Below are 144179 nucleotides of genomic sequence, written 5' to 3' on the forward strand. Positions count from 1 at the left end.
ATTCGGTTTGGTTTTGGAACCTGATTGTATAAGGCTGCTGTAAAACCTTACAAAAATATTATATTTACCACCAAATTAAACACTATAAGATATATTTCTTTATTTTGGTAAATAGTACCATAATTTCTCTTTCAGATCATTCAGAAACCTGAGAAGAACCAAAGTTCCTATATTATCTATCCAGAAGTAAGTATCTGAACTAGTACAGATCATAGATTATTTATTACTTATCTGAAAATACATATTGATTTCCCAAAGTTTTGGTCTAGTTTTGACTTCTTTGGTGCTTATTTAGGAGGGTTTTCACCAACATAATAATCTGATGGCACCATTCCCTTGATAAAAACTCTTCAGTGATCCAACCTCACGTATCATTAGCCTTCCCATTTCATGAACTTTTCTTTCTTGTTTCCCTTCCTTCAGACATCCTCCTCAGTGCTCACAGCATTTTCCATTCTTCAAGAAAACTCTTACTTCTTTTTAACCACCAGGAAGGTTAAGAGACATTTCACTATTTTATCCATCTAGCTCTTAAACTTTGCAAGGCCAGGAGTCATGCTGATGTTTGCCAAGGCTGCTTCTCCACATAACACACCTTGATGCAGCAGATCAATAGCTACTATATGAATTAATGGAAGCCCCCTCTTCATGTACACAGCCTTAAGCATTCCTATTCTGTAGCTTTTGATGCATAATTTTATCACTGTAATTAATTTATTGTCCTGTCACACCTTTGAGTGAATAACTCTCTCTTCACAGGAAAATGTTTTGAAGGCATATTCCATAAATTTTCATATTGAAAAAATATTTCTCAGAAACTAGCAAAGTACTTGGCATATTTTATTCAGAAATATTTGCTATATGAATGAGTAAACATTAATAGGGTAAAAATAAGAGATAAGCAACAGATTTAGATAAAACTTTCATCTCTCAGTATGAAGAATACCACTGTGGGATAAAATCCAGAAATGCCTTTCTTAGAACAATAAAAGCACCAGGCATGAGATAATGGTGACAATTTCCCCTGAAACCAGATTGTATGAAGAAATGTGGAACAGCACAAACAATCTGTGTTTACAGAAGACAGTTTGTTGATTCAGGAGCAGGAGTGAGAGGGATGCTGCATTATGAGCAACTGCAATGTACTCAGAGGGGCAAAAGTAAGAAAATGTTGAACGAATGACCATTTGCACACCATACTGGGCAATGAGATTTATTCCTGCATACTGGTACAATGCTGGTACCTCCTTCTCTAAGAAACTCTACCCCTCCACTTCCACTAAGTGAGTAATACCACCTACCACATGCTCAAGAGGAAATAACAGATGAGCAGAAGTTAAAAAATAAAAGGGAAGTGTCATTTGTCCCATTTTCCACTCTGTAGGTACAGTTCTATCTCGACGTGACATAAATCCATTTAAACTATATACAATTGTACACACACACACACACACACACACACACACACACACACAAATCTATCCAAGTGAGTCTTCTTGATCCTCCTCTTGAAGAACTATTCACAAACCCCAGGTGTATCCTGCTTTTCACATCTAGTTTCGAGGCCAAGTTTGGCCACCCATGATGTGCTGCTTCTAACCTTCAGACTCTAGACAGGACGAATACAGGCTACTACAACCTATAGGCTCCTCCCATGCCACTTTCAACCTCTCTGCCCAGAGGTTCACTCAAAACCTTCATACCCTTTGATAGATTCTAACCAGATGAGATGAATCTAATCTTCCCTTACACAGACCTTCACTAACTTCCAGATATACCCTCAAAATCCAGACTGTAGCAGGAGACAAATTTTACAGTACGATTCCCTGTTGTCAATCTGACTCCTACCTAAGCAATATACAACCTACAGCCCCAACCTGGCCAGCTAATTCTGTGCTCCAGATCAACCTGCTGGGTTCACGTCAAACATAGAACTAACAAAAGAAGTCCACATGGCCAGATCTCATCACCAAAATACAAAGAATGTTAGCAATCAAGGCAGTACATCCACAGAAATTCACCAGTCAGATACAAAAGTTCTCAAGTTAAAATTATCAAATAAACTCCAAGATATAATTTTTTTAAAAACTCACAAATTTCATTAAAGAATTAAAAGTTTAGAAAAGACACAAAGAAACAGCTCCATAAACTTAAAAAGAATACATGCCAGAATGATACCCAAGAAAACAAAAACACAAGAATGATGAAAGTGAAAACAATCCTGAAAGTGAAAACAGAATTCATAAAAGCAACAATAACATAGAAGAGGACTCAAACTATGTCAAGATGGCACTAAAAACCAAATAACCAACAAGAACACTCAAAGTAAAGCCTAATGAGTAGTATGAATAAAGCAAAAGATATAATACCAGGACCTGAACATAGAGTAGAGGATCTAGACAAAATAAGCAAAGAATATACAGAAGAAAGTTTTAAAACAGAAAACAGAACATGCAAGATATATGAGATACTATGAAAATACCAAATTTTGAATTATAGAGACAGATGAAGGAAAAGAACCCCAGGTCAATGATATAGACCAGATCTTCAACAAGAATATAGAAAAAAAACACAGAATATAGTTAAAACACCACATTATAAAGAATAAAGAAAAGCTACAGAAACCTGTAAGAGGTAAACAAAGAACAAAAGTCACATACAAAGAAAAAACAGGATCCATCTCTGGTACATGGCTGGCTTTTTGGATCCCACTATCTATGGTTGGACACCTTGCACAGCCTTGATGCAGAAAGAGGAGCTTGGAACTGCCTCTACTGAATGTACTAGGCTCTGCTGACTCCTCATGGGAGGTCATACCTTGTTGGAGTGAATGGGGTGTGGCTTGGACAGGGTGGAGGAGCGGGAGGCTGAAGGCACAGGAGGAGGGAAGAGGGGTGTATCTGTGGTTGGTATGTAAAATGAATAAAAAATTCCTTAATAAAAAAAGGAATAACCAATCAGAATAAGAGCTGATTTCCCAATGGAAACTTTGAAATCCGTAAGAGCCTAGAGCAATGCATTCCAAGTTCTAAAAGATCAGAACTGCCAAACTAGACTAAAATAACTAACAAAACTATTTAACATAATTGAAGGTAAAGGAAAAAACTTTCCATGATACAAACAGATTTAAAAAAAATGTATGCATCAGACAAAACCTAGAGAGAATATAGGAAGCAATAATACAAAGCTGAAATGAGGAATTAACACAGCCAAGAGGATGAATAAAGAAAGCAACTGAAGATACAGTTACTGAAACAGATAATAATACAGTGAATACAAATAACAACAAAATAAATGAGAAAATTACTGCACCAACACACACCTCTAAATAAATTTTAATAGTATTTTGCTCAATTCCATAATAAAAATATGCAGGATAACTGAAGGGATACAGAAATAAAAACCTATCTATCTACTGTGTACACAAAGCACATCTTAACTTTAAATACAAGAACCAAGATAAAATGAAAACATGGGCCAAAGTACTATCAGTTAGAAGCAAGAAAGCATTGCTAACTTAATCTGATAAAACTGACTTGAAATTAAAACTAATTGTGATAGATAAATAAGAACTTTGTTCCAATCGAGGGAACAATTACCCAAGAAGACATTACTATCCTACATATAAATGTATCCTACATACAAATATATCCTACATACAAATGCACCAAACACTGTCACACATAATTTCACAAAAGTTTACTATTGATATTATTGACATAAACTCATCAATAGGAGGTGATTTCAATAACCCATTTTCTCTCACAGACAGGTAACATGGAGAAAAAAGCTAAAAGGATAAGCATTAGGATTAAATCACATCACACATCAAATGGACTTACCATAAATCAACAAAATATTGTACCTAAGTACCGAAGAATACAGATTCTACACAGCAGCACAACAAAGTTCCTCTTAAGTATGCCACATCTTAAAACAAATAAGCAAAAAACATCTTAAAAATTTCAGGAGGATTTGAAATAACTCTTTGTATTCTAACTGATCATAATTCAATAAAACTAAAGTTGACAATACACAAATCTCTAGCAAGTACACAAACTCTCGGAGATTAAACAACTCATGTCTTAATCATGAATGTGCCATAAAAGAAATAAAGAAAGAAATAAGATATATTGTGGAACTAAATTAAAATAATAATGCAACACTCCAAAACTTCTGGAACATATCAGAAGCAGTTGAACAAGGGAAATTTATAGTTGTAAGTGACTATATTAAATAAATCAGGAAGAGTACAAATAAATCACTTAATAGTGTGGCTCAGAACTTTAGACAAACAAGAACAAACCAAACCCAAACCCAGTAAATGGCAGGAAATAATAAACAACACAACAGAAATTAATGTAAAAGAAAATAATACAAAGAATCAATGAATCTATGAGCTGTTTCTTTGAGTATATAAACAGAGACCTTTGGCCCAACTAGTCAAAAGAAAGAAATGATCTAAGTTAACAGACTCAGAAGTAAACAGGAAAATATTGCAAGAGACACATAAGAACATCAGGATATTTTAGGGGCATACTATAAAATCTTCTACTCCATTAAATTGGAAAATATAAATGAAATGAACAATTTTTGATTCAATCAAACAACCAAAATTAAACAAAAAGAAATCTCAACAGCCTAAAGAGGCTCACAACAAATGAGAAGATGGAAAGTCATAAAAATCCTTCCAACTATAAAAAGTCCAGGACAAAATGGATTTACTGCAGAATCCTGCCAGATTTTCAAAGATTTTAATCGGTATCCAATCCTACTTAAATTAGCAAAAAACAAAAACAGAGGAACTCTCAAGCTCCTTCTATGAATCCAGGAGTACTCTAATACTAAAACCAGGTAAAGACACAACAAAAAATAGAAGAGGCAGAGGAAAAGAAAGAGGAGGTAGTGGTGGGAGAGGATGAGAACCATAGTACAATATCCTTGGTGAACACATGTTTATAAATCCTCAATAAAATACTAACAAAACAGATAGAGATATAAAATCAAAAGACTATTGACTATGACCAAGCTGACTTTATCCCTGAAATGAAGGGATGTGATAAAGGGATGGTTCAACACAAATGAGTCAATAAATGTAACAAGCCATGTTAATGGACTTGAAGACAACATTCATGACCATTTCAATACAGAAAAGCAGTTGAAAAAAAATCCAATATACCTTCGTATTAAAAGCCCTAAAGAGATTATGACTAAAGGGAACATGCCTTTTTAGCAGCAAAAAAAGCTATGTATGAGAAACACAGATAACATCATTGTTAATGGAGAAAAGCTTGAAGCAATCCCACTGAAATCAGTAACAAGACAGGACCACCCTATATCTCCACCCCTTTCATATTGGGCTCAAAACACAAGCTGGGGCAATAAGGCAAGAGAAGGAAATTAAAGGAATACAAATATGATAAGATGAAATCAAACTATCTCTATTTACAGATGACAAGATGTTGTACATAAGAAATACCAAATAATTCTACCAGAAAACTTCTACAAAAAAAAATCAAATATTTCAGCAGTGTGACAGAATACAGACTCACCTGTAAAAATCAATTCTTTTTCTATACATGCAGAGGACCTGATGAAGACCCATGCAGGCTCAGAGCTTGTGCTTTCAGTCTCTGTGAGTCCACATGAGCCCTGATTAGTTGAATCAGTGTGCTGTGTTCCCCTGGAGTCCTCTGTCGCCTCTGAATCCTACAATATCTCTTCTCTTCTGTGGAGTTCCCTGCTCCCCGAGGAGAGGAACCCAATGGACACCTCCACTTTAGACTCTATCTACATAATTTCTGGCTGTGGGTCTCTGTACCAGCTCCCGTCTCCTACTGGAAGAAGTCTCTCCATGACAACTAGACAAGGCACCAATCAATGAATATAGCAGATTATCTTTAGAAATCATTTTTATTGTTTATTTTATTATTTTTTGTTGCTTGCTATGTTTAGTTCTACCCTAGGTCTCTGGGCTATCTGGCCTCTAGTTCCTGGCCATGCAGGCAAGTGTAGAGCTTGCACTCCTTCACATGGCACTGGCCTCAAGTTAAGCCAGATATTGGTTGTCCACTCCCTCAAGTTCTGAGCCACCATTGCTCAAGAACATCTTGCAGTCAGGACAGAAGTCAAATGTTTTGTGGCTGGGTTGGTGTCCAGGTTTCTCTGTGCACCAGAGACTGGAATGTGGAGATAATGACCCCATGGGGCACCAGCTCTATTTCAACAAACTATGTGGATGTTGTCCTCATCAATGGAGCCTATACTGGCTGCTTTCAGATAGCCAACTTCTGTCTTAGCACTACTCTGCATTGTTTAGAGATCACCACAGGATCTCCTCAGCCAACAAAGTCAACCCAGTCTCAACACTGGAAGCCTTGCCTGGCTCCAAAAGATGGCCAGTTCAGATTCCATATCCTCCATTATTAGGAGTCCTTACTAGGGTCACCCTCATAGAATCCAGGAAGTTCCCACTGTCTGGGTTTTCAAAATACCACCCAAGTGTCCCCCAATTCCAGGTGTCTTTCTCCACATTCGAACCCTCCATCTTATCCACCCCCAACCTAATCCCTACAGCTCCCATCCCCACCCAACCCAGATCCACTGACAAAATGTATTCTGTGTCCCCTTCCCAGTGAGATCCATGCATCCCCTATAGAGCCTTCCTCTTTATCTAACCTCTTGCATCTCTGAGTTGTAGCTTAATTATCATTTACTTAACAGCTAATATGTACTTATAAGTGAATGCATGCCATATTCATCTTTATGGAATGTGTTTGGGTTAACTCGTTCAGGATGATTTTTTTGTGCTTCCATCCATTTGTGTGCAAATTCATTGATTTTTTTTAACACCTAAGAAATACTTCATTGTGTGAATGTGTGACATTTTCTTTATCCATTCTTGGGTTGAAGCACATCTAAGTTTTATTACAGTTTCTGACTATTATGAATAAAACTGCTGTGAACATAGTTGAACAAGTAAGCAAGTGTCCTTGAAGTAGTATAGGGCATTCTTTTGGGCACAGGCCCAAGAGTGGTATGTATCTGAGTCTTGTGATAGATTGATTCCCAATTTTCCAAGTAACCAACATATGAGTCTTGTGATAGATTGATTTCCAATTTTCCGAGTAACCAACATATTGATTTCCACAGTGGCATATGGTTTTATGCTGAGGTCCTTAATCCACTTGGACTTGAGTTTTGTACAGGGTAATAAATATGGATCTATTTGATTCTTCCACATACACACATCTAGTTTGACTAGTACCATTTGTGGAAGGGGCTATATTTTTTCCAGTGTCTATTTCTGGCTGCTTTATCAAAAATCAAGTGTCTGTTGTCTTAGATAGAGGTTCTATTGCTGTAAAAAGACACCATTACCACAGCAACTCTTGTAAGGAAAACATTTAATTTGGGCTGGCTTACCGTTTCAGAGGTTCAGTTCATTATCATCATAGCAGGGAACAGGGTGGCAGGCAGGCACATGTGGTGATGGAGGAATAGCTGAGAGTCCTATATCACAAAGGAAACAGGAAGTTGACTGACTGTCACACTAAGGGAAGCTTGAGCAAAGGAGACCTCAAAGCCTGCCCCCACAGTGACACAGTTCCTTCATCAAGGCCACACCTCCTAATCATGCCACTCCTTTTGGGGACGGACCATTTTCTTTCAAACAAGCACATTCTACTCCCTGGCCCCCAAAGGCTTATAGCCATGTCATAGTGTGAATATTTCCATTCAGTTCAAACTCAAAAGTCCACATAATCTATAACAGTCTCAAACTTGTTTCAAAGTCCAAAATCTAAAGTCTCTTCTGAGACACATGGCAATCTCTTTAACTAAAATCTCCCTGTAAAAATAAGTTAAAAAAAAAAAACACAAATGTGCAACATATAATGGCACAGAATATATATTAACATTACAAAATGCAGGGAAGGGATCATAGCAAGGAAATATTCTACAAAAGCAGGACAAGCTGAGCAAACTCCAAATTCTGCAGCTCCAAGTCTGATGTCAAAAAGTTTCAGATCTCCAATTCTTTTCAGCTTTGTTGATTGAAACACACTTCTTTCTTCTGGGCTGGTTCCACTCCCTGTTAACAGCTCTCCTTAGCAGTAACCCCAGGACTCGGGCATCTCTAACATCTTTGGTTCTTGAAGCTAATCCAGGCTTTCACTTCACAGCTTCACAAAATGGCCTCTCCACTAGGCCTCCACTCAGGGATATCCCTGACACAGGTCTGGCCTCAGCGGCTTTCATTGGTTGTGGATGCAAATTTCACAACCCGTTTCTTCTGTTCTTAACTCTAAAGTCAGAACCATGTGTCTGAAGCTGCCAGCTTCTGCTCATTACTGGGGCTTCAACATGGCTGCCTCATTCAGTTACATCTTCACCAGCTTTCTGTCCTTCACTTCCTAAACTTGGCTGTCCTGAAACTTGCTCTGTTTGCTACACTGGCCTCAAATTCAGAAATCTGCCAGCCATTGCCTTTCCAGTACTGGGAGTAAAGGTGTGCTCCACCACAACCAGCTCTAAGCTTTTCTTTAGTTCCTTTTCACAAGTTAGGAATTTAGCTGGGTGGAATCTTGCCTGAGGTCACAACTCCCTTTATTCCATTTCTTAATCTATTTATCTCCTTGAATGCAGAATTTAGCTCTGTTCAAATTTCTGGTGCTCTTTTGCTCTTTATAATTTTCATTTTGTAATTTACCCTGCTCAGCTTGCTCCTTTTCATTATAAATATTTAAGAAGAATTAACACTAATAACCACATGACAGAGTCTACACTAGGCTGTTTGGAGATTCTGCCAATGGAATGCATCCAAAACTTTTCACTTTAGCCTCAGGCAGACTCTTCAGACAAGGGCAAAAGTCTTTCTTCACCAAAATATCACAAGAACAATCTCTAAACAACATATTAAAATTCTTCTCTGAAACCTCTTGAGTGAGCTCCTGAGAGTTCAAATAACTCTTAGCACCTCTGTCTTCCATGCTCCTAGTAGTATGACCCATCAAGTATTACTTAAAGCATTCTACTGCTTTCACAATCCAAAGTACCAAAGTACAAATTCCTCCAAAAAACACATGGTCAATCCTATCACAGCAATACCACAGTCTGTGGTACCAATTTCTGTTTTAGTTAGGTTTCTACTACTGTGAAAAGATACCATGACCATGGCAACTCTTATAAAGAGAACATTTAATTGAAGGGGCTCTCTTACAGTTTCAGAGATTGACTACATTATTATCATGGCAGGGAGCATGGTGACATGCAGGCAGATGTGGTGCTAGAGGAATAACTCGAAGTCCTACATCTTGCAGGCAACAGAAAGTCAACTGACTATCACACTGAGGGAAGCTTGAGCAAAAGAGACCTCAAAGCCTGCCCCTATAGTGATACACTTCCTCCAAAAAGACCATAACTCCTAATTTTGCCACTCCCTTTGGGGGCCATTTTCTTTCAAACCGTTATACCATAAAAGTGTGGATTTGTCTCTGGGTCTTTAATTTGATTCCATTGATCAACATTTCTGTTTCTATGCCAATATCATGTGGTTTTTATTACTATAGCTGTGTGATACAATTTATAATCAGGAATGGTATAACCTCTAGCAGTTCTTTTATTGTTCAGGATTGTCTTAGCTATCCTGGGTTTTTGATTTTCCTGTATGATGTTGAGAATTGTTTTTTCAAGGTCTGTAAAGAACTATGTTAAGATTTTAATGGGAACTGAATTAAATCTGTAGATTGCTTTTGATAGGATAACCATTTTTACTGTTAATCCTACTGGTTCCTGAGCATGGGAGATCTTTCTATCTTCTGACATCTCCTTTAATTTCTTTCTTCAAAGACTTGAAGTTTGTATCAAACAAGGATTTCACTTGTTTTGTTAGAGTTACCATGAGATATTTTATGTTGTTTGAGGCTATTGTGTAGGGTGTTGTTTTCCTGATACTTTTCTCAGTTTATCATTTATATACAAAAGAGCTACTGATTTTTTTTAATTTAAACTTGTATCCAGCCACTTAGCTGAAGGTGTTTATCAGATGTAGAAGTTTCCTGGTGGGATTTTTAGGATCATTTATATTATACTACTATATTATCTGCAAATTATAATACTTTAACTTCTTTCTTTCCAATCTGTATCCTCTTGATCTCCTTCAGTTGTCTTATTGCTCTAGCTAAAACTTCAAGTACTACATGTTATAGACATGAAGAGAGTGGACAACCTTGTCTTGTTCCTGATTTTAATGGAATTGCTTTGAGTTTCTTTCCATTTAATTTGAAGTTGCCTATAGGCTTGCTGTATATTGCCTTTATTATATTTAGGTATGTCCCTTGCATCCCTGATCTCTCTGGGACTTTTATCATGAAGGGATGTTGGATTTTGTCAAAGGCTTTTTCAGCATCTAATGAGATGATAATTAGGTTTTCTTACTTTAATTTATTTATATAGTTTATTTATATTTATATATTTTTTTACATTGACTGATTTTCATATGTTGAACCATCCCTGAATCTCTGGAATGAAGTCTACTTGGTCATAGTGGATGACTTTTTCTATGTGTTCTCAGATTCTGTTTGCAAGTATTTTTTGGAGTATTTTTGCATCTATGTTCAAAGAATATTTCTTAAAAGAAGGCAAACTTGATTTTATACTTTTTTTTTTTTTTGATTTTTCGAGACAAGGTTTCTCTGTGTAGCTTTGCGCCTTTCCTGGAACTCACTTGGTAGCCCAGGCTGGCCTCGAACTCACAGAGATCCGCCTGGCTCTGCCTCCCAAGTGCTGGGATTAAAGGCGTGCGCCACCACTGCCGGCTATACTTTTTCTTATGTAGAAGTTCAGACAATTAACCGTCATACACTTTCATATAGATTCTTAGATTGGGAAACAGGATTCTGTAATATAAATGTTCTCTCACTCCAATAGCAAAACATGCAACAACAATAGAAAAAAAGAAAACTATAATTAGGATTCTTTCCAGGCTTTACACTGAGTATAGTATAATAAGTGAGTGCTTCAGAAAATAGAGATCTAAGATGTATCATGCTGGCATAGTTATTAGTTGTGGTACTCTGAGCAATTAACTGACTCTCTTAATCTCAGTTTCCTTAAAAAAATGAGAATCATAAAACCCTATAAATAATCAAGAGTTAGACAGCATGTTATGTGTGCAGAAGGGCTAAAGAAGTCAATGGCATTGAGTTCAAGCATTGCCTTTATTACGATGCTTTTATTATTCTACTTATTTTTTGCTTCATGGAGTTTGTTAAAATTTTCTCAGATATTTTTGCAGATAAATATCAGGCCATATGAAAAGTATGGGGTATTTAGAGACATGGTCTCTCAAATGCCCATAAATGAGGATTCAACATGGTACTGACTCATTGAGCAGAGACTGTGATGGTGTCAAACTCCTAACAAATCTCCCACTTCTTACAAACAGTACCACAGAGCATGCAGAGTTCATGCAAATGTTGGTCTTAGATGACATCTATACCTCCACTCTTCACAATCAAGTAATTTCCATTCTTCACTGATTTTTATTATAAAATGGAGGAAAATCTCAGCTAGTGATTGTTTTTCCATCAATTCATATTTTCATAATGCACACATTTTCCAAAGCACTATTGAAATCTACCACATGCCTATAGATAAAAGGAAACAAAGCAATTTCATTCTCAACTGCACCAACCAGCAGTTAATACACTGCAGCTAAAGAAAAGGAATGCAGAGCAAAATGAACACTTCAATTCTGACAGAAAGATGCATTATAACCTGCAAGAAATTTTTTCTTCTAAGGACCTATAAATATTTTTTTTTGCAAATAAGGATGCTATATAAAATTATTTTGTTGGTTATTCTTTCAAATGCTGTAAATATATTAGGGAACTATGTATTTTATACTTCAGTTATATCTCATAGAAGTTACAATATTTTAATCCAAACATTTTAATCTTGCTCATGTATCTCCCAGTTGTAAAGGTATCTAACATTCATATTCATTATGATACTTCTGTCTTCATTTATGCTAACATATGTGGTAGAGGAGCACATGCAAACAGGATTTATTCTTATAATAGTTTTATTTTGACTGACTAGTACTGGCTTTAAACACCTTGATGAAGAGTTATAAATCCACATGCGTCTAAAATGTACAACTTTTCCTTTATTTAAAAACACAAATCTACTCAAGAGTGTTTATTCTGGAACTTTTACTCCTTTAAACTTTTAATGAGGAATAAAAATTGAGCTATTTCCTCTAACTGCAAACTAAATTCAATAAAATAACAATACACAGCTCACAAACATGCGTTCTCCGTGTGTAGCCCAGTGTTATTGGTAGGGACAATAGTGTTTTAAAGGCTTCAAATCTGAATATCCTATGTGAAACTTGAATGCATGTGAAGGTGTGGGTGTGTGGTGTATACCTGTGTGTGCATGTGGTGGGGTGTTGCACTTGCCTTTGTTATATGGAACCAGAGGTTGATTTTAAGTTTTCTCCCCTATCATTCACCTTGCATTTCAAGGTATTCTCTTTTACTGAAACTGGAATTTGCTCTTCCACAGAACTTCTGTTTCTGACACCTAGAACTTAAATTACAGATGGATAACTCCATATCTAGATTTTAAAATGAATGATGGGGATCCAAACCAACTCAGGTCCTCATGCTTGGGCAGGAAGCACTTTTTCCAGTAAGCCGTCTTCCCAGTCCACTATGTGAGACTTTAAGATAATAAATTTCACATAAGGAAACCAAGACTATCTTATAAAAAAATTTGTTTGGCTAGATAAATATTAAATTGAAAATGATTAAACATTTAATATTGTTTAATTTACTAAATTATTAGGACCATTAGAAATTATTTTGCAACCTTTAAAATTTATTTGATGCTAATATATTCCTAGCATACTTATATATACCAATACTATATTTTAACATTGTAATCCTGCGAGGATCTTTTGATATCTGGTATGTGAAACAATTTCAATATGAGTCAAAAATAAATGAACAAATATCCAAGCTAATACTGATCAAATTACCAAAGGACACCCTTATTTTTCTTTTTTGGAAGAAAATATCTCATTGTATATTAATATGAAGGCCTACTAATTTCAGCCATTCAAAAGGAAAGAAATCACTAAAATTTACACTGAATTAAGGTGACATCTATTACACATGTGTGCCTTAGTCAGCCTCCGATTTTTATTATCTCACAAGTAGTTTCTATTCTGTTTTAGTGTGGCATCTGAAATGGTCCTCACTGACGTCTTCCTCCTTGAAAATTCTTCCAGGTCTTTCTGGATCCCGTGAAATTCTTTGTTCTTATTGTGTTCCTTTAGCGTCTCTTTCACTGTCCCCTTTCACAAGTCTCCTTGGACACATTCAAATTTTGTATGTTTCTGTCCCTTTTTTAATCCCTCTTCCTTCTTGCTTACTAATTTGTTTACTCATTAAAGATATTTGGTTTTTGTTTATTGACACCAAAATTTGTTCTAGAAAGAGTGTGGAGAATAAGAGAAACAAGAATTCAACAGGTTTATACCTTATAAGTCTACTTACATCTTTAAATTACGTAAAGTAGGAATAGTACTGTGGGATATGTGAGTTTGTAGGTTTTATAATTCTCTGTCTCTGTCTCTGTCTCTGTCTCTGTCTCTCTCTCTCTCTCTCTCTCTCTCTCTCTCTCTCTCTTTCTCTCTCTCTCTCTCTCCCCTCCCTGTGTGTGCCCATGTGTGTGCACCTGTATTTGTGTGTGTACACTATGACATAGTGAAGGTGAGAGGAATGTGTCTAGCAATGTATATCAGGAATATAACATGTCAATGGTGCTCTGAAAAATGAGTAAGTCTTAGTTGATTAAAAATTTAAAAGGGCATTATCTAGAAATCAATTATTATGGGTGAAAACCCAAAGATACAAGAGAAAATATAATGCAGTGAATCAACAAACAATACAAGAAAATAAACATATCAGAATGCCTAAAGCAGAGCCCATAGTTATGGGTTGAGAGTAAGGTTGGGGTTAAAGTTGCTCTGGTACTCTAGTCTTTGCCAGGAGTAGAGTTGAATGAACTGCTAACACAGAGTCTTAAGCATAGCAAAGCAGCAGCCAGAAGGTGGAGAGAGTTCAATGAAGATTCCAGGAGAAGAGGCTTTACATAGACTACAGAACAAGGAATCTATAAAGATTGCGGAAGAAATCCAGTAAATTGATATCTGAAACTATGGAAAACAAAGGGCTCTAACAAGCCAAAATTGACTGAGCTGCACAGTCTGGTCACTAGAAATGTTTTATAAATCCAGCAGGAGTGAGTAAATAATATTAATGAAGAGCTATAATTCAAAAGAAGCTGAGATTCCTCACACCCTACACTAAGAGCTACACTAAAGAAAAGTTTTTTACCCTTTGTGTTAAAGTTAACCATAAGGGAGCTGAATTACGCCTATCTATGATGTGCATCTCAATAGAGCAAGAAAACCCTCGTCCAATTGGGAAAACAGAATTTTCTTATGCAAACAAACCCAATCTAGCCTTTCTTGTTTACCCATTTCCCATGCCTAGAAAAGAATATCATCATTAATTTAGGACTGAATTAAAAAAAAGAAAAACATTCTTCGACATTTGCCTCTGTCTTAACCTCACAGCCTATCAATTGTTAATTGTTAATTTTTCTTCCCCAAAGTACGTAAACTCTGTTTTCGCTTTTAAATCTCCATAGGAAACTCCTGCAGTGAAAAACATGAATGTTTTATGTATTGATCATTGCAACAGCATCTAACATATGCCCTTGTCTTTTTATTTTTCCTTCATTAGTTTAGCAATACCATGGCCACAGAACACTTCAAGAAACAAATCCAATGGGCCACAGCAGGTTATTAGTTAGGAATTCTATTGCTGTGACAAAGACCATGACCAAGAACAACTTTAGAAAGAAAAGGTCTACTTCACCTGTTTCATCTTTCATTTCCAGGTTAACAGTCCACTATGGAGGGAAGTCAGAGCAGGAACTAAAGCACAGGCCATGGGGAGGAGTGCTATTGAAAGCTTTTCTCCTAAGGCTTCCTCAACTTGACTTTTTATAGCACCCATGACAAACAGCTTAGAGGGGGTGCTGCCCACAGTAAACTGGGTCCTTTCACATCAATTATTAATCAGGAAAATGTACCTCAGTCTTGTTGATAGGCTAATCTGATGGAAACATTTTCTCAAACAAGATTCTCTCTTCTCAAATGACTCCAGCTTGGGTTAAGCTGACATAAAACTAGCCAAAACAGCAGTCTGCCTGTTGAGTCAGATGCCAGTTCATGATATGAAACAATTTCACGACATTCCATTCCCATTCTAAAGCAATTAAGCTTGCTGACAGTATCTAAATTCATGGTTTTTTAGACTTCTAGATCTTTACATTCATTTCTCTAAGCACAAATTGGCATGTGACCCTGCTTTCTTCCCTTCCAGAATGACTCTAATCATCTTCTTTTGTTCAAATCAGTTTCACAATTTTTGGCAGTTAACATGAAGCACAGCTATCATTTCCAAGGGTAAAAGATGCGATATTTTATACAGGGCCAGGGATTAGTAATGAAGGCCCAGGTGTGTTGGATAAGGTTTCCCAAGTAACACATTACAATGTGGAAAGGATTACACAAATTTATTCATAGAACAAAAGATAGCAACAAATCAATGCATTTACTGCCAAATACTCTGGTGGCAAGAGCAGGTAGATGGTTCACAGAATACAGGAAAAACTCTACTACATATCTATAATGTTGTCCATTGACTTTTGGTGTTATGGGAAAGGAGAGTTCTATAATACATTCAAAACACTGTACCTGATAGTAGAAGCAGTGTTAGCTCATATACAAAATTAGACATTAAATGCCTATTAATATTGATAAAGACATCCTCTGGAACTGCAACATCGCAATCCTGATTCCCCTATAGCTGGAATGGCACTTGTAATCCACCAAGTGGGTGCTTGCAATTGAACCTTAGTCCCCTAAAGGAGCAATATAACTCTTAGCCTCTGAAATATCACTTCATCTATGATAGGAAAACAGTTTAAATGTGAAGAAGGAAGCCCAAGTCAGGGGCAGTTATAACGAAAACATGATTAGTGACCCAGTAATTCCTTTATAAGAAGATAATAAATGTTTTCTATTGGGGTTTGAATTGAGGTTATAAAAGCATATAATGAATTTGTGACATGGGCACGGGAACATCTAATGTTAATATTGTCTAATAAAGGAATTTGGAATGGCAACAAATGTGGGAAGGAACTCAAAAATGCCTGTGACCTTCCTTAATTTCTAGAAAATTGTTGGGGTAAATGGATGTTCCCACACCTCAGGTGTTTATTCTGAAGAAAATTGAACATGCTGGTCTGTGAAGAAGACTTCTCTGCTGAACTGTAAATTCATACTCTGTTATCAAGGGACTTGTAATAATAAATAAAGCCTTGTCATGAACATTACACTCAAATGGCCAGCTGCCTTGAGTCACTGGGTTTCCTGTTTCATTTCTTCCAGCATTAATTAGAAGAGGCGACTTGGCCAACCTACCAGTGTTTCCAAAAGAGATAGACCTTAGGTTCAGAAGAATAAGTAGGAATGTGCCTAGTAAGGAAGCTGAGAGCTTTAGGAAATTTGTACAATTGATTTTTTGTAGTACCCTTTGTTCATTTAACCATCAATCCAAAGGACTGAAGATTGTAGGAACAATAGAAATTCTGTACAATAGAATGCATTCTCAAATAGGTTAAAATATTTGTCTTCTAAAGTGAGTTCCACAATCACCATGTAATTCATTGGGAATGCTCAAGTAGAAATAATTATTTTTAATACAAATTTTTCTACTGCTAGGGTGGTAGCTTTCTCACAAGGGAAGGCATTTAACCAATGAGCAAACATCAAAACTTATTATAAAACATATTTTTATCCTTGCCTCAAAGGAATATGAATAAAATGTAATCACCAGGTTCCAAATAACAAACACATTAAATGGATAAAAGATTAAATCCTTGTTAACTAAACCATACTTTTATAAATATATTAACTTCTTGTTCTGAGTAGAAATCTAGGTTTGAGTTTTATGTCAGTACCTCTAACATTAATTTTAGGAATTCTCAAAATCCATTACAGTCAATTTATTTATATTCATAATATCATTAAAATTTATTTTACAATTAATTAACATACAATTACATAATTTTCATGGCCTTTTTGATCATTACTGTTACCCATATATATAGTCAGAAGTTTCTCTGTGTCCTGCCTGGTCCACAGTTGGGACAAAACTCTCTCACCGATAGCCCTGCAGCCACTTATAAAATAATTGCTCAGAGGCTTAATATTAATTATCATCTGTATGGTCTATGGCAAGCCTCTTGCTAGCTAGCTCTTATATCTTTAATTAACGCATTTCTATTCATCTATATTTTGCCATGTGTTCCATGGCTTACCAGTCTCCTGGCATGTTGTTCCTTGGGCAGCAGGCTGGTGACTCCCCACCTCTGCCTTTCTTCCTGTTTCTCTCCTTGTATTTCCCACCTGCCTCTAAGCTGCCTTGCCACAGGTCAAAGCATCTTATTTATTAACCAATGGGAACAACATATACTCACAGCATACAGAAAGACATCCCACAAGACATATGTGTAAATATACATAAGCATACATATGGATAAGTCCATAAAGTGAGTCTGTTGAGAAGTTCTATCTTTTCAAAACTTTCTTTTGACACACTTTAAATTCTTAGATTTATCCTCAATTTCCCATTTTCATTTTTGGAAAAATTCTTTATCTGCACCTGCAAAGACAAAATCACCCTCTCCACACAGAGACAGACAAATATGACACACATACATACACAGAGAGAGACAGAGGCACATCACACACACACACACACACACACACACACACATACACACACACACACACACACACACATACATATACAGAGAAACATACATACATAGGGAGAAAGAGACCAACACATACACATATAACAGACAAAGACACACACATATAAACAAATTATTTTGTAGTTTTATCCTGACTCTTAATAAATAATAACTGTAAAATTAGTTATTACTGAGCTATTATTGAACACTAAGAATCTAGAAACAAAGACTAGTCCAAAATAAAAGAAAAATGCTAATTATGATGAGATTAAAGATAATAAATTGATTTTCCAACTAGATTTGCCTGAATAAAGGTAGGATTCTACTAAAGATATCCTTAGATGAAATGAAATAAAATTTCCTTATAAATAATTCTTGTAATTATAGTAAAAGCTCCTGAAAAGGCATTTCATACTTAAAAAAGAAAACAACCAAAATTTTTAAATTCCAAGTCAATTCCATCATTTACAGAAAGGTAATAAGGCAGGAGGCACTTCCCAGAAGTTAAATGTGGACTGAAATACTGAAAGATGGACACTCTTCTGTTTCTATGCTTCTAATACCTTTAGGATTTATTCACATCATTTACAGAATTTGATATCCTGCCAAAGCAAATGACCCCAAACTTAGTAAATAAAAGTCATACAAGTTTGCTGTCTTAAAGTTCTGAGCCATACGGCGTGGATTTACTGGTCTGAAATAAGGCTAGTTCATTCAGGAAAATTCTAAGGGAGAGTTCAATTATCTGTGCACCTAGGCTGCTGACAATTCAGTTCTTTGCAGTGGTAGGAAAAGATCCCACTTTCCTTGCTGGCTACCATTAAGAGCTATTCTTAGATCCTGGAGTCTGTATGTTCTTTCATAGCTCCTTTCTCCGTCTTCAAAGCTGATGTGGTGCACTGTGAGTCCTCTTTTGCCTTCCATTTCAGCACATCTAAATACATCTTCTACTTAGCTCTTTCATTTTGTAATTTTTAAATTTTTATTGCATTTTATTCATCATGGTAGGGTCACACATGCTATGGCAGGAGCAGAGAATAACTGTGAGAGTCTATATTTATCAATGTACTATGAGGATGGCAAGCACAAGCTTGATAGCAGATTCCTTTTTCCAGGATGTCATTTCACTGACCCCTCTTTTACTTTTAACAGACAGGGGATTTATGTATAGCTAGAAGAATATAGGATAATCTCTCCATTGTAAAATCCTTAATTTTAATTGTATCTATAATCTATAACTCACAGAACCCAAAGATTAGGCTACTGGGCAAGTTCAGCTCAATAAATAATTAATATTTTACCACAAGTTAACTTTGAACTTTAATCTGAGGATCTAGTACAATTAATAAAACACATTTTAACGTGTGCCTTTAATAATCAGTTAATAGTTGTTTCATCTTGATAAATATTGTATTTTTATTTTGAACTTTAGCTAAAGCTATTAGTAAAACTTTCCTGATATATTGAAATTGTGTTTATAAAATGCCAACAAAGCAAAAATGCTGTATGATATTTAATGAATATTATATTTTTCACTAGTTAAATAAGCATCTACCAAGTATTTTATTTGTATAATGCTTATGATAATTTTATATTTGAAATGTATATAATTTTATTCTATAGACTTAATTTTATGCATAAGAATTAAGCATGTTGCCGGGCGGTGGTGGCTCACACCTTTAATCCCAGCATTCGGGAGGCAGAGCCAGGCGGATCTCTATGAGTTTGAGGCCAGCCTGGGCTACCAAGTGAGTTCCAGGAAAAGGCGCAAAGCTACACAGAGAAACCCTGTCTCAAAAAATCAAAAAAAAAAAAAAAAAAAGAATTAAGCATGTTGTTTAAAACTTTAAACATAATATAATTCTATTTGATCTAGTTTTATATTGACTAGGTTATATTAAATAAATTATATCAACCCCTAGGGAGCATATTTAATTCCATGAAAATTTACACTTCTATCAGCATCCTGAGCTAATGGTGATTATTGAAAAAGTTGAATTGCTGAATACAGCAATGAGGGTCAAAGTTGCCCTGTACTGTCATTAGCCTCCAAGGCTCAGAGTGTCATGATCCATAAACATAAGGGGATTGCATCGCACACACATGTCATGTTCTATTTTTATTATAATAATTGCTTCCATGTCGGGTCTTCAATGAAAATTTAGTTAAAGGTGAAATAGAGAAATAAACATATTAACAAAAATTATTTCTTTGAAAGGATTTTTTAAATGAACACACAAGAAAAAGATAATAAGTTCAGCAAATGAGGAAAATTGATTTCATCTGAATGTAGTGTTGATAGTGAAGTTAATGCCTAGAGACCAGCTCTAAATCTTGCACTATGCTGAGACTGCTCAGATTTATGCTTTGGATTTGTTTGGTGCTTGCTCTTACCTTTCTTCTATTATTTTTCCACATGGGCTACTTTATTGATAAATCAAAAGAAAAAGGATCAAATAGCTAAAGCAGGAATGCAATAAAATGCACACTCCAGGGTTGTAGCCAATCTAATTAATTTTTCATTTGGTTCTTATGTATTCGCAATGAATCAATTTGGGATTATGTTTACAGAGTTATAAAAAGAGAGGTGTCCAGATCCTCAATTTGTTGTCTATGCTGTCCAAATTACTCAGTTAAATGATCCCCAAGGAGATCATAAAGTATATGAATAGGTACCTGTAAGAACCCTTATGTTTAATTACAGACCTAATCATCAACACTTCTGGTAAACACTGACTCTGATAGAAGTGTAAAGTTGTGAGATCAATCAATGGGCCTCTATTTTTCTTTTCCTTTTCATCACATATTTTATCCAAAATGTCCTTAGAACACTATTTTAGCAATAGGAGGACTGGACCATGAGCAAATGTCTCTCCTTCAATGAAAGGAGTTCTCACTCAAATGAAAGGTGACATTAAGATTAATGGTCTTTATCCTATAAGAATTGTCAATTATAGGTGAATAGTGAATCACTCCAGAAAATGGAATCATATGAGCTAAGCAGGAAGCATATTATAGTTCATGGAAATAAAGAACCTGGTAAACAAATGACATCTTTCGAAATAGAGTTCTCAGTATATTAAAGAAAAATAAATGTTGAATGTTGATGGAAGTTCAGTGCAGTGCACACCCTTACAGGGTTTAAAGTACTTGGAAATTTAAGGTACTTTAAAATACTTGGAAACGAAGGTGCTGGGAGTTTAGAGAAAGAAGAGTATCTAACAACCTTTACAATCATCTTTAAATTTTATGTGTTCAATTTGTCTTTTGTTCCTCCAGGTCCACCCATCTTACATATGTTTTCACTGCTCACCACTGCTCACCTGGGCTTCCAGACCCTTCCTAGCAACCAGAGCTAATTCTCATTATCACTAAAGCAGAGTTTATTGTTTTATCATATACATATTATATACAGTGCTGCTAAAGTTAGTTTCAAAATCTATAATAATACATTATTCTCATCAGTATCTAAAATTTTATAACTTTTACAACTTGGGAAAAGGACATACTACCTCAGGGAAGATCTGCAGATGCTCCCTCAGCACAGCCCACTTAAAACATCAGCAAGTTTCACTAAAGGATGGCTATAAATCCTGATGCCCAGGTGTTCAGTGTCTGGTTTAGAAAGACTGTATAGAGTTTATGTCAATGCCTCACTTCTGTACTGAGAACCAAAACATTTTTATATAAATAAGATGGTTGTTGAAGGCATGAAATGAGGAAGTTAAAATGTCCCTGTATGTCTTACACAGATCCACAGGGTTATGTTTTAATCAAAAGCCACTAAACAGAATACCTCCCTTGAGCTACAATATGTGAAGAGGTTTTACAACTTAACAAGTAACTATTTTGTTTTAAATGTCAGTTAATATTTAACTGAATCAGAGATAAAAAAAAGTTTTCTCCCTTTTCTGGTAAGAACTTTTCTGATTCTGAGAACTCTTCATGTAGGGAATGAACTATGAACTTAATCTACTACAAAAGTAGATGGATTCATTGCAGGAAAAGATGACTTCCAGGCATTCTTATCAGTATTCTTGGATCTAAAATTCAATGTGAGGAAGATAGGTTGGGATAGGATAGTTTCTCTATCCTCTAAGCACAGTGACTTGAAATCTGTGGCTCTCTTAGGACATAGTTTAAAAATTAGATAAGTGCTGTGGATATCACTCTGTATAAATAAAATGCTGATTGGCCAGTAGCCAGACAGGAAGTATAGGTGGGACAAGCAGAGAATTCTGGGAACAGGAAGGCTGAGTCAGGAGACACTGCCATGAGTACCAGCATGTAAGATACTGGTAAGCCATGAGCCATGTGGCAAGGTATAGATTTATAGAAATGAGTTAATTTAAGATATAAGAACAGCTAGCTAGAAGCCTGAGACATTAGGCTAAACAGTTTAAAAAATATAAGCATCTATGTGTTTATTTTATAAGTGGGCTGCGGGACTGCCGGGGCTTGGTGGGACCCGGAGAGACCTCTCCAGCTATAGATAAGAGTTGAGTCCTCCCTCTCTGTTTTTGATCCAGCTGGGATCTCCCACTCACCCAAGCTCTCTTTCCCTCGACCCTCGCCCTTCACTACCCCCACTCCTGTCCAGGCTGTTCATGTAGATCTCATTCCATTTCTCTGTCGTTGGGCGATCCCTGTGTCTTTCTTGGGGTCCTGTTTTCCAGGTAGCCTGCCTGGTGGTGTGAGTAGCAGTCCAGTCATCCTTGTTCCACATCTAGTATCCTGTTATGAGTGAGTACATACCATGTTTGTCTTTCTGAGTCTGGGATACCTCACTCGAGACCATGGTAAATGAAGACCACATGAGAATAGGAAGAAACAAAGTGCTAGAGAGGCCCACAGAAATCCACAAAGATACCCCCACAACAGACTGCTGGCAATGGTCGAGAGACAATCCGAACTGACCTACTCTGGTGATGGGATGGCCAAACACCCTAATTGTCGTGCTAGAAACCTCATCCAACTACTGATGGATCTGGAGGCAGAGATCCATGACTAGGCCCCAGGTGGATCTCTGGGAGTCCAATTAGCGAGAATGAGGAGGGTTTATATGAGAGAGAATTGTTGAGACCAAGGTCGGATAAAGCACAGAGACAAATAGCCAAACAAACGGAAACACATGAAATATGAACCAATGGCTGAGGGGTCACCAACTGGATCAGGCCCTCTGAGTGGGTGAGACAGTTGATTGGCCTGATCTGTTTGGGAGGCATCCAGGCAGTGGGACCTGGTCCTGTGCTCATTGCATGAGTTGGCTGTTTGAAACCTGGGGCCTATGCAGGGTCCCTTGGCTCAGCATGGGAGGAGGGGACTGGACCTACCTGGACTGAGTCCACCAGGTTGATCTCAGTCTGTGGGGAAGGCTTTGCCCTGGAGGAGATTGGAATGGGGGGCGGGCTGGGGGGAAGGTGAGGGGGGCAGGAGGGGGGAGAACAAGGGAATCTGTGGCTGATATGTAGAACTGAATTGTATTGCAAAATAAAAATTAAAAAAAAAAAAAAGAGTTGAGTCCTCTCATGAGAGAATTTTTCACTGGGGTTTTATGGCTTAATTAGTATTTAGGATTTATGTAGAAGGGTTTTAGCCTTTCCTTTGAAATTCATTGGCTCCATGCTTCCTAAATAATATAAAAATGTTGTTTTCTTATCCACATGCTCTCTTTCTCTCCCCCTCTCTTTTCTTCCATACTTTCTTTCCACCTCCTGTTTTTTTTTTTTTTGTGTGTGTGTGTGTGTGTGTGTCATATTCAAGTTAACAAAAACATAATTTATGTGTTTTAAAATTCACCCTCTCTTCAGATAAGATCAAAAAATCTGGACAAACATCTGATGCTATGACCACAATTATATGTAGATTTTTTAATTGCCCTGAATAAAGCCATCACTATCACTGTCTTAGGCAAAGACCCACCCCCCCGGTCTCTCAAAGTTTTGATGTAATTTCTGTCCTTTCTTCTTTACATTTTTCAGAATAGCCAGTAAGCAGAAAAACATATTACCATTTTTGAGTTATCTCTTTGCCTTAGCATGACTGATTTTGAGATTTAAATCATATCTTTCATCATATTTAATCAATAGTTTATAACTTCATTTTTCAAAAAGACTCCATTGTATGGGAACACACTTGTCATATTCAACAGATGATGGGTATTAGGTATGTTTTTAACATTTTTCTAAAGCGACTGTGCTGTTCATTTCCCCATGGGGAACTTCAGGAATTCTGAACACCATAAGGTAACTTGTGAAATCTGAAAACGAAGTCTTTTTAGTTTGTTTGCACATAAACGTGTGAGTTAATCACCCTCACAATCAAAGTCACTTTTTCTTTACTATCACCATGATATTATAAATATGGAGAGGAAGTCAGAGCTTTAAATTTTGAACATTTAAATCCAACTGTTTATCTATTAGGCATTGGGAGAGCTGAAATAAGCAAGTTGCCTCTCTAAGCCTGTCTCCTCAAATGTAAAACATCAACTGTACCTTTTCCTACAAGTGCACAAGAAGTCAACAAGAACATAAGGAAAACAACATTAATTGTCCAAACTAGAGTCACTGAAAGCATCATTTCTATAGCCTAGCTCATTATATGTGGGCATCAGTCTATGCAGCATTATGTGTAAACCATTCTCAGAAAAGGGAAATCTGTCAATAAAGCAGAAGTGTCATCACATGTGAAGATTTCTAAATGTTTACTAAATAATAAGACAAAGTTTACACAGCCAAGCAAAACATATAGAAATATCACTCCATGATACAACATTGGAAAAATAATTGAATACCTCAGTGGATAAAAGAACATTTTGCAATACTGTGAAAATACTGGTATAACTTTAATGTTCACCAAAAATGCTGTGTGCCTAATTTGTGGTACTCATATAAATACTGTATATCACTGAAAATTAGTTAACAGGAGCTGCATAAGCTACATGGAAAATTTAAAATTCATTACTGATTTGGAAAGTTCCAAATACATATTAAGATTTATGTTATCATTTTACTAGCTTAAACCATTACAAAACTAGTAGATAATACAAGAGGAAAAAAGACCACCAGAGAAGTATAGTATAGGCACAGTGAAATTTAAATTTTGGATATATAATATGGTTTTTAAATACATGTTTTCCTTTTTGCAATTAAAATACTTACATCATCCCCCTCCCTTTCTTTCTCAGAACCTTTCTCATGCATCCACCTTGATTTCCTTCAAGTTCATTGCTTCTATTTCTTTATATATATATGAAAATAAATATATAACTATAAATATATAAATAAAACCTAATCAGTCTCTATAATGTTATTGTATGTGCATGATTTAAGTGCTTTATGATATTAGCAACTAATTTGAGGAGTCTTTCTCAAGAAGAATATCTCTCTTGCTCTCAGAATTTTAGTTACCTGCAGTTCTTCCCCTAGGAAGAGGCCCCAGGATGATTTTCCTTTCCACATTGGTGTGTCTATAACTGTCATCTTTATTTTATAGTTTATAACATACATATCATTTGATGGGACAGCTAAAATATTATTGGTTTTTAATTCAAAGTTCAAGTTTTACTGATAACCTATGTCACTAGTTGCTAAATTTTACAACTCAGTGAAGAAGACAATGATATCCAGCTATACGGGGATTTGATTATATTGATGGCATAGTCTTTCCTAAGTAGAGTACTGGGTAAGTTGGCAATAACACATTTTTACTTTATGTAATTTTCAAAGACTTAAACCTTTTCTATTATGTTTAAAGTGTGAGCAGATTTTTTTCTGTCCTGCCAGCCAGCTCCCAAATAACTACACAGAGACTTCTTATTCATTATGAAATTTCAGCCAGTAGCTTGGGATTTTTTTATTCTAGTTCTTATAACTTAAATTAACCCATTTCTTAATTTACTTTCTACCTTATATTTTTATTACCTTTATTGTGTACTTACTGTCCATGATGCTTTACTATTTCCTCTGTGTCTGACTGGCGACTCTGCCTTTTTCTTCCTAGCATTCTCTGCCCCTCAAAATCCTACTTAGCTGATGGCCATTTAGCTTTTTATTAAGCCAATCACAGTGAATTATCTTCACACAGTGTAAAAGAATATTCCACAACATTAAGGTATAATAGATAAGTAATTAGCTTCTAGAAAAAAATCTCCAGTTAAAAGATAAATATAACAGCTGGGGAAATGAGTCAGTGGGTAAGAGCCTTTGTCATTCAAGCATAAGTACTTAAGTTCAAATTCCCAGAACCCAAATTTCTTGTGCTTTTTATGATTATTATTTGTTTGTTTGCTTGTTGCTTGTTTTCTGTTTGAGTGAGAGAGAGAGAGAGAGAGAGAGAGAGAGAGAGAGAGAGAGAGAGAGAAGATGTACATTTCTAAAGAGACCAGTGTGTTCACACATACCTGTAATTCCAGCACTGTAAGAAGCAGAGCCAGGAAGTTTACTCAGGATTGCTGATTTCCAGCTTATCTCAGGTTCAAAGGGCACTCCATCTCAAAGGAATACGAAGGAGAGGAAAATAGAGGAAACCAAAATCTTCCTTTGGCCTCTGTGCAAGTGTATACACATGTTATATACACATGTGTAACACACACACACACACACACACACACACACAACTTAAAAAGGGAGCTGTAAGAGCATTAAAGAACCAAGAAAGATGACAAAAAGTAAACGATTTTTAAAAAGTATATAGAAGTTATAAAAATGGTAATAAACTAGTACTGTGCTTTATTTTGGCATTATTCATATTTTCAAGTGTTTGGCATAGATTTCTTTCCCCATTCACTGATTTGATAGGATGAATATACAATCTAATCTACAATCTAAAATGATAATCATTTCAGTTATAGGTTAATCAATGAAACTACATTTGGCTACAGGTAAAAACCATAATGGATGCAAATTTTTAATCTATGAGACAAATTTCACAAAGTTAGTAATCACTTATTTTAAGCTTAGAGGACCTGAGTACATGAGTGAGATTAAAGTAATGTATATGCTTCTCGCTACTCAGACTCAGAAAACAGTGGCTCCCAATCATGAATGTGCACTAAAATCACTTGGAATTTAAAAGTACATGGTGTTGTACCTGTTTCTCGAAACCCCCAGAGAATACCAAGGAGCTAGTTTCTGAGGCAAGCACATAAGGGTCCTTTGATTGTCAGGTTCAACCTGGATGGAGGGAAATGTGGCAGTGGCTGCAGGCCCAGGGATAAAGAGTTTTTATAGGGAAAAACCTCAAGCCTGGAATTATATGCTTTGGCAATTTGGGATTGGGTAGAAGGGATATGGGAGAAGGTGATTTTTTTGGAAACTATTCGTCTAGACTTTGGGGGCAAAACCATATTTGAAACCATTGAGTTAGACTTTTTGGCAAGGACCCACAATTTGCTGAGCAGGATTATCTGGGCTGCTCAGCAGGTTTATCTAGGTAGCTTCAAGAGCCATAAACTGCAGACAGGATGTCTTCAGAAGCATACTGCCCTGTATCTATTCCCATTGTCATGGCACATTCCTGAGGTCCTTCCTGGAACTGAGTACAGCAGGTGGTCTAAGATGGTGGCCCTTCCCTAAGATGGAGTCTGTATTGCCTTCACACATGGATGTTAGGGGACTAAAGCAAGTGAGTTTAGTTTAATTGCACTATAGTAAGAAGCAGTCTTTGAAGCTCATGAAGGACTCGAGAGATGGCTCAGTGGATAAAACACTTGCTGCTGGTAATCTGAATTTGATCACTGGATCCCAGAGTAGAAGGGGAGATCTGATTCTCAAAAACTGTCTTCTCAACTCCACATGTGTGCCATGGAACATGTACTACAATACACATGTGCACACTATGCACACTATAATAAATAAAAATGTAAAAACCTTCTGAGAGGTTTTGTTTGTTTGTTTGTTTTAACTATATGGCTGGAACTGAGACAGACTGTACTAAAACTTGAGAAGCGCACATACTTGGGTTAGAGATAATGTACAGCAAGATTTTTTTGTTTGTTTGTCTTTTGCCCTGTGGACAAAGGAGCTATATGTTTAGAGAACAAAGTAAAAAAAAAAAAAATCTCAAACTGAATTGGCTATTGAGCAATTTGCTTCTTATTTAAAGTGATACTAAGACAGGAATTATTCTTCACACAGGCAGTACTGAGTACACCCATTGCACTGAAGGAAATGATACACATAGTTCGGTAAACCCTAAGGACAAGCCATGGAACACTAAGAAGCAGCAGGAAGATCTCTGGCCTCAACACATCAAGGATGAGTTGGCAGTTTTTCAGATCTGGGGATGCAAATGCATCTGTGTTTCCTAGCAACCGCTGCCTTTACCACAATGAGAGAGATTTAAGGCAGTCACATTTTATTTTGACTTGAGTAACGTGAGCTTTGGTTTATGGCCCTTTTTCTTCTAGCCACGTAATTAAATGACTAAATCCCATCCAAAGCATTATCTACAGAACATGATTGGAGAAAGATTAGCCATTAAAGAGGGGGGATTGCTATTATGGCTTTTGAGGCCTATAACCACACACTCTCTTAGGAAGCCTATTACGGTTGAGCATTCATGTTATTGGCATTGAGACTCACTTCACATATATCAAACTGTAAACTCCATTTACAGTCAATCCATATTTCTCGGTCTCTTCTAATAACTTATTTATTTGTGTGTTTCACTTCATAAGAAGTTATGTGTTTCAGAATCTCTATTGTTGCCAGTGCCTCTGGAGCTGATTCTCAAGGCACAATAAACTGTTTCACACTTCCAAAAAGTCCAACCATTTGCTGTTTCACCTTAGATTTTAGCCTGTGGTTCATCAATCCTCTTCACAATGATTCATGAAATTCAGATATTTACTCTCAGTTCAAGTAAGCAGCAGTAACATATGCAATCATTTCCCCTGTAGACAGTCTACTAAGGAATAATCATAAATCAGGGTAAACAGACAATGGGTCGAGATGACTTACATATTTATTTATTTTAATTAAAAACAATTACACTGATAGTGTGGGTTCATGCATTTAAGTTTCTCTCTTGAGAAACAAAGAGCTGGCGAAGCTCACCAGGTAAGCATTCGTAATAGGCAATGACAATGCTCAAGTGCTCATCAAATACATTTAGCTGACAGAATAGCTTTAAGTGTCTGAGAAGCCTTCATTTTCTTTCCTTCCATCATGCTTGCCTAAGTAAAAGATTTCCCCTTTTTCTGTGTTTAAATTCATTTCCTTGACAACAAGCATTGCAAACCCCTCAATGATTTCCCTGTGCCAAATGAATTTCTGTCACAAGGCTCAGATGAAATCTGTCTACTCCTGGTGACCAAATTGATCCAGCTGCAGCACAAGATGAAACAGATCATTCATCTAAGTTTGGCTTTGCCAAAGGTTGTTCCCTCCTCCACAGCACTGTCTCTGAAAACTGGGCAACTGACTTTATCTCACAGCCCGAGCTTAGGGCAGCTGAGTGTTTTCATTACCTGTGGACATCAATGGCTTTGGGACACAATTAATCAAGTTGGAATTGCTTCGTTATTTTAATGAATGTTTTCTCTTTCTGTTAGCTAGGATTAAAAAAAGGGGGTCCAGGGCAAAGAAAAATTTCTCATTATTTTTGAATTTAGAGAGTGAAGGAAGTAAAATGAAAATGTAAAAATCCTGCAGAGGGGAGCCCACTGTGCTTTCTGTGGCTACTCTCTTGGATCAGCAAGGAAGCTGGATGCAGAACTCTGTCCAAAGGAAGCAGCAAGGCAATGTTGCTGCCAAGGTTCCATTCTGATCTTCAGAAGCTTTTTTTTTTTCAACCTGAATATCTTAAGAAAAACATTTTTGGGAAGATGGGGATATATAGATATCTGTGCAATAATGTAAAAATAAATGACCTTAGTGCTCATAAATAAGATCGGTTTACTGCAGTCTACTAAGTTGATGATAATCGGTATGTTTTGCAGGTAGAAAAAAATTAGGATGCGCATTGAGGGTGAGCACTTATACATAATCCTCATGTGAGAGTTTACTTTTACTTAAACAGTGATACCCAGTCTGTAGTGCACAATAGAGTCACCTCCATCTGCTGCCAGCCGCCGCCATGAGTAGCAAGATGTAAGTTACCGGTAAGCCATGAGCCACGTGGTAAGGTATAGATTAATAGAAATCGGCTGAGTTTACTCTCCAGTGACATACATCATGGATTGCTGGGCCCCACCACAAGGGTAGGAGAAATTCATGAACTAAATAAACTTTTTTCAATGAAAATTCATAAAATCATAATAAAAAAGAAACTACCATGGAGGCAGAACAAAGAGATCAATCAATATAGAGAACCATTAGAAAGGCTACATTTACTCAGTTCATACTACAGCATAGGACACTAGCATATCTTTGACCAAACTAATTTGAGTCTTTCCATGGTCTTGCACGAAAGGAAATATATTATAAAAAGCAATAGAAATAATGTGCCCAATGCTATTGGACAGAAAAATATTTTAATTGATGAGAGTAATTCCCAAGCCCATGACATTTCCATAAACTCTTTTGTGAGGCCTTCACATCTTGGGTGTGACAGCTGTTTTGTCTTGTGCCTTCCTGCCTTTGCTTCCTTCACATATGAAACTCAGATATGTCTATTGTTCTGTTAATTACCTAAATATTGTCAGCAAATAGCCACTTCTCACTAGGAGAAAATATTATACTTCTAGAAAGTTCTTTCAAGGCAAAAGTTACAAAAATATGGGTACAAGAGTACTAAAGGTGTGACTGAAGAGATTGCTCAGTGGATAAGAGCACCAGTGACTGCCTTTGCAGAGGACGTGGGTTCAATTCCCAGAACCCATAAGGCTGCCCATAGTCCTCTGTAACTCTAGTTTTGGGATATCCCATACTCTTTCTGGGCTCTGAGGGTACCAGATATGCACATGGTGCACAAATATACATGCAAGCCATACAATAATACTCATAAAATAATCTTTAAAAATAAGAGTCCTAAAGCTTTTACTGACAAATCACCAGTCCTCAGTCCTGAATGTTTTAAGACATTTTTTCCCCTTTTCTTTTTCTTTTTCTTTTTAACAGTCATATCATTATGAGCTTTACTCTTAATGGAGTCGAATAGACACATAGGCAGAACTTGCGGTCCTTAGAGGACCACAAGCAAAATAGTGTTTCAAGAGCATTATTTTGATAAAGAAATTTTTCTGTCAGAAGATGAATAGAGTTGATAAGCTCAGTGTCTCTAAAGACTTTCTCAGACTTGCACTTTCAAAAAATTAATAACACAAAGGAGAGTGTTTTAGGAAATGGGGAGTACAGTAACTACATTCTGTTTTATTAGAGAAAGATAAGCTTTCTTCCCAGGGTAACAAGATTTGTCACAGCTATCTGCCTTCCAGAATGATTAGATCTATTTAAACCCATCATGGTCACGCAGTGTCTGTTGATTCCATGCATGTCATGGGACTCTGGGGGCCAACAGCTCTGTGCACTGGGAAGGCATTATACCAGCAGCTGGGGGTTGCCAAACTGCAGACTACTTCTGTGTCACTTTGCTATTCTGACAATGCCATGAGGGACTCTGAGCTTGAAGAACCTCCAGAGAGTAATAATGCAGGCGTTAATCGTTAGCATCTCCCAGAATTCTTGTAGTTCTCATCTCCTCCAGATTTTCAGGCTGCTGTTTGTGTAATTGAAGAAAACGACATAGCCAAAGGGAGGCAATTTATCTTGTGAACCTCTCCGTGGCACAGCAACCTAACAGAGTTGAATAACAAAAATCCAGGCAAAAGTAATAATTGCTCATCAGGGGCCTGTGGGTGTGGTTTCTCCTATTTTAAGACCACTGAATGGTAGGCTGAAAAGAAAGTAATTTTAAGATGAGTTAAACACATTTAGGATTTAAAGGAAACTCAAAGAAATGTGTGTGTGTGTGTTTTTTTTCACTAGAAACAGCAGTCTCAGCAAAGAGATATGGAGGAAGTGAGGCATTTATTATTTAGTCCCAATAAATACTGATGCATGACAATAAGAGCAGTACTGTCTGCCTGATGCTCACTGGCTTTCCAATGCCAAGTTGAAAGGATGTTTAGAGATCTTTAGTCTAACGCAACCAGTTATATTCAAACCGTGAAATATATTACAAGTATCAGAACCTTTTCTCAGTATTTATTCTTCTCTTACTGTTATATTTCAGAATAAACTTGCACTAAATTTCAGGGGAGGGAGGAACCTCAGGCAACTGCCAAACAGTAGAATGTCTACAAAATTATAGACAGATATCCTCTTAGAAACTTTATATGTTTATGTGTGTGTGTATGTGTGTGTTAGTGTGTGTATGTGTAAGTGTGTGTGTGTGTGTGTGTATGTGTGTGTGTGTGTGTAAGTGTGGCCTAGAAGTATTTACGTTTAACTGGTGATTAATACCCTTGGCAGATGCACCAAAGCAACCAAGAAAGAAGGGAAATGATATCTACACATCAGTGCCAAAGTATCAATAAAACCAAACTTTGCGTTTACCAAATCTTCACTTTAACGAGAACATACAAATTATCTGGAAGATAGTCCTTTGCTGGTTAGCATTCTAAAAGGTCTTCAAATCTTGTCAGGTGCATCAATGTCTTTTAATAGCTTAGAGAAACAGATAACAGATTTAAAGAAAACTGTAAAATAAAAAATCGAACAATGAAGAATTAAAAGCAACTGAGGTCTGAAATATTGTGAATACAATAGAAAATCCTTTTCTTAGGTTAAATGCTTGCTCTAATGTTTTTCTGTTTCCCAGTGTAGCCCTGGCTGCCCTGGAACTCCCTCTGTGGCCCAGACAGGCCCAGAACTCTGAGATTCAACTTCCTCTACCTCCCACTGCTGGGATTAAAGGTTTATGTCACCTCCGCATACCTCTCAGATTTCTTTGTATCTTTCATCCCTGTTCTCGGCATCTGGACTAGGTTTCGAAATCATTGTTCCAATCTGGGTCTTCTCAATAGACGGCTGGAAACTGTGTGACTCTAGACAGCTTCTTGGAGCTGGTAGGCAGCCATTGCTGCATCTCACCATACACCTCTCTCAGCAGGAGCTCCCATCGCCGGCTGTTCCTTTGTGCCAGCCACCTTCCTTCTCTGTTGTTGCACTAGGTGTTCCTGATGGAAGAAGGCAACCTCAAAATGAGACTGCATCCGTGTGACCGAGGAATCATGCTGACTGAATGAAGAGGAAGGAAGCTAAACAAAAGTGGGTTCTTAATGTGCTGAACTGGTTAGCACTCTTACCAAAGCCATGAAGAGGCCTTCTAGAGTATTACAAGAGTAATGATGCTCCCAAAGAACTCCGCTTCACATCTGAATGGCGCCACCACCCGACACCCTCACTGCAATGGGAACCAAGTTTCTAACATGTAAATTATGGGTAAGCATAAAAATCATATACAAACGTGTCACAAAATTAATAAAGACATTGCTCTTTTTTTCTTCTTTTAATTAATTTATTTTTTAAAAGTTATTTTTCATTTTACATTCCAATCCCAGTTCTCCCGCCTTCTTCTTCTCCTGCCTCCCCAACCTCCCCCTCCCTTACCCCCTATCCACTCCTCAGAGAGAGTAAGGCCTCCCTTGGGGAGTCAACAAAGTCTGGCCTATCAAGTTGAGACAGGACCAAGGCCCTCCCTACTATGTGAAGGCTGAGTAAGGTATTCCACCCCAGGGAATATGTTCCATGAAGCCATTACATGCACCCGGGATAAGACCTGGTCCCACTGCCAGAGGCTCCCTAAACAGATCTAGCCACAGAACTGTCACCCACATTCAAAGGTTATGTCCCATGCATGTTCTCCAGTTGATAGGCCAGAGTCCATGAGCTCCCACCGGCTTGGGTCAGCTGTCTCTGTGGTTTTCCCCATCATGATCTTGACCTCACTTGCTCCTGTGATCCCCCCTCTCTCTTCAACTGAAGTCCAGAAGTTCAGTCCAGTGCTTGATTGTGGATCACTGCATCTGCTTCCATCAGTTCCTGGATGTGGGTTCTATGATGACAATTAGGGTAGTCACTAATCTAATTATAGAAGAAAGTAAGTTCAGGCTTCCTCTCCATTATTGCTAGGAGTCTTAGATGGTGTCATCCTTGTGGATTCCTATGGATTTCCCTAGCACCAAGTTTCTCCCTAACCCCCTAATGCTTCTACCAAGGTATTTCTTTCATTGCTCTTCCTCTCCATCCCTCCCTTCCTCCGCTAGGCCATCTCAGTCCCTCCTGTTCCCACCCCCATCCCTTCCCTTCTACCCCCCTCCCCAATTTATCCAGGAGATCTTAACACTCTTCCCTTCCTGGGGCCCTCTATGTATGTCCCTCTTAGGGTCCTCCTTTTTACCTAGGTTCTCTGGGGCTGTGGATTGTAGAATGGTTATACTTTACTTTGCATCTAATATCCATTTAAGAGTAAGTACCGCATTTGTCTTTCTAGGTGGGCCTAGGTTATCTCACTCAATATGATTCTTTCTAGTTCCATCCATTTGCCTACAAATTTCATGATGTCATTGTTTGTTTGTTACACTCCATTGTGTAAATGTACCACATTTTCTTTATCCATTTTTTGGTTGAGGGGCATCTAGATTGTTTCCAGGTTCTGGCTGTTTTAAATAATGCTGCTATGAACATGGTTGAGCAAGTGACCTTGTGGTATGATTGAGCATCTTTTGGGTATGTGTCCTATAGTGGTATTGCTGGGTCTTAAGATAGGTTGATTCACAATTTTCTGATAAACTGACATACTGATTTCCAGAATGGCTGTACAAGTTTGGACTACCACCAGCAGTGGAGGAGTATTCCCCTTTCTTCACATCCTCTCCAACATAAGTTGTCATTGGTGGTTTTCCTCTTAGTCATTCTGACAGGTGTAAGATGATATCTTAGTGTCATTTTGATCTACATTTTCCTGCTGGCTAAGGATGTTGAGTAATTCCTTAAATGTCTTTTCGCCATTTGAGATTATTCTGTTTAGAATTCTCTGTTTAGCCCTGTGCCCCATTTTTAAATTGGATTATTTTAATCCAAACACCTATGAACATCTGTTTTTTGACAAAGAAGCTAAAATTATAGAATGGAAAAAGAAAGCATCTTCAACAAATGGTGCTGGCATAACTGGATGTTGACATGTAGAAGAATGCAAATAGATCCATATCTATTCCCATGTACAAAACTAAAGTCCAAATAGATCAAAGACCTCAACATAAATCCAGCTATATAAACCTGATAGAAGTGGGAAAGTGGGAAGTAACCTCGAATGCATTGGCACAGGAGATCAATTCCTAAATATAACACTAGTAGCACAGATATTGAGAGCAACAATCAATAAATGGGACATCCTGAATCTGAGAAGCTTCTATATGTAAAGGGAATGGTCAACAAGATACCATGGCAGCCTAGAGAATGGGAAAACATCTTCACCAATCCCACATCTGACAGAGGGCTGATCTCTAACATATATAAAAAAACTCAAGATACTGCTCTTTATGGTAGGTGATTTCATGAACTAACAAGAAAAATTATTAACACCCTAGAAAAAGCAAATTAGAAGTCAAATCCCAAGAATCCAATTTATAATGGAATATTACATAAAATGATGTAATATTAACTTAGAAAAGGTAGAGTTTGGACCCATAGACTGAGGGCACTTCCTGTGGATATAAATCAAAGGAAAATAAAGAAAGAAAGAGGCTGCATTGATAGCTCAGTGGTTTAGAGTATTTGCTGCTCTGGCAGAGGACCTAGGTTTGGGTCCTGACATGTACATGGTCACTTAAACCACTTTTAATTTCAGGGTATACAATGCCCTCTTCTGGCCTGTGCAGACTCTTATGTAGTACACACATAATCTTGAAGACTTATACACATATACTTAAATAAAATAAAAAGAAATAAATATTTTTAAAAAGAAAAAAATCTGGAAATATTACAAGGAATCAGAAAAAGGTAGAGAAAGACATGTCTGTGATTTCTTCTTGTCTATGTTTTCCTTTCTGAGGCTTACAAACACAAGTGTGCATTTTCTGAACTGTTGAGTTATATATTCCAGAATATACACATCAAATATTTAAATGAGAAATGCATCGTACAAACTACCATTCTGTTCACATGTCATAGAAACTACCAATGAAAGCTATGGTTACCAACTAAACAGCTACATGAGAGATTTTAGCTGTAGACATTCAAGTCTTTAATGTGGAATTCAAGCATTTTCAGTGTTAAGTGTAAAACTAATTCAAAACACGTTCACTTTCTTTTACCAGATATTCTGAAGTAAAACATAGGAATGCAATGTACTCAACACATTTGTCAAAATAGCAAAAAGGCAAAATTCCCTTGAATACTCAAGAAGGACTACTCTCAGGCCTCTGCATCTACACACAAATTATTTGGTATCCTCATTTCATATTTTTTCTGTCATTTTATTTATATAAAAAAATACCTGTCCATCTATGTCTTAATAGCTTCTTTAGCTTCTGTGCCCATGCTCCCAGTGCAACACACACACACACACACACACACAAACACACACACACACATACACACACACACACACACACACACACACACACGCCATGTTCAGGACTCTGCTCATCTCATTGGCAAAGCAGAAGCTGTATTGTTTTGTACTGCTGTTAACACACAATTCTCAGAGACTCTTCTGCAACTCGTTCTTATGCCTTAAACATGTCCCACTGCGTCTGTCTTGGCTCTTCCTTTCCAAATACAATGGGGTAGCTACCATGAAAAGATTCTGGGGGAATTCTCATTCTGGCACAATTCACTCTCTGAATGGTAAACACTCATTTTGTATCTGTACCACATACCTGTCTCTCTCACAAGAATCCCATAGACATGCTTACACTTAATTGCATTTCATGTATGCTTTTTTTTTTCAAAAGAATATTTTGTTTATATTTTATCTCAAACACCCGAATTTCCTTAGTGCAGCTGAATTTAGAAGCAGTAAAGAAAGTGATATAATACCTACAAATTGATAGATCTCTGAAATAATTTATGTTGATAGCCAAGATTAACATTTAAGTACTGCGAGGGCCCAGAGGATACAGAGAAAGGTAGGGACTAAAGGTCACGTGTATATGTAAAATGCTGATTCCCCAATTTCTTAGCATCTAATTTGTAAGTGGATTAACTAAAGATTACAATTTTAAAACAAAACCATGAGGAAGATTTATTTCATGAAACTACCCCCTTTTACTTTTAATGAGAGAATTTCAAATTAAATGGGAACATGTTGATTATATTTAATATAAAAAGTCATCTATATCTTTACATTGACCTCCAATAATAAAAATGCTGAAATAGCCAACACTGCATTGTCAAGAATGGTAGACATAAAAGCAACAGTTTACCACAACCTAGTTTTTTTTCCTATTTAAATGTTTTTACCAGAGCATATTTACTAAATTCTGAATGAAATATATTTGAGAGTCTTGTTCCCAAAATGATTTTTCTTAGCACTTTAAGAATTTTTTACTGCTTATGCTGCTCATGAAAAGAAAGACTAAAATACAAAAACAAAGAAATTCAAAAGTAAAGTGATAAGCAATCTTCAAAAGGATGTTTTACCTTCAGACTATTTCCACATGATAACATTAGGAAGCTTTCATATTCTGTATAACAGTTTCCTCTGGCACCTTACAATCCAAGCAAAGCACCCTGCTGGGCTTCAGCAACATCTGAATGGGGATCACTGCCACCACTGCTGCTGTTCTTGGAAAGTCACAGGCCACATCTTCACAGGCACATTTATTTTTCTCATCTCATTCAGCACCATCCAACACAGCACGTCTGTCTCAGCTGCTCCAGGCAATGGATCATTCTCAGCATATGCCTCCCATACTTGCTCTCACTGTTCCAGAACACAGTGATTTGGGGGCTTGTTTCTTTCCTCTTCATTCCTGGGATTGCCACAGGATTAACACTTACTTAGTCTTCCACTCTGAAAATTCGGTGAATATATGGCAGCATTAATACTACTCACATAGTCTTTTCTAATCCATCTGTTATCCTTCAGGAAACCACTAATGACATCACTCCCCATTTTGTAGATGTTCTGTGCAATATTTTAAGCTCCAGGTGATATATTAGGCAAATGCATAAGACTTTTATGTCTGAATATCAAAGTGTTGCTTTTAAATGAGAATAGCTGTGCAAGTCATTCTGTAGATATATATTTTCATGTCCTAGGCTTTGGTTCTCTACATAACTCAAATTAAGTGTAGGCTTTGCCACCAGATAGAGTATATTACTTTAGGAAAACACCTTTGAAGGCTCACTTGATTGCAAACAATTCCCATGCAAGAATCGGGGATTTTTTTTTTTTAATTTAGTAGAATTCTATGTTCCATTGTGGGCTCTGGTATGCTTAAAGCATGTTACAAGTGTATATGTTACAAGACCTGTCAGATGATGGTTGTTCAAAGGATAGTATAGGACACCTCCACAGTGTGTAGGAGTAGAGTGGCAGACAGACAAAGACTGATGCAGAGCTGAAAGTCCTGGGAGGAGCAGATGGTGGTAAATACTCACAAAGCTTTTAAATACACATCATTTCTCATTCCAAGTGGTTATTTAGGGACTACTTCTCTGCAAGAGTTTTGAAAGCTAACTGCCTTTGGTAGCTGCCACCATGACTGTGTTTGTCCAAAAGGGAAACTTGAGAAGGTGGGACAGAAAACACGGCGACATAAATGTTCTGACACTTTACTAACTTAACTCACTTATTTGACTACCCATTAGTTATATAATTTCATCATTTATAGATTTGAGAAGAGGCATGCGAGAATATGTCAAGTGCCCTTTGATATTACATGGTAGGAAAAAAAATTAAAAAGGGTCAGAGGTTGGAAATGATTATGCTTAATTCCATTAATGTCAAAAAACCCAAAGTTTAGACATTAAAGTTAATTTTACAAAGAAGCATCAATGTCTGCAGTTTAGTTTATACAAAGAGAAGGCAACTGAGTGAGGGTTTCTCCTGGGTAAGCATTTGAAAAAATAAATGTAGTTCTAGCACTCTTTCTGGGAAGAAGTTTTGTTTCTAGAAGTCATCTCTACAGCATTCTGTCCATTACTTCACACTCTGAGAACCTGTTCTGTGTAGATGGGGCCAAAAAGGATAGAGAGAAATGTACTGTGTTCATTATTAATCAGAAAAACAGGGTCAAAGTGTGTGTGTGTGTGTGTGTGTGTGTGTGTGTGTGTGTGTGTGTATGTCTGTGTGTCTGAGTCTGTGTGTGTGCATGTGTGTGCCGTGTATATGTGTGTATGCATATGTATGTGTGCATATGGAGGGAGGTTAAGGAATTAGATCATACAGTGGTTAAAGTTGCCAAGATCCAAATCCTCAGAATGTTCTCACAGGCTGGGGAACCAGGTTGCTGTGATTAGTATCTGAAGCTCACCTTCACACACAGAATTCAAACTTCCTTGGGTGACCCCTGTTTACTTTGTTTGTTTGTTCCTCTTAAGATTTCTGTACCTTATTGGCTGAAGAATGTCATAACGCTTCAGTGTAACAAACAGATTTTTTATTTTATTAAGACAGGGTTTTGTTGTGTAGCCTAAGCTGACTTGGAACCACCTACCCTAACTGTAGCTCTTGAGAGTAGGGACTACATGTGTTTACCACCATGCTTGGTTTGAAAATCTACTCATTTAAATGTGTTATTTTTATAGAAATATCTTAACAGCATCATCTAGAATGCTACTGGACAAGATATTTGAGTAATACACAAAATTAACCCCCAAAATTCATCCTCCACAATGAATTTAAAGTAGAATTATTAAGCTCTCTAAATACAGTTTCACAAAGACATTCTTTCCCCCCACTACTTAACACCTTTTTAATTGAAAATAGAGTATTTTCATACAATATATTCTAACTATTCTTTCTCCTCCCCCAACTCTACCTTAATCCTTCCCACCTCTTCATTTAGTTACAAAAATTAAGAATTCTGAATATCAAAGATTCTATCATTGCATTATCCTGTAATTAAAATTTCCCATCCTCACAACTTACTTGTTTTTAGGAAACTGGTTAACATTAAAACAAATCAAATGGTTTCCTTTCCCAGATATTATGAGATTTAGAATTTTAGTTCCAAATTTTAAGAAGTTTTAAGATTGTGTGGTGTGCATAAAATAGGTATATGCAACAAAAAAATTGGGTGGATTGCTTGGTCCCTTAATCTTTATTTCAGGTAAAACTGCCATTGTTTCTTACACACTGAAACTTTCTTTTCTATCTTTGGAGGCTCTAAGTGAGAGAACTGAGGTTACATTCCTTTAACCCACTAACCCTGAACAGTAAATATTCAATCAACAATTTATTTTACGTTATGTTTTAGTGTTTGAAGGTATCCTCTACTTAATTCCAATTTGCCCTTACCAGGCTTTCCAAAGTCATTCAAGACAACTGTGATATTGGTAGGTTTGTGTTAAAGTGGTTATGAAACTTGCTGCCAGGGGGTAAAAATGGAATTTAAGCAGTATCTACGTCACTGACAGAAACCTAAGGGATGATCATCTAGCTACTGAGTTCATTCCAGATGCATGCCTTAATCTGTTATATGTTACAGAAATCAAAAAGCACTGCACAGACTAGTTTGAAAGACCATGTACAATTGACATGAAAGGGAAGGACCTGAGCACAGTGGTATGTAGTGATATTTTATTTGTGCACCCCAGTAAAGCTTATCTGAAGATCAGAGGAAAAAGCCAACCACTATATTAAACATAAAAGTCAGGCAATGGTAGCACATGCCTTTAATCCTAGCATTCAGGAGGCAGAGATCCATCCGGATCTCTGTGAGTTCATGGCCACACTGGGAACAGAGCCATGTGGGGTGGCACAGGCCTTTAATCCCAGCACTAATTGTGGGGATCTGAAGGTCTGTACAAACAGACAGTAAGTGATATAGCTTGGCAAAGAGACGAAGTAAGAGGGCAGGAACAGAAAGGCATATAGATGTGGGTATACAAGAAATAGGTCTCTTTTTGGCAGAGGAGGATTTTTAGCGGTAAGAATGTGGCTGGCTTCTTTCTGCTTCCCTGATCTCTCAATTTTTACCCCAATATCTGGCTCTGGGTGTTTTTTTTTTTTTATTAATAAGATTGTTCAGCAATTCATCTTGTAGTGGTAGGCATGTGGAAACGACTTGATTCTTGCTGCCTTCGGGAGAGCACATAGTTCCAGCTCTGTCAAACAGCCCCTCAGCTCCAGACCCCAGAACAGAAGTGGTTTGTTCTGCACAGTAAGGCTTCTAAGCTGCAGGAGTTGCCAACTGAGAAAGGTACAGTGTATTGGCCATGGAGTGCCATTTCTGCTTAGTACAGCAATCTATACACAGGGGCCTCTTTATTGTCAGTAGCCAAATGTTAGCAACATGAGGATAACAAGTGTGAATAAAAGTAACTGCAACAGTGGTGGTAAGTTAGAGCAATGCCCACCAGGCTCATGCCCACTGTGGTAACTTGTGACCAATTCTGCAGCTATGATACCAGCATCAAGCCCTCCATCCTAACAAATCCTTGCCATATGATGTCATCCATGTAACTCATGATTTGGTCTATTAATTTTAAGAATGGAAATTTACTATTACAGTGAAATATTTCACCACTGAAACGGATGTTTGCTAACACAAGAAACTCATATTACCTATCATTTTTTCTGACAAATCATTTTATGAAATGTGATCGCATTTCACTCGCTAAAATCTGGAAGGCAAATAGCCTGCTTCCACTTGGCATATAGAGAAACTGAGATATATAAAACTTAATTAAGTTGTGTTTAGTTTTATAAATCAGTAAAATCTCAAAGTGGAATCAAAATGATATTCATATTATTGGTCTACTCAATGAACAAAAATGCATCATTTGTATTTCAGAAAGAATAATAAATCAACCCAAATTTCCTCCACAGAGTCTAGGTAATATAACTCTAGTATCTGAAAATAAAAAAGCACCTTAGATTAAAATATCAATAAAAGTGTCTTCAGAGGAATCAAATGAAATATTAAATCCAAAAGAGGTTTGTTTATTCTGACAGGCTTGGAGAAAAATATCAATGTCTGTTTTCTAAGCAATAACCTGTAAAAATCAAGATGTCAGATACGAATGATTATAGGTGACTTTGCTGTTATGGTGTGCCTTCAAAATATGATGGCAATGAGACAGTATATTTTGGGCATGTGATATAATAATTCATCATACCAATTTTTTCTCCTACTTCTTATAAAGTTAATTTGTGTGTCTCTATATGACTTTGGGTATTGAACCTAGGGTCGTGTGCATCTTAGAAAAGTACACTATCATTAATTCACACCCTCGGCCTCAGAAAGCCTTTATAATCCCCCCAAAATGTTGACCAACTCCTAGTGTGTATGTGAACACTAAAATACTACTAGTAGACTGAAGGCACTAGAATTTTAAAGTATTAATCTTTTAAGTGCCTTAAATAAACTCAAGGGGGCTCTTTTACAGCATCCCCCCAATGTCATGGATTGAGGATACTTGTTCTGAAACAAGACCAGGATAGGGTAAATGCTTGTTCACTGAAATGCAAAATCTCCCTCTTTTGTGAAGAATTTTAACTTTTATGATAAATTTACTCTGACATATAGTCAAGTATCTTCCAAAGGGTATGAAATGATTCAGATTGCAAATAGCACTCTAAATGGGTAAAGATCCATGTGTTATTACAAAAAGGTTTAAAGCTGGTCATAGAAAGTGTAGTGCATTATGCCTTTAGCCACTCAGAAGAACAAGGTCTACATAGCAAACATATTTTAGAATATTTAATGAAACTTATCAAGATAATTTTCTAGTTTTTCATGATGTCAGAGACACCTATAAGAATAAAGAGTGTGTATTTTGATCTCACAAAATTGATTCAGAGTGAAATTTATTCAGATATCATCATTAGGAAAGGTATTAACTATTAATTCAATACTTGAAAAATTGGATACCGTACTAATGAAATGAGCTTGCCCCTATGGGGTTTAATACATGTGCACAGATACCTGCCATCAATCAGTCATGTATCCAGAAGAGTTCTTAGGGCCTGTCACTCCCTACCATGCTGAATATTTTACTACTGATGTATTCAACTGGTAGACCCATAGGTGAGTCCACATGGCTCTAATGGATATTTCAAAATTCATTCTCATGCCCTGATAAAACTCAGTAAGTCACAGAGAAAAACAAAAAGTTTTGAATATGATAAAGGGACTTGTAGGGAGGCAGAGATTTTTGACAAGAATAGAAGAGGGTGAGAAAAGAGTAATTATAATATACTGTATACATCTGCCAATTTAATAAACTATAAATTGAATAAAAGTTATAGGCAGTTACATACCATTAAAACCATTAGGAAGTTGCATATAATTATTTGTAAACTATGGAATGACACAATAAATACTAGAAAATTATAGAAAGTTTCATTGTGAGTAATTGCATTTAAGAACTGATCAAGTTTAGATGAAGTTAAACAATCACAAGCTTAAGGGCAAAAATGAATATATACACCTTTTAAGAATACTATTTGAAATGTTACTTGACATAATTCTAGTGTAAGCAATATATGGAAACCAGAATGTATCAAAATTTGTAATCAAGTTCAGTGTGGAAAACATGCAACTGTCTTATAATTCACTTTCATTTTTGAAAGGTATATTTTCTGAGTGTAAAGTTCTACATATTTTTTTGTATCTCCTTTTCCTGAAAATTCTTGCCCCTTTGGCCATCTTGAAGTCTTAGTTGTCTCTTTGTCTCATAAGTACCAATGACTCTGGAGTTCGCATCTATGTAACACAATGTGGAAACTTTCAGCTTGAAGGTACCAGAAATCTAGAGCTTAATCTTGTTGATATCTTTCCTGAGAGAATATTAGTATATGTTTCTCTGTGTCCAAAATCTAAAGACCTCTTGCCACCTCACCTCTTTCTCTCCCTCTTTCATTCTTCAGGTTCGATTGTTTTGTTGTAGATTTTTAATGCAACAGAGTAAATGTTGTCCAAATATTCCATTTTAATCAGATGCAAAAGGATACTGGGGAAGCTCATTCCATATACCAAGACCTCAGCATCTACATATAAGGATAAGTATCTGAGTATTGGTAAATATGTAATACAGAATAATAGTGGTCCTACTAACAAGAAGACATTACTAGCTAATTCAAATAGCTATTAATAAGGTGGACTAAGCAAGGTGTGGATAGTGTTTAGAATAAACAATAAGGAAGGTTTTGCTTTCCAAAGATTAGCTACCATAGTCCTAGGGTTGGAAAAATACAAAAGTAATTATAATGTTACCTGACATAATTCTAGTGTAAGGACAAGGAGATACAAAAAATGCAGGCTGCTTTCTGTTCCTCATCTACACAGGTGCAGGGCCTCCATGACCATGCCTAACAGTGCCTTTGAAGTCTCCAAAAAGATGATGGGGCCCCACAATGACAATTCCATCAGTATTATGATAACACCACTAAGCTGACAAACACCACCCAAAGATTGGCTTTGAACTGCAAACTGCTCAGGACAGTATCAAGATGGCTAGCTGAAATGATACAGTCTCACAGACTACTCTAGCCAGGACTTGAGACAAGCCTTACACTTTTGCATTAAGCAGAGACTGGACAACAAATGATACAGCTACCTCTCCCAGGACTTGACAATTAACCCCAAATTTTTCTTTTCAGGATCCCTTAAAGATGTCTTCTCCCCAAGACAGCAGGAAGTAATTTTAAGAAAACAATGCCCACATTCCCAAGAGGTGGGGTGGGTGGGTTTTGGCCTTTCAATGGGTTATGAATAATTGTAATTGTTGAGGATGTTTGGTTACAAGTTGTTAATTGATAATGGTCAGGAAAAACGTTAAACAAAAGAGATTAGATTCAGGGTTCTTGTTTGAAAAAAAAAGAAAGAAAGAGAAGAAGAAAAAAAGAATATGAATAAGTGGTAGATTATTGAATCTGAAAAAAAAGATATAGAAATGATAGGATAAAAGGGTAGATTATTGAATCCATTCTGAAAGAAAAAAGGGAAGATATAGATATGATAACTTTAAAAAGTAGATTATTGAATCTACATTTAAAAAGCAACTACTAGTTTTAAATATTTTATATTGAATTGGATTTTTGTATACTGTATACAAATTATGTATATTGATACAAATTTGAGATTGATTTTGTTTGAAAATATTGTACATAGATTTCTAATCTTGTTCAAGTTATTATATCTATACAGTTTATTTAACAATGTTATGCAAATTTCTAGTCCTTGAAAGTTATCATTACCAACTAATTAGGATGTAAAGAAATATAAGTTAGTAGTTAGTCACCTATTACTTGTAGTCAGGTTAGGCATGTTTTCAAGGTCAAATAGACATATATTTTAGATAGACAGGTCATCTTCAAACACTTCAGAGATCTACAGAATATGGCATTTAAGATGTCTTAATAACATAGACTATCTTTTTATGACTATGAGACATGTCTGCTCCTGGCAGCACCAATCTACTTCAGAGGAGATGATGGACATCAAGAAAACTCCATATGGAGTTCACTTTCTCTGTGGCAAAATTAGCCACTGGGCAAGAAAAGTGTCCTTGCCTTAACTGCTAAGAGTATGCTGTCCAAACGGACAAGCAGGACAAAAAAGAAAGGACTGCCAATCCTTGTCTAAACAAGGTAGGAAGACCCTTTAGAAAATTCTGCTTCACAGATGAGTCTTTCAGATATGCTAAGCATGTAGGCCAAAGATGGATGCCCCAACACTGAAGAGGAAATTTGGGTAAACAGGCAGTCAACTGTTTCTGTCATTTCTCACATATTTTTGGAAGTCGCTTGTTTGCACTTTCTACTTACTCAGTTAATATTATTTCCTTCTTGGATCTCTGAGGGAGTTGAATACTAGATAGTTATAGTTTTCCTCATTAACAAATTCAGAAAAAAAACTCACTAAAGAGGTATAAAGTATATAAGTTTGAAAGACATCAAAAGGTAGTATTTGGTTGCTAATACAAGTTAGGATAGAAAGTGAATTAGGTACAACATTTTGGATTCACCAAATTAGGATAGATAATGGAGTGTTTTCTCTGAATTTGTCAAATATTTATACACTGTACAATGTTAATGTAATTCTTGACTGTGTATATTGTATGTACTTATTGTGTTTATTGTATACAGTTTTTCTCAATTATAGCCTTTTATTATTTTAGGCAAAAAAAGTGGGAAATGTGGTGATACATTGTGTACTCTAATAAAATTTGCCTGAAGATCAAAGAGCAGAACAAGCCACTAGATTAAACATAGAGGCCAGGCAGGCAGTGGTGGCACACACCTTTAATCCTAGCACTGGAGAGGCAGAGATCTGTCTGGATCTCTGTGAGTTCAAAGCCACCCTGGACTACATGAGATTGACTCAGTCTAGGAGGGAAAACAGAGCTAGACAGTGGTGGCCCACATCTTTAATCCCAGTACTGGCAGCACACACGCCTTTAATCCCAGGAAGTGATGGCTATGCAGAGAAAGGTATATAAGGCATGAGGAGACAGGAACTAAAGGTTTTTCTGCAGAGGCATCCCTTTCACCTAGAAACCTTTTCAGCTGAGGAAACTCATTTGGCTAGAGGCCTATCAACTGTGACTTTTTTCAGGAGTTGGTGACGTAAGAGGTGGTGACTGTGGCTTGTTCCTTTGTCTCTCTGATCTTTCAGCATTTACCCCAATATCTGGTTCTGAGATTTTTTTTTTTTTTTTTTACTAAAAGACTGATTTAATATTCGAACACTTTCAAAAGTCAGGAATAATGGACATACCTTGAAAAGCTAGAATTCAAACTGTGGAACAAAGAGAAAGATGTCAATAGATATTAAAACACCTATTAGTTTTTATCATGTCTATAATATAAAAACAGACAGCATGAATTAGAAAATTAAAGCCAAAGTGCCCTTAATCTTGGAAGCAATTCATGGGTAAATTACCTTACGTTGATTTAAAATTCAGTTTTCAAGCTTATCATTCCAGTAAATGGTCCCCCAAGACACAATTGGAATATCATATTTTATAAAACATGTAATTTCCCTAGTAAATAATTTTTCTGATGTAGTTGGCAGTGATTGGAAATCTTATCACAGTACAGATGATTCAAAGCTATACAGGCATGAAATGTAACAAATAATCAGCTTTTACCTAGTGGAATTACCTTATCACTTAACTTCTTGTTTTGTCTTCCTGAATTCAATTCATATCTACCACCCACACACTAGATATTATTAATTTAAAAACCTCTCTGAGATATGTAATTGGTTGTTTTTATGGAATCTACAAATATTAGGACTATTAAGTTTTTCTTAAGTTCTGTTTGTATAGAGTTGAAGTGAAGATATTGGACTGCTCTTGTATAATCAGGTATGCTATATATTAGGCACAGCCTACTAAACAAAGGGGCATTTCAGACATGTTCAGATATCAATCAGAATTTGTGCATAAACTAATACACTGTCAAATCTGAAAAAAATAGATATTCTCATCAAGATCCAAACATTACAGATGTGTCATTAGGCTTACTATTCTGCTTTTAGTATAATTATCTTTACAGACAACCTATTTAAGAATGAAGGATTGGTCAGATTATGAAAGATGTATTTTATATTTTGTTAAATGAGAAAAGCTAAGCTTTCTTTTTGGAAACAAGTGATTTTTTTTTCTTTTTATATACACAGAGTATGAGCACCTTGCTTTTAGACATTCAGGTTGCCACTTAATGGTCAAACCCTGCTTCATAACATAAGTCCAGTACTCTTGTGTTTTATGTCATCTCTTCTTATTTTAGAAAATACATAAATAGAAAATTTGTAATGAATATAAATTCCCTTTGCAATTGCTATCAGATAGAAAACCAACTAACAAATTAACACTGGGTGATGAGAAATGAAATATGCTACCATGATCCTTTGAAACCTCACCTAATCTTTTATAAAACCTGAATGTAATGAGATTGCTTTGGGTGAGAGAGAAGTTGTTAGAATGAAATAAATGCTTATCAATAACATTTCTAAGAGATTACATAAAAATAATTCCTAGAAGAAAATCTCTTTTTATAAAATACCAGTAGTTCATTGAATCTAACTCCAGTGGATAGTTTTTTTATCCTAAATGTTTTCTTTGTTCCTGCTGGAATATTTTATTTTACTTCATTTTATTTTATTTAGGTACAATGGATTTAACCAGGCCCTCACACTCTCACACATTCTTAGAACAAAGCACACCATCCAGCTACACAACTTACTCCCATTTATCTTTTAAAATGCATGAGTCAGGGAATTCTCTCCCTGTTACTTGGTGGTACCATTTAGATTTCTTTCAAATATGTATATATTTTAAGAAGTTTCTACAGTAGATTTTCATATGGGCCTTAGTCACCTCAAGTAGACCTTAGTGTCAGTTGCTCCCCCTTCTTATCCCTTTCTTCCTTCCTCCTCCTAATTTAATCCACTAGCTCCCAGTCTCTCCCCTGTCTCTCTATAACTATTTATTCTATTTACTCTTTTGGGGAGACCCTCCCCTCCCCACTAGTCAACCTCTGTGGCTATTTAGATGGTTTCATATCTGTTTGTTTTCTAAAACGTGAGAGAAAACCTCCAACCACTTGGTTGGAGTCCTTTGGGTAAGGAGATAGGGAGTATCTGGATGGACATGAAGTAGAGAAAATGGTGAGCAGAATATATTATATGAATTTTTAAAATAAAAAGTATATATTTAAAAACAAATCCGTTTGCAGTGGCACTCAAAATTTACTCTTCCATCTATACTTCTATCTGCATAAGGCATGTAACAGAAATGAGTAAAGAGATTTTAAAATATGGAAAAATTAAGCAATAGTTATTTTATTTATAATTACTACAACCCTCTTAAAAGGCTAATTGTGAAAAATAAGACCAAATTATTTTTAATAAACCCATTATACCTGATTTTATGTAAAGCTTTAAATTTCACATAATCTCAAACCCATCCATTCCTTAAAATTAATAGTATTTCTACTTCACAATAAATAACGTTTGTAAGGGAGAAAAAAAAACAATAAAAAAGAAAAAATACTAGCAAGCCGTGAGTATGAATAATGAAGTCACAGAAAAGCAAAAATCAAATAGCAATTATGACTATGAATTGAGATGCTGTATTATTCACTCTATGCAATCACACATAAATTTTAACTGTTCCGTGTAAGTGGGTGGCTCCATAGTGAGAACATATAAATGCAGTTATTTGAGCAATGTATCAGCCATATTAAGAAATGTTATTTAACAAACAGCAGAATACTATCAATTACACATGGTAACACTCTCGGGAATTAGACTTAGAATATTAATCTGTGGACTAATGGGGCAATGATTTTATAAGAAAAGGAAAGCATTGTGATAAACTCCACTGGTCCTAAGCCCATGCTTAATATGAACTTCCACAGAGAGCATAATAGGCACAGCCTTTGAAATTGTGTGCATACTCAGTAATATGCAAACACAAAAGATGAACATAAAATGCTAAATAAAATTTGAAGTGTGTATATTAAAAAGAGAGAGAGACATATCTCATTTGTTAAAATGAACATGAGGGTTTGTCTGTGTATTTGACAATAATTAGCATAGTGGGCATAGGAGTCAATCATTATATCACTTGCCTAAAAAAAAAAAATACCTCAAGCCCATGGGAGGCCTGCCCTTTTATGAATGGAGATGGAGGAGGAGTGGAAGGGGAGGGAGGTAGACAGGAAGCAGGGGTGGGAGAAGCTGGGAGGAGAGGAGGGAGGAGAAACTGTGGTCAGTATGTAAAATAAATGAAAAAGTTATTAAATAAGATTAAAAATAGCACAAGTGTATCTTTCATATGTCTTTTATTTTTTTTCCATTCTTAGATGTCTCTTAAGGATTTTATGTTGTATTTAATGATAATTTGCATAGTAGAATCTTCTCCATACTCAGCTAATATATATATATATATATATATATATATATATATATATATATATATATATATATATATACACACACACAAAGGCATACTTAGAAGGTTAAAAAAAAATCCCTGGCACATATGTCCAAACAATCCAAACAGGTTCTATGCAGAAAATATACCCAGTGTCACAGTTTTTTCCTACTTAACTAATACTTATTTGAAATATAATAAAAAGGGAACTTATTATACACACATAATGCACACACACACACACACACACACATACAAATGTGGTGAAGGAAGGAAAGTAGGGAGTGAGGGAGGAAGGAAGAAAGGAAAGAAGGAAGGATGAGATTTTTTCTTTCTAAAGAAAGAGAAAGTCTAAAACATAGCATTCCAAATATCCTAATTTTATGTCATTAAAAGGCACAAGCTTTCATAATTAGACAGAAATGATAAACATGACCAAATATTGACTAATAAAATGAAAATTCTAGATGAAATTAATGGGGGCTTCCACTATTTTAAGAAATAGTTTAGTTTGTTTTTTGTTTATGACAGATCCTGAGTTTGCCAAGATTCTGAATACAGAGACTAGAAGCCAAACCTCATTAGAATCATCTTGGACAACCAGTCTTGGCCCATCCAGAGTTGAGTGAATCGTAGATACATCACAAATTGAACAAGCTGATCCCTGTTGGAGTGGTCACTGCTGCCACTCATTTTGTGTATGAGCTGAGAGGAACACATGTCAGCGGAGCTCCCTTATCATTCCCTCATTCAATCCTCTTTGCTAAATCTGGAAACAGACTGAGCATTCCCCTAATCTTGCTCTTTCTTTCCATCCCTAGACATCTGCCTGCTCATGCTCCACCCAGATTAAAGAGGGTGTTTAATAGAAAATATATTTCTTTTTACTGGAAAACCTTTGGATTAGGCAAGACTGCCTTAAATATATAAATGTAGTTCAGTGTTGAAAGCACATTTCAGTTACTAGCATTTGTATTTCAGTAATGCTAAAGAGATTAAACTATCTCTCCCACCCACGAGTTTTCTTGCCTCTTTGTTTATGTTGGAGTTTGCTAAGAACATCTGTAAGGAATAAGGAGATATTTTCATACTAACTTTGTCAAACTTCAATATATTTACTACCATAAGATGAATTCAAGTGTATATAGACATTGACCGATGAAGAAAGAGCTCTTAGGAGACTAGTTTAGATTATATTTAAAGTATTCATTTTTTTTTTTTCAGAACAAATAAGGGTACACTTAAGAAATGGCTTTTACACAAAACAGGAAAGAATTCAAAGCAGATTTTTCTTTCTTTCTTTTTTTCTGAATGACCATGCCTATTAGCATGCTTGCTATGAGAAATGTAAGAGCTAGAGGGGATGGAAGACACCAAGGAATGAAGGCCTTCTAGATACAACAGAGCTGGCGCACATATGAACTCATAAGACTGTAGCAGCATATACAGAGCCCACGGGGGTCTGCACCACATAGGGCCCTAGGGCAGAAAGAAGTGGACATAAGCTCTCATCCCTAACACAGATGCTATCTCCAGTTGATATCCACCTGCAAATAAAAATTTGTTTTCTTCTAGGGAGTCTCACTGGAGAAACAAATTACTTTTGAGGGTAGGACAAATCCTAGCAATAAATGTCCAACACAAAACAAACTCAACAATTTCTTTGGGGGTTCTTTGTATCATAATGTCAGAGAGCATTTTTCTTTTAACATTAAAGGTCCTTTGAGTATATATTATAGCTTCTGGTTCTATGGTTTTTGCCTTTTTTTGTTTTTTGTGTGTGTTTTTCTGAGACAGGTTTTCTTTGTAGCTTTGGAGCCTATCCTGGAACTCACTCTGTAGCACAGCCTGGCCTCAAACTCACAGAGATGCCTGTCTCTGCTTCCCAAGTGCTGAGATTAGAGGCGTGTGCCACCACTGCCCAGCTTCTGGTTTTATGTTTTTATGGGATTCCTTGGTGTGCTAACATATGTCTCTGAGTCTATGTGTATTTATTATGGTTTTTCTTTGTCTCTCTTTCTTGTTTGTTGTTCTGTCCTTTTTTTATTTTTGTTTTATCTTATTATGCTTTAGGTTACTTCATTATTATTCTTTAGATGCCTGTTTGTTTTCTAACAAGAGACAGACAGAGTGTGGATCCAGATGAGAAGGGAGGTTGTAGGACTGGGAGGAGTTGGGGGAGGGGAAGCCATAATAAGAATATGTTGAGTGAAAAAAAAAGTCTTTTTTCAACAAAATGGGGAAAAACACACAAAGGAAGAAACATGGAGTCTATTCTGTGTTGGGCAACTATTGCTGAACATGAGGCCTGCCTTGGCTTATGGTTGGCATATACAAATATGATCATTTGAAGAAAACTGATTTTTCCCTCTCACAGAAACTATCAGTGGAAAAGAGTTTCTTGCTCAGAGGTGGAATGCTGTTCCTGCTATTTACCATTTTCCATTCCTGGGATTCCTCAGGCTTGAACCTGTGCAGGCAGTGTGTGCATGTTGCCATAGTCTCTGTGAGTTCATATGTACATCAGTCCTGCAGTGTCTGGAAGACACTGTTATCTTGGCATTGTCCACCACCTCTGCTGCTTACAGTTCTCCACCTCTTCTGCATAGAGGCCTGAGCTTTGGAGGAACGGTGTATTAAAGACAGCCCGTTTTAGGCTTGTGTGTTTTGGACTCCCTCCCTCACTTTCTGCACATCATCCAGATGTGAGTACCTGTGTTAATTACAGTACTACAGTTAGAAGCTTCTCTACTAAGGGTTGAAAAATACACTGATTAAAGGGTATAGCAATATGTCATTATAAGTCGTTTCATTACTAAGTTCATTTAGCAGAATAATAATGGTATCTTTCCCAGAAAGCCTATGACCTATTTAATGAGGTAACTCAGACCCAGAAAGTCAAGCATTGCATGTTTTCCCTTATTGCAGGTGTTAGCATTTCAGCTTCAGATATGTGTTTCATTTAGAATATCCACAGACATTAGGGCTCTCTTTATTCTCTAGTAAAAGAAGTGTTTCTTCTGAAATTCCATGTTTATTTTTGTAGAAAAGATATGAGGGAAATTAAGGTGAATACAGGTGTTAGTAGAGAGAAAATTTTCCTTTAGCTATTGATTAAAAGTTAGATACATAATAGGACGTACTCAGTTAAAGGTCTGCTCCATAACTTCTGTCCAAACAAAACAATAACAATAACAACAACAAAAACACTTTTCTAACTTAGCAGTAATATATGTCAATACATTTGAATGAGTTCTTTTGATGACAATAAGCACTTAATTTTTTTATTAATGAAATTTTAAGAACAAATAATGAACAACATTAACTGAGTACAACGGCACCGTCAATAAAAACAATTTCAACTGCCTGAGCAATGAAAGTAATTCTTCAGAATTGTTATCTTTCTGATTATGAAGGATCTATGAAAGTCAATAGAAAAATGAAATTAAGCTTGAAAGAAATGAAAACGGTAATAAAATTGTTTTTAAAGTATATTTGCAGAAATAATGGAAGATGCCAAGATGACATAGACACATTCATACTGTAATCAGAAAAATGCCGATCAAGGACTGCACTTTTACCAATACCTTCTATAAAGAAAGGCTAAAATTATCCCCAGACATGCTGATACTATCTTCCTATCCAAAAGATAAAGTGGACCTACTCCATGAGTGATTATCTTTCTGTTCTTTTTATTGATTTGTTGTTGTTTTATTTTTTCAGAACATGACCAACAACAAAATAGTTTGGAAGCAATGATATAGGCAGAACTGATTACACAGTAGCAGAGAACTGTTTTTCTATATGTGAAAAGATCATGTTTCTTTTTTATTTATAATAAATTCAAACTCATATATACATACAATACCTACCATTCATGAGACATATCATCATGCATAAAATGATTTTTACCTTAGATTTCATGATATTATTTCAATAAGATTTCTTAAAATTAAAACGTATTTTCAATGTATAACAGATAGCTACATTATTCCAGGAGCATATCTATTGATCTGTCTTAGTGAAGCTTTAAATGTGTCTGTCTGAAGTTTGTTGTCTCCTAGTTTACGTCTTCAATCTATGGAATGATTTATTTTCCTGATATCATCAGCAACTAATATATATCCTGCCCTCTTTCTATCACCCTATGACTACAAGGCATTTATCACCAGTGCCTTGGAACTCAGGTATTGTCAGTTCGTCCTATAACTGTGGTACCCCTAACCGTGTGAGCTAGCAAGCAGTTACACTGAAAACTACTGTTCACTGAAGTCCTTAATTTGTTTGATGAATAGAAACAAAATTAATTTCAAATTAAATTAGAGACTCAATTTGACAGAATGGCAAATGGAAAATTTGTATAACTTTGGCAACTTGTATGAAGAAAGTTTAAGAATAGCAAAGATATTTTAAGTGATAATAAGATGTTTCCTTCCATTGAAAAAATTAAATTTAGCACTATCAAAATTTTATATATAATATTAATAACAGAACAAACATATATTAAGAATGGTATACATAAAAAACAGCATAACCAACAACAGGAAAGAATGACAAATATTAAATTCCTTTGCAGACCATGTCTTTAAATAACATTCAAGCAAACGAAACAACAAACAAATATTAACATTGAAACATTTAGGTATTTGATTAAACTCTCAGAATATTCAATGGATATAATAATAATTTAATGTATTAGAAGATAAAGATCACAAACGTCTGTTGAAGGCATAAATATCCTTGTGTTCACAGATAAGAACTAGGAAAACCAGGAATACTAAACACTAGTGATTGTCTCCTCAACAGGAGATATGTAAAACCTGTATTTCCACCCAGAAGTCTGGGAATGGAGGTGGTTAAGAGTCTAAGTGACCTTTGCACTATCTGTATGGCCAGGGGCTTTCCTAAGCTTCTACAACTAGGACAAGAGATGGCTAATAACTATCTGTAGGACCAAGACCACATCACATTCTCCCCTAGGTCCTTAAGATCATACACATAGCCTATCTCTAGAACCTATCTTCACGGAAGAAATGACATGTACTTTGAGACGAGTTTCAATGTAATTACATCTCCTTGTACACAGGGGATATATTACACCAAAAAGCTCTTTGAAAATGCACTGTACAAGAAAAGATTCTTACCACAAACTGCCCACTATTAGACTCTGTAAGTATGAAGTAACACCAGCTAACTAAGTCATATTGCACCAAGTTTCCTTCTTGCCTCAAGCAGATTATTAACCTGCTAACCTTGGTGTCCATATAGAAACCCCCATAAACACCCAAACATTATAGGCTGTTATCTTGGTTACTTCAGAACTTGGGACTAAAAACCTATCACTGAAAACACCACATGCTTGAGTCATTGAACAAGAAGAAATCAAATTGCTACTCAGATGAAAACTTTATCACTTCTGAATAACTTTCATAGTGCTAGCACATGGTATGTAAGCTACCAGAAGAGAAGAGTAACCATTAATATTACATAGCTGTGAATCCCACAAGCTACAAGATGTGTGGACTGGTGTAGTAGTAGTACTAGTGTTATAGGAGTTACCAAATTCCCTCTGATTGGATCTAAGACCCACTCAATGATATGGAATCCATACCTGGCACTGTTAACTAGACTAAGAACCTGTTACTACATAGTTCATAGGTCCTAGCATAGATTTTTAATAATATTTTGCTAAATGGACACAGAACTAGGGTCCAAATGACTTATTGCTATACTTAATTGCATCTCTTAACCTCTTCAGAGATGTTTCTTCTTGAAGTATATAGAATTAACAGAAAGACTCTCAACCACTAAATGTGCAGAGAATAAACAAGTATGGAGTACTCAATCCTAAGTAGGACATACATATTACAGCTCTTACCCAAAGGTTCAGGGACCTTCTCAGAAGTGGTTGAGTAGAAAAATTGTAGGAGCGAGAAGGGCCAGATGACTTCAAGGACACAGTGTTTTGTGAACACAACAGGGCGGCTGTACTTATGGACTCACAGTCACTGTGACAGCATTTATACAACCTGTGCAAACTCAAGCCAGACAAAATCCCAGCACAGAAGCATGGAGGTGTTGAAGAAATCTGACCACTAGCTAAAGAGCTACTGGCCTCTGATAACACCTGGGAGAGAGAAAGTAAATGTTATTTAATTGTGTGACAATGCTAGGTGGAACATTTTCCATGGCAGGCCCCACTCCTGAGAAAAGTTTAGCAACAGAAATAGGTCTCAGTGATTCTGAAATAAAAACTGAAACTCCATGTTGGATGGGTAGGAAGTGATGGTGAAGAGGGTGGTTCTGGGAAACCTTTGGAAAAGGAGCAAATATAATCAAAATACATTGCATGAAATTCTCAAAGACTAAAAATAAATTATTTTTTACTTTAACTTAGGTCTTTGGGCTATCTAGTCTCTGGTTCTTGGCCACCCAACCAATGTCAGATATGGGTTCTATCTTGTTGAGTGGGCTTTTAGTCAAATAAGACATTGATTGATTAGTCCCACAAGTTTTGTTTGCATCGGGTTTCTACATATACGTTGTAGCTTTCAGTTTAATATTTTTATTGGACTCCCAAGTGTGTGAATGAGTGGGTCTCTGATGCTTGTGACTTCTCTTGGGCTCTTTTTCTTATGTTGTTTTTTCTTGTCCAACTTTGATGTGCTGGGTTTTAATTTAAATTTAATTTTAATTTATCCTACTCTGTTTTATTTTGTCATATTTGGTCATTATCTCTTAGAAGCCTATTCTTTTCTAATGAAAGACAGAAAACAAGTGGATTCGAAGGAGAAGGGAGGTGGAGAGGAACTGGGAGGTGTAGAGGGAGGGGAAACTATAATCAGAATATATTATATGAGAAAAGAATCTATTTTCATAATGGGGGAAATTTTTTTAAATATTTTTCAAAAGAAAGAAAAAGGTCAATTGGGTTAAATTCGTGAAATTTTAAGACATCTGTGGTAGTTAATCTCCATTACTTGCTTGGCCTGATTGAGAACTACTTAGATTAGGCCAATGGAAACATGTCATGGGGTTACCTTTCCCTGGTCTCATTTTGACCCTGCTCCCACCTCCTGGCTTCCTAGTTGGGTATGAAGTGAATGATTTGCTGCCCACATATTCCCATTACTTTGTGTTTTTCCAGGACACAGGGCCAAGCAACTAGGGACTGAGTCCTCTGAAATCTGAAACCAAAGTAAATCTTTCCTTCCTCTACTCATCTGTTCAGATATTTTAGTTGGCATGATAAAAAGCAACTACTTATCTATATTTCAAACTTGTCAGTACAATTAGAAGCATATCAAATTGTTCCCTTTCCAGAGGGATTGGTTCTAGGAATTCAAAAGAATCCCCCAATTTTTATATGTTTAAATTCAGTAAGTTTTAAGTTATAAAATATGGTATTATATTTGCATCGAACCTATATACATCCTCTTGTATATTTGAAACTATCTCTAGATTATTTATCAAACCTAAGTAATATAAATATTATAGAAATAGATATCATACTGTATTGTTCGGAGATTAATGAAAAGAAAAAAAATGAATGCATATTTTAGCACATACAACTACAATTCTTTCTGGACATTTTCAGTCCACACTTGACTGATCCCTCAAATGCAGAGTGAGTGATGGATATAGAGCATTGTTTGTACATATTCAATAAATTCTGAGACAAACAATTAAATAAGTAACTGAATATTTATAAGCCACCAATTACCAGGGTTAACCCATTCTTACATTGTCATTGAAATAAAAAAAATCACAGAAACCATCTAACTTCACTAATTAATAAACAAAATAAAATACTAGATAGATTATAACTAACAAATTTACAAATGTTTTTACAGATTAATAACAATCCATTTGTATTCATCATTGATGCAGGGATTCCTCCATCAGGCAGTTTAAAGAATGTTGCTTTTTATCCCTACAAAAATATTGTCATAACAAGGTAGATTTTTCTACTGTTTCTTTTTATACTTAGGCTTTTCTGATGCCATAGATTATTCTTCAGATACATGATGTTAAACTGTTACAGTAGATTCCCTAAATGAATGATTGATAATTTTCTTAATTGATGACCTAATTGTGGACATAGCAATTGAATCACTGTTGTTGGATATCCTATTGATTGCTTTCCCATACTGGCAAAGAAAATATGATCTTGGGGGGGATTGTGGTATTCCTAAGTCTTTCACCTACTCTTCTCAGGAGAACATATCCATGATATTGCTCTTAGTTTGTTTTGTTATTTCTATTGACTTATTTCCTTCTTTCTATGGTCCTACTTTACTACATCTATTTTGTCTTATTTTACTGGTGCAGAATAGGGAGAAAATGGAGAAGTATAAAGGAACCTGACTGTTCTTGCTGAGAATGGAGAGAAGAGGTGTTTTTATAGCATGGTGAAAGGACAGCTTTCTTTATCAGAATAAATGAATGGGTATAGAAAAGAGTGAATCTTAAGAATGCACTGTCTAAGAGAGTGTGAATAACTCCCTAAGACTGTTATAAAAATAAAGGAAGCCTTTTTGAAATTTATTTTTGGTGGCATCTTTGATGCGGTTTGGGTCAGGCCATTATTTTAGAAGTAGAAAATATGTAGTATACAGACCATCAGAAGAAAACACCTTGAAATACCAATAGTTATATATTTTCCCCTTTGGATGCCTTATAAGCTGTTTATTTCTTGCAATTCTGAAAGAAACCACATTTTATTTCAATATTATTTACCAAAAGTAAAATAAAAATATGGGGAAGTGATTGTTTATAATGTTGGATGTTGTCTTCATAATTATCTCCATAATTACGTTGAAAGGAAGAAGGTGACCAGCTGACCATCTTTTCAACTTACTAAGCTGTTACCAGCTTTACGTAAGTAATACATTTTTGTCCATTAGTTTGATCCAAGCATTCACATTCCTGCCTTCCTGTTCTCTGCTGCTATAAAAAACGGTGTTGGAAATGGCATAATCATAAATCTAAGCTTGAGATGGGAACTGACAATAAGTTGGTAAAGTTATTAAATGACTTTTCATTGTACCTAGATGAGGCTAAAGAGAGACCACAGAACCAATTTATCTTCTGACGGAGTTCCAGCTCTAATGAGAGGAGAGACATGTTGTATTAGTCCACGTCTCTCACATCACAGCCCCAATTGAACACATTACTGAGATGATAAATCTTGGCAGATGCCCTGCATGAGTGGCATATTGTTATGGCTGTTAATAAGGCATGGACACCTAGCCTGGGAATTGCTAAAATCCTTTGTCAAAATATTATTCTTACTATATAGTAAGTTGGTGCAATTGTTTAGTGACTATGTTTAATATAAAAAGGAAGTAATTCATGAAAATTAGCAGACTGCTCTCAATTCTCTATGAAATTATCTGTGATTGCTGTGACAATGTGTATAAATTTTGTATTTACCATAAACTTATGTTTTACTATATATGTTTCTATGCCTAATTTTGTGCTATTTGTTTCTGCATGTTTTTGAACTTTCTACAATTAAGTTTCATATCGATCTTGCCAAAACTCTTTTTAATTGAACTTTATATCCTGTAGAGGTATTTTTTCTATTTGTACTGACAGGCTGTCCTTTTTATCAGATAACTTATTTTAAGAATATAGCATGTTTATATTTTAATAACTTTCTTCTAATGGAGGGTTTTGATTTTAGACCAGAGTCCTCTTTATTCTTCTATGATGTCATTTCATTCCTCCCACATGTTCACAGGGCACTTAAAGAAAACAGTTTTTAGCATGTACGTCTGCTCGTGACATGTCGGCTTCAGCAACATTGTCCAGGCCTGGGGTCCTTGAAAACAATGTGTGTTTTGCAATGATTGCTCCATAATCTAATTTTTTGACTTCATTGTTCAAATCCATGTCCTTAAACCTTTCTATGTGTCAGGATTTGCAATAAATAATTTGAAGCCATGTTATTAGGTAGGTAACACTTACAATGTTACTTTATACTCTTAATTAGATATTTTGTCACTATCAGGGACACATTTCTGATTTTTAATGGTTATTTGCTTTTGTTCTAAGATCTAATTTACCTGATATATATTTACATCAGCTTTCTTTTGTTTAATGTTGACTTTATCAAACATCTTTACTCTTTGTTTTCCTTCTATCTGTTGTCTTTAATTTACATGAAATGCCATTTAAACATATTCTAAATATTTCTCTAGTAAGGAATAGTTTTATATTAATACTGATGTTCTGGTATTGTTTCTCACCAAATTATTGTGTAATTTCAATTTCTTCTGATTTTTATACACTTTTTTGTCTTTCATGTGAATTGTTTATCTCACTTCCATTTAATAGCTGGGCTATCCTATAAACATTTTAGGTTTTACTGGTAAACCTAAACATGTTAATGTGAACTAATTCTAAAGCTCCATGTTTAGAAAGAAGAATGTGCAATGAAACAATAATAGATAGATCTAAATAAAAAATGAATATGTAAAACAAAAATGATTTCTTTTATATGTAAAAATGGATTTATGAACAGAAACACAAAAATGCAATCACATACAATTGGGAAAGGAGAATTATATAGAAATAATTAATAGTTATAACACATTTTAGGAAGAATATATCATGTATTTATAAAATATATAAAAGAACAATTTGTAGGTGATGATAACACTAGATAACATCTTTTCCTAGAACTGGTCAAACAAACATGGCATTGAGAAAGTCCACAACTCTTCACTGTAAATGCAAGGAACAAGATCCAGGAATCCATGACCTTGCTCATTTCTACACGGCTGACTATAAATTTTGATGTTTCACTATCACTGTCATTTTCAATAATTCACTAGAAGATGCAAACAATTTATAAAATGGCTGTCATGTGATTGTGATCTTACACTGAAAGGAATCAAATGAAAACTATTCAAAGAGACACAGCGGAAGGAATCTGGGACAATTTGCACCCATCATGGTCTCTGCAGAAGTGAAGTACCACACCATGTGGGGAATAGAGTGATGAGAGAGAAGTGAACTTCTCTGAAGAAGCCATATCTATACTGGAGGATCTGAAGAACAATCTTAATGAGACTAATGATGCAGATCCTGAGCCACAGTTATGTTGCAGTGCCTCTAGTACTTTTAGTTGTTACCAACCTCTGTGTCAATTATCCACATTACTTGCATAATACTCTTGAAATTTAGCAAAATTTAGCACACCTGTAGCCTCTAATACTCCCAATGATAAGAATGCAGAAACATCACATCTCAATATTCCATCAGAAGATATTTCCTTCTGTTGTAACCCACCTATTTTATGCCTTGCTTTAATTCTATGTCTATAAAATTTGATGTAATTTCTTTCATGGTGGGACATTCTTTCAAGCTAATTAATTTGTGTTCTTGAAACATATTTGTATTTTGTTCAGAATAAATTATTTTTAGTTACTGTGCAGTATAGTTACTTAATATCAAAATTAACAACTAAGGAAGCATAGCAGAGATTTGGTGTTATAATTTTCATTGGAATTTTAATGACACTGTCTTTTGTTATTTATAGAATGTAAGTATCCATGTAAGAAGTCTAAAGGAATATATTATTAATTTTTTAGAATATTTAAGATAACATGGCTAGTATATACTAAATTAATATTTAAACATATAAAAATATGCAATGTAAAGTGAGAATTAAATTAAAAAGTATTTCAATTCTATATTTAGCCAGGACTTTAGCAAGTTTTATTCCTCCAACAGAACTTATCTAACAACATTCCAGAAACAATAATTCCATGGTGAACATCTCAGAACTAGGGAGTGAAGCTGAGATACTCTCTGAAGAAGTGACACAAGCCGGAAGTGCAGCCCCCAGAACTCCTGGACCCACAATTTCCACAACAGGGAAGAGGAGTGTGTGTAGATATCCAGCTCCCATGGTCATCTGATGGTACCCTTTGCAGCAGTCCCACCTGGAACCTGCAGGAAGGGATGGGAAGGCTGTTAAGGGTAGACCAGTGGGTTCATTAGAAATCGAGAACTGGGTTGGGGCTCACTGGGACGCCACAGGCCCCATCTCTTGGGATCAAGTGCACATTTCTTTTATCGTAAGTGTCACGTGAGAGAAACCAGCCCAGAGAATTATGCCTCCACAAACTTTTCCGACTCTAGTCCTTAGCCAGCGTCTCCACATAGCCTTGGAGACATTGATAAAACTCTTCTCAGTTCCACAGGCTACTACTGGCAGCCACCAATTCCTGAGGAGGGAACACTTGAAATCTGCTAATGCCTGAATTCAACATATAAAGGGTAGGAAAGATGACTTAGCAGTTAAAGTATATGCTGCTCTTTCAGAGAACCCGTGTTCAATTCCCATGCTGGTAGACTCACAGCAGTCTGTTACCCCAGCTCCAGGAGATGTGAATCTCCCTTCTGGGTTCCACAGACAACTGCACTCAGATGCACATACCTACACATAGATACACACACAGATACCTAATTTAAAGTAAAGGTAAATCTTTAAAAATAAATATACTCAGTGAAAAGACATGAAGTAAAAAAAAATGTCAGTAGCAGTTGTGGCAAAAGCAGAGAATCTCTAAAATATTAGTCTAATTCTCATTTCAGCACACAAAATAAGTCCATCAGGTTTGGGATAATAAAATCTTTCTAAGTAGCTTTGTAAGTATATTTGAAATGTGCTTTTAAATATACCACATTTGGTTTTATTTATATATAAAACATAGCCTGTTTTCGTATCCATTCTGTTAGCCTGTGTCTTTTTATAGACGAATTGAGTCCATTGATATTAAGGGATATTAATGACCAGTGATAGTTGATTCCTGTTATTTTTTGATGGTAGTTTTGTTTGTTTCCCTTCTGGGTAAGGGAGAAATCTGGTGCTAGGAAAATTTCCAGGAATCCACAAGGACAACCCCAGATTAGACTACTAGCAATAGTGGAGAGGGTGCCTGAACTGGCCTACACTGATAGGCCGATGGGTGACTACCCTACCTGTCATTATAGGTCCTTCATCCAGTAAGTAATGGAAGCAGATACAGAGATCCACAACCAAGCACCAGGCTGAGCTCCTGGAGTCCAGTCAAAGAGAGGTAAGAGGGATTATATAAACTGGGAGGTACGGGGAAATCTACAGAGACAACGGAACCAAGCTTATAGGAACTCACAAACATTAGACTGACAGCTGTGGAACCTGCATGGGACCAGACTAGACCCTCTGCACATGGGAGAGAGATGTGTAGCTGGATCTGTTTGAGGGTCCCAGGCAGTGTGATCAGGATCTATCCCCAGTGCATGAGCTGGCTTTCCGTATCCCATTACCTATGATCAGACACTTTGCTCACCCTCGATACAGTGGGGAGGGGCTTGCTCCTTCCTCAAACGAATGTACCAGGCTTAGCTGTCTCCCCATGGGAGAACTTAGAGTTTGTGGAGGAGGGGATGAGGGGTGGGTGGTTGAGAGAAGATGGAGGGGGCGGGAGCAGGGATGAGAGGAGGATCTGGGGTTGGTATGTAAAATGAATAAATAAAAAATAAATAAATTTTAAAAAGATCATAGCCAAGTAGGAATAGGGGCCAGACAGCGGTGGCACACACCTTTAATCCCAGCACTGGGGAGGCAGAGGCAGGCAAATCTCTGTGAGTTTGAGGCCAGCCTGTGCTACAGAGTAAGTTCCAGGAAAGGCATCAAAGCTACGTAGAGAAACCCTGTCTTAAAAAAAACTAAACAAGCAAACAAACAAAAAGCAAAAAGAAAAGGAATAGGTTGCTGAAAATACAGAAATATGTCTATATTTACACTTTTCCACATTTTTATGAAGCAAATATAATAATCTGCCTATTTCTTTTGAAAATCCTGAAAAATGATATGTGGTAGAAAATTCAGCAAGCTTAAACATTTTTCCTGGTCTTAATAACATTTAGAGCAGATCTATATTTCATGTACTGAAATAAATTATCATTGTGAGAAGCCGGTGCTTACACTTAATATGCTTCTAAGTACTTCGCAATTATTTTTATTCCGGTAATTTATATAAATAATGAGGAAACTTAATAAGGATTATCAAACACTATATTATAAATTAATGAGAGGGCAAAGAAGTAACTAAAATTCTAAGTTGCTAAGTGTGCTTTGTATATTATTCTGGATACTAGAGTTAACAAATGAATGCCTTTTTAAAATTGTAATTAAGAAAAGAGCAGAAATGTGTCTGTGGAGCGTGGATGATAGAATCAGATAGATTACTCATGCTTGATAAAACAATTGTGAACTTTTATTAAGGAAAGCTATGTAGAATTGGACCAACTGAAACTATATATGCATGAACATTTTCATTTTGTAGTGCTGATAATTTAAATGAATCAAATTTGCATATATACAACTGTCTTCACATGTAAGTTCATTGTGTGTGTGTGTGTGTGTGTGTGTGTGTGTGTGTGTGTGTGTGTGTATGTGTGAAATTTCCAATCCATTAAGCTTTATTTGTGAACCTACAATCCATGTTCTCAATACTTTCAGGTTATTTCCAAACATGCTCAGAGACAGAATATTTTGTATTACCTGATGATGTGTATATACCCAAACAAGGTTCAAAACTGTGATCCAATACAGCCGTTCTCTGTCTCAAATACCAGTGGATGGAACAGTGGGAGGATCAGTTCCAACCTCGAGGACAGTAGGGAAATGTAAATGGGTGCCAGTTGGAGCAGTAGCCTCAATCAAGTCACATAACACTTCTGAAGCTTGTTTTCCATTTTGTAAAATATAAAATAGAATCCACAAGAGTTAGAGGGATTTAAGATAATAGTCTAGGTGAGATATGTGCATGTTTACCGAAGGTTTAGTATTTGCTAAAGTAATATTAGTAGCCACTTTGCTGAATGCAACTGACATTAATAAACAGATCTGAAACATGGACATATGTAGCACAAATTCTAATTGGTCTTAATAATAAAAACCTGGATTCAGATATCAGGGCGAAAGCTGAAAGATCAGAGAAGCAGAGCAGACAGCCACTAGAAAGACTTCTTACCTCTGCCAAATCCTCAGACCAAAAGGGCCAAGCTCCTGTCTCCACCCCACCTTACCATTTCCTCTCTCTGTCCAGCCATATCACTTCCTGTTTCCTCCTCCCAAGTGCTAGGGTTAAAGCTGTGCGCCACCACTGCCTGGCCTCTAGTGGCTAGCTCCACACTTGGCTCTCCAGGCAAGCTTTATTTGTTAAATCACAAACAAAATATCAACACACACACACACACACACACACACACACACACACACACACACGCATGTATGTGCACATCAACATAACTAATTTGGCACTAAAATAGCCTTAAACTAACTGTGCTTTCTTCTGCAACATTCATAAAGACAATCATGTTTGTGCAGAGACACACTATATTATACTAACTGGAAAGAACAAAAAGCATGTACTTAAAAGAAAATACATAATAGACTTATGGCTAATGACATTCTACTAACATAGAAATATAAAACCAAACAAGAAAAACAAGTGGCTTCTAATATTTGGAAATATATTACATAGTGCCTATCACAACAGCTTTTCAGGGATACCTTTAAAGCTAGTTTTTAATTTAGTTTCTAATTTAATTGAAATTACGGTTTTCAATTCTTACTTCCATATAATATAGGTTGATATGTGCATATACATGGTATTTCTTTTATTTTTCTGTTTATAGTAACATTGGAAGGAGAGATTAAGAAGAATAGGGAGGTTGGAGAGAAGGCTCAGCCATGAAGAGCACAGGCTGTTCTTCCAAAGTACCTGGACGCAACTACCAGCAGCCACACGGCAGCTCACAAGTATCTGTAACTTCAGAGTTCTAGAGAATCTGATGCCCTCTTCTGGCGTCTGAGGGGGCCAGGTGACATGTGGTACACAGACACACACACAAGCAAAATATAAAATAAAATGTGCAAAAATATAAAATACAATATTATTGAAAGATGAATATAAGCAGTTTTACAAAGACATGACCTAAATCAGCCTGTTTTTTGCTCAGCCTCCTACATCATCTGTGACCTATTGCCAATATTTTCAAAGGGAAGAACTCACCCTTATAGTCTCTTTCAAAGTCTATCAACGCAAAGTTCACAGTTTCATCTAGGAATAGAAATAAAGTTTCTTCAATTTGTTCAAACAAACCAGACGTTTAAAGTGGTAAGTTGTGTTTGCTTCTCAAGATGCATCAGACTTCAATGTCCCTTGGCCCTGTGGCTCTTTTTCTGGGAAAGCATTATAGAGGGAGGACACTTGAAAGTTGTGTCAATGTGAACCAAGTATCTGTCTGTTTTTCATTGCAGTACACCTGGAGACATTTGTTTGAAAATGAAAACTTCAGTTGTAGTTTCTAGTCTATAATTCAAGAGCTAACTATGTTTAAGAGAGTATAATACATATTCTTTTGTTGGAGTGCTTAGCATGGTTTTGAGAACCTTCTGGATATTACTTATTCACAAAGGATACACTTGTTACATTGATTTTCTGTTGACTGGACTATTACTAGGACAATGCAAATGATTGCTTCTGATAGAAATGAAAATTAGAGTAATGTATACAAATATCTATATTAGCTTCTAATATGATCAAGTCTTAATATCCTGTTTTTCCCAATTAATGAATAATTCATTCATTTTATGTTTTTTGGTGATGATTTTTATATATTTTAAAACTACACCTCAAAACTAAGAAGATATATTTATGCATGTACCTAAACCAATAATTTACTATTTGATTTTCCAGAGTTGAATTCTGCCTGTGATTTAATATTTTGTGCTGGTTTCATACAGAATTAGATTATATCACCACATTGCTAAGACTTTCATACAGTTCTTTTTGCAAGGAACCTGGAAATGTGATAGATATGTGAATAATAAGAAAACACAATCATGTTCTTCAAGTCAGACTACAGAAGAATCAGAGGGAAAACTGAACTTTTATTTCATTAGTCCATGAACAATCACTTAAAATTTCAATTAATTAATAAACTTTTAAAAATAAAGATGAGTAATGAACACAAAACAATAAAAAGCAAAACATTATGACTATGCACAGTAAAAATAAAAGTCAAATATGATTGGGTGGCAAATAAATGTTTTAAAATAGACTAGTATCACAGGTTGAAAATTTAACTCTAAGTAATGTGAGAAACAAAGACAGAAGCAGTTCAGAAGATTTACATGAAGGAAGTTGGAATTCTATTTGATTCATTTGCTCTGTCACAATGAGGAATTTGCCCAGTACCCGTGATTCTGAAACTTGTCATTTATGTCTTTCAATACTATCGTGAAGCCTGGGTGATACCAAATATGGAAAAGAATTTTGTGAATTCAACACTGTATAAGTGTAAACTTTATAATCACAAAAGCCACCAGAATAGCTTTTGTAACTAAAAAGAAAGATGATAGATTTTTTTTCTTAAATGTTATCATGTTCCATTTCTTATATAAAATTATATATATATCCCATTTTGTTAACTGAACTAACATAACTGCTGTTCCAGAACTATTACATTTGTTCTTTTATCTTTAAAAAAAGCAGATTCTGAGGAGAATATTTTCTTCCCTACATATAAAATTGAACTAATAATTTAAGTTTTGTATTTAGTTATAACTACATTCTACCTTTAAATTCACCAATATTGTCTTAACTTATTATTGTCTTCAGTTGTGGCATTAAGCACAACTAGTGATTAATATTTTCAACTATATATGCTTATAATAAAAATCCTATTTGAATATGAAAGGTACTATCAGATGGAATCTACTCATATTTTCTGAATGAGCTTAAAGTAGTATATATTTACCTTGAAATTATAAGGTCTTCAAGTCAAGCGCTGTTGGAAAATTTGACTGTTGTCTATTCTTTGTCCATTCAATCCCATTCTATTTTTTCCTCATAAGCATTTGAACCAATTATACACTGTTGATGTTTTAATTCTTTGAAGGTCTCTAAGTGGTCAGATGTAACTTACTGATTTTACTTCCAATCAATTATCAACTTTAGGTATGTTCAAGAAAGCTTGAGTATATTGCTTTCTCTATAACAGCATTTCACTATGAGATATATTGTCACTTTATCTGTTTGAACTGCAATTTCCACCAAATGCTGATTATCCAATCTACTGTATGTTTTGCTATCCTTTTGTAAAATATGTTTTCAAATAATGACTCAATGAAATATATTGAAAATAAATGTAAATACTTTGATTTGGAAGAGAGAGATTTTAATATTTCCTTCTAACAAATTCAATATTCATTTTAAAAGGGAAATATATCTTTAGAGTATTTCAATTCTCAACATCTAATTCTGGCTATACTATCCTAAGTTTCCAACATCTTTGAATTCACTGTGGATAAATAGTGATTAAAAGATTATTACAATCTTGTATAATGGGAATATTCATAGAGAAGGCTCAAGCGGAGAGGAGGAAGAGAGAGAACAGAAGAGGAGGGATAGGAAGAGAGATAGTTAACACTAAAGATGCCTGAAAAAAGCCACATGAACCCTATTATTTTATAAAGTTACACACACACACACACACACACAATTTTAAATGGATACACACTATTTTAAATGGGTACAAAGGCTTTTTTTTCCCAGAAGCCATAGGTTGACAAATAAAAAAAACTCTATTATGAGATATCTCCCCTTCCCAGAACAATAAAACCTTTATCATTGCTCTTGAATACCCAATAGAACTTGTTGATAAGACCCTATTGATAAAGAACCACATATATTTTTCATTAGACATGGGCAAATCAAGTTGATACTGACCAGAAATTTTCTTCTTCACTTGCAAGCTTTCACAGTACAACAATGTGCTATGTAGATTGCTGAGGGAAAATACTATTGAGAGTCTTACCCAACTGTGACCTACAGTGATGACTGGCATGGTACAATAATGATATGGATAAAACAGAGGCAACCAACCACTTTCTGGTTGGACTTAAAGCCCATTCCACAGAAGGAAACTCATGTATGTGACCAATAATCTGTAAACCTAGCCAAGAACTAGGCTTGTTCTGCCTGTTCCAATTTCCCAAATAAAGAGAGAAGTAATGGTGAAAGGTAGAGAAAGCAGATTCAATTGGCGTGACAACGCTGGTAACAGAACAAATATACACATTTAGTGATAATATGTCCACCTTCTGGACACCCAAATGAGCTTTAGGTTTGTATAACAGAATTGGGGCAGATGGGAAGAAGTATCTGAGTGGACTTCTCAAACTTTGCTTGTTCTTCAAGCATTCTGGATCTATGGTTTGGTGTCTCACTAATTTTGGATCATTCTCATATATTGTTGCTTCAAATATTCTTTCTACTCCATTATTTCTTTTCTTTGGGTGTAATACTATAAACAAGGTGAAGAAGATGATGATAGATGATGATAATGATGATGAAGATAGATAGATGATAGATAGATAGATAGATAGATAGATAGATAGATAGATAGATGATTGATAAATGACAGATAAGTAGATATAGATAAATAGGATAGATAGATGATAGATAGATAGATAGATAGATAGATAGATAGATAGATAGACAGATAGATAGATAGATAGATAGATGATAGATAGATGTAAACATCTACACAACCTACTGTGTCCATTTTGTGTTGTTCATAGGTATATATATATATATATATATATATATATATATATATATATATATATATATATATATATATATATACATGTTTTGGGCTGACCACTTGAGATTGGATATCAGGGGGCACCTGGCTGGAAAAAATTAATTCTCCATTTTTCATTAATTGGCTGCTTCTCTTCATCTAGGCATGGGGCCTTATGAAATTACCCACACATACCAGCATGTTAACTGTTACTGGCACTATCTAGTCCTTACTTGAGCAAACATGTTGTTGAACTTTCACGGTTACAGCTTTCCTATCAGGTCTCAAAGACACTACCTAGCAGCAGGGGTCTTTGTCTTCTGGAACCTGCGATCCTCCAGTCCCCCTGATTACCAACCCCATTTGAAGATTTCCCTAAGCAATGCTGTAAATGTGTTCCTTGAGGTTAGGAATTCAAGGTTGTGCCAACTTACGTGAATTCAGTTCTTTGTTTCCAACTTCATTTTGTGAAATTTCTACTGACCCAGCTTCAAGTTCACTGTTGTTATATCTCTTTCAGCTGTGTTTCATTGCCTTTGATGTTTATCTTTTTATTAAAAGTAAAATATTACACATAATGAAATACACTGAAGAAAATCAGTTTTTAGTGAGAAGAACTATATTTCTCTGGCTAAGTTGTTCAGACTTAATTAAAAAAAAACATTTATAAGTGTGCTAAACTATTGATAAGTTGGGAGTGTATCTAATATGGGAACATAATGTTTGCTTGGGCCAAAAAGAGTATATCCAAAAAAAAAGAAGGAAAGATGATAAATGAATAGATGATAGATGATAGATAATAGATGATAGATGAAAAGAGAGATATGAATAGTATTCATGCTATCTGCCCATGAATGGCTGCTCCTGAAATGGAGTTTGAAGTTTCTGTTTTCTGTAGAAATTTTGAATGGTTTGGGTTGGTCTTAATTTTGGTATTTGAGACAGGGTCACACTCTGTAGTCCTGACTTGCCCAGAAACCTCCATATCAGCAAGGCAGGCCTTAAACTTACAAAAGCCCCTCTGCTTTATGCCTACCCAGAGATGGGTATAGCAACAAGCCCCCTAGGTCATGTTGTGTTTTGTTTTGATTTGATCTGTTTTATTTGAGAAAGGATTTGCTTTTGCAGCCTAAACTGTCCTGTCATTCCCTTTCCTCTGGCTTCTGTCTCCCAGGCCTGGGATGGCAGGCATTCACCGCACATCCAGGCCCAGCTTTTGAAAAGAAAAGTTAAGGGGAATGGAGAGATGGCTCTGTGGCTATGTGTATTTACTGTTCTTATAGAGGACCAAAGGTAGGTTCCCAGTTCACAGCTGCTTGTAACTCCAGTTCCAATGATTGACACCCCTCCTCTGGTCTCTGTGGGTACCATGCCTGCACATGATGCACTTACACAGATACGGACAGATAATCATACACAGAAAATAAAATAATACTTAAAAGAAGAACAAAAGTAAGTTTTGTTCTTATTTAGAACCACTCAGCTCTCCAATTGTTACAACAGCATTGCTTATCAGGGACAGCACAGAACCTTGGTTGTCAGGCACTTATTCTAGTAAGAATTATGATAAACAAGAAAAGGCCTTTATTTTTATCTAGATTATATATATTATGGTCAGCTACATGCTACCTCATAATTGCCTCAGAGTCTGTAATCTCATGACTCAAATTTTTCTTCTTAAGGAATTTTGTCATCTCTTTCTCTGACATTACAAATATTTTCTTGAGCTTCAAATGTCTCTGGTGTCATTTTGGGTACCCTTTTGGCATTAGGGTTTTCTCAGAAAGCTGTTCATTTTTCACTTTCAGTTAGATCCACTGAAGTAATACTGCTGACCCATGAGACAGTGGAGGGTGCAAAGAAAGAATGTGCTCTATCTATAATCTTCATATTAAAACATTTTTGAACAGGCCAGGCTTAGAAGCATTTCACATCCACACGTGTTGCTATTCCTTCTCCATGATTGCAGCTTTGTTTTTCCTTTCTGACTCCTCATCACTACATTGAATGTTCCAAACACAATTCCTAGTATCTTCTTAACTAAATGTCTACATTTCTTTCTTTTTTTTGTCTACATGTCCTTTATTCCCTTTAGGAATGCCAAGGCTAGAGTGACACAGATGTGGTGATATATTGTGTACCCTAATAAACTTGTTTGGGGACCAGAGGACAGAGCCAGCCACTAGATTAGACATAGAGGCCAGACAGTGGTGGCACACGCCCTTAATCCTATCACTTGGGAGGCAGAGTTCAGTCTGGATCTCTGTGAGTTAAAGACAACACTGGGAACAGAGGCAGGCAATGGTGGCACACATCTTTAATCCCAGCACTTGAGATCTCATGCCTTTTCTTGGAAAGTACACAATACTTTTAATACCAGGAAGTGACATGGCTGGATGGAGAACAATATGTAAGGCATGAGGAGACAGGAACTAAGCAGCAGTTCAACTGAGACCCTCAGGGGTGAGGACTCCGAGGCTTTCAGTCTGAGGATTCCTGGAAACAGGATTGGCTGAGGAGTTGGAGAGGTGAGGTTGGTTTGGCTTGTTCTGTTTCTCTGATCTTTCAGCTTTCACCCCAATATGTGGCTCTGGTTTTTTTTTTATTATTATTAATAAGATCATCTGGCAATTTGTGTTACACACAGGTAGAAAAATAATTTGGAATTGCCCCCATAGGAAGCCTTCCTCTCTGGAGCATTGGTCTTTGTTTTGTGGGAGATTTGGCGCAATTGTAGTAGGCTACTCTTCTCTCATGAAATTTGAAATGTGCTTTTTAGATCTTTACCACAAGAGACACACTATTCCAGAATTTTTAGAAAGAGAATCAATGAAAGAGTGAAAATTATTGTGGCATCTGTGCTCATGTTTTTCTTATTCTTATGCTTGTGGATGCTCTATCTCTCACAATCCAATCAAGCTATTCCTTAAGTTGTAGTAACACTATAGTTCATACTCTATATAAAAGAAGATTTTTGGTATAATATTTATTTTGAAAGCTCTGTCTCCAGATTTTTGTGGCAGTTTCCACTATTACCTTAACCCTTTTATTATTCCAAGTAAAGCTGTGGATTTCTTTTTTCCCAGCTTTTCTTTATCATAACATTATACCATTCATACCACTTGGTTTACCAGGTCACACAATTTCCACGTGTGTAGATATTTTGATACTAATTGCCTAACATTAGCAGAATTATTGCTTAAATAATTTAATACTACTAGAAAGTTAATTTTTTAGTAAGTATAACCTTTGCATTCCATAAACAACTTACTGGCCTTTGAAATACATGCCCCCCCTTAGATTTGCTTTTTTTTCCCTATCTCCAACATTCTTTCTTCATGTCATTAAATATTTTTTTAAAAATTCCAGTCAGTTTCTATTATGTTGATGCTAAAATTAAAGTTATATGTTCCATTATCTTCTATTTCCTATGGAGATGAGTGAAGGATGGAAAAATATTCTTGAATCTAATGTCTGGCTATCACAATCACTGGTAATGCAAATGCATTAATAAAATGTGTGGTTGGTGCTGCTAGTTCACCTAAAATATTGTATTTAATGAAGTGTGGTAGAAGAGAGGGGCCATTCTACATGGACTCCATCATCGTAATTCATCAATGTTGTACTGAACAATTAAAGGACACTTCTTTGCTTCTTCTATTAAGGGTCAAGTCTACTTGTCTGTTTCCCTAGAACAATTTTCTGATAAATCTTCATTAGGCTCCACTACTCCCCTCTACTAAGCAAGAGAAATATATTCATTCTAGAAAAATGTAGAGGCTTAAAAGATGACGCATGTGGCTGTTACCCATTGAACATCCACGTGTATCTGAAGAGAAGCAGTGGAAGAAGACTGGAGAGGGCAGGAGTAGGACAGGGAACTGCAAAGAGCTGGGGAGTGGAAACTTCATTTGGGATGTAAAAACAAATAAATAATTTAAAAAGGAAACAAAAAACTATCAAAAAAATGGTACATAAAGTGGTTCATAGTGACACTTCTGTGTATAGAATTAATATGAGTTCATACTATGATCTGTTGGTTAGCCATAACTAAGGGAGTGAGGGGGTAAGAAATATAATGGGGATGCGGTTATTATCACCTTCACCTCTGCCAAATGTTGAAATTAGCCATAAAAACCATTGATTGTGCCCTAAGTGCCATTTATAAACCGTCTAACTATAGGTTTCAGCAATTTTAAAAACATCTCCAGTTGCCCAGTTTGGTAGTTGACAATCACATTGTCTTTTTTTCTAATTGGGTAAATGGCAGACATTAAAAACATTTCCCCCTCTGGCTTTTAAAGGTGTTCTCATTCCAGCCATTTTTAGAAAACTTTAAAAGTATTTTATTTCTGACACACATAATATTTTTACAGTTATTTCATATGTGAAGAAAATATATATTTATGATATGTAGTTTTCCCACAGATGGCCTCAAAGGCATTTCCATACTGATTATACAAAAATGCATACTGTATCATAGAAGGAAGAGTCTGGCAATTATTTGATGTATTTATGCTTGAGAAACAAAACATGTAAGTAGATCTAATGTTAAAAGTCAGCAATTTTAGGATTACTAAATTTAGGTAGAAGCTTATGTACTAAACTTCAAAACTAGGATTATTGCTCTGGTCAAGTTTCTATCACTAAACTAAAACACCTGAAATAATTGACTTTGGTAAAGAGAAAGTTTATCATGGTTCCTGGGTTAGGGGGTTTCCATTTTGCAGCTGGTCAGCCCCTACCTCACAGCTGAGACTCAGCATAGCAGAAGGCAGGGACTGAACTATTATCACATGGGTCTTTGCAGGACAATTCACATTCAAATTGTATTAATTCTCATATTATAGAAAATAAGCATTCATTAAAAATTTTTAGCTGTAGAGTAATATCTTCATTTTAATAAGTTTCTGATGTTAGTGCCTCCTAAAATAATTGCCTCCTCTTGGACACTCAAAATCAACACCGATTTCTTTTCTGAATACGCTATTTGTAAAAAGAAAAAATGAATACCTTGTAAGTATTTAAATTTAAAATGGTTGATGTCTTACTGCTCATTAGTTTATTAATAAAAAGGTGAGACACAGACACCAACTTAACTAGAATCAGGTTCACACCAGTGAGCAGTTTATCTAGGATTTGAATTTGAGATGTCCGGTTGTATAATGATGCCCCATTCAACTTTCTTAGGCAAGCCTAAGCCACATGTGAGTACATGAGATATGAGAAGCCAGAAGCCAACAAGGAAACAGAAAGATTTCCTTAGGAACTCTATTGTCTGTGTATGATCTTCTGCCCACAGAAGAGTCATAAACTTTGGCTTTGAATTATCAGTGGATTTCTGTGTATTGTAAAAATTGTGTTGTCTTGTCTTGGTAGAAGGAAATTTATTGTTCTTTTTAAACTTTGCAGACCAAACACGTTCAAAATATACTGTATGAATTTTTTCAATGAAAACAAAACAAAACGGAACAGACCAACCAAACGTCTTCTGTCTTTACTTGAGCAAGGCTGCCATGACAGCTCTGTGATCCTTGCAAAGCTTTTGTAAGAGGATTCTCTAAATTTCATATCCTGAAAGAAATGTCCTGTGCGAATAATGTATTTCTCTTATTACAAAAATGTATGAGATCAAGGACTCATTTTCACTTTGAGATTTAATGCAAGCGTATAGATAGCATTAAGATATGAATAAACATGAGTGATGGATTGAGTTGTCTAACAGCCAGCCTCTAGCTAGAAAACCAACTGACTTGAACACAGGGTCTCAGCACAGGGAGATTTATGTTCTTCAGCTGAATTACATTCCTTTATAGACTGCTGCAGATGGGCTCCAGGAAAAGCAGCCATCTATCCGATTTAAATAGACTTCGTGCTAGTACTATAGACATACCATTAATTCATTGCTGAGAGTTGCTGTGGGCATAGATTTGGCTTTGTTCTCTGACAGTCTCCGCCAGTTGAAATAGAAATGCCATTTACCAGAGTGTCAAATAAGGAGGACCTATATAACACTATAATCAAGTTGAGGTGGCATTACATATTTTAGCCTCGATATTGAAAATGGTTAAGTCAGCAGGGATTTCCAATCTGCAGGACTCTCCTGACCAATGAAAGCCACTTGTAATTTATCAGGTGGCAACTGTCTTCTCTGTGTGAATAATAACTTGGTGTCTTTAATTTGTACTGTGTATCTTAGCTGCATTGCGGTGTATTCTTTTCAGACTCTCTTTAAATTTTTACAAGTACCATCATCTTAGCTTTAGAGAAAGGATATTGCAAAGAAATAGTTTAATTGAATCTCACAAAATTATACAAATAGGAAGTGAAAACCTGGCAGTTCTAATATTCTTTCCTTAGCACTCTGATGGGTGTTCTTGAGTTGGTTAGATTAAATGAAGTATGTTATGGAGCATTTTACATTAAAGTTGTGATTGAAATATGCATATGGCACTGTAGTGGGTAGCCATTCCAGCTTTAATCTGGAAGTTCCAACCCCCATTGAGGCTTCGGCAACTGTCATGCCTACAAGGCAGGGCTAAGGGAGGACCCTGGAGACCCGAGACCAGGATGGGCCAGCTCTCTCTCTGTTCCTAGACCCTGGATGGTGGAGGTTGACTGAATAGAGCTCCAGAGAACACTGCTGGACTGCGATACACCTTCCCCAGACCCCGAAACCTACCTATCCCTTCATTTGTAAGTTACCCACTAAATAAATCTTCCTTTTAACTACGTGGGGTGGCCTTAATAATTTCACCAATATGGCACCTAATAGGGAAAGCTAATGTAGGCATCATCTAAAATTAATTTCTTGAAGCATTTCTAGGGCATTAGTTATTCAAGTCAAATTAGAAAGACGTAGCTCTACTTTAATGTAACCCTTGGGTAAATAAATATATCTCAGTAGCTTGGGATAATTAAAGGCCAAGCCTTAATCTTATACATTAATAAAGTCTTGTGTTTAATCTCATTCTACAAAACATACATGGCATTACTTGCACACAGCTCTGCATTCATGTTCAGTTTTCCACATGTGGATTCTGAGAAGACTGGGAACATATTCAGTAATTTAGCCATATGAGTTAACACACTTGAAATGCTTCCAATTTTTAGACCAAAAAAATAGTGTTTCTGTTAGATATGGCATAGTGTTTACTGGAATGATCTCAAAGAGTAGAATGAAAGTGTGATATTTGTAAAAGAATGTCCTAAAATTAGACACATCATACAATTTCTGTTGTAAGTCATTTAGTGATTCAGTATCTACATTTCCAGTTCAATTGATAGCCCTGTGTTTCTCCATTTTCCCATTAGAGAGCCTATCCATCAGCATCTAATTCCACATGCAAACACCTCTCCACCTGTGATCTCAACCTCAGATGAATCTGTACTAATGAATAATGACCAACACAGTTGAGTGCAAAGCATTTTTTGGGATACACAGTAACTAGAATGATGAAATAATAATTATTTTTTTTTAGGTAATCAGTGAATTGGATAAAGAAAAGGTGGTTGTTCTGCCTAGTTAACTGGGAATCCCCGCATCACCAGATGCTTGGCTAGTAACAGATTTTCTAGTGCCTGAAAAGAACATACAGCTTGCTTTGAATTTCATCTTGATGATAAGGTTTTAAAACAGGCTTCTCTGAAAGCAGAAACAAGTTAGGTTGATCCTCCTCACAGAACTGTTATACACAAGCCATTGCCTAACAAAATATGAAATTTGGTGCTCTTTTTTGTCATTAAAAAAATGTAATAAAATACAAACTTTTAAATGAGAAAAATCCCGGAAAATAAACAGACCTGGAAAAATTTGGAAGAAACTGAAAAATATTTTGTATTAGGAAAAATGTCCCACAAGTATTTTCCATTCCCTTAATTATAACTGAAATTATTTTGGATTTTTTAACTGCAGCTTATGACTAAGGCAAGACACAAACAAATTTTCATGAGTTTTTTTTTCAACTTTCAATGTAACAAGTATTTGACAAATATAATGCCTTGAACTTTCCCAGATATATGTGAAAATTTTAAACATTATTTTCCCATGGTCCCTAAAGAAGCTCACAGTAGCTTTGTAAATCATAGGTATGCATACAATACAAGTCAGAAATGGTACAAGTTGCATTTGCTGCAGAAACAGATACTGAAATGAAAATTGCTCCAGAGGATGGAGAAACAGTATAGAATAAGTCTATTCCTAAATTAAATTGTCTTTACTGTTTTCTATTTTGTACGCCCACTTCCTTTACTACCCTTATTAAGCGCATATCCAAGGAAAGTAATAAATTAAGGTCCTTTTTAGGCTCTAGAACAGTAATGAATTGATTTATCAACACAAGAAAATACACATACACACAGCTTTCTACAGTCACATCTATGTGGTTGAGTGGGCATGCCTGCAGAATTTGCAATCCATAAAAGCCAACTTGCCTATTTACAGCACATAAACATGAGTTTCCTGAATATGTAGGTAAGAGAGATGATTTTTTAATACAGTGAATTCAGTCTGGAAATTCCTAATTTACTGGAATTTCTTAAGATATAAACACTCTCATTTAAGTTTATAGATTTTACATATCATATTTTGTTAAATTAAGTATACATACATATTAATGCACATATAGCCTTATCTGTGCTTAAATATATACATGTATTGTTTTATTGTGGTACACTAATTCTCTACTTTTGAGGTCAAAACTTTATCTCTTAACTTCAGCTAAAGTCACAGAAATAAAAGCATTTTGAAATAATAGCAAATATATGATTGGCAAAACATCATGCCACAGCCTTCTTTCATGACTAGTGGTTTTTCAGCACAAAAACTGTAGCTATTGTCATCATCATTGAGACCATCTTCACTTGAAAAGAACTTCAGAAATGAAAAAGAAAACTCTCTTTTCTTGTTGTTCTCTGATATAGGCAACTCTTTAGAAGTGAATTAAGTAAACATGAGCCCTGTGCATTTGATAAATATGTATGTCTCATTTCCCCTCTCCCATTGCTTTTCATCCAGTTGGAGCTGGAATCCAAGCAATAAATAATATTTATTTTAATAGTATGCTTAATGGAAGTATTACCAATATTTTCTAAGCTTAAAACCATCCCCAAATGCATTTTCCTGTTAGGCTCAGCATTTTCATAGTAATTTACAACTTAAAAAGGATAAACCCTATTACTCTATGTCAAACCAACAACTGGGTAAGTGCAGAATGTTGCCCTATGAAGTATGGCCAAATTTATTGCTGAAGTCATTAGTACACATCGATTCTGTTTAAGGCAATCCAAAGGGAATAGTGAGCCTATTATGGTGGTGCTTGGCCTCTCTGTCAGACAGACTACAGGCTTGCCAGAGCCAAGTTTTAAGCAACAGCCAATTAGTTCAGCAACCAGTGTTCCCCATTTTATTTTGGTCATTATTAATACAACTGGTCAGTGACATGAATTTGAAGATTGTGAATTTGTAGATTGTGCTACGTACTCAGATATGAACAAAATTACTGTTTTTCCCCAAAGAGAAAAATCATTTTCTAACTTTTGGAAGTCTGGGTTATCTATGTTTATTTCTGTTTTGTCTTCTGTAAAAGAGGACATTCAGATTTATGATCTGAAATTTTAAACAATAAGTCATTTCTTCTAACCTGTTTTAATACTATGCTCTAGACTTCAATGCAGTACATTCACATTCACTTTATAGGTGCCCACTAATCCTGATGAAGATATTTGAAAGTTAATTTTCAGAATCTAAATTTTCTTCATTTTTTTTTTTTTGGTTTTTCGAGACAGGGTTTCTTTGTGTAGCTTTGTGCCTTTCCTGGAACTCACTTTGTAGACCAGGCTGGCCTCGAACTCACAGAGATCCGCCTGGCTCTGCCTCCCTGAGTGCTGAGATTAAAGGAGTGCGCCACCACCGCCCGGCAATTTTCTTCATTTTGAGAAACTTAATTTCAGTCTTTTGAAGAAAAGACAATTTCCTGTTACCCCACCCCCATGAAAGGCTTGCTTGGAATCTCCTTTTAGTCTACCTCAAGGGGGAATATGGCTTTCTGACTTTGAGAGTTCAGAACACTAGTCTCTAGACTAGTGATCAACATCACAGAGCAGTGTCCTTAGCTGTGCAGAATTGTATAGAGACAGCTAAAGATCTTGGCATTTGCATTTGGATTTAAGGGAAATGCAGTCACTCACATCTTTTTGGCCTGGTATATGTGCATCAAATCCGACTTAATAAAGCTCTAAAATGGAGTTACTAAATACACTCTTGTCCCCTAGCTTACATTGCTCCTTGTTTACAGAGAATAAATTAGAGCCAGTAGTAAATGAATGAAAAAGTTAAGATAAAACTTAGTCATACAATGAAGAATTCATTGTCAGATAATCCAAAATAGCTCATATAAATAAAATCAACCCTACGCTTTCTAAACCACTATCCAGAATTGAACTAACAACATTAAGATAAGGAATCTTACCTAAATGGGTTCATCAACTTAGTTTTGCCTGTGGCTGCTTTTGCATGACAAATGCGTAGTTGATGTAAAGATCACTTGCTCCACAAGAAATCACTGAGTCGGCTTCTGATTAATTCCACAATTTTATTAATTACCTTTAGTAACTTTGCTTTTTATTTTCTATTACCCAGAGGAACTGAGATGGGACTGTGACAGTGGAAAGGGCTGCCTGCTCTAAATTCGCTAGTAATTGTCTAGTGGTCCCACAGCGCCAAATGTATTTGCCATCTAGACCTTAGAGAAAAAAGTTTGCTGTCTCCTGCCCTATCTTATGCTTTATATAATGCTATTAAAGTTCCTATGCCTGGACTAGTAATTTAACAGGTGACCACACATGCGTTAATATGCAATATTATTTTGAGTTAACGTTTTAACTTTGGAGGAATAAAATGTCAGCCCTGGAAATTGACATATATCTTGTCTTTCTCTATACAGTCTCTATTTTTTTTTCATTGTTCCCCTTTCTTCTCTCCTCTATATTCTTTCCTTCCTTCTTATTCCTCTTAACTTATCAAGCTTCCTTTTTTTCTCTTCCTTGGTAGAAAAGAAAAGATATAGGAGTGACTATCTTCCTTGAGACTGAGCAAATGGAAGAGCATCACACAGGCCAAGGCCACCTTTCCAAACATGTCAGCAGATTTTCCCTAGTTAGCCTCTGAGAGTTAGTCCAGATTATTCACACAAATCCTCTCATCCACTTCCAAACGTATGCTCTTAACTGTCCTCTACCGTACTTACCGGCCTTACTTACTGAAACATTTGCACCATGAGTCTAAAGAAAGCTGCTTTAAGTGAGAATCCTTCACATTGCTATTTTCATGGACTCATGCGTGTTTAATCTGCAAATCGTAAATGTTGCATAGGCGATCACACTAACTCAAAGCTTTAGTCACATTCAATTTAGCAATTCGCATTAGGAAGCCACAGGAATTTTTTTCATAGAGGAAGCAATAAAGATTAAATAGAACTAGAAGCGTATAGAAGTATAAGAGGTAAGATACTATGATTAAGACTAAGAACAATATTAATAAGATTAAGCTATGCTATAGATATTATTGTTTTAACTATTTGTAAAAAGGAACATTTTACTTTTTTCTAAAATATACCCAAATATACCTTTTTTTAGCTTCTAAGATAAATTAAGTCATAACAAAATAGTTATTTTTTTCTCTGCTGCATCATTGGATATTTATTTCTAAAGCAATTATATTAAGTTTTTGAGTCCTTTAATTTTGAATAAACCTATTAGGTCAACTTTCACTAAAGCAGCATATATGCATATCAAAAAGAATTAAAATTTAAACCAAGAGTAACAAAAAGACAAATCCAAATGCAATAACAGTAAAGCCCCCTTACACAGCTGATCTGAGACTAGACCACAAACAAACATTTCAAACAAAAAAAAAAGCAGCACTGTTAAACCCTGAAACTGTAAATTCACAGTCAAATTTTATTTAAACATACTCTTCTAATACTCAACGTGACTTTTATAATACCAGCTGATACATTTTCAGTGTTTAAACATGTCCCAAAAGGATGCAATGTTAGGTCTCAGGGCCTCTATGTGTCTAGAAATGAGCTCAAGTTGGATTATAGGATTTCTGATGGTTAGATAAAATTCATTATACCAGAACCTGTGAAAAAGGTTTTCCATCCTCAAAAGTTGTCCCTCCCTCAGCTACCCCTCCATCTTATAATCCAAATGATTGTCCATCCCATGCTCCCTAATGTTAACTTGCTACTTTCAATTATCTGTTCTCTCTCACTCTCTTATAGATAGGCCTGACCATGTCCAGCCTACTTCTGTTTTCCTCTGCTCTGGCTTCCTCCAGATGCCTCTGGATATTTTCTGTCTTACCCATAATAAAAAACCTTCCCATTGGCGGGCAGCAGTGGCACACACCTTTAATCCCAGTACTTAAGAGGCAGAGCCAGGTAGATCTCTGTGAGTTCGATGCCAGCCTGGTCTACAGAGCAAGATCCAAGGCAGGAACCAAAACTACACGGAAAAACCTTGTCTTAAAAACCAAGCAAACAAACAAAAAACAAAAAACAACCCCCACCCCCTTTCATGAACTGGTCATGTTGGAAATTTCTTTCCTATGCCCCCTCACATAAGTTGATTTAAGTGTGCTGTAATTGATTCAATGTCTTCAAAATGAAAAAAAAAAAAAAAGGGTTTTAAGTTCTTACGTTTTTAAGGTCATGTGGAAAGTATGCAAATGCCATCTTTAACAGCTTTTTGAAACCTGAAGCATGAATATTGTAAGGTAAAATTTCCTCCATAGCATCCCCAAACTCTGTCTTCATGACCATGTTAATCATTTAAAGCATGGAACTCTTGTACTATTTGCATTGCTTTGAATTTGGTTATGGACTTCCAGAGTACTCGGAGTGGGAAAGGAAGAAGGAACCAAAGTATCATTTAATTGCTTATGAATACCTTTCATTATTATGTAAAGTGTTGGAACTCAAAGTCAACTTATTCCTCCCATGAACTTGGACATCGTCATGATTTAGACATATATATTATCAAAGAAAAACAAAGGCACCTATTTTCAAATGAAAAAATTATACACTGTATTATTCATTCACACTTCTGTACAATGTACTATGAACAAAGGAGAAGAAATTATATGGGTATGTATTTTTATCTATATCTATATATACACTTATGTATATATATATATATATATTTATACATATGGACATATAAACACATATAGATAGATTTTTGAGATCATGAGTGTATTTTAACCTTTAGTATCACTATATATTTGACTTATATCATAAATAAACAAAACTGTCATAGTTTCTCTTGGGCAGCTTAGCACCAAAATAGCTTTCTTCTAAATCACAGATTTGTTTCTGCTCAATTCTACAAGAAATTTGAGAATAATTACCCTTAATTATTCTCTCGTTCCTTTCTCATGGATAACTTGGATGTAACAAGAACAGTGCAAAGGGCAACAGGTATAAATTCTGCAGAGATTAACAAATATGGTTGCAAAACCACCAGTATTAATTTAATGCTTATAAGAGCACAGGGTGAAAGAGGACAAGTTGTTTATTGATTGATAAACAGTGTATAAAATTATCTGCCCAGTTAACTGAGGAAAACAAGCATATAAACAATGAAAATCCACTATAAAATTAAGCCCCTAAGCTTCCAGAATTGCCTGAGAAAAGCATGAAAAATGTGCTAAGAATCTATCTTAAATATCTCAAAACCAATTTCCATGACTGCATTGCCTGACATTGTACCTTAATCCACCCAGTATCAAAACGCAATGAGGACACTGAATATAATCCTTACTAATATTTTCATAGTAGTTGTCATATAAGTAAATACTTATGAAGCCTACCTAATGATCACAAATTATGAGCTTATACACATAGAGACCTAGTAGAGTAACCCAAGAGACAATTATGACTGATATATTAAATCCCTTTTTATTTGAAAACTTATTTCTCATTTTCCTGTGTGCTCTGTTTTAACATGTGCACAAATTTTAATATATTACAATTACTGAATTACTGAATAAGTTAAAGATTTGAAAGCCTTATCAAATACTCCTGACATTTCAAATATAACCATCTACACTATTACCTATCTGTAAGAGTGCAAATACAACAGTTGAAACATATATCTACATGATGTCATATCACTTGGTGGAATTGTTCTCCTTATTCACTGGCTTCTTGTGCTTCATTCAGTATTGAGTTTCATATGTCTGAGGAAATGTCTGATGTTCGACTATAAAGAGCTGTTGTGACCTGTTTTATTTGTTTGTCCCTAAAATCACAAAGCAAATGTTCACAGAGGGTCTACTACATGCCAACTACTACTTTGGATTCAAGTCTATAAGTCAGCATAGAGATGTATCATAATAGTGCACAAAGCCTGAGTAGAACTGAGGATTTGTGAAAATAATATGATAACAACATAATGAAGGATAGGATGTTCATCCAACCTCTGCAGAAGTCAGACCCTGCACATCCTCTCCAAAGCCTGCTCAATAAATTTGCCTGATCCTCTGCTCCATGCACACTCCCCAAACCCTGTGATCTAGTCCAGGGTCCACATCTGGTACCCTGGCCAAGTCTAGCCACTCCTACCTGCACTGCTACTTCAGGCTTCCACCAGGACCCATCTTGTCTGCCTCCAACCCACAGGCTCCTCCTATACCCCATCTAAACCTTTCCTTCAAGTCAGACCTTTTATATTCCTCTCCAGGGCGTAGCTTGGTGAGTCTATATTGCCCTCACCTACTCCAATTCCCAGATCAACCACCAAACGCCAATCTTGGACCGGGACACACATCCTGAAGACAATACCATTCCCCTATACCCACTTGAGTTAAGTCCACCTAACCCATATTGAACATCTAGGCCCAATCCAACTCACATATCCTCTCTTCTGAACCAATGTGCTATGTCTTTATCAGACACAGGATTAACAAAAAAGTCCACATGTCCAGATCTCATTGAAAAAAAAATTAGAATCAATATGAAAGATAATGACAGTCTATGCACCCTAAAATCCATAAGTCCTATAGAAATATTTTCCAATGAAAATCACCTTGATGAACTCCAAGACACATAACTTAAAAGAACATTCATAAACTTAATCAAATTATTTGAACAGTTTAAAGAAGATACCATGAAATGGTTCAATGAATGCAAAAAGTAAGAATTTAAAGAGATAAGCACTTGAGTGACATTAACAAAACCACAAATATGAGCCTGGAAGAAATGACTAACACAATTCAGTACTTTAAAATGGAAACCAAAAAAGACATAGACATATTAAGGAGTGAGTGGTAAAGATGGAATGGAAAAGCCCAATCACTCATATAGGAAATACAAAGGAAAGTCTTGCAAGTAGAATGAAGCAGAACACAGAATATCAGGATGTGAAAATGAAGTAGAGTAGACACAATCCCATTAACAATAGGCTGAAAGAACATTAAATATCTAGGAATAAACATAACAAAGTAGGTAAATACCTATACAATGAAAACTTTAAACTTCTGAAGAAAACGATAAAGACACTAGAAAATGGAAAGACACCCCATGTTCATGGATTGGTAGAATTAATATAGTGAGAATGACCAGTCTGCCAAAAGCCACTTACAGATTCAATGCAATTCGAATCAAAATATCCATCTGGTTCTTTAAAGAAATGTAAAAACCTACCCAAAAATTTATATGGAACCACAAAAGTCCTCAACCAAAACAAAACTGAGTATAAAGAACAATGCTGCCGGGCGGTGGTGGCGCATGCCTTTTCCCCCAGCACTCGGGAGGCAGAGGCAGGTGGATCTCTGCGAGTTCAAGGCCAGCCTGGGCTACAGAGGGAGTTCCAGGAAAGCCACAAAGCTACACAGAGAAACCCTGTCTTGAATGTCTCGAAAAACAAAAACAAAAACAAACAAATAAACAAAAAGTATAATGCCGAAGGTATTGCCATTTCAGCTCTCAGGATATATTACGGAACTATACTAATAAAAACAATTTGGTACTTGCACCAAAATACATGTACACTAATAGAAAAAAATCAAAGATCCAAACATGAATACACATATCTGCAGCCATTTAATATTTGACATGATTCCAAAAATATATACTTGAGCAAAGAAAGCATCTTATACAAATGATGTTGCTTAGAAAACTAGATGTACATGTACAGAAAACACAAAATAGACCTGGATCTACCACTGAAACTGCTAGAACAAAACATAGGTAATACTTTATATTATATGTGAAGGAAAGGATTTTCTGAATAGGACCCCTTTGCCCAGGAAAGGAAGGCAACAATGCTGCTCCCCCACAGAGCCATAGACTGTCTAACAAAATCCTCAACACCAGCCATTATTTAGTTATTGGTAAGGGTTGTCCAATATCCTCCCCAAATTTTATAGGCTATTAATTTTATTGGCTATTACTCTTGCCTTTGGTTGCTCCCTAGAGGTAGATAGTAAGGTAGATGAATTTCTAAATGGTCTTATTAAATAAAAAAACATGGAGCCAAATATAGGGGTAAAAGCCTTAGAGAGATCAGGGAAATAGGGAAAATCACCAGCCAGCCTTACCTCACCAACTCTGCAGCTTCCAAATGCGAGTTACTTCCTATCTACTCACGTCTATATGCCTTGCTGTTCTGCCTTCCAATTTGCTCTCTGTTCAGCTACATCGCTTCCTCTTCCTACACAGCTCTGTCACTTTCTGTCTGTCTGTACAGACCTCCAGACCTCCATGGTTAACTAGTGTTGGAATTAAGGTGTGTGCCACCACACCTGGCTCTGTCTCCAGTGTGGCCTTGAACACACAGAGATCCTGCCTGCTAAGTGATAGGATTAAGGGTGAGTGCTACAACTGCCTGACATCTTTGTTTACTTATAAAGGCTGGCCTTTTCCCTCTGATCTCCAGGCAAGCTTTATTTATTAAAGCACAAACAAAATATCACCACATAATAAGGGTCTGTTTTTGAAGATTCCATACCTTTCTATCCATGACTCAGAGCACCAGAGCTGAATCTGATCTGATAGTCTCCTCCATAAGGACTAGTATTCACAATACCAGAAGTGTGATGCAAACTTCCAAGAGACAAAAACAAACAATAATCCTACACAGCTATAATGTGAACCATAATAACCATTAGACATGATAATCCTAATCATACAACAGTGGTACCCATACCTTACTAACCACTCATTTTGTAATTGATGTTGAGAGACAATCGACAAGAAGGAAAAGATGACTGGTACTCGAAACCTAGCCAACTAGTCATGAATTTAGCAGAGAACCTACAGATACCATTTTGCTAAATCAAAAGAATCTCTTACTACACTTTAAATTTTTATATCTTTTTGCAACAGATATAGACCATTGCAGAAAACCACAATGATCACAGTGTGGAGTTTAGTAGCCCTGTCTTAAACAGTATATGCTGTGGGAGGGTCTGCATGTCAAATGTGTTGCTCTGATTGGTCAATAAATAAATCACTGATTGGCCAGTGGCCAGGCAGGAAATATAGGCGGGACTAACAGAGAGGAGAATTGAGAGAACAAGAAGCTGGGTGAGGGAGACACTGCCAACCACCGCCATGACAAGCCGCATGTGAAGATCCCGGTAAGCCACGAGCCATGTGGCAAGGTATAGATTTATGGAAATGGATTAATTTAAGCTGTAAGAACAGTTAGCAAGAAGCCTGCCACGGCCATACAGTTTGTAACCAATATAAGTCTCTGTGTTTATTTGGTTGGGTCTGAGTGGCTGTGGGACTGGCGGGTGTCAGAGATTTGTCCTGACTGTGGGCCAGTCAGGAAAATTCAAGCTACAAGTATATCTACAACAAACTCCTGCACTTAATGCTCAGAAATCATTACTCGAGAGAGGGGATAAAGGTTGTAAAAGTCAGAGAAACAGGACATTTTCTGTGAGGTTGTGTCTCCTTGAATGTCAGAAGTTATACCCACAAAGTCACCCACATCCCTCCCTAAACATGACTGGAACAAGGACAACAGCAACAGACATGCTAACATGAGAAGAGGAGAATTCACAAGCTTAAAAAAAGAAATATAGGCAACCAAAGAGTGCTGAGCGTGGAAAAAAATAGTCTTTCCCATGGAAGAGAACACCATTGGTTATCCCATACCAAAGGGTCAGCTCTGAAAACACACGTTCAATTAACATGATACAGACTGATTAGATTATATTTTTATGTTTAAGATGTCTAACTACAATTAGGGAAGAGGAAGCCAGGAATGTAAAAGACAGCAGAAGAGGTACTAGGGAAGGGGTTAGAATTAAGAAAGGGAAGAAGGGAATGATAAAACTTTATTATAATCTCTAAAACTAGTAGCATGTATTTTTTTCAGGGTCGGTTTCCCAGATTTACATCTAGTTAAAGAAAGTCTTCAGACAGGCTAGTTTGTAAACTCAGAGTCTCTTCACAACTTATTTCCTTAAATATCCTCATTGACTTTATTTTGCACAGAGTAAATGCCCATTCAATATGCATTCCTAATGATATTCAAATGATTTACTAAAAAAAAAAAATGTTGATGACTTTCAGGGTGGGGAATAGGCAACACCAAAAGACTTACCCATGCCCATCTGCCTAGACTCACCTAACACCATCCTAGGCACAGGAGGCACAGACTCTCCCTACTGTGCTCAGTATTTCCAGCCCTCCCTCACTTGTAAGACATACATTGCTCTCATTTTCAGTTCCTCTCCAGTCTCTAAGCTGCTTATTGACATGTATTTAATCCTAATCTGAAGTTATGTGTGTCTTGCAGTTGAAAGATAAGACTTCTGGCAGATATTTAAGTAAATTCAATGTATGCTCTGTCTCTTGACACTCCAAACAACTCTAAATTGATGTCTTATTTGGCAGGGATGTAATTACAGGGGAAAGTCCATTTTCAGAGACATTGCTCCTGAATGCAATACACATCCAACCACTTAAGTAATGACTTTTCTTGGGGAAAGTTAAGGTCCGAGGAGCTGTCCTTGAACCACATTGACAATTTTGCTCAGCAACGACCTGAAGACAAGGATGTGCACTCTGAAGGGGAATCGCCACAGTTTTTAATCTGACTGGGTTTTTTTTTTTTTTTTTTTTGATCAGGCAAAATATAAATCATTTAATCAGCTCCCGACTGAGCATCAGATACAACTAGTATAAATTTTCCTTCATAAAAGTTTCATCAAAGCAAGAAATAGCTGCACTGCCTTACCCTTTGCTAGAGAAATTACAGCCTACAAAGATTGGCTGATAGTCATATATGATTGATAGGCTTGGGGTGGATGGCCTTCATGCAGAGGAGTTCAGTTCTAAATGGTCTTTGCTGCTACTTTTATCTTCCCCTAAAAATAATGCTTTGCTTCATTTACTTCAAAGGAAAAGGTGGTCAACAATCGTGGGCTGCTATTTCTGACAATACACTTTATTCCATCCATTTACAACTAGAAAAAAAATGTCAGACAAAGGCTTCTGGTAATTGTCTCAAGTCAACACAAGCATCTGAATAGGTAGAAGACTATAAAGCTCTGTCTAGCTTCACTGTTTTATACAAAATGAATAAAATTTAAGTTTGTTTGCTTTTACTGGCTCTTCTATGTCTGACAGAACATGTGTAATTTTAAAGTCAAAGACTCTCCTCAAACCAATAAATAATGTATAATCAGAAAATCATCCTGAGTGAGGTAACCCAGACAAGAAAAAAACAACATGGTATGTACTCACTCATATGTGGATATTAGATGTATCAGATCATTAACTCATCTCTTTTACATATAGAAAAATATAACTTTAAAATAGAAAACTGCCTAAAGTACATTACAGCATTTACCAAGAAGTATAGAGTGAGAATTCCTCAGTAACTAAAGATTGATAATCATAAACCATCAAAAAACAGGAGTATCATATGTATCATATCATGCCACATACTGGTCATATCAAGAGATAATCAGAAAACAGGACTAATACATAAACATATATGTGGTATTGTGTTTCCCAAAATATTGTGTACCTTAATAAACTTATCTGGGGTCAGAGAACAGAAAAGCCACTAATTAGGCAGTGATAGCACACGCCTTTAATCCTAGCATTCCAGAGGCAGAAATCCATGAGTTCAAGGATACAGACAGGCATGGTGACTCATCACGCCTTTAATCCCAGAAAACAAGCCTTTAATCCCAGGGAGTGGTGGTAGAAAGCAGAAAGGTATATAAGGTGTGAGGACCAGAAACTAGAGGCATTTGGCTGGTTAAGCATTTGGCCTGGTTAAGCATTTTGGCTGGTTAAGCATTCAGGCTTCTAGCAGCAGTTCAGCTGAGAGCCATTGGGATGAGGACACAGAAGCTTCCAGTCGGAGGAAACAAGACCAGCTGAGAAGTTGGCCAGGTGAGGTTAGCTGTGGCTTGTTCTGTCTCTCTGACCATCCAGAATTTCACCCCCAATAACTGGCCCTGGGTTTGATCTTATTAATAAGAACTATTAAGATTCATGCTACACATATAAGCTATCCTGATAGAATCTACTTTTCTTATGTGTAAATTTTAGTTGAAAATGATTTATACAATATATTCTTATCAGTTCCCCTCCGTCAAACACTCCCAGATTCTCCCCACCTCCCCAACTGAATACACTTAGCCAGAAAAGCAAAGAAGGCTGAGGACAAGACCTGCTTTTGGAGGCCTCGGTGGCCTACTCCCTTATACTGAGTCCTACTAACAACCCATTCAGCAGAAACTTCTGAGTACAACCATTTCTTAAATCTCTAGATATTTCTTAAACACATGAATGAAATGAAGTGTGTGCATGTGCTTTTAGTCCACACTGACACATTATCCATCAATAAGCTAGAGCAAATTTGCTCTTAAATTTTTCCATTTCCTGAAAGCTGTCATTCTAATTAAATGTCATCATCATCTCACAGCTGAGCTACTTACGTGCATACAGATTAAATCACAGCATCCAAACAAGGTGTCTGAGTGATCCCTCTCCTCACTTATACATCTTGAATGCATCACACCACTCCTAAAAACAAGACAAGACACTCTATCACGTGGTCCAGCCTTTTGTATCTTGTCATCCCTTATATTTTCACTTGATGCACTTGTACTGATTCTAACCTCCTGTTATCACTGCATTCATCCACCTGCATGCCCATCACCTTCCTCTATGCTTCCTTCTTCCAAAGGAACTTCCCATATGCCATCTGTCCATCTATTATATTCTTTCCACTCACCTACCATGAATACCGATGCATACTCCACAATTCACTTCAAATAAAATTTCCCAGGGGAAGCTTTCCCATCCTATACCTAACATCAAATCAAAACATCAAAAGAAGAAAGAAAAAGTATCATTTTCCTCCATCACTTGCCATAGTTGAATTTTACACTACCACTGATTTTTTAATTAACATTATTTCCCCTAAAAAGATAAAATTAGTTTTATTTCAATTCTAAGCTTTGGGCAAACAGCTGGTCATTTAGTATTTTTTGAACATGTGAATTACTAAGAGGCAGTTTGTTCAAATATGGAAAAATATTAAGTGACTCCAAAAACAGAAAATGAAGTAAACTAAAACTGGTACCTTAAATAGAAAAGGAAAAGAGAAATAAGTCTAAGAAGGTAACATAAAATTCCAATCGAATGATCTCTTACACGCTTAATTACTGAAGGTTCAAAAGGGCCTACATTTATATGGATTTACCCTGTTAGCCATAAAAACTGTGTATGAACAGATATATTTATTTAGAAATCTATATAAAATAATATAAATAAATCCAATATGTTAATATTTATGAATATTTACTCTGCTAGCCATTAAAACTGCATATGAAAAGAAATACTTATTTAGAAATCTCCATAAAAATAATACAAATAAATAAATACAATATGTGATGTTATGAATAATATACTTTAATGAAACCAAACTGTATTTTTTTTTCAAAACAACCAAAAATTAGGAAGAAAAGTGATTTTGTTTTATGTTCATGGAGTTTCTTTGATATTTGGCTTAATAGAAGACAGCTGGATTCTCAGATTTCCTCTGCATTCAGTCTGTTGCAATATCACACATCGTGTAGTCTTTAAAAAACTCATAAGAAAATGGAAGTGTAAAGGAAAAGGAAATTCAGAGTAGATTATGAAAATGACATTGAGCTTTCTGACACTATAAAAATATTTCAGATACTGCCATCGATCCAAAAATTCCAACTTAACTGCTCATATGATTCAGGCTTTAAACAAGAAAAATTTAGATAATAGAAATATATCATCATAATGCTTATACTGTAACAACAAGCATAAGTGAGAACACAGTGTGTTAATGAATGATTATAGAAATATTTCAAATAAAATACCCTAAAATTCCAAACAAAAATTCCATGCCATAGATTTTTTTCACAATTAAGCTGTACACATTTTTAAAGTTGGACGCATTTTCTGATGTTCAGAGCCTTCATGAAATGCTGAAATAAAAGAATGAGTTGATATATGTAGAAACAAATAAATACAATCTGACTACACCTTACCTATGACTTAAATTCTGTTCTGAAGTAGAAAAGTGAGAGTAGATTTATACTGTTGCATGGTTCTACCATAATATTACCTACTTCCTTCAAGTTATACAAACTTGCTTTATGTCTCACCTGTAATGGAAGACTCTCTGATCAAGAATATGGACAGGCAAGGGTCCTTTCACCTTAATAATCATCCTTAAACATAGCCATACTTGAATTATATTGACCATAGTTAGTTAGCTATTAAGTAACCGGGATTGTCTAAGTCACTTTTTAAATATAACTTTGCAAAAGAGAAACATTATATCCTTGATTTAAATGTATACTCAATTCTAACAATATTTTAGTACCTATGATTTTCCTAGGAGCTGTCCAAACATGCACATTTGTACCCACCCGTATAGCATAAATCCTTTTGAAAATGGTATTGAGTCTTGTATTCTGTCAGCTTAGAAATCTTCCTGACTATAAGATGACCTTAGAGAGTCTCTCTTCTATAGAGATAGTGTTAAGCATGAAAGAATTTTTTAAGTACAACATGAGTTCATGCATGTAAGATATGTTATGGATAGAGATAGGGTACTGAGTAAGTGCATAATGCTAACTCACCCAATAGGGCTTTTTTCAATAATAAAAGCCTCTAGAAGATTTATGATAGAATTTATTAAAAATGTATAAAATGTTTATGACTATCTTTAAAAAGAAATACCATAATCTTTCTGTAGGTAAATTAACAATTAATATTGATGCCCTCCTTAATTGTTAATCAAACAGGTTTATTCCTATTGTTATATCATATCCTTTTTTGATACTTTGCTGTTGTTTGTTTTTCAGACAATGTCTGACTGACCTGGAACTTACTATGTAGACCAGGCTGGCCTTAAACTCACAGCCATCTACCTGCCTTTACTTCACAAGTGTTGAGATTAAATGTGTGAACCACCATGCTCAACTATTAGGATTGTTATTGTCCATAAAGCATATTAAAATGAAATACTAAAAATTTAATGAACAAAATGGTAAATTTTACAGGACTTATTTCATATGACTTGAAATAGTGTAACTACTTTCCGTATATTAACAAGATCTAATACCTGTTTTGCTATATGCAATCAAATGCATATTAAAGCTGTCTTTGAATTTCCATGTTATTAGATATGCACAAAAAATGTTCAAATGATCAAAATGTTCAAGTATGATCAAAAGTGTGAATGTTTCCAAGGAAAATGTGGTAACATCTATTTGGGGTTATTTCAGGTACAGAGAGGTGACTTAAGTCTTTATTAGTGTTCTGGGAGATAAAGTCTAACACCTGTGATGGATAGCTTTAATTATTAACATGACACAACATAGAATCATCTGAGAAAAAAATGAAGGATTGTTTACATAAGGTTAGCCTGTGGGCATGTCTGTGAGAGATCATCTTAATTAAGCTAATTGACGTAGGAAGGCCCCACACACTCTGGTTGGCACCATGAACTATGAGAGGGCAGAAATCTTGAGCTGAACACAAAAAAGCAAAAACAAGATATGGATGAGAACCACAGTAGATTGAAAAGCTAGCTTAAGTTTCAACTATGATGCATTTACTCTAGAGGGAAAGATAGAATTTCATATTCATATCTTATGCAACCTAGAATTCTTTTTGGAACTTAAACAAATGTTTGGGACTCTTCCTCTTATTGGGCTGCTTTGTCCAGCCTCCATATGAGGACTTTTGCCTTGTCTTATTGTCTCTTGTTTTGTCATGGTTGGCCGTTGTCTCTTACAGGCCTGCTCCTTTCTGAAGGGAAATGGATGGGGAGTGGATGTTGGAGAGGTGGGAGGAGTGGAAGATGAGTAAATTGGAGTAGGGATGTACTGTATGAGAAAAGAATTTATTTTCAGTTAAAAATAAATTAAATGTACAGAGTTTAGTTCCATGTTTATGCTGTGTCCAGTAGGCACAAGTTTGAAACAGATGACTCTGAGGTAGACCATCGTCTTGAATATCCAAATAAAGTATACTTTAATAGATTCAATACAGTACATATTAGTTAAACTTTGGCAGATATGTAAAGCCTGGACAAGTGAAAGAAAGATGATAGAAGACACACAGACAGATAGAGACAGACAGCATATACACATACATACAAACATACCTACATAAATGAGATATAGAAATAGATACTAGACAAATAATTTGTTAAGGAAGGTAGGTCGCATGATTATAGACTTTTAAGTTTAATAAGCAGAGAAGCATATAGCATGCTTCAGTCTAAGTCCAAGGAATCAGAACTAGAGAAGCAGGTGGTGTAGCTCCCATGACAAATTCTGAGTGCCTGAGAACCTGTGGAACTGCTGGACTACTGGCACAAGCCTGGCCACACAAAAGCCAGAAAAGCTGAAGTGTTGATGAGTAAGAATAAAGAAGCTTGTCCCAGCTCCGTGAGAGACCAAACAATACACTTCTCTGCCTTTTTATTCTACCCATGCCCTGTGCCCATTGCATTGTGCTCACCTACATTCAGGGCTGCTCTTCTTTAGTCCACCAATTTGTTTTATTACTTCTTTCATTTTTTGAAATTATAATGTACTTACAACCTTTCCTTCTTGCCTTTTCTCCTTCTAAACTCTCCCATATATCCATCCTGTTTTCCCTCAGCTTTATGGTCTCTATTTTCATCAATTGTTGTTACACTCATATATGTATATGTACATATATATATGCATGTATAATGTATATATGGATATGCATATATTCAGTAACATAAACTGGCCAATCTGTTATAATGTTATTTATGTATATGTTTTTAGAGCTGACCCCTTTGTATTTGATCACCAATTAATATGCTATTCCTTAGGGGAGACTATTTCTCCCATTCTCAGCTCCCACTCTATTTGCCTGCAGTTCTTTGAATAGAGTTGAAATCTCTTGGTCTTTCAGTCATCCATTTAGCATGTCTTTTGTCATTGTTCAGCTCATGGTTATACACTCATGTTGTTGAGACTTTATGGGTGCCGATCTTTTTCAGAAAACTCCTCCGATATATACACAGAAACATTCTTTTACCAGCTACATGTGTCACTCAGTCAGTCAAGCTGACATTGAAAATTAATACACTGTGTCACAAAACCATTTTTAAATGAGTAATATTTTAATAAATTTTAATAAATACCTCAGACAAGAGTTTTTAAGAAGCTACAAGGGCCATTTATTTAAAAAATGGTTTATTTGGGTGGGGAAAGAAAAAGAAGCACCTGAAATGTTAAAATTTACTGCATCTCTTCGCAGTGCATGTGAAATGTTTCTGATTTGTTGCTTCTTCAATAATATCGATAAATTGGACTTTAGGAAACTTAACAGCCTATGTATGGCAAAGGATACCATCATCTGAGCAAATAAAAAGCCTACAGAACAGCAGAACGTTTTACCAATTATTAATCCGATAGAGGGTTAGTACCTAGAATATATAAAGAATTAAAGAAAGTGAACATCAAGGAAATGAATCACCCAGTTTAAAAGTGAGGTACAGCCTAAGCAGAAAATTCTCAAAAGATGAAACAAAACTGGCTGTAACACATTAGAGAAATGTTTAATGTCCTTAGCCTTCAGGGAATCATAAATTAAAACTATGTTGATATGTCATCTTACCTCAATGAGAACGGCCAGGATCAATAAAACAAATGACAGTACATGCTGGTCAGGATCCCTGGAAATGGGAACACACACTCACTGGTATTGGAAAAACAAACTGGCAAGGCCAGTGTAGAAATCAGTGTGATAGCTCCTCCGGAAGCCAGAAATAGATCTACCTTAAGATGTTTGGACCATTCTTGGACATATACCCAAAGGTCTCTATATGTTATTAAAGATATACTTGTTCATCCATGTTCACTGCTGCTCTGTTTATAACAGCCAGAAATTGGAAACAGCTTAGATGCCCATAACCTGATGAACAGATATGTAAATATGGCACATGTTAAGCCCTTTTTTACTAAAAAATAAAATAAAAAATAAAATAAAATTCAGATATGTTAAGCATGGGAAGATCTACAGAGAAACTACAATATAGAGTTCAGCCTCCACAGAATATTTCTAACAAAACTCACATGCTTAAAACTGCCCATTCAAGGAAACGAGAAGAGCAGGAGTTTAAGCATCAGGACTGCAGATTTACATGGATGTGGATTCTTGGCTAACCTACCTATTAAAGTATTTGCCTTTATCTAAAGTGTGTGCTGGGCTTGAGTCTCCTTTAAAATGGGATGTTATGGAAGTGACACTGTGCAATCCCAAACTGGACCATACATTTTAGAGCATTCATCCGAGTCTCTAAAATGCTTACGCTAGGGGATCCAATCACTGTGGAGAAAATCTGACTGGTGAGGTGATGATGCTGTAAGAATCCCTAGCCAGAGACAGCCATGAAAAGATGGCGCAACATCAGAAAAATGCCCTCAAGACAGACAGGACACAAAGTACACTTTGATAAGGAAGTGATAAAAATAGTCTCGTGAGCTGTAATCACCCACTTGATGCTATTACGAACAGACACTAAGTTTTGGCTATAGTACTTCCCAATTCTTGATTTCCAAAATAATTATTTTTTCTTTGAGCAAGTCTATTCTGAGATAAAATGTTGAGCAATAATATGCAACGGAGACGTCTAGGAATAACAAAAGTCACAATGTTGCTATTGTTTATGGACAATGGCTTATCAAATGAGGCTCGATTTCCTTATAAACGCTGGTTGGTAATCTGCAAATTCAGTGCTTGAACACACAAACACACAGATATATGCAGATGCAAGTTACAGGGGTTGGGGTTGGGAGAAGTAGGTGAAAATTAAGTGTGAGGATGGTGGAAATCCTCAGCAGTCAGCATCCAGCTGTCAGAAGGACACCTTGACATTTGCAGTGCCTTTTTTTTCCTAGAGGACATTAAAAAAAATCTTCCTTACCTCTGTTGGGAATCCTGTAGCCCCAGGGACCCAACTTCAGTGGCCTAACTCTACAACAAGGTCAGCTAAAATCAATTTTCTGTTTAAAAAATATCATCCAACAAGGAAAGACTTAAAAGAAAGAAGGGAAGATAGGACAAAGATTTTGTTGAAGTCTCTCTGCACCTTACACATTTTGGGTCTAGAAATGGAATAACCGTTTGCTATTTTCTCTTCTATCAGCAAAAGAAAGAGGATAAGACCAAAATGCATTGTCTGAAAATCTCCTTTATCAAAGACGCTGATATTATAGTATAAATTAAGAAAGGTGCTGTGCTTTCAAAAAACAATTCCACCAAACTCATTGATTGTTTCCTGCCCATAGATAATCCTGAGTAAGTACGTTCATTGATTTATGTCACTTCTAAAAGCCCCAGTTCTCCTGAATTATGCTATTGCACTTCAAGCCAAGCAATCTAATTCATCTCTTTAGTTTGTGGGCTGCATAAGAAATTTTCAGCTATTTCAATAGGATTTTAACAGGAGAATTTAGGTGAAGTACACTTTTCTTTTTATTTTACTATTTTATGGTTTTCATGCTTGTGTACTTGAATCATCTGTGAGCTGTTTAATTTACAGTTTTCCCATTAATAAGCAAATAATTTCATCACACTTCCTTAAAAAAATAAATCCTAGTATAATATGTCTCAGGAAACTGATGTTGGTTTGATCTCCAAGAATTTATTTCTATATCTTTTTGTACTTGGAAATGCTAACAAGTATTGAATTTTCATTACCTCCTGTATTAGGGTTTTTTCCCAGTTATCAGACACAGTAATAGGTTTCATTACAGCATTTTCACACATACTATGTTTTTATTTGTTCCCCTCCTCAGTTCTTCTCCTCTGTCCCTCTGTGCATCCAGCCGATGTACATTTGAAATGTCCATGTCTTTCTAACTATTTCACGTTTTAAAATAATCTTGTGATGGGAGTCTCAGTACTTTAAGTGGAATTAAATACATGGGAGCTTGGCTCATATGCCAAGATCTGTCAGGGTCTTTAGTGTGCCTGGCAGCACATACATGTCTGCTATGGGGATTTGTCTCCATGTTGTCTCCAGCGCTAACACTCAATCAGCGTAAGATTCAGGAAGCCATTTGACTTAAGATAATAACAGGTGTAAATCATTCTTCTGGTACGTGCGGGGAGATGTGAGCTGTTACTTAAATTGGGATGATGCTCTATTTCCCTTCTTTAAAGTTGATCATAAATATCAGCAATTGACAGATCTTGTTTTTCCATAGATTCCCTGCAGCAAAACAGTGAGAAATGATAGCCCATGGCACATTTCTGGAGGTGATGCTCCACATGAATGCAAATAGAAAGACTTTTACAATGTGTTGCTGTGGCCTGCCTCTATATATCACAAGTAAATAAATGTATCATGTTAAAAGATTTCAAATATATAAGCTCAAGATAAATAGATTTTAAAAAGAAAAAAAAATGTCCCGCTTTTCACCTTTCTATTGCTCCTCCGCATCCCAAGTAAAGAACACACCAATAAGTTATCCAACACCAAATGTTCAGCCCTGAACACATATACATGCATTGAACATTATACAGACTTGCATAATGTTATTTTGTGTTTTATAATGTTATACATTGTGTAGATATATGTATATATTTTTATATGCACATATAATTATAAAATGTTATAAAATGGTATTTATGTATTTAGGAACATATGTGTGTGGATATATAGATGTGTGTGTGTGTCAATAATGAAGGAAAGTGGCCATGAGCTGAAAGGAAAGTAAGAAGAGACATATGGGAGGGTTTGAAGGGAGAGAAGGGAAGAGGAAAATGATGTAATTATACTATAAACTCAAAAGTAAGAGGAAAAATGGGGAAAATATATGATTTTTTAAAAATCATATTCTCTAAGCCCAATTAAAGGAAACTAGACAAAGAGGTCTTCTGTTGACTTATTCACGATCATATCTCCTATGGTGTCATTCCATCTAGCACATAGAAGGTGCTCACAGACAGCTGTTCAATAAATCAATGACTGGGTGGACATTTTACTTCTCTAAAAGTGGTTATTAGAGGGAAGCATAAACCATATGACACAGAATGTACCTTCTTCTTCTCACTGACCAGTTAGGAAGGTCTAACCCTTCAGGGAGAAGAAAGAAACTCTTCAGAGAGCAATAATTACCTGGTGGATGCAGTGTGCTTGGTCACAAATGGAGACTTGAAATTGACAATAATACATGTATTTAACATGATATTTTGTCATTATAGCTTTACAGAGTTAGTATGCTCTTTTAGGTATAGCTCCTGTCTTAATTTCAAAGATAGGAAAATTTCATAATGTTTAGAGAGAGGTTTAGAAGCCATGCCCTAGCATCCCCATGCCCTAGCATCCTGGCCTGGGGTCCTCTCTTCTTTCAAATATGGATACCTCATTCACTTCTGTTACGAATACATATCCTTTGATTGTGTTGAAAGGAGTTGGAAGGGAGTCCAAATAAAGAGCTGACCTTCACTCATTTTACATGCAGAACTCATTTTCTCTTACCTGTACAGTCATTGGATATTTTTAAGTGGTATTGGTAGATTTTTAGAGAAGTTGACAGAGATCAGACTATGCAAAGAGAAAATATTGCCTTTTACTGATCTGCACTGAAGTTTAGAAGGAATGAACAGGGCACTGACAAATAATGTTTATATTGGTCTTTTTATTGAAAAAGAATTCAGATGTAGTGCAGTGATACTCCCTGCAATTTAAATTGTGCAAACATATCTGACAATATTCCTCAGCAAGTACTAGAAGAAGAACAGAAATTGCTAAAGCTTTTGTTGATATTTAAGGCTTCATATCACTTTAAAATTTTGTTTTCGATGTACCAAAGGCTCTTTGATTTAAATTAATAGCTAAACAATCCCTCTTATAGTGCCAGTTAATGATAAAACAATAATAACTGACCTCAGGCCCTTTCTTACTTGAATATGAAACTCTTGAGTGTGCAGAGCCAATAGGAGTCCCTGAAATAAGGTCCTCAGCATGCTGGCAGCCACAGCAGGGCCTCAAGGCAGCCTAGAAAGCAGAGTTTCTCACTCCTTCCTTCATGTTCCTCTCTTAAACTTTGGATGCCCTGAACGGATCTCAGAACCCAGAATAAACTCAAAAGTGTGTCACAGAAACAAGAACCCCTCTCCTTCAAAGCAAACCACAAACTGCTAAGATCCACATTTCCTAGTGGCCCTGTCCCACACTTGAGAAGAATAAAAGGTATTCATAGAGGCCAGAAACAAGTGTCCACCAGTACTTTTCAACCTTCCTAACACTGTGACCCTTTGATGCAATTCCTCATGTTGTGGTGACCACAGCCATAAAATCATTTCATTGCTACTTCATAACTATAACTTTTCTACTGTTATGAATTGTAATGTAAATATCTGATGTGATCCCCAAAGTGGCCAAGACCTTCATGTTGAAAACCACTGGTCTACACAAACCCCATTGGGTATCTTGCCATTAGTAAGAATATACATTTTAAATTTTATCCAATCATTTTGATACACAGCTGTTCAAAGTTCATTAAATCTATACTTGTTCTGTGTTTTTTGTTTGTTTGATTTTTGAGGCAGGGTTTCTCTGTGTAAGCCTGGCTGTCCAGGAGATTACTCTGTAGACCAGGCTGGCTTGAAACTCAGAGAACCTCTGCTTCCAGAATGCTGGGATTAAAGGTGGGCATCAACATGCCCAGCTTGAATCTAATCTTAAACAAATAAGTTTTCTTGAATCTATGGGTCACTTCAGGAAAGCTCCTATGTGGTGATATTGTGATCCCCAAAATATTGTGTACCCTAATAAACTTATTTGGGCTCAGAGAACAGAACAGCCACTAGATATAGAGGCCAGAAAATGGTGGCACACACGCCTTTAATCCTATCACTTCGGAGGCAAAGATCCATCTGGATCTCTGTGAGTTCAAGGCCACATTGGAAACAGCCAGGTGTGGTAACAAGAGCTTTAATCCCAGAGACGTGATGGCAGAAAGCATAAAAGTATATAAGGTGTGAGGACCAAGAACTAGAGCTGGTTAAGCTTTGAGGCTTTTGAGCAGCACAGTTCAGCTGAGAGGCAACCATTCTGAGGAAACAGGATCAGCTGAGGAATTGGCAAGGTGAGGTGACTGTGGCTTATTCTGCTTCTCTGATCTTCCAGCATTCACCCCAATAACTGGCCTCAGGTTTGATTTTATTAATAAGAACTTTTAAGATTTGTGCTACACTTCTATGTCACTTGAAACTTTTAATAATTAAAATTGCTGTATTTTTCTTGACAACTTCCCTTTAGTATAGAAAGGTCAGCTGTGATGCTTGTGATGAATGAGAGGTGATCACATTTTTAAATCCCAACAAAAGCCAAATAAAAGTGTACTCAGTACCCTTTGAAAGAGTGGCTCAGCTCTTAACACACCCAATCTCATTTATTGTTTTGCTTTATTATAAACTATGATAGGTATATTTCATATCATGTTTGTATTTTATCATTTTGCCTTCCTATGAGAATATAGCACAAATGGAAGAGCGGCTTTCTTTCCTTCACTGGTATATATCAAATGTGGAAAATGTTACATCACAATGTATGACATATACAATACATGTACACTGAAAATAGACACATTGTCTTTGCAAGCATAACTATGGACATAAATATATAGATATCTGTGAATATTCACATTATGTTTCTTTCCATGCATGTTGGGAGCACTGTTTTATTCTGTTTAGTATTCTTCAAACATTCAATGTTTAAAGTTTTTAAGTATGTATTTTGTTAAAACATCAGAATCAGCTGAGGAAGATCTTTGACAGACCATATTCAGGAAGATTTGTTCAAAACCCTTAAAATATTTTTTAAAAGGATGAATATATTTCTTGAAAATTTCATGACATTTTAAAAATGCACTGCTAATGGCCAGATAACACTTACATACAAAGGAACATCATAAAGATACATTAAATTTTAAGGAATATGAAATAAATAAACATCTTTTTATTCACTACCAATAAAAGATGTAATCTTAGAAAAACATAAAGTTCTAAATATCTTCCTCCCACATTCCCTATATTTCCCTGACACGTTTGAGGACAAATACAGACAGTACTAAGTCCTAGTTGGGAACATACTTCTGTGGTACTTCACTTGCTTAGCAAATAGTCAACCCTATTAAAAACCCTAACATACCCTAATTGGCCCTAAAAGAAAGACATAAACAGAACATTAAATCCAATAGCATCAGAATACATGTTGTTTTCAAGTCTCTAAGAACCATTGTCTAGGATAAGTGTTAAGGTACAATACAAGGATTAATGAATTCAACAATACTAAAGTCATAAAAATACACTTCCTGACCACACTACTATGATTGGATTGCTATAATAAAATGAGTCTAGAAAATTTACATGATATGAAATCGAAAGAGCATGCTCATCTCCAATCAATGAGTCAAAGAGGACATCAAAATGGAAATACAAAGAAAAACTTTGAGACAACAAAAATGGAAATATAGCATACCAAAAATCATAAACAAATATATAGATATGTCTACAGTGAAAATAAAGATATCAAATAAGTAGACATAAAATAATGCAAATGCTATACTCAAAGAAACTACAAAAATGTCCAAATATGAAGAAAAAAAAAGCAAGATCAACCAGGTAGTGGTGGCACATATCTTTAATCCCAGCACTTGGGAAGCAGAGCCAGGTGGATCTCTGTGAGTTCGAGGCCAGCCTGGTCTACAGAGAGAGATCCAGGACAGGCACCAAAACAACACAGAGAAACCCAGTCTCCAAAAAACAAACAAAAAAAGCGAAATCAAAACAGCCACATAGGAAATTGAAGCTAGAAATCAGCAAATCTTTATTTATACAAATAAATATTTTAAAAAATTGGAGGAACAGATATCATAATTCATGGCCAGGTGCAGCAGCTTGCTATAAATGCTCCATGAATTTCGGCTTCCATGTCACTTCCTAGTCATGTGCCTGTTAGTACACACTAATTTATTTTTAAATAAAAGACTACAAACTTGGGAGCTTCTCATGAAAAAAAAATAAAAAAAAAAACAGCATGGAAGAAGAACATGAAGTTTATTTACTTGTTTATAAACATTTTCTTTTTTCACATTTGTGCCTTTAAGATGGTTAATTTTCAGTTGTGATTGAACAGAAGGGCAGATGGCATTCATAGCTAGCGCTTGTTCATCAGGGAAAGGAACCCTTCACTCTTTAACTCATTTATTTGCCTCTTGCTTTTATTATTACTATTGATGGATTTAAAAGTTTCTAAGCACTCTTTATCAAATAAATAGATGAATAAAAAGGTCTAAATCTACAGAACTCTGCAAATTATTAGAAAGCAGCAGAAAAGTACAGTTAAGTATATGCTTGCTAGAACCTGTAATGCACTGCATATAACTCACATTTCCCTACATGGATTTAAATTCACATGATAAAGCATTGACAAATCTTGTCAAAAAAAAATACTAACCACTTTGAATAGTAAGTAAATATATAACATTTGGTTAAGCATGACTTCCTCAACAAATTTTACCTAGGTACATTCATGTAATACTTACAGAACCTAAACTATGTATTGGGATTCCGATTGATTGGCACCAAACAAGAAAGCATGCCCTCTGTTTGCAGATGCTGGAAGTTTCCACATTACAATACTATTGTCTAGTAGCCAATTTAAGGCAGAATCTATAGCTGTGTTTAAAATCTTTGGCAACTCTTTTAAAAGATAATGTAGTTAAACTGTTAAGAATTCTAACACCTCCAGTGTGCAGCAGGGAAGCTTGGAAGACAGGAGTAGGTAAGAGAGAGTCAGCTAGGTGAAATCTGTGGTGGATAGATGGAGGGAGGAAAGGTTGAACTAGATGATAGAATATTTGAGTAAATATGTAAACATGTGTGTATAACATAAAATGGCTTATAGTTTCTTACAGTCCTCAGACTACACATAGAAAGAATTCAGTGATCATTGTGAAACCAGTAATATTTAATTAAATGTTAAATACAAAGAAATTTAGGTTAACCTTTAACAATAATTTATAACACTTACGGTGATATTTTATTTTGTACTAATATGTTATTTGTATGTTAATAAATAAAGTTGCCCGGGGGTCAGAGCTATTAGCAAGCCATAAGAAAGCCGGGCGGTGATGGCGCACGCCTTTATTTTTGTTTTTGTTTTTGTTTTTCGAGACAGGGTTTCTCTGTGTAGCTTTGCGCCTTTCCTGGGACTCACTTGGTAGCCCAGGCTGGCCTCGAACTCACAGAGATCCGCCTGGCTCTGCCTCCCGAGTGCTGGGATTAAAGGCGTGCACCACCACTGCCCGGCATGGCGCACGCCTTTAATCCCAACACTTGGTAGGCAGAGCCAGGCGGATCTCTGTGTGTTCAGGGATACAGCCAGAATTGGAGACACACGCCTTTAATCTCAATACCAACCATAGAAGACCTGGAGGTCTATATGGACAGGCAGTGACGAGGCGGTCATGTGGTTGGGTTTACAACCAATGAGAAGACAGAACCGAAAGTCTTTATAAAGACTAACACAGGAAGTAGCTCTTTTTCAGAGAGGTAGGACCACTGCAAGAGGAAGGGTAAGGTTTTAGCTCTTAGCTCTGACCTCTTGGCTTTCTTCTTTGCATTGGTTCTGTGTTTCTTATTTAATAAGTCGGTTGGTTACATCTACAAACATTTTTCAAATCTCAGACATAGGATAGTGATATACTTTGTGTGTGTGTGATTTAAAAAAAAAAACTCTTTTAAAGGTATGAATATTACCAGTTATAAAAAAAGTCCATGAAAAGTAATCAATTAAATATAATGAACCATAATAGTTGGTTAGATTTGCATATTTATTTTTGACAGGTGACATAGCCAATGATGGGTCTGACCTCATCAGAAGGAAAATAATTTAGACTTCCCCTGTTTACATAAAATTTCAGTTACTCAACCTAATGGTTTTTAAAAATTAAAACAATGAGAGGTATTCAAGCTGCACCCTTGTGTTAATCTGAGGATAGAGCATTTTCATGTTTAATATTTTTAAGAAATTCATTTACATTAACCAAAAGGAAGAAAAAGCTGTTATCCAACTACCAATTCCTCTTTTTAAATATATTCACTACCCCAGAATAATCAATTGACATTTGGCACAGTCTTGTTTACAATAATTCAGCTCAGCAGCTACATAATTTACATTCTGGCCATTAGGCATGTGCTACTAATGAATCAAATCTGTGTCTAATTCAAACTCGTAGACAAAAACATTGCATTAAATAATGTCAACAAAGATCAAAGAATACAACATGAAAGATATTATTCTACTCTTGCCACAAACATTTATTTAAAAAAATCAAAAGAAAACAAGGAAATAAGAAGAATTTTGAAAGAATGTAGATTTTATACCTGAAAAGAGTAGGTTTGACTGTAGATTTTTTCAGGTGATGCTTTTGTTACATATGTATGTGTGGACTTAAAGTGGGCCATTTTTGTCACAGTGTTAGCATAGCTTCATTGACTCATAGATCAAGAGACTCACACCTTTCTCAGCAGTCAACTCTCCTCATTATTTATGAGATAAATGAATGTGTTTTGAAGCTCAATTTTCACTAGATGTTTTAAACATTTGTTTCTATCATGGTTAGAAATTCAAATCACAGTAGCAAGTCAAAATGTTACATTTCTGTTTCTTCCAATAGAGGCTCCTAAAAGAGCCAACTAAAGAGAGTGTCTGCATGAGTATGTTAAATATTTGGGTTTAAAACTATCAAAGATAAACAATAAAAATGCATATTTATATGGGATTAACAAAAGGAAAAATTTAAAAAGATGAAAACAAAAATATATACAAGATATGTGGATTCTGGTTCTAACTTCTCCATTGAGCTTATTGTTGTTTCGGTTTGTTCTATTTTAAATTTTTTATTTTATTTATGAGATTATAATGTAATTCAACATTTCTCTCTTTCCTTTCCTCCCACCAAACCTTCCCACAAACCCATCTATGCTCTTCTCCTTCAATTTTGTGAACTCTTATCACTAATTGTTATTGCATGGATGTGTGTGTATGTGTGTGTGTGTGTGTGTGTGTGTGTGTGTGTGTGTGTGTGTGTGTGTGTGGTGGATAGCCATTCCAGCTTTGATCTGGAAGTTCCAACCACCATTGAGGCTTCGGTAACTGTCACGCCTACTAGGCGGGGCCAAGAGAGAACCCTGAAGACCCAGATCCGGATGGGCCAGCTCTCTATTCCTTGACCCTGGACGGTGGAGGTTGACCGAGCAGAGCTCCAGAGAGCACCATTGGACTGCAATACACCTTCCCCAGACCCCGAGACCTACCTATCCCTTCATTTGTAAGTTACCCACTAAATAAATCTCCCTTTTAACTATGTGGAGTGGCCTTAATAATTTCACCAATATATGTGTGCGTGTGTATGTGTGTGTGTGTGTGTGTGTGTGTGTGACACATATATGTATTCCTAAGTATAACCTGTTCAATTTGTGTAATGTTACATGTATGTATGTTTTCAGGCGGACAGCTTGGCACTGAACAATCAATTATTATGCTCTTTCCTGGGAAAGATCACCTCTCCAACTCCCAAATTTCCTCAGTTGCCTATAGTTCTTTCTGTAGAGTTGAGGCCTCTTGGGGTTTCCCCCATCCACTTTGCTTTGCCACTGATCTTCATAAAAGCTACTTCACGCAACCATGTGATCTACGCACATGCGTGGAGTAGCCACATCGACCTGTGTACGCATGCACCACCCAGCCTTTATAAGCCAGCACCATATTCCCGGCTTCCTTCCTCTTCTCCACATATGTGTTTCTTCCACAGGCCTGAGCACTTGTCTGTCTCTCTTATCTTAATAAAACTTTTGTTAGTGGATTCTGTCGTGTTTCCTGACATTTCCTCGCAGGGTAAGAGCGCTGCCAAATAACTAACATGGGGTGGGGGGTGAGGGGTGGCACTTGACACTCATCATCCTGCTCAGCCCCAGGGAGAGACTGGCTTGCCTGGTCCTGCCTCCACCCTACCTGTCGGTCAGACCGACATTCAACTACCTTCTAGAAATCATTCTTTATCCAACAATAAAAACAGCAATTTGTATTTGAAAATGTCATTAAATAAATCCTTTATAATCTTAACTATCAAACACTCTATATCTGACGAGGAATGCTCCAGATCATCATGAAATGTCACTCACTATGTATGGACTCACCACAAAGATGGAGTTGCAGAATGGTTACTGTTCAAGACAATCTATTTCCCCTGAGTTCATTAACTCAGATTCTTTCTCTATTTTCAAGTAACAGGAAGCATTTTGCTCCTTTTTTCATGTCCTCAAGACTTACATCTTATCAAGTATCCAGCATCTAGGACTTATAAATATTTGCCCTTCTGAGACTGAATTTGTTTAGTATGTATATCTCCAATATACCCATTTTCCATCAAATGACAATGCTTCAGGCTTCTTTAGAGCTGAGAAAGGCCCATTGTATAAAACACTTTTTCTTTATTCACCTCTGTTGTTGGAAACAGGCTAGTTCCATAACAGCTCTAGTGAATATTGTTTCAATAAACACTGATGTACAACTGATACATTGACATGGAATCTCTGAGGTAAATATTTAGAAGAGGAACAACTGGTCATATAGTAGGTCTAATTTACTATTTTTGAGGAACTTCCACACTGATTTCCATAGCAGTTGCACTGGCTGACATTCTCACTAATAGTGTCTAAGTGTCCTGTTTGGTCTGCATCCTTGTCAGGATTTGTTATTAATTTTTTTATGTTTGGAATGAGGTTTAGCCTCAATGTAGCTATTATGTGAACTTCTCCGATGACTACTGATACTGAACATTTTTCACATATTTATTGGCCATTTGAACTTCACCTTTTTAGAATTATCTGTTCATTTAGTTAGTCCATTCACTGATTATGTCATTTGATTTTTTTGATTTTTTAGTTTTTTAGTTGTTTTATATTCTAAATACTAACCCTCTGTCAGATGTAAAACTAGCAGAGGTTTTTTCCCAGTCTGTAGGTTGTATCTCCAATTGACTATTTCTTTTGCATAGAGGAGTTGTTTTTTTTTTTTTTTTAATTTCATAGAGTTCCCCTTGTGAATTGCTGGTGTTATTTCTAAAACAACTGATATCATGTTCAGAAAATGTTTGACTGTGCCTGTATCTAGGAGAACAAAGAGAACTAATACAATCAGGGTTGTGTGAGGAGAAGAATAATGCAGTGTGGAAAGAATGTACTTAAGTACAGTATATACTTGAATTAGAATTGCCTTGTATAACTGGTATAAAAATCAAAATACCTCATAAAATATCACTGGTATCAAAAACCGTACTAAGTTATTAAAGGAGGTAAGATATTATTCACATTTACAAATTAATAGTAAACTTTATTATCATCACTGCTATAAAAAAGGAAGTAACAGGAAGCACTTAGAGGGAAACGTATAATCATAGGGATCAACTGGCAAAGTCCCTAATTGCATCTGTCCTATATAGGGTGAAAGAACAAGATTAGAGATCAGTATGAATAATTACTTTCCATAATTGAACAATAAGCCTTGATTTTAGAATTATTTTTAGAATTGTATCAAGTGGCAAATGACTCAAGCATTTGCAAATAAATTTCCTTGCAATAGTTTTTATTTTTTAAAAACCTGTTCACAACCTGGAACACAGACACACACCAGGAACTCAAGCACTGAAACAGATACATTAAAAAATTAGAAAATAAATATATAGAATATTTATGGTAAAACATCCAACTATTTATAAATCACAGTAATCACCTTCTGCAAAAACATCTTCATGTATTATTCAGTAAAATTCTGATTTATCTATGATGCATCAATCACAGTAAGAGTTGATTGCCTAATCAAGCAAAACCAAAAATTGATCCTTTCGCTTAGTGGGCATCTCTCTTCACAGAGTTAATTCTGGGGCCTGAGATCATTTTAGCCTATTTATCAGCCAAGCTTGACATTTTTCAAAAAGTTGAGATATTCTCTGAATTAGTCATATAGAACTCTTACAAAATTTATTGTTGGCTTGATGGCTTAATAATGTCCCAACATTCTATGTCAAGCATTCCATAATTGCAAGGTCATCAGCCTTGACCTGGACATTAGGTTCCTTTCTTCTATCAGTCTTTAGCACTTGCTCTTCTTACCTTTAGTATACATAAACCAGAAAGGATCTACTGCTATTGCAGTATTGAAACTAAGACATACTTTTGTTAACAAGAACCACAAATCTCCTGACTTTTAGTAAGGAGCCCTTAGTTCAATCTCTCTCAGTATCTCTCTCTCTCTCTTTCTACCTCTCTCCATCCCTCCCTCTCTTCATGTCCCCTTTGCCTCTTGTCCCTTCTCTCTCTCCTACTTTATCCTTACCCCTCTCTCCCCATCCACTTACTTTAGTAGCTGTAGATTGCTGTATACAATGGATAGTGCAGATGGCTTTCTTATTTCACTTGATCATCTGACCCACTTGCTTTTGAATAGCAAACATGTGATGAGATGCTGTTTTAGCTTCTCAACTGTTAAACTGTCTGTGAGGATTTAAAACCACAAAAATAACAATGCACACAGTATTTCGTTTGCTTTTATGAAAGGCCACCAATACTTTTATTTTTATCAAACTTTCATTATTCACTTACAGATCAGAGTACTTTGAAGGAAGAGAATTGCAGCTTTTATTTCTCTTGATTGAATAAATGAACAAAAAAAAGATATTCTGGTGAATTTAATGACTTCAAAAGAACCCCTGAAATACACATCATGGATTTACTCAACAATGTATCAATAATTCATTTTTTGCATTGACATTTAAGGAAAATTGCAACATTGAGCAAGTGTTTCAAAAATTACACATTGCTTTAGAAACACAATGTTCATATAATGCATGTGAACCAAAGAATATTACAAGTGAATTGACTTTTAGGGATTGTATTTATTTAATGCCTTCTTTCCATCATTAATCTTTAGTACCACTTTCAATCAAATTATCGGAAAACTCCATGGTGCTCCAGGCATCATATGGATATGGAAAATCTCTACACTAAAGTGGGAGAACAGTGATAAGGCTTATTAAACAATCTTACTCATTTTCTGAGAATGCGTTTGTGGTCCTTCTTGTGATTTCTTATTGCATTTTGTTATGAATATAAATAGCTGCTGCTCAAAGTGTTATGGAAAAGAAGTTGCTGGTCATGAAAACTTCATTACTACTAAGAACTATGTTTAGGAGTCTGATGTCATTACTGTAACTATTCCAACTACTGGACTTTAAAAACAATCCCCTTAAAGAAAATGACCTGAAAGAAAAATCACTCCTTCGCATCAGCTTACTCAGATGTCTGCCTTTGCCATTCAATCTTTCCATCTTTGCCACAAACTGTATTTGAGAAAATTTCCAAATTCCATCAATGAGCTCTGCTATCTAACGAATTAAAATACTTAATCCCAGCACTGGGGAGGCAGAGGCAGACGGATCTCTGTGAGTTCGAGGCCAGCCTGGGCTACAGAGTGAGTTCTAGGACAGGCTCCAAAGCTATACAGAGAAACCCTGTCTAGAGAAACCATATATATATATATATATATATATATATATATATATATATATATATATATATATATATATATATATATGAGAAATTCCATTCTCTTTAAAGCACTTTTATTTATGAACAATTTCAGAGTAAATTTTGTTACCTAACCACAGGACCTAAACTTTTTGAAGTGGAATTTAAAAACTCAAATGTATTGTAAAAAATATTTTCAGACCACTAGTTATCAGTATTGTGCACTACATATTACATGAGAATAGTATTTAAGGGGAAAACTCAAACTGTATACAATTAACTTAATCAGAAATGATTGTGATCTAGAAGTAAAATAAACAACTCAAATGTGGTCTCAGGAACTGACAACAGTTCAGATTAGAAGAAAGAGATTGAATGAGTATAAAAAAAGAAGGAAGACCTAATGTTACACTATGTAAGTGCTGCAAGTCTTTAACAGTGGCTGTATGCATAATCTCTAAGAATTTATAAAATACATTTACAATTGTATTCTAACTATAATTTATTCTGTCTTTTGGTTGATATTTTAAGACATTATTTAAGGTATTGCAGGATGGAAATAGTCATAATGCTTTGAGATAAACAATAAATCTGCTACAAAAACACACAAGAGATTTCAGAAATGTTTCTTGCCATTGGGAGGAATTAAATTGTAATTCTGCATTGTTTTATTAATTATTTTTTCTTTTAAGAGCAAAAGTTTTATTTGGGTTTATTTCCTTCTGATGAATTATATTTATGTATTGATATATCAAGATCCAGGTGATACAAGAAATAGACAAACTTGTAGGTTAAAAATCAAGTGAGAATCTCTGAAATGATCAGTATTTTTCTGATTAAATAAAAATTGTACTCTACATCTCTTTTCTGAAAAATCAATTAAATGGAAAGGTGGTGGGTTTTTGTTGATTTTTATAATCAACTCAAAGGAGGGAAAAGAAGGGAAACCTGAAGTTAAAAATAAATGTCACTTAGTCTTTTAGACTTGCCCACATATCAAACCCGAATTCCCTCTGCTACTGATGATGCGACTATAAGAAAAATACAGATGAAGGTGCCAGTGTAGTGAAAAGGTATGTGAGGTGAGGCACACTGGAATAGCAGCACACCAACTCACATTATAAATGGCTATATTGAAATCAGCAGAAAAGACATGCCGGACTGCAGCCATTTAGTGTGTCCACATGAGCGCCACCGCATGATAATTTACAACGCAGGTAGCAAGGGAACCAGTCACATCAAAGTACATGCTAGGGGCATTTATGAATCCTATAACCATTCTCAAAATCCTCCTACATTTTTCATAGTTGTTCACAGTTCATATGCTTTCTTAACTTTGTGCATTAAGCAGCCACTAGTTTCATAACAAGTTTAACTTGATGTTTGGGGCACATAATTGGATGATCCTGAGCATTGCACACGGTGGTCTTATTCACGTGATGTTTTGCTGGGGACTGAAGAATGTGAAGGGCACATTTGAAATCTGCCTAGATTTCTAGTCCCAAGACATGCTACATCACATCAGCTGACAGCTTCTTCCTCCAAGGACCACCTTCTAAATGCTGGACTTCTCACCTTGGCTTCTCACCAATGTGTCTTAAAAAAAAAAAAAAGAAGAAGAAGAAAAAAGAAAAGAAAAGAAATATTGTTAAAGGCTTGGAGCCATGTGGCCAGGAGGTACTCTGAGAACGTTTTGTTTTCCTTCCTTTCTATGAATACAGAAGGATTTTAAGAAAAAGTATTTTCAGAATTATTATTACCACCCAATACCCTATTCTTGGACTGTGGTGTGTTATAGGATTGTCATGAAATAGGAAAATGTTGTAACTTCCCTTCAGAGAAGGAGATATTTTATGGTGCAGTGTACAGCTTGCCTCAAAAACAGTATTAGGAAATCATTGTGAACATTCCGTGTATTCCTCTTCTCTGTGCTTGACACATAAATAGAATAGAAGCATTTTCTATAAGTGACTGTCTAATATTTTTTAAATAACATGATTTTCAGTATTTTATGAAATCTGTTAACTGAAAATTAAAACAACCATCATAACCAGAGGAAACTTATTTGTTTTGCCTTTTTATTTTCTTTTTTTAAGTGTGTGTGTGTGTGTGTGTGTGTGTGTGTGAGACTTAGGTGAGTGCCATGCAGTGTTAATTACCTGCAGAGAGATTAAAGTGAGGCCCAGCTTCTTCCTGGGATTTTGAAAAAAGACTAGTTCACAATATCACACTGCTAGCTTGGAGATTCTAAAATGAGGTCATGAAACAGAAATTAATATAGCCCATCTGCACAAGGCTTGATCCCTATCTTTTTTTCCAAATTTATTTGTTTCTACTTTCTTACCTCTGATCAGTCTGCTAGCAACTCCAGGAAAATGCTAGAAGTACTTCCGTGTCCAAAGGCCTCATTACCCCAGTGTTTGTAATACTTCTCTATTGCACTAAGCTTTTCATTCAAACTTTATGGGAATTTCCATTACAGAATTAATTAGTATACACTATTATCTTACATTTTCCCCAATGCATCTATTATTTCTTTTGTCATCAGAGAATATAAGGGGTTATAAGTTCTTTGAAGCAAGACTTTTACCTCTGAAGCCTTCCAATATCACCTGGTCCCTCAAATAAATCTGACACAAGGATTAGAATGGAAAAGATGCAAAAGTAATTTTAAGTTTTTACAGGACTGTGTAAGTGTTTGAGTTATCTATCTCAGTTAAGAATTTAGTCTTTTAGTTTTTTATTCTCACAGCTGTGAACAAGTACTATGGAGTACATGCAGAGGTCAGAAGACGACTTATAGGAGTTGATTCTTTCCTCATACTCTGTGAGTTCTGAAGCTCAGACTGCAGTCCTCAGTGTTGGTGGAAGGTGTGTTTCCCTGCCAAACCATCCTGGCAGCCAAGAAGTTTGTTTTTAGGTTACAAAATGAGTTAATTTCAATGTTTAAGTCAGTGTTTTCTTCTTAGAAAATATGAGCAGGAAAAGTTCAATAGTTATACAGGCTTTCTATTCAGATTCCAATTTATTGCCTCTTGTGTATGGCTACACTTATTAGGCAGATAACCGATAGACAACTGGAGATTCCTAGGGCTTAGAGATTCTTTTTCAGTCCTTTCTTCCAATGCTTCCTCTATGCTACACCAGTGTGCTACTTTCTTTTGTTGGGTTCTTAAGTTTCTTATTGTCCAACCTGCTCCCTAAGTTCCTATCTCCCCACACCCTACACTGCCCCCACTTTACCCAGGAGATCTCTTCATTTACTGTAATCAGATTGGTGCCTACACTATTGTCTTCAGAGAGCCCTTATCCAGTAACTGATGGAGCAGATGGAGAGATCCACAGCCAAGCACTGGGCCTAGCTACAAGAGTCCTCCTGAAGAAAGGGAGGAGGGATTGTAGGAACTAGAGGGATCAAGGTTATGATGGGGAACCCACAGAGACAACTGATCTGAGCTTGTGGGAGCTCAGTTAGGGACCAAAAGTTAGGGAGCCTCCATGGGACCAACCTAGGCCCTCTACATGTGTATGACAGTTGAGTAGCTTGGTATGTTTGTAAGGCTCCTAGTAGTGAAATCAGGACCTGTTCCTGGTGCTTAGATGGCTCTTGGGAACCTGTTCCCTATGCTGGATTACCTTTGCACAGTTTTTATGCAGGGAGAAGAGCTCAGTCCTACCTCAACTTGATGTGACATGATTTGTTCAAGACCATGGGAGGCCTGCCCCTTTCTGAATGGAGATGGAAAAGGAGTGGATGTGGAGAGGGGTCAGAGAGAGGGTACAGGAAGAGAGGAAGGAGGGGAAAATGTGGTTGGTATGTAAAATAAGTGGAAAAATGTTGATTAAAGGAAATAAAATTTAAAAAATAAAATAAATTTCTTATTTTCTTTGTCTGCATCCACATCCTGATTTCAGTGAAGTTGGAATATTTCCCTTAAAGAATTGGTTGCTGGTATTTTTTTCCTCTTTCTGGTTCTGAAATAATAAAATGATTTGTGTAAACACTAACACTGAGAAACTTCCTTGCACCCAGAGCTCAGCTCTGGCCTTTTTCTTGTGAGCAAGCTATGGCAGTGAGAACGGCCATTGCTTTTGCAGTGTCAGACACGTGATGGGATGATATCTTGGTCTCCCTATCACTGGATAACAGAGTATTCCAAATTTTGAGGTTTCATATAAACAAAGCCATTGAACTAGTAGACTTATAAGTAAATGCTCCAATTAGAAAGTGCTTTATCTCTTACTCTATCTTTCTTTTGGACTTTATTCCTCCACTTATGAATGAGGACGAAGAACGCTATTGATCAGATAGCCTCAAATAGATGTCCAGTGTCTTGTTGGTTGATGACATCATGCTTATCAGTCTTTCTTAAGGATTCTTTCTGGAAACTCTTTTCATCCCCACAAAATATGCAATGAAACTTAGTTTTGTTTTGTTTTTAATGTAAAATTAAGGCTTTCCAAAGTTAGCCATTTTTTTTTGAGGTAATAAATTTAATAAATGGGAGAAGTCGGTTTAACTTAGATGTGTTTCACTTCACGTTTCACTCTGAGTCCCATGTTACACTGCCTTCCACTACTATGTGGAAGTGGATGCATGGTGTTATTAGGGCAATGCACAAGCCTTGCTGTATAACAAATCACCATGACAATAGTGAATCAGAGTAACACTCTTTGTTAGTTTTTAATTCTGCATGCAGGAGGGATGAATAAGCTCACCTAAAATCTGTGCTCAGAGCATCTCAAGGGCAGAATCCATATGCTAGATGGATAAATTCTCGCCTACAAGACTTGAAAAGGCATTGACTGGGCAGGTCACATACCTGTGGCAGAATTCTGGTCCTCGTGACTGTAAGATGACAGCCCTCATTTCTTTGCTGCTGCTACCCTGGGCTAGACTCACTTATCTGTGAATACCCACATTCCTTCTCTAAGGGCCTACTTTATTTTCAAACAACCAATGGGGAGTTGAGCTATTTTTGTGTTTCTATCTTTCTTTTCTTTTCTGCTAAGTAAGAAGAAATGTGAAATAGGAAAAGGGGAGACATGTGGGAGTGGTTTGAAGAAAGAAGGGGAAGTAGAAAATGATACCATTAGATTGTAATCTCAAAGTATAAAAAATAATTTTAAATGACTAAAGTAACAATTCTTTAAGTTCCTGCATCAATTAATGTTAATTATAGTTTCAAAGTCCCTTGACCATGCATGCCCCTTAAAATACTCACATGTTCAAGCATGAACATATTTAAAGTTTAGAGGAATTGAGTGTAAATCTTTTGGAGGTAGTATAGGATCACTATATGCCCCTTGTTATAGGAAATAATATTAGTTTTCTATCATTGTCATAGCCACAGATTTATGGAGTTTTTATTCATGTGCATTTGTTTTGAGACTTGCTGTTCAGACTAAGTTGCCATAGAACTCTTGATTTTTCTATCTTCATTTTCTCAGTGCTAAGATTATAGGCATGTGCTACCATATTCAACCATTTAGTATTTTAAAATGTGTATGTTTGTTTTCTGGCATGGAGCTCACTAGACTAAATTTAGGTACTAACAAAGCAATGAACTCTTTCTTAGTCTCTAGGGGTGAAGTCACTTGCTGACTTTTCTGCATTCCAAATATCACTCTCTTTCCTGAGCTCTGTTCTCTTAGCATAGATGTAATGACCCCACCTAGTACGTTTGATTGCTCCTCCTTTCCTTGAAGAATGAAACCGTACAACACTGGAAGCCACTTTATTTCCATACTCAAAACTAAAACCCTTCCAGTATTTGATCATCTTCCTCCACTCATTTCCCTCCTCTTTCTGACTATATCTAAAAATGTCTGATTTAAAGATAACTATTATTATGTTTGGCCCACTTTACTAACCTAAGATAATATTTTCATGCTGAAAATTCTATTTTATAATAAAAAGTATATGTATAAATTTACATATACATAAAGCTGGGAGTTAGGGTGGAGACAGATACCCCTGAGGGAAAAGAAGGTACAAGGTACATCATCCTGCCCACAAAATTGATGTTGGCACAAATAAGGTTTGATTCAAACCTGGAGTTATAAATGGCAGTGAACAGCATTTATTACGCAACTCTTCAATTTGTTATTACCAACACAAATACTCAAAAATGAGGTAATCTAGACCCAGAAAGACAAACATTATATTTGCTCACTTATACATGGCTATTAGCTGTTAAATAAAGGATAATCATGCTACAATCCACAGACCCAGAGAGGCTAAGTAACAAAGAGGGCTCAAGTGGAGACATATGGATCTCCCTGGGAAGCAGAAGTACGATAGATTTTGCTAGTGGACTGGGGGCAGGTGGAGATGGTAAAAGGAGGGGTCAGACAGGGTGAGAGAGATGGAGGGCAGAGTACTGGGAGAGATGACTAGAACTGGGGGGCACTGGGGAGCAGCGATGTGGAAACATAGTGTAATGGAAACTCCCTAAACTAAGAGGGTCACCCTAGTGTAAAGACTCCTAGGAAAGGGAGATACAGAACCTGAGCCAGCCATCTCCCGTAACCAGGAAAGGCTCGGAGTGTTGAGACTAGAACATAAACCGAGCTACAAAACCTTGCACCTACAATTTCTCCTCCTGCAAGAGGTGATGGGGTAATTGTAACACAAATACTAATTGGTCTTAATAAAAATCTGGAGCCAGATATTGAGGTGAATGCTGAAAGATCAGTAAAGGACTCAGCCACTAGAGAGACTTCTTACCTCTACTGAATCCTCAGCCTGAAAGGGCCGAGCTCCTGCCTCCACCTTAAATTATCAGGTAATGGTGCATAGAGCTTTTAAGAGTGGCCAACCAATGACTGGTAGAATTTAAGGTCTGTGCAAAGAGAGGGGACCTACATCTGGCACTGCCTAGAACCATACAGAAGATGAGGAGGAGTGATTATAGGAGCCAGAAGTATCTAGGACACCATAAGAAGGCAGGCCACAGAATTCACTAAGCAAAGCTCCCAGGGGCTCCCAGGGGCTCCCAGGGGCTCCCAGGGGCTCCCAGAGGCTCCCAGAGGCTCCCAGGGCCTCCCAGGGGCTCCCAGGGGCTCCCAGGGGCTCCCAGGGGCTCCCAGAGACTGAAGCCACGAACAAAGCCTGTATGGGTTGAGTTAGGTCCTCTGCATATGTTATGGTTGTGCCGCTTGGTTATTTGTAGGACTCCTAACAGTGGAAATGGGGTGTATGTGGAAGGGATTCTTTTACTTTCTCTTGGGACCCATTTCTCCTACTGAATTGCCTCCTCCAGCCTGGATAGGACAGTTTGTGCCTAGTTTTATTGTAACTTGTTATGGAATGTTCAATTGATATGCCAGGAAGGTCTGCTTCTTTCTGAAGGAAAAGCAAGGAAGAGTGGACCTAGGAAAGAGGGGAGGTGTGTGTGTGGGGGGGGGGACTGGGAGGACTGGAGGGAGAGAAACTGAGATCAGGATGTAATAGATGAGAGAAGAGTAAATAAATAAGTAAATAGATAGATAGATAAATAAATAAATAGATAAAAACATTGGAAAGTTAAAAAAAGATTTTAATATGGCTAATAGGTTTTGTAATTAATTAAAATAATTAGGTTATCCATATTTGCTCGCACAAAAAATTGACTCATTTTAGCTTTTAGACTCTGATACTCTCAAATTACTCTCTTCACTTCAGTTTTAGTTTAATCACAGCCAAGTTATAAAATTTGAATTTCAGGTATTCCTTCTTTCCTTCAATACTGCCTTTTACATTATTCATGATAATTCTGAATTCTGAAGATTTCCTTTTCATTGTCTTAATAGTACATTCAAGAATGAAGCAGTGATTTCACAGATGCAGGCTGGGAACATGAATTATTTTTGTTAGCCAGTCTTCACAGATTTCTGCACAAACTGTTCTACAAACTCATGTCCAGTATGAAGAGCCCTCAAGCACTCCAAAGCAATATAAAGCATTGTGTTTGCCATACTTTCCTTGTTGCAGACATTTGCACATTATTGTCAGGTTAATACCACCTAAGTATCACCGTCCTTCAAACTCAACAACTCCTAAATTCACAGGGCGCGCTTTCTCTTTTGCACATTTCCAAATGTCCTGCTATTATTACTCTTTGTTCTTGTTCTTTACTGACTCAAATTTGGCTACACCTGTCTGATGTGAGGTTGATGATTTTCCTGTGACAGAGTATAACTTGTCCCTGACCTCATGGAGAATTGCTTTAAGGACTGTGTAGCTAGTTTCTCCGGTCCTGCCTGGGCCCTGCAGTCCCGTGGCCTGCTTATAAAATAATGACACAGAGGTTTAATATTATTTATAACCCCTTGGCCATTAGCTCAGGCTAACTACTGACTAGCTCTTACACTTAAACTCAGCCCATTTCTGTTAATCTATATGTCGCCACATATTCCATGGCTTTACCTGTGTTACATTACATGTTGCTCCCTGAACAATGGGCTGGCATCTCCTGACTCAGCCTTCCTCTTCCCAGAATTCTCCTTGTCTGCTTATCCCACCTATACTTCCTGACTGACTACTGACCAATCAGCATTTTATTTATCAACCAATCAGAGCAAAACACATTCACACCATACAGAACATCCCACAGCACCTCCCCTTTTCTGTCTAATCAAAAAGGAAGGTTCTAAAAAAAAGTCTATGGTTGCTCAAATCCCTTATGTAAAATGGCACATATTCTTCATATACCCCATATAAATCATTTCAAACACATTGGAGATTACTTATGATACATACTACAATGTCTATGCAATATAAGTAGTAACTATGATATATTGCTTAGAGAAAAATGACAGGAAAAGAGATTCTCAGTCCATTCTCAGCACAATCCTCAGTCCGTTCTCAGTACAATTCCAACATCCCTCACTCTATGCTGTTGATACTGTTGACAGGCAGTTCTTTGAACCATAGGATGGGAAGTTGAAGACTCAGGGTCATGGTCCTCAACTCCTCTTTTATGTAGAACCTGAGCCCACTAAACATATCTTCTTTGCTATAATGCCACAGCATGTAATCTTAGTTTGTAATTTGTCCCTTTAGTGAATACTTCATGGTATTTTGACTAATTAATTAAAAATCTATGCATAGGCAAGCTACTGATTATTAATGTGATTTTTAACTATGGAAACTCTGATTGGCAATTAGGCTGTATTTCCTGATGTCAAAATTAAAGATTTAATAGAATCACTGAGAAGTTTTGCATTAATTCTTTCCAATTTTTAATATATCATGTACTTTCAGTCCATAGATGTTGTTAGTCAAAGCAAAGGATGATATTGTGGGAAAGTAGCTTAAAGGAATTAGTATTTGCTGCCTGCATTAAATAAGAGAGTGATAATCAGGCTTAAAAACAATGATTCGTTTTACTCATTAGCTGAATGAATAAGGAAAATGACTATCAGTTCATAAATGTGTCATGATGCTGTCCTTGGCAACAGCCAACAGTAAGATCTAACTTAGTAGAATCATAGCAGGAGATTCAAAAGATTACAGAAAATTGATGCTAAAATATGACTTGACAACATTTTAAGTTTGTTATTCTTTGGCAAAACAATGTAGCCAGCCAATTGCTGAATTCTCAGCATGCTGTTGGCCTCTTTGAATTATATTCCGTTTGTAGAAACATGATGAGTTTTTGTTCTACATGGAAAAGACAGAAGGTTTACCAGCTTGAACTGGTTTTTCCCTGAAAAACTGTCTGGCACCCCACTGATGCTAAATGTGTCATTAACCTTCTACCTGGGGTGTTTATTACCTTAACTTAGACAATATTCACAAATGCCCTTATCCACATAATGAGGGCAAGGCAACAATCAATGTCTGCTGTGTTTTCTCATTTGTTAAAAGTACAACTGTTCTTAAAAATCAAAACCTAGTTGGAAACAGCAGCTTCACTATATCTAAAGATCAGTACTTCTCTTTCTCAAAAATAAAAAGTTGCAAAAATAGATTGTCCTATAATTTATTGTACAAGGACACTTTATTGGCATAAAAAGAGCTACTAAGTAGTTCAATGGACTATCTGCACATAAGGCAAGATCTCCCATGAGAAAGCAGAGTATATGGTTGTACTAAGTGAAAAGAACTTCAAAGGCTTCATTCTGTTCTTTGAGAATGGACAATCTTTACAAGTTCCAAATTAGAACTTTGAGCCCAATGAACCTCCCGAAATATACTGAAGTAATTCACACTGCAATACAATGTTCTTTAAAAATTATAGATGTCTCAATATAATCATATATAAAACTTTTCATTAGGAGGATTACTCAAATTTTATTAGAGTTTTTTGTGATTTGCTTGTTTATTTTGGTATTTTGTTTGTTTTTAATCTACTTTGTAACTATCTTCTCTGTTAGTGGTATTCCAAAGAGAAGGAATGTTTCCATGCCATGTTTATATGTCAATGAAATGGGTTATATACCATCTGTTCTGCCTACCATTCTCAATAATTTCATTTTAGAAGCAAAATATCTGATCCATGGGTACTATTAGAGGAAAATAAGTCCTATTGGTGCTGGCCATATGGAAAACATACATTTTCTATTTTATTATTGAAAATAGATTTTTTCATACAATATATTCTTATTCAACTTTTATTCCATTAACATTTTTTTCTTTGATTGCAAATTAGTATACCCAATTCAAAGGCTTTTATAGCCCTGTAAAGACTTATTTACAAATATTTTTGAATCTGTGTTTTACAGTTTATTTGAAGGACTGAGAAGATATTGGAAGGCCTAGGAGTCAAAGCCTTGCTTTAAGAAATATATTCTTGCTGACAAAAGAGTTAATAAACTCAGTGGGAAAACAAAAACAAAAAACCAAGCTACTATTGTATAGTAACTAATTCTGTGATGAAAAGCCCAGAAGAGTTGACATTTGAATGGAGAGCTTAATGAAGTAGAGAGATGCAATGCAAATATTTAAGATAGTGGAGTCTTTGGACATAGCAGTATGACCAGCATTTCTAGGAGCCTCCAGCAAACTGCTTGGGCCAAAGAATGTGGAAGAGAGTGAGGTAGGGAAGAAGGTCAGGATCAAGCCTTGTGCAGATGGGCTATTATCATTGCTGTTTCATGGTTCCTTTTAAAAACATTTCTGATTTGACGCTGAGTAGAACCATCTCATAAACTAATCCTCACATTGTCCAACAGCTCCAGGATCCACACAGTAGATGTGCAAAACAACTTCATCTTCCAGACTCACCATGATAATGAAGAACGCATCCTGAAGAAAAAAGAAATGTATTTGTCCCTAAAATGACATGACAAGCCACAAGGACTCTGTATTCTTCACGAGTATTTGAAAGAACAAATGTTGCTAAAACGAATTATTTGTTTTCTGACATCAACATTGTATCAGGCATTTATGTAATTTATTTACTTATTTCTTTTGGTACAATTGCAAAAGAAATATTAATTTTCTATAGTTCTTTGTCTAGAGATAATATCTTACCAAAACAAAATAAAAATATAAGGACCCCCATTTTATTGTTTATTATTTTGTTGTGTGTCAGTGTGTTATGATCTGCCTGTGTAATATTCAAATAAAAACTCACAATTGAATAAGTATATGTCAGCTTTTAGGAAAATTATAATGCCGTCTTTCATTTTTTGTAGAAATGCCAGTGATTCAATGTCTGTGCTTATTACAGATGTTCAGTTGAAATAATCAATATGCTAATAACTTGCTAATGTCATCTGTATAGATTTAATAGGATGGTATTTGTTGAGTGGTTGAATGACTAGATATGACAGCCAAGTATATGTGTATCTGGAAGGGTTTATATTTCGGGTGGACTTGTTTACTACTGTAGCAGGAATAGATGTCTGTATGTGGAGGTACAGCAACTCATCTGTTGGATTATCTTTCTCACAGTGATAATAAATATTTCCCATTGCAAATGTTCCATAAAGGAGGCTAATGTCATTCTGTCTGATGTTTAGATTTCAACATTTTGGGCTGCCAAAACCACTTATAGTTTTACAGTCTCTTGTTTGTGATAGGCCAATACAAATTTGATGATCCATCCAAATATACAGACATGTCGCTTTAATGTGACCATCATTATTAGAGCTGTCCTTTACATGGAAATTCTTAGCCACCACTAGTAAATGACAGATGTGTTAATTAAGAGACTGAGGAAAAGGCAAGGTTGATGTTCTAATAAACAGGTCATTAACTTTGGTAATGGCCAATTTGAGAAGATGATTGTTATTGCAAACTGTATTACATGAGTTATGAAAGTAACAGTGTAAGTTTGAAGTGCATCCAGTGGCCAGATCATAACAGGAAGCCTTGAAAAATGCTGGATATTTCTGCTGCACCACCTTGCCTATGTACAATGTGTACCTTTACAAGATGATTTTATACAAAGCATGGCTTATTAAATACTTAGCTGATTAAACTAATAGAAATTATAATCCTCTCCTTTGCTAGTCAAATGAAAAGGCTTGCCAATGATCAAGTTGCAATTTGCCTAATGTAAATTTGTTACCAGATTGGCAATTATTTTCAGAACCTGCAAGTAACATTGAAATTAATTGAGAAACCATAGGGGATATAAGAATTGTGTTCTAAGTATATTGAAAAGACAATTAGGAATAAAGTATTTCTTTCCTAGAACTAATATAAGAATTCCTTCTATACTCTAAGAGAAATTCTGTTTTAATTTTTCTGCCTGAAGTTCTATGATCAGAATTCTCTTCCTTAATAGGATGCAGAGGCAGGAGGATCTCTGAGTTTGAGGCCAGCCTGCTCTATACAGTGAGTTTTAGGATTGCTGAGGCTATGTCTCTTGTCTAAAAGAGCATTCTCTTTTTATGAGGAAATCTATTCCGTCTGCAACAACTATTCTTTCTATAAATTCATTCCTAATGAATTATTGGTGCCTATAAAAAGATAATGATATCTATTCTATGAAATGTTGATTTCAGAGTGTGGAAATATTTCCTGCTTTTTATAAATCTTTCCTAGTTTAATCAAGTATGCTTGACAGTCATTTTGAAATTTGCACTTGTTTCTTTGGTATCTTCACTTACAGACCCCTCACGTTGGCAACTCCTCGTTTGTTTGTTTCCTGGGCGGGGGCGGGGAATGCTTTTCTGTACTCATTTTCAACCTTTAGGCTTCTGTTTTAGAAAGAAGAACAGTTAAATATCCATTTCTGCACCTAGTTTTGAAACTGGAAATGACAACTCTCAGTTATACTAGACAATGACAGAAAACAAGGAAAGCACCTGAGGAAGCTGTGCCCCCTCGGTAAGCTCAGCAGTCCTCCCTCCTCCCTCACTCTAGCATATAAGCAAAAAGTCTGCACCTTATGGCCCCCTGCCCACTCCGCAAGCTCAGGAGTTCTCTCTTCTTACTAACTCTAGTGTGTGAGCAAAATATCTGCACCTTACAGCCCTGTGCTTTCTATATATGGACAAGTATTATAAATGGCATGCTGGATGGAAAGAAGAAAAACCCATTGGTACTAAAAAATATCATAACAAGAGAGGAACTGAAGGATTGACTATGGGCAAAAAGCAATGAAATTTAAACGTGAAGGTGTTACAATTTAATCCATAATGTTTTTTATAATTACAAATTAATAATTTAAAATTCATGAAGTAGATGATACATGAAACAACCTTGAATTTTTATAATAAGTCAAGGAAAACATAAAAACTGAATATACTATGTTATGTTTTAAGTTCATTTCCCAAAGGCTAAGAGATAATTGAGTTCCTTTTATTCATAGGGATTTCTCTTGGCTTTTGTGGGGCATACATCCCAAAGGCCATTCAACAAATTCAGAGTCTGAATTTAAGAGTCTTTATTAAGCTGAACACTGACTGCCTAGAAAGAAACAGTTCTCATATAGAGCATTCCTGACTGCTTTCTCCAGGGAGTTTTTAAAGGCAAAACTCATATTCTGGTTGGCAGTTGCAGAAGAAAGTAGAACAAGCAAGCAGTTTAACAGAAGCAAAAAGCAGCAGTTAGCTGGGACATCTTCACCTCAAGTCCCTGGGACAGGGTAGAGTAATTTTCTAAGGGACTTTATTATAATGGAGGGCATGTGATAGGGTGCGGGGGGTAACGTCAACCCTGATATAGATGGCTGCAGCAAGGACAAGAGGAAGACCAGTCACACTGGTCACTCTCCAATCTTTATTCATCAGCAAGGGAAAGACTTATGCATTTTAGTACATTAGGAGGCAAGCCACATAGCATTCACATCAAACCATACAACTATCAAGTCTTTCTGAAATTAAATCACTGGTCTCAAGTATCCCACTCCTGTACCCCTGAACCACTGGTTATGTGTTGTCAAGGCTTTCCTAGAATTTCAGAGTGACAAACTACCATAGGTAACACATGACTTAATTGATTTCAAAAGCATAAAGGAAAGAAAGGAACAAGCCAACATTGCAGTGTGGCTTTGTTCTCCAAAGGGTGTCCTCAAGATTGAACAATCACTAGGACCAGGCTTTGAAAACGAAGTGAATCAGGAACTACATTTGCATACAAGTTTCCTATAAAGGACTTTCTAGAAAGAGATTAAAATTTAAAACTGTTCCCTAAGTACTTATCTATATATCCATAAATTAATATACCTCTCAATCCTCATCAGAAAAGTATCAAAGAACTTCTTTGTTGAAGTAGATGTCAATTAATAACAGAGACACATGAGCAGTCAATAGGCTGAGAAGAAGAAACTGAAGAGTGCTCAGGTAAATGCAGCATATGCATCATAACCTTCCTAAGGCTCAGGGATCAGTATGGAAAAAGGACCAGAAATATTCTCTCTCCAGAGTGATAACGAAGTTATAAGTTCATTAAATTGAACTCTGATTTTAAATAGAAATATAATATGTTATGGTAAAAAGTCATATCCAGATGTCATTAACTAATTTACTAAATGCATGAAAATGAATTTATATATTGTTTCTGAAATATATTTATTTTCACTATATAAAAGTATAGTTTTCAAGTGGTAAAAGCGTGCAATATAACAATTAATATTTTAAAAAATCATTAGTATATAAACAAAAGAAAAATGAGAACTATTATTAAGTATAATTCTATTTATTGGTACCTATTAAAAGCTATTATTCTGAGAACCATTTGATAAGGTTTACAAGCATGAAACTAAACAAGTAAATTTAAAGCTATATTCTTTATTTTATACCTGGGGGAAGAGACATAAGAAAATGACCAGCTGGTCCAGTGTCATACAAATAGTAATTGGTGAAGACAAAACTTAAAGTAAAAATTTTATTGGAAAACAGAAAGATAATTAAATAAACTATTCCATTCATTCCTACCACACAAAATACCACCATACATTCATAAAAATAGTTGTATTTTGGTAAAGTCACTTATAATTAGTCAATTTTAGTAGTGTCATCAGATCTGTAATCTAATCTGTTTCAAATATATTAACAAGATGGAGCAAGAATAGATGCAGATAACAAATGGGATAGCAGAATGTTGGCAGCAAAATTCAAAGCATGGTTCCAAGATGATTTTAAAATGTGGTCTTTGATATATTTTCAAACAGTATTAGATGTAATTCAAAAAAGTGGCCTGTTTTCTTGAAGCCACCCTACAAATAAATACATATAAACATCATCACATCACAGACCCCTAATATAACAGATAATATCTTTAATTGTTCTAATCTTTTCTATGTCAGTGCCTTGTGAAACTCGTGTTAAGAGTGAAATCAGTCCACTAATTAATCAGCTGGTTCTTTTGACATGATTCCAAAATATTAGTGTATACAACTTTTAAACTAAACTGTCCATTTTAATTAAATTGGCTGGATATGTTGTTTTATAAAATTTGTGTGCCCATGTAAAATTTGTCAGTATAACTGGAAAACACTTGTTAATTTATTCCAAATATGAAAGATGCTCTTTTGGATGATGTGGAAAAGTGATGAAAAATCAATCAGAAATGATATCATCAACCACAGATTAATGTTATATGAGGGAAAATGAATTAATATTTACAGTTATATAAAATGACTATTTTTTGTCATTAGTGTCACATGCCAAAGCAAGTCAAATAAGTTATATATTAATTTAGACTGGCATAGGAGATTGGATTTTATGTTTTTGTGAAAAGATATTTAAAAATAGTTTAGGCTGACCTAAAAATAACAATGAAGATTTATTTAGGAAAATATAGACAAAATGAGACTGGTAAATGTAGAAAGAGAAGAAATGAGAAGTCTGCATCCTAATTTCATAATAGATGAAGGAGAGAGGTGAAAAATAAGTTCTAAAAGTATACCAATAAAAAAGAAAGAAATGTTTGTCTGAAAAGATTGGGATTAGAAAAGAATTGCTCTGTTTATTTACTTGGGGCTCCAAGGTCCTTGCCACACATAATCTTTGTAGAAAGTAGCCAGATGTGAGCAGCAGAGGTAGGGCAGTGTTTGTGAAAGCATTGAAGAGTGCAGCTCCATGGAATGTCCTGACACAGGACAAAGGAAGGGTCACATGCTTTGTTAGCTCTCATGAGGTGAGGGTTGGTAGACACAGAGAAAAGTTAGCAATGATATCGATGAGTCAGCTCTTCTTTTCTAGAGAGGTTAATGTCGTGAATTTAAAATGAACTAATGAGATAAGGACATGAATTCAATTGACTGGATTGTCACTAAGAAACAGTCAATATTACTTTTTACATATTTAGTGCAGCTTGTCAAGTCAATACAAAGTACAAATCTAGATTTAGGGGATTAGGTAAATGCTAGCTCCACAGATTTGGTGCCGTTCTCTAATAAGAGAATCTTGAAATGGTCTTAGATGAAACTGATGAAATCACATCAAGAGGAAAACAGAAGAGAAGGACTTCACTAGCTCATGCATGAGAAAATGGATATGGTGGTATGTTTTTGATTAAGGAAAAAGAGTGTTTTAAGAAGGTTAAGAGCATCACAATTAGATAAAGAAATAGAAGGAAAATATACTATATGTAAGAGTGATATTAATTATCAATATGCTTCGATAAAGAAACATATATTGGCAGCTAGAGTGGTAGCTCAGTCTATGCATAAAGGGCTTGCCTTGTATTCATGTACGTCTAAATTGAATCAATCCCAGAATCTATGTAAAATTAATTAATTTATTAATGAAAAATAAAATAAGCTGGGGAATATGGCATGTGTTTGAAATCCCAGTGTTAGGTCAGCAGAAACAGCTAAACCCCTAACTCTTACTAAGTCAATGAGAGACTCAGCTTCTAAACAAAAACAAACAAACCAAAACATAACTCAAAGTGACTAAAGGATGGGTAACGATGGGTAAGACCTAAGGAGTAACACCTCAAGTTGTCTTCTGAATTCAACAAACACACATAGACACACACATGTATCTACAATCATACACACACACACACACACACACACACACACACACACACACACACACACACGCCCCTGCATTCAGGTCAGTATGTACACAAAAATGCAAGGGAAATTAGTACACATCCTAGCATTGCCTTTGGTCGCATTTCCAGCGACAATGAAGTGATAAGGCCTCTGAGTTCATGAAAAGATATTTTCCAGAAATCATCAGTTAGCATCACTGGAAGCTGGGAAGCAATGAGAGGCAGGAGGCAGCTATTACGTGGATGAGGTAAGTCACTGAGGGTATGTCCTTGAAGACTGTATCTTCCCCTGGCTCCTGCCTGTATTCCCCCTCTATATACTTCCTAACTTTCAGGGTTTCAGCTTCTTTGATCCACCACCACACACTACCCACAATGAGATAAACTCTACATAATCACAGACATAATAAACACTTCCTTTTTAAAGTTGTTTCTACCATAAATGATGTCTGAAGAGAAAAGTAATGAATGTGCCACCCATCCCCAGCACAGTGGAGCTAAGTGTGATCTCAGAACATCCCTACTCTAAGAATCCACTCTATGAGAAAAACCTAATTTAGCTGCAAATGAATGCTAGTGATGTTTCTTAGGGACTAGTAAAGCAAACAGGGATTCTTATTTAAGTCTGAAGACAAGAAAGTCAAGGTGAGAGGCAAGGATGATCCAAGTAAAGAATCAGAAGATCAGAAAAGAGAAAATCAACCCTAACACAAACTAGGAAGAACACTGAGTAGCAATTAGTAGTAAAAATAGCTGGAGAACCTGAAGGTGTGATGAAGGGAGACAGCAGCTTTGAAGACATGAGAGAATCTTGACTAATGATGAGATCAGCTTGAAATGGCCATGTTTACAGATTGCAGATATAGAGGAAAGATGAGCATCGAAATGTGAATGGCAGAGAATGTTGGATAAGTAAGTTTGAGTATTAGTAAATAAATCATTCAACGTAATAGCAAAATTAGGTCATACTAAGAGCTGATTCCTAGTTTCAGAGCACATTGAAGTATGTGTCTTAAAGGTGAAAATAAAAGATTTACTAATATGTGTCTTATATTTACTTATAATATTGATATACTAAATCCATTTGCACATAAAAAAGGTGAAAAAGCCCATGCTTGGCAACGGTAATTCTCATCTAATGATAGCTTTGTACTAACGTATAAAAAATGCTTCTCAGAAGAGATTTTGAGTGTCCCCAAAATTTCCCTTATTCTGAAATTTTAAAACTTCAACAAAAATACTCTAAGTATGATATTAACTTTGAAATGTATTTATTTTTATTATATTTCTTTACCTATAGAATGCAGAAGCAAAAAATATGTTGTGTAAATTATACAAGGAGACATTACTGGTAAGTAATTAAAAATGATTGGTTTTCATATTTTTACTACTAAATAATGTTGATATGATGACTATGAAATCTATGGGATAAGTGAAATGTGATTCCTTTTACATGTGGAACATAACAGTTGTGCAATGAGTAATATTTATAAGTATGAAGCAAAAGGTGGTGACTAAGTTTATCTGGATACACACTGAGATTCACCTCATTGGTGCTGACCCAGTTATTTCTGTTTTTGCAACTGAATCACTTAAAGATGTGAGCATTTGGTCACTTAGAGCACAGCAGTTTATTATTTCAATTCAGAATTTACCATCAACGATTAGAGTCAATTAACACATCTCAAGGCAGCTTTCATTTCCAGGTGTTTTGAGTAATTGCATCTGTGCACTAAACTGAGATATAAGTTCTCTTTTACTTCTATAACCACTCCATATTGTGGTATTTCTAAAGTCACTGAGAAGGAGGAAAGAGGTCCACATATATCGCTTGAGCAAAGTCACTATAAATTCTTGCTTCCAAAAAATCCAACAAGTATTGTGAAAATGTAGGAGTCTCTTTTTGTCAAATAACTTGAGCTCCATAGCCCTAACCTATATTCTTCTTAAGATATCATACGCTCAATATGTGAAAATCAGTTTGGTAAAACATTTATGGACAGGAAGAGAAAGGGTAAGTGAAAGTGTTGACTGCAAGAAAGGCTTATTAAAATGGATAGTTTTCCTTATTAAAAAACAAACTAGGGCTCACTTCTGTAGGGCATGATAGTAAAACTGGGTTATTATAAGATTATAATGGTGCCTGCTCAGGGATGACACAGACGTTTATGAAATCCTGGATGAATTGACTCACTGGTTTGCTTTACCCCCCAAATAAAATTACTATTGAAATATGCATTTAATGATTCTTTTAAAAGCTCTTTTCAAGAGTCAGTAATAAATCTAAATTTTTTTTAAATCAAAGAAATAAATTATCCACAAATATTTTCCAAAAGTTTCATTTTTTTTCTTGCTTTGGTCAATGTGTCATGCGTTCAGTACTTCTCCTGTGCTTAGCCAGGAAGACTTTGTACCACAGTACTTTTTCTGTGTGTGGTAAATTACCTGTTCAAAACAAAACAAAACAAAATACTTAGGGGAGGGAGGGGATATTTTAGCTCATAATTTGAGATTATAGTCCATCATTGCAGGAAGTCAAGGCCGCAAGGATTCCAAACACCTAGTCATGTCACATTCATAGTAAAGAGTAGAAAGGAGTGAGTTTTAATGTATCAGTACTTGTTTGGGCTTAGCGCTCTATCTCCTTTTTATTCAGTCCAAGACTCAACCCATGAAAAAGATGCTACTCACATTCAGGGTGGATCTTTCCACCTCCATTAAGCCAATTAAGAGAAAGCCTCAGAAGTATGCCTATAGCCCAGCCTCATATGTACAGTCCTACATTGAGTCTCTTCATGGTGACTCTAGATTGTGTCAAATTGACAATTAAAACTAATCATCACAACCTCACCCCTTATCAATCTGACAGAGACCCATGCCATGACTTTGAGAAATATCTTTTCTTCACTTGTTGCCATAAGTCTTATGTGCATTCCCTAATGTAAAATACATCCCACCTCTAAACGTCCCCATAGTCATTCAAACTTCTAACTTTAAATATTCAAGTCCTTTAACTGTGACTATAAACTGAAAAACAAGTTAGATGCATACAACATATAAGAGCACAGAGCAAACCATTCTTATTCCAAAAGGAGAAAAGAGAAGCACAAAAATAATCACACCAACTTAAACCAAAGCTGAGCTTGGAAACACCATATCCTATAATGACTGGGGATCATGAGGTAATCAGCTAAGCTCAAAAGCGCTTAGGTACTCCATCACCCTAGCTCTGCCCCTTCAGCACACACAGCTTCTCTCTTGTGTGAAGTTGGTTCCATTTCACTCAACATCTCTCCTTGGCATATGCGCCTGAACCTGACAGCTCCCGTATCCTGGTTTCTCCATTGATACTGAGGATTGTTCTTCACAGCTTCACACGGTGGCCTCTCAGAGCCTTGGGAACTATGACCCAGCCATAGTTCCCAAGTGTCTATCAATCATCAGCTGCTCTCCATAAACCCCTCCATCATGTACCTTCCATGGCTTCAGAACAGTACTATGTGAATAATGCTTACAACAATGCCAAGTTTAGTGCCAGCTCCAGGTGTAGACTGCGCCCCGTGGATCACAGCTGCATAGGCTTCTGTGTGCTGACCCTGAGAAACTCTTATTGTCTAGATGAAGCCCAGGCAGTTTCTGTAAAATGGTATTGACCTCTCTGTAAATCATAGCTTCTTTTTCAGCACCAGACTGAATACTATCTTTCTTTAAAGTATCTTCTGCCAAACAAATAAGAGCATTATTTTTTAATTGAAGTACACCCAGATTCTCAAGACATGGCTAGAATAAAGCTAGCTTCTTGAACTAAATACTACATGAATTGACCCAATCCAGTTCCTGATAAAATCCTTGCTCCCCTCTGACATCCTATGAGCTGGGCATCAATTGCCTGAATTTCTCTCAGCATTATTCTTTTTTCCAAGCTCCCACAACAATTGGCCATTAAAGCTCTGCTTACAGTATGTAATAACTTTTCTAACCCAAAATTTCAAATTCTTTGACAGTTCGGTCACAATATTGGCAGATAGATCATGTAGTCAAGTTAATCACAGCAATGACCTCATTCATGATACCAGTTTCTATCTTAGTTTCTTCTCCTGTGCCTGTAATAATTACCATGGCCAAAGTATGTTAGTGTGTAAAAAGTTTATTTTTCACTCACAATTCCAAGTTGCAGTCCACCATAGGAGGGAATCAAGGCAGCAAGGATTTTGAGCACTTAATCACATTGCATCTACGGTAAAGAGCATCAAAGAAAGAATTAGGATGTCTATAGAAGTTAATGCTCCGTTCTCACACTCCCTCCCTTTCAATAAGTTTAAGATGTAGCCCATAAAATGTTTCCACCCATATTCAAGGTGGATATTCCTACCTCAACCCAATTAACAAAATTTTCACAAGCATGTCCACAGGCCAATCTAATATAAACAATTCTTCATTAAGACTCCTATCCCCTGGTGATCCTATATTATGTCAAGTTGATACTTCAAAGTGACCATCACAATTAATAAAAAGTAAACATTATATTACCTCCCTTGCTTTTGGCTAATTCTTAGCAAGAGGTAACCATGTAAATCCTCATTATTAAATGTATTTTTGTAGAACTAATGAAGAAAAAAATTGATGGTAAATAGATAACAGTTAAATAGATAGACAGATAGATAGATAGATAGATAGATAGATAGATAGATAGATAGATAGATAGATAGATAGATAGAGATGGTAGATATATAGATGATAGATAGATGATAGATATAGATAGAGAGATAGATAGATGGATAGATGATAGAGATAGATATAGATAGATAGATAGATAATAGATAGATAGATAGATAGATAGATAGATAGATAGATAGATAGATAGATAGATAGATAGTAGATAGATAGTAGATAGATAGATAGAGAGAGGAAGCTACTAGAGATCCAAACATGAGTTTATAGGGCTTCATCACTTTGAGATGAGTTTGACTAAGCTGTGTAGTTATAATAGTTAATATTGAATGTCAACAATGTTATCAGCCCTCTTGTTTTACACCAATTCTCTTCTAGCCTATGATTCATGTTACGACTCCCTTTTCTATTTGTATTAAAATTCTGATCATGGTTTCTGTTTCCTCATCATCTTCTAGTCCTTTTCACCTCCCCACCCATCTAACTCTATATCTTCTTTCTCTTTTTAGAAAATAAATAGGCAAAGCAAAAATATAATAAAACAAACAGGAAAAAAAAGCAAAGTAAAAAAAACTGGAGAAACACATACACACAGAGAGACACACATTCAGGCACACACACAAAACTCATAAAACAATAATATACAAGAAAAAAACCAGTAAAGTACAAAGTGCCCAAACACATAATTATAAGACAAAAATCTCCAAAAAATACCATTGAGTTCCTATTGTGTGTTTGTCTACTACTGGGCATGGGGCCTGCCCTTAATTGTGTTTTGTATACTCAGTGAGTGTTCATTGGAAAAAAAACTAATTTTTTCCTTTGTAAGGGGTTATCAATTAGAGGTAGCTTCTGGGTAAAGATGGTAAAGATTGTGTTCACTTCTCCTCTCAGCTCTGGGAACCACCTGGCTTACACTTGTGCTGATTCTGTGTGCTGCCATGGTCTTTGTGAGTTATGTGTATGTTAGTCCTATTATAACTAAAAGACGGTGTTTTAACACTTGGTGTCTTCCATCTCCACTAGCTCTTACACTCTTTCTACCACCATTTTCATTGATGAAGACATAGAGGCTAAACTAAGCAAATGTTCCATTTCCATGTGACTAGTAACTGACAATCCTAGAATCTTAACTCTGGCAGCATGGCTCCTGTACACAAGCTCTAAAACTTGAGGTTTACTAATTTGTATTCAAAGTGAGTTAAATAAATGGCAAAAATATATAAATAAAACACATGTATGCTTTCCCTTTTCCATCATTTATGCTATAATTTGTTGTGAAATATTAGTTGACAATGTGTTACATCTGTTTATGCTGTAGAACATTTGTTTGATGATGCAAAGATATGTTGCATCCGTTTAACTCTGTGAAGCTGTGCTACTTTGTCTGTCTAAAACACCTGATTTGTCTAATAAAGAAGTGAATGGCCTATGGCAAGGCAGAGAGAGAAATTGGTGGGGCTGGCAGACAGAGAGAATAAATAGAAGGAGAAATCTGGGAAGAGAGATGGAGGAGCAAGACAAAGAGAAGAGGAGGATGCTGGGGACCAGCCACCCAGACATAGAATAAGGAGAAAAGAAAGATATACAGAAATAGAGAAAGATAAAAGCCCAGAGGCAAAAGGACGTTCAGAAAAGCTGTCTAGAAATAAGCCAAGCTAAAGCTGGGCATTCACAAGTTAGAACAAATCTCCTTGTGTGTGATTATTTGTGAGCTGGGCAGTGGGTCCCCCAAAGAGCCTAAGAGTTTATAAGAAACAACCAATTACAATAACAAATGTCACACTGTTCAACTACTCTACCAGCATGATTTCAAAATTATCAAAAAGAGTTGTATAAAAATGTAATTTTTGAGAAATTGAATTTTCTCTTTTTTCAATCTTTGGATGTTGTTATTCTGCTGAATTCTGGTTTTGGTTGTTTGCTTGTTTATATGTTTGTCTTATTTCCAAGGTATTTATTTCTGTGTGTAGTTACTTGAAAATTGTGAGACATTTTCCTTTCTATGTAAAGATCATAGATGTTTTTTGTTTTTTTTATAAATGAATTACATATAATGAAGTAATTTTACTCCAGTAATTTTGATTTGAATGCAAAACATCGTCCTTTTGAGATTTGTAGCATGTTCCCAACCATACTTTACAACATTGTTACATGTTTATATATTGGGTACTTGATAGCATAGGTTTGTAATCACTTTATGAATACTGCTTTACATTCCATGAAACACATCTGTTGCTGTTTATCTGTTTGTTTGTGACAGAGTCTTACTATGTAGACAAGCTAGTCTTGTTTCAGTACCTAGGCCATAGTGGTGGTGTACTAATAGTCCTCCTGTTTCATCTTCAAGTGTATGGGAATTACAGGCATGCAGGACCACATCAAGACTGTCTTTTTTCTCTACCTCTCTGTAAATGCATCTCTGAGAGAATGCTTGTATAGGCTGCTGTTCAAATTTGCCATTTGAAATCTGTTATTACAGCTCCAGTTTGTCATTTTTTTTAAGTTCCTGCCTTATACTATGATTTCTAAATACCTACTAAACATCCACTGGGTTTTTAGGCCTCTCATCAGTTATTAAACTGAAATTAATGTTCATTAAGCTACAACTTCAACCTAAAAGCCCTGATCCTCTACTTTCCCTATCTTAATTAAGCCCTGTACATCCAGTTTCCCAGTAAGAAGATGAAAATCACCAATATTTATGACTTTCTCTCACCTCAGTATCTAATCAATCATTAAATTATTTTAATTTTCCTCCATATATATCTCTGATGCCCAGATCTCCCTTTGGCCTCTACCCTTTACAAACTGGACTTCTGTTATCTCTTGCTCTCATTTTCTTTACCTGAATTTTCGTCCCCAGTGTGGTCATCTCTTACCTGTGTGGTTCCCAGAGAAATTGTTCAAAAATTCAGATTTCAGTCACCACATCCCATCCCACAACTCTGGCAGAAGCCTCCTCTTCTCCCCATAGGCATCCTAAACCAAGGTAATACTGACCCCCACCCTGCCTGTGTTCATTCACCCTACACAACTCCCACTGCCCTCCTCTCCTCTTTAACATATCCAGGCCCAGACTTCTGGAAGAAGCCTTTTACCCCATTAGAGGTCAGGCCAGAATCCTGATCCCCAGAGGTCAGACCAGCATCCTGAACCCCAAGTACCAGGCCAAATCCCTGAAAAGCAGGCAGAAGCCTCCTATCCCACCAGAAGCCAGGCCAGCATTTGAACCCCAGAAGACCCCCATACATGCACACACATAGCCATAACTTCAGGCCCAAACTTGGACAGTAACCTCCTGCTGAACCAGAGGCCTTCCAAGCCATCAGAAGTCTAGCGACTAATGCTGGCAGAGACCCTGTACTCAACTGCAGGCCACAGGATCCAGAAGACCAGAAAGGAAAGAGAAACTAACGAGAACACCCATCCAACAAAGGCAAACCCAGAAATTGGCACCTAGACCTATAATCCTATAATCCCTCCAAGTCCAGATGCCTAAATATAGCTAGAGTTCTCCTGATCCTTCCTGGCCCACAGTCAGGACAAATCTCTCTCACCTGCCAGTCCCGCAGCCGCTCAGACCCAACCGAGTAAATACAGGGACTTACAATACTTATAAACTGTATGGCCACTTCTTGCTAATTGTTCTTATATCTTAAATCAACACATTTCTATTAATCTATAAGTTGCCATGTGGCTTGTGGCTTACCAGTATCTTAACATGGTGGCGGCTAGCAGCATCTCTCTGCCTCAGCCTTCCACTTCCCAGAATTCCCTCTCTGCTTGTACTGCCTATACTTCCTGGCTGGCTACTGACCAATCAGCATTTTATTTACACAGAACAATATCCACAGCACCTAAACATAAGTATAAGAACACAAAAAACAACAAACATTGTATATGTCACCACCAGAGCCTATTGTCCCACTACAGCAAGCCCTGAATATTCAAAAACAGCAGAAACACAAGAAAATTACCTTACAACCAACTTTATTATGGTGATAGAATTCCTTAAAGAGGAGATGAAAAACTGCCTTAAAAAATTGAGAAAAAGACAACCAAAAATTGGAAGAAATCAACAAATCCATTAAAGAACACTAGAAAAGCATAGAAAAAAAAAAGGTGATGGAAACTGTTCAAGACATGTAACTCAAAATAGAAGGAATAAAGAGAACACAAACTGAGGGAACTAAGAAAATGGAAAATCTGGATAAGTGAACAGAAACTACAGATGCAAGCATCATCAACAGAATTCAAGAGATGAAAGAGAGAATCTCGGGCTTTGAAGACACAATATAAGAAACAGATTCATCAGTCAAAGAAAATATTAGATTTGAAAAACTACTAAAAAAAAATCCAGGAAGTCTGGGAAGCCATGAATAGACCAAACCCAAGAATAAAAGAAATAGAAGGAGAAAGATCCCATATCAAAAACCCAGAAAATACATTTAACAAAATCATAGAAGAAAATTTCCCTAACCTAAAGCAGGACACGCCTAAAAATGTACAAGAAGATTACAGAATACCAAACAGATTGGATCAGAAAAGAAAATCCCTGTGTCACATAATAATCAAAAGACTAAATATACAGAACAAAAAAAAAATTAAAACTTGCAAGGGGAAAATTCTGTGTCTGTGTGTGTGTGTGTGTGTGTGTGTGTGTGTGTGTGTGTGTCTATACATAAAGACAGACCTATAAGAATTACATCAGTGCCCAAGTGTTTAGAGGGCCCCCAGGCAGTGAAATTAGGACCAATCCCTAGTGTGTGAGATGGTTTTTTAGGAGCCTAGTGCCTATGGTGAGACACTCAGTGAAGCCTTGGTGCAGGGAGAAGGTGCTTGGACCTGCCTCAACTGAATGTACCAGGCTCTGCTAACTCCCCATGGGAGACCTTGTTTGGAGGAGGTGGAAATGGGGGGAGGGTTGGGGGAGAAGGCTAGAGGGTGGGAGGAAGGAAGACAGGAGAATCTGTGGTTGGTATGTAAAATGAATAGAAAATCTCTCAATAATAATAATAATAATAATAATAATAATAATAAAGAATTACATCTGATTTCACATGTCAAGATGACTAAAATAAAAAATATTAATGTAAGCTTATGCTAGAGAAGATGTCGAACAAGGGGAACACTCTTCCACTGCTGGTGAGAGTGCAAACTTGTACAGTCACTTTGGAAATCAGTATGGTGGTTTTTCAGAAAATTGGGAAACAACCAACCTCAAGATCCAGCTATATAACTCTTGGGCATATAACTAAAGGATGCTCAATCATACCACAAGGACATGTGCTCAGGCTATGTTCATAGCAGCTTTACTTGTAACAGTCAGAAACTGGATATAACCTAGATGTCCCCCAACTGAAGATGGATAAAGAAAATGTGTCACATTTTCACAGTGAAGTATTACTTAGCTGTTAAAAACAATGACATCATGAAATTTGAAGGCAAATTGGTGGAACTCAGAAAAGTCATCTTTAGTGAAGGATCCCAGACCCAGAAAAATGAACATGGAATGCATTCACTTATAAGTGGATATTAGCTTTAAAGTAAAGAATAACCATGCTGCAATCCTCAGACACAGAGAGGTTAGGTAACAAGAAGCACTCAAGGGGGACCCTTGGATTTCCCTGGTAAAGTAATGTTGCTTTTTACTGTTTGGCTCTTTGCTCTTTTGAGGGGCTTGCCACCAAGCTTCTAAATAAATCATACATGAAGGCTTATTCTTAATTATAAATGCCCGGCCTTAGCTTGGCTTTCTGCTAGTCAGCTTTTCTTAACTTAAAATTATCCCATCAACCTTTGCCTCTTGGCTTTTATACTTTCTGTATATCTTACTTTTACTTTTACTCTGTGGCTGGCTATGTGACTGTGTGGTTGGCCCCTAGTGCCCTCCTCTCCTTTTTCTCTTGCTCTTTCTTTCTCTCCTGTCAGATTTCGCCTTCTATTTATTCTCTCTCCCTGCCAGCCCTGTCTATCTTTTCCCTGACTCACTACTGGCTATTCAGCTCTTTATTAGACCTTTATTAGACAAAGAATTTTAGCTTTTCTATGAAAATTAGACATTAGATGTCATGCTTGATAATTATATTTACTAATGACATTAATTTGGAAAGCAAAACACAGTGTTGTTAGATGTTTCATTCACTTCTACTAAATCAATTTAGTTCAACAAACAGATTATCACAGACAAAAAGCTTAGCATTGAAACACTGTCTTATATTGTACATTTAAGTCTATCTTTAGGTAGATTTCATAATTGCATGGAGATTCTAACATGCCGTGCCATCTCCTGTAAGACAAATGTTAAAAGGTCTTATTAATAACAATCTGGAGCCAGATATTGGGGTAAATGTAGAAAGATCAGAGAAGAACAAGCCACAGCCAACCTCATCTCACCAACTCTTCTTGTTTCTTCAGACTGAAAGCCTCTGAGTCCTCACTTGAATGGGTCTCACCTGAACTGCTGCTAAAAAGCCTCTAGTTCCTAGTCCTCATGCCTTGCATACCTTTCTGTTTCCTGCCATCACTTCCTGGGAGTAAAGGTGTGTGTCCTTCCCAGGCAAAGACATGAGATCTCAAGTGCTGGGATTAAAGGTGTGTGCCATCATGCCTGGGTCTGTTCCCAGTGTGACCTTAAACTCACAGAGATCCAGATGGATCTCTGCCTCCTGAGTGATAGAATTAAAGACATGTATGCCACCACAGTCTGGACTCTATGTCTAATCTAGTGGCTTTTCTGTTCTCTGACCCCCAGATAAGTTTATAAGGGTACACAATATATCAACCACAATCTCCAGTTGTTTCAGATTACATTATATATTCCTCAAATACACCTGTATTTGATTTTTTTTAATTTGGAATCTTGAAATATATTCTGAGTTTTTACTTTTTAATAAATTCATATTGTCAGTCTGTCATAAATTAATCATTTTCATATTTCAAATTTCTTCATAAATCTAATCCTTTATTAGACACAATAGCTCATTTCATAAAGCACTTAAAACAACAAAAAGCTATTAATTTCTGTGGAATTTAAATGTTATACTCTCAGATGAACTTGATTTTTACAATATAAAACTGATGATCCTCTAAGATTTAAATTTTCTATAAGACTTCATGATGCATTCATTTATACTTTTTAAATTCTTTCAGGTGTTTAATTCATGTTTTAACTCATGATGGTGTTGAACTATATAAATAATCCTGTTATTCAAGAATCAAGGTTGCAGAAATTACAGGTGTTTACCACCATGCCAAGCATATCTTGTATGTTTAATATCTCTTCCTCCCTCTCTCTCTCTCTCTCTCTCTCTCTCTCTCTCTCTCTCTCTCTCTCTCTCACACACACACACACACACACACACACACACACACAGAATTTCTGTAGTGATCTTTGATAACATTTTTTATTCTATAAGAATTTCATGCATGTATTCCATATGATATTTTGATCATATCTACTCTTTCTCTCCACCCAATCAATGGTTATAGCTTCAAAGAAAAATTATCCTCCCTCTCCATCTAACCATGAGACATCAATAGCTCCTCATCCATAGGCATGGCCTCCTGAGTTCCCCTTACCATCATGCTGGAATGTTGGCAAGCTTGACTGTGTGCAGGTCTTGAGCAAGTATCCATAGTTGCTATTAGTTCATGAATAAAGAACTTATGATATGTTCAGAAAACAGCATTTCATAGCATTTTCTCCACCTCCCTGCTCTTTCCTTCTTTCCACACCCTCTTCTGCTACTTTCTGAATTTGAGGAACTCTTCTATCCAGGAAGAAAAATCTAAGTGATCATTCCTCACCATCAATGGAAAAAGAAAGCACCAATTTAGCCAGGCAGGGATTAGGAAAGTCAAAATGGAGTATAGATTGCACATATTTTAATTAAATTTTGTTTCAAGAATGTTTCTTTACCTTAACAAATTACACTTAAGTGACATTTGTAGCTTTCAGTCTGAGGCCTTATAGAACCCTTGAATGATGATAACCATAATATTAACACTGAAGTCAACCAAAAACTACCAAGAAATCTTCATGTATTCAGAGATGCAATAGTGAATGCTTGCTGTAACCAATAGCAATCAAAAGACACATTATAAATGGAAAGAGAGTGGCTCAGATTAGTGAGGGAAGAGATAAATACCAAAGAAGGAGGCACAAGGAAAAATAACAGTAAAGATGCCTGAAAAAAGTCATAAGGAATCATGCTTTTAATGGTCTACCAAAAGTACTATTATGCACATAAATCAGTGTATAAATATACATATAGTGTATAAATATACATATGGAGTTTAAATGAATGCTTCTCATCTGTCTGACAATGCTCTCTCTAAGAGCCAAAGACCACTTCACAAAAATCACAATATCACGTATGAGAAGCCTTTTGAATTGGTGGTCAGGTATGTCTAACAGACTTCCCAAACATTATAGAATATTGTTATTGATCTTGGTTGTCCCCCAGAGATAGATGGTAAATTGTTATTACAAGAGACACTATGCCCTCCCAATATAGAGATCAGATGCCCCTGAAATGGAAATGACCTGAACTGAATGCCTCCCTGCTGAACACTAGCTTTCATGGTACCAAAAGGTTCCATGAAAGTTTTCAAAGGAGAGAAGCAACTAACGGTCCTACTCAGCTATGACTGGTGTGAATGTGTGTGTGTATACATACATATATATACACATATATATACACATATATATGTATGTATATGTATATATATATATATATATGTTTTAAATAAAAACCATATCTCTTATATTCTCCCTGACTATATATAACTTTCAGGTAGGAAAGGATCAGTTTTCTCATTTCTAACTTCCGATTTCCTTTTTCAATAATTTCTTATTTAAAACTAGTCAGAACATGCAGAGAAAAAAGTAAGTAAACCAAAATGCAAATATTAGCATGTTTTATACCAAAGCTGTACGGCAGACCCTATTTTAAAGTTTGTTAAACATGAAGACCAGGTCAATGGAATTTCATCACTGATAAAGTTTAGGACCAGGAAAATATAAGACTAAATAGAAGGGTATTTTTGACTCAGCAAGAAAAGGCAAGATGTAAGAGAAATAATATTCACTCTGCAGTGTCCCTAGTAATTGGAGCACCAAAACAGGTGAAAAATACCTGAGGACGGAAACTTGCTTTTTAAGACAAATTTCTACTTCATGTTCTGAAATGCAGAATATCTTTGACAAGTTGCAATTAAATTGAAAAATAAAATCCGGGTCAATTATACAAGAATGACATAGGCCTTGGTTCATGTTATGTACCTTGTATCTGTTTCTCAGAGCCCAAATAGCCTTGTCAGTTCCAGCCAAGTGATCAAAATGGAAGAAACGTCAGAAACAGGTTTTTGAGTACTTATTTCATCTAAATCGTAACATTCCTTCTTGCAAGGAGGTGGAAAGAATCGCAAGGTTCGGGAAGTTAAAAATAGTAATAACTTACAAGGTTCAGCAAGCTCCAAAATTTCTAAGACTCACAGGAGCCCTGTCCTATGTTCTAAAAGCAATAAGCAACTGGTAGGGAGAGAACACTCAGCTTGGCACCCTATACGCAAGTCATGTAGGGTCTCCAAGGATGCAGTGACTTCACTCAGGCCAGGGAGGGCTTTTGTAGTGATGTAACTGCATTTGAGCCTCTCTTGCTTCTGTAAGGAACCCTGAAAAATGCTTAATTCACTGAGCTAGACTGGGCTGAAGCAGCCTCTTGGGCCTTTCACTGGAGTCCTATCTGGGATAAATAGACATTTTTTTCACATCTCCTTAGGAAATGCATCTCTGTCTCTGTCTGTCTGTCTGTCTGTCTCTGTCTCTGTCTCTGTCTCTCTGTCTCTCTCTGTCTCTCTCTCTATCACACACACACACACACACACACACACACACACACACACACACGTGTAGAATAAACTTGCTATCCCCACCACTAGCACTTAGAGTACTTCTTTAAGTCCTTTCAGTGGTTACATTCCACACTGTTCTACAGTTCCTGTTTATTGGTCCAGCCACCACATTAACCACAATGTGCACGAGGTGAGCAAATAGAACTGCATTTTTACTTCTCATTCTGTCTTTAAAGTTTACTTAGTACATACAGTTCATGCTTCTTTAACATGAGGCGGAAAATTAATTCAATCAACACATTTCTGAGTTCTGAGCATATTGAGTTCGATTATTATAGTACAAAATGTTGTCTCTGCTGTCACCATCATTTCTGTTTCTCTGTGCTATTCATGAAAGTCCCTCTGAATTTCGAACCCCTGACTGAAAGTGATGTGTAAGTAATGTAAATGTCAGAACCAGAAAATAATCCTAAGGGATTAAGTTAATGTCTTGATTTGAAAGTATCCAAGAGTATTCATCTATAACTGAAAAGCCCCCTGATACAACATTAGCTCAAATATGGGTCATGAAGCTTCAGATTTATCTTTTAGTAATCCTTTTACCTACCATATTCAATAACTTCTCACTCTTGGCCTCACTCCAACATTGTTCACAATCATTTGTCTGCAATTATAAGGACACTATCACACTTGTGGATATTGATATGTAAATGTTATAATGTACTTAATCATTTAGTGTACCCAGAGGAGTACTGCTGTATAGTAGGCTTTCAATCCCAATTAGTTTTTGTTTTCTTCCCATAAGGCTTTTAACATTATTGTGAGCATTTGCAGTTGATATCTTTGTATGAACGTCCACTTGCTAACTTTGCCTCTGCCATCTCCCAGTTCTCATCGTTACTATATTGTATTGCCAAATTAATCTTCAAAAATACCCTATGTACCTGGAAATACAGTTGTCAGAAAACTTCAATTACCCATAGAATAAATTTGTGCCATTCTCCCCACAAATTAAAAGTTCTCCAGACTCCACCTAAGTATGTAGTTACTTCTCACTGCTTCTCTTTTTATATCTAAAATTCTAGCACCCTGTCAATGAAATTTAGTACCCTGTCAATCACAATACTTTATATTATTTCTGTTTACACTTCATCCTTCCTCCTAAAATGCCTTTCTTCCCATACTTATCCACTGAAACTCATGCTGTTTTCTAATATTCCTATTGAAGTCAGATATCAGTGAAGTGAACACCATTTTGTGCACATTTGTGGTTTAGTTGATTATATCCTTTCCTGTGTTAAGGTGTTTGTATATTTTCCTTCACTGAAGTTAATTATCTTGAACATTCTACCATAAAACAGAAGGTGAGAACTATATTTAAACTCTAGAGGAAAAATATATGCAAGAATGAATGTTGGTTGACAAGGCAGGAATAATACAGCTTTCATCTCTGCTACTTTGTAGCAATATGACTGTACAATCTAGGTTTAGCTAAGTTTCCACTGTTAAATC

This window comes from Peromyscus eremicus, chromosome 10 (assembly GCF_949786415.1).
Source record: "Peromyscus eremicus chromosome 10, PerEre_H2_v1, whole genome shotgun sequence".
Taxonomy (NCBI): Eukaryota; Metazoa; Chordata; class Mammalia; order Rodentia; family Cricetidae; genus Peromyscus; species Peromyscus eremicus.